This window comes from Juglans microcarpa x Juglans regia, chromosome 2D (genome assembly GCF_004785595.1).
Source record: "Juglans microcarpa x Juglans regia isolate MS1-56 chromosome 2D, Jm3101_v1.0, whole genome shotgun sequence".
Taxonomy (NCBI): Eukaryota; Viridiplantae; Streptophyta; class Magnoliopsida; order Fagales; family Juglandaceae; genus Juglans; species Juglans microcarpa x Juglans regia.
The window spans coordinates 38,883,234-39,027,412 of record NC_054596.1 but is presented as its reverse complement, the minus strand read 5'-3'; the positions used below and the strand labels follow the sequence as shown (position 1 = coordinate 39,027,412).

General features: G+C 34.5%; 7 protein-coding genes, 1 long non-coding RNA gene and 1 pseudogene across 9 annotated transcripts; 5 read left to right on the top strand and 4 right to left on the bottom strand.

Moving 5' to 3' along the window:
* The first annotated feature begins 10,592 nt into the window (after nucleotides 1–10,592).
* On the top strand, nucleotides 10,593–14,069 carry LOC121248758 (SPX domain-containing protein 1). The gene is made up of 3 exons (XM_041147312.1): nucleotides 10,593–11,014; nucleotides 12,012–12,138; nucleotides 13,423–14,069. Exons 1-3 carry the CDS (start codon nucleotides 10,724–10,726, stop codon nucleotides 13,863–13,865), a joined length of 861 nt encoding a protein of 286 aa, XP_041003246.1. The 5' UTR covers nucleotides 10,593–10,723; the 3' UTR covers nucleotides 13,866–14,069.
* On the bottom strand, nucleotides 12,499–29,006 carry LOC121248760. Its single transcript, XR_005937510.1, has 3 exons — nucleotides 28,995–29,006; nucleotides 20,124–20,126; nucleotides 12,499–12,638 (listed from the first exon to the last, which is right to left on the bottom strand). It is a non-coding gene; the product is annotated as an uncharacterized LOC121248760 (long non-coding RNA).
* Nucleotides 15,822–18,756, top strand: LOC121248755 (peroxidase 25-like). Its single transcript, XM_041147311.1, has 4 exons — nucleotides 15,822–16,073; nucleotides 16,264–16,443; nucleotides 17,944–18,106; nucleotides 18,211–18,756. The coding sequence occupies exons 1-4, from the start codon at nucleotides 15,870–15,872 to the stop codon at nucleotides 18,630–18,632; spliced, it is 969 nt and encodes a 322-aa protein (XP_041003245.1). The 5' UTR covers nucleotides 15,822–15,869; the 3' UTR covers nucleotides 18,633–18,756.
* LOC121248759 (heme oxygenase 1, chloroplastic) lies at nucleotides 27,499–31,211 on the top strand. The gene is made up of 4 exons (XM_041147313.1): nucleotides 27,499–28,257; nucleotides 29,185–29,408; nucleotides 30,282–30,389; nucleotides 30,967–31,211. Exons 1-4 carry the CDS (start codon nucleotides 27,831–27,833, stop codon nucleotides 31,057–31,059), a joined length of 852 nt encoding a protein of 283 aa, XP_041003247.1. The 5' UTR covers nucleotides 27,499–27,830; the 3' UTR covers nucleotides 31,060–31,211.
* Nucleotides 31,212–32,461: 1,250 nt separating this feature from the next.
* On the bottom strand, nucleotides 32,462–37,081 carry LOC121248757 (annotated as a pseudogene).
* A 1,900-nt stretch (nucleotides 37,082–38,981) lies between these two features.
* LOC121249947 (nuclear pore complex protein NUP205) lies at nucleotides 38,982–88,237 on the bottom strand. Of its 2 annotated transcripts, none has more exons than XM_041148822.1 (45): nucleotides 87,907–88,237; nucleotides 87,501–87,596; nucleotides 87,046–87,120; nucleotides 86,847–86,951; nucleotides 86,666–86,776; nucleotides 83,652–83,811; nucleotides 70,745–70,830; nucleotides 69,278–69,400; nucleotides 68,963–69,190; nucleotides 66,700–66,789; nucleotides 64,875–65,036; nucleotides 60,406–60,522; nucleotides 60,098–60,304; nucleotides 59,631–59,732; nucleotides 59,359–59,490; nucleotides 58,788–58,918; nucleotides 58,570–58,689; nucleotides 57,208–57,331; nucleotides 56,322–56,519; nucleotides 52,495–52,613; nucleotides 52,165–52,315; nucleotides 51,958–52,070; nucleotides 51,786–51,867; nucleotides 51,344–51,430; nucleotides 51,133–51,210; nucleotides 47,737–47,940; nucleotides 46,993–47,085; nucleotides 46,809–46,922; nucleotides 46,511–46,681; nucleotides 46,300–46,355; nucleotides 46,149–46,221; nucleotides 45,865–46,055; nucleotides 45,643–45,769; nucleotides 45,439–45,516; nucleotides 44,751–44,915; nucleotides 43,490–43,654; nucleotides 43,277–43,414; nucleotides 42,541–42,684; nucleotides 42,165–42,287; nucleotides 41,938–42,033; nucleotides 41,702–41,839; nucleotides 41,488–41,588; nucleotides 39,595–39,714; nucleotides 39,350–39,482; nucleotides 38,982–39,259 (listed from the first exon to the last, which is right to left on the bottom strand). In XM_041148822.1, the coding sequence occupies exons 1-45, from the start codon at nucleotides 88,045–88,047 to the stop codon at nucleotides 39,176–39,178; spliced, it is 5,652 nt and encodes a 1,883-aa protein (XP_041004756.1). In that variant the 5' UTR covers nucleotides 88,048–88,237; the 3' UTR covers nucleotides 38,982–39,175. The 2 variants fall into 2 exon arrangements, with proteins under 2 accessions (XP_041004756.1, XP_041004757.1); XM_041148823.1 differs by having other exon boundaries at nucleotides 60,406–60,519.
* A 22,237-nt stretch (nucleotides 88,238–110,474) lies between these two features.
* On the top strand, nucleotides 110,475–112,733 carry LOC121248086 (2-alkenal reductase (NADP(+)-dependent)-like). Its single transcript, XM_041146443.1, has 5 exons — nucleotides 110,475–110,844; nucleotides 110,989–111,166; nucleotides 111,825–111,991; nucleotides 112,126–112,208; nucleotides 112,293–112,733. The coding sequence occupies exons 1-5, from the start codon at nucleotides 110,611–110,613 to the stop codon at nucleotides 112,666–112,668; spliced, it is 1,038 nt and encodes a 345-aa protein (XP_041002377.1). The 5' UTR covers nucleotides 110,475–110,610; the 3' UTR covers nucleotides 112,669–112,733.
* A 3,548-nt stretch (nucleotides 112,734–116,281) lies between these two features.
* Nucleotides 116,282–119,149, bottom strand: LOC121250190 (beta-glucuronosyltransferase GlcAT14B-like). The gene is made up of 4 exons (XM_041149196.1): nucleotides 118,320–119,149; nucleotides 117,724–117,799; nucleotides 117,475–117,590; nucleotides 116,282–117,071 (listed from the first exon to the last, which is right to left on the bottom strand). Exons 1-4 carry the CDS (start codon nucleotides 118,873–118,875, stop codon nucleotides 116,554–116,556), a joined length of 1,266 nt encoding a protein of 421 aa, XP_041005130.1. The 5' UTR covers nucleotides 118,876–119,149; the 3' UTR covers nucleotides 116,282–116,553.
* Nucleotides 119,150–141,652: 22,503 nt separating this feature from the next.
* Nucleotides 141,653–143,202, top strand: LOC121250170 (probable sugar phosphate/phosphate translocator At4g32390). Its single transcript, XM_041149155.1, has one exon. It carries the CDS (start codon nucleotides 141,920–141,922, stop codon nucleotides 142,958–142,960), a length of 1,041 nt encoding a protein of 346 aa, XP_041005089.1. The 5' UTR covers nucleotides 141,653–141,919; the 3' UTR covers nucleotides 142,961–143,202.
* The last annotated feature ends 977 nt before the right edge of the window (nucleotides 143,203–144,179 follow it).

The following is a 144,179-nucleotide window of genomic DNA, read 5'->3' as shown; positions in this document are numbered from 1 at the left end:
GCGTGAAAGTTGGGTTTATACCATCTCCACACGTTTTGGTACGTACTCAAAAACAGAAAATTATGCAGAGAAAGTGACAATAACCAACCTCGAAACCTAATCATGAATACAGGGAAGACGAAAGGCACAAGGCCTACCAGATTCCATATATATATATAATATATATATATATATATATATATATGCATGCATGCATGTAGGTCATATAAATTAGGACCCCCCCATATACGATTGAGAAATTAAAGTCTCTCGGCTTTTAAGGTTTTTTCTAAGATACATATTCCCGATTAGGTTTTGAGGTTGGTTATTGTCGTTTTCGTGTGTACGTATATATCCAAGAAGATAAGAGTCTAGACACTACTGTTCATCCAAGAGCAAACTCATGTACGTACGTATATATATCCAGTCATATATAATCAGACTTAATTCGAAATATATATATATATATATAGAAAAACCAATATCTTATAGTCCTATATATAACATGATAATGCTAGCTATAACATGATAGTCATCATATGTATTTTTTGAATATTGATAAGTGAGTGAAGATAGTATTGAACGAAAAATAATTATTATTAGATCAGAGTGTCGATAGAATGAACTGTCATAACAGTTGAAGAATAAGAAGATTGTTAGAATCCGGACTCATTTGCAACTAAATCACTTTTTAGCAATAAAAAATTTGGTCCAAAAAAACAGATTCCTGTATGTTTAGTAGTTTAAGAGTTAAACCATTTATATATAACCAAATTAATATTCGACTAGCATATATATATATATATATATATATATAGAATCTTAACAACTTGATGAGATTTCCTTACTTTGTCATATGGTCCTAACTATTGTTACAAAAGTCTTATATATATATATATATATATAAATCTCATCAAGTTGTTAAGATTCATATATATTTATATATTAAAAAAAATTAAAAACCATGCAGAAATACAGTCACATGTTTGGGACAGTACTTAACAATACGATATATATGATTTTATATATTCTTTTATATTATGCAATTGTATTTTAAAAATATTGTGTAAAATAGTAATTTAAATAGAATAAGTCTATATATATATATATATATATATTTCAGATTCAAATAGGGGTAATGCTATATACAATAATACAATCTTAGAGTATGCAGTCTCATGTTATATTCCTTTTGAGAAAAGTGGATAAGTTTGGTACTCACTTTTCTCAAATGGAGTACGTGAGAACTACACACTCTAAGATTGTAAAAGGTTTCACTTACTCCCTTCAAAAAAAGTGGGTAAGTCTGAGGATCCATGTGAAAAAATTATTTTTTTTAATAATAATCTCACTTTTTTTCAAAAATACAAATATACCGAAACTACACGCTCTAATGTTATATGTAGTATTACTCTATGTATATATATACTCTATAAGGAAGCTGCTAGGGCCACCAAGAAAACTCACTAAGGATTTGTACCGACTGTGTAAATTTTTTATTTTTTATTTTTAGGATTTTTTATGTGTTTTTTTAAAAAAATTAAAAAACAATATTAAAAATGAAACAATCCCAAATACTAAAAAAAAACCATGATAGGTACAAATGATAGACTTTCTGATGTATCTATCATTTTCCAATCTATAAACCTGCTATGCACCAAAGAAAAAAATAATAATATTTGCCCAAAAGGCTGCTGGGGCTATCTGGGCTTGGATGTCTTAAATTAAAAGGACTCCAGTCGTGGGCTTCTGGCACTTACTGGACTTTTCTTGTATAGAACATGTTTGCCTACAGAACAAAACAGTGAATTTTCCATGAAATGTGCATTTTATTTAGGGGTGGCAATTCTTGCTGCAGTCATGTTGGTATCATATTAAGTCATAAATATTAGATTAAATAGATCAATTTATAATGTCAAATCCTAATCCAACGCCCTTTAAATAACGGATCGTGACTTGATTAACATAATTTTATAATAAGAGTTAAAATTTATATTTATCAGTAGTCACAATATCTAAAAATAATCACAAGACTACCTACTAAAAAAATATCAATATTTTTTAAATTTTAACCTATAATAAAACCAATATTACAAACTTTACAATAATAAATATGAGCATTGGTCTAAAATTATAATCTCAACAACAAAAATATAAGAATATTGAGAAATATTAATATTACAATTCAATAATAATGAATTTGTAATTTTGAAATAAAATTTAAACGAGTTATTACGGATTGATTTTGGGTTAAGTGTGTTGACCCGTTTATTAATTGTGTCTAAACTGGTCAACTCGTTTTGACCTAAACCTATTTATATCAAACTCAAACCTACTAATTTTGTATCATGTTCATGTTGAGTTTGTGGATCTTGTCACATATTGCCACCCATAATTTTTATTGATGCAAGATCCATAATTAATGTGTTCCGGGAATTCTTGCAACTAGTTGCTGTGTGTGTCTTTTAAAAGTTAATTAGTGCTAACTCGATACACATATTTTATTAAAATAAATTTACAGATTAACATGACTAACTCAACAATAATGAATTTATAATTTTAAAATAAAATTTAAACGGGTTATTACGAATTAATTTTGGATTAAGTGGGTTAACCCGTTTATTAATTGTGTCTAAAACAATTCATTTTGACCTGAACTCATTTATATTAAATTCAAACCTACTAATTTCGTATCATGTTCATGTTGAATTTACGAGTCATGTCACATATTGTCACTCCTAATTTTTATTGACGCAAGACCCATGATTAATGTGTTCCCGGAATTCTTGCGACTTCTTGGTGTGTGTTTTTTAAAAGATAATTAGTGCTAACTCTATACATATATTTTATTAAAATAAATTTACAGATTTAAGATGACTTGATATAATATGTCAAATTTATTTTATAATAAAATAGGTTTCATAATCTGACATATCAAGCAACGTAATGAGTAGCTCCTAATATCTTTATAACTGTCTAAATAAATCCTTTATATGGCATTAAATATTTAATAAATTTCACTTTACATGTCTCTCTTTCTTGCCTCCACAGTTTTATATATTTGAGTCTATGAGTAGATGTTATTTGGAAAATATAACTCTTTTCAACTCATTTTATCTTATTTTATAATTTTTTTTTCAATCACTCAAATATAAATATTTTTTAATTTTTAATTTTTTCATCTAATCATTACCTAACTTTTAAACAAAATACAAAAAATAATTTAACTTTTTCAAGTCTCAAAATAAAAATTATATTAAAAAATTATATTTTAGCAATATTTTTTTTCAACTTGTTTTATCTCATTTTTCAAAATCTAATAAAATTTTAAATCAAACAATTACACTACTATTTATAAAATTCTTATCTAATCTCGTTTCCCAAACATCTCCTGAACTCTTAGATTTGTGTGACCTCTCTTCTAGGGAGAAAGTAGGATAAGTTTTTTTAAAAAATAAATAAATAAACGAATTCATATATACTATATATCATCACGGCGGAATATCCTAGTATATATTTTCTATGGAATAATTTAGGTACGTAATGAGATAAATGCGAATATTAAACATGATAGCAGATATTGTTCTCTATTTTATATTATTTTCAAACATCAATTGTGAAAAAAACTAGGAACTAAATTCTAAAAACTGCAATTATCAGCATAGATTCGAGGGACCAAAATAAAAGACGAAACAAGTGCTAATTAGTATAATCTGAAATTTTTATCTTCTTTTTAATTATCATTTTTTTTTTTCTGGTATATGGTAAAGAAACCAAATGCATGGAGAATAAGACATTCAAAACCATTATATATTGCTCTATGAGCAAAGCCTAACTAGATATATGTAGATTTAACGTATTCAAGTTTTGTACACTTTTTTAGAAAAAGAATATGACTCTGTAATATTTAAAAATAATTATTTTTATATAAGTCTCAGATTTTTTTTTTTTTTAAGAAAGTACGGACGACCCATTTTAGAATTGTATTAATCATTTTACTGACTCATAATATTCACTTTTTTTTTTTTTTTTTTTTTTTTTTTTTTTGAGGAAAATCGACCCATCGTGGTTTCAATAAAGTTGGTCAAAGAGAGATTTTACAGAAATACAATTAAGCACAACCATCCAGATATATGCCTCCTGTTTGTTCCATGTTTCACAGGAGAAGAATATCAAGAAGGAAAATGCTAGTCTTCTGGGACTCTCGTTGGATTTTTTTTTTCTTTTTTATTTTGTGATTAAGGAAATTGTTTTGAAGAATGCTATTTTGTCTATTCAATTTGTCCCTTCATTTTGACACTTCATATATTTTATTTTATTTTTTAAATTTTTTATTTACTTAATAATTAATAAAATGACTATTAGTGTATTAATAATTTTTTTTATATTTTTTAAAAATGTTTTAAAATGATAAAAAAGTATAAATAAAAAAATTGAAAAAAAAAAATAAAAGGCCAATTTAGCCTAACGGTTACTTGGAGTGGTACTACTCATGCGGTAGAGTAGCAGTACCGCTTAATTTTTTTTAATGATGTTGTGAATTTATTTTTTAAAAAATTATTAAAAGGTGTTTAAAAAATGTATGTGAAAAAGTAAAAAAATAAAAAATAAAATAAAATACACTAGCGTTAACACTATAATATAAAAAACATAAAAAAACATAATATTTTAGATTAAATATTTTCTTACTTAACTTTTCATATTAGAATTAATGGTTTGATACAAAACATTAGATTATAAATTTACTTTTATTGTAAAATAGATCAAATGTATTATATAAAATTATATCAGTTCGTAAATTTATTTTTGTGTAATCTCTTTTCAATTGTAGCACATCTCTTTCAAATTTCATTTAAATGTATCCATTCTTAGATTGGCCGGAATTCATATTCTTAGTTGTCTAGGTATATGTTAAGGGTCATTTGGATAATTAGAATATTTCAATATATTTGTAAATAGTAGTGAAATAGTTTAAGTTAAGATATTTTATTAGCTTTTAGAAAACGAGATAGAAAAATTTGAATAAAAATATTATAAAGTTAAAAAATTGTTTGAATATAATTTTTTAATATAATTTTATTTTGAAATGTGAAAAAGTAATATTATTTTTTGTGTATTATTTAAGAGTTTGAAAAAATTGTAATAATTAGATAATGATTAGATGAACAAATTAAAAATTTGAAATTGAAAGTATTTTATGTTTAAGTGATATTTTGATAATGAAATATCTTAAAATAGTTGTTACCAAACAAACACTAATGTATCCAAATTAATATCTAGTTAGTCTCCTTAGGAATTATTCTGAAAATTATTTTTATTTTTTCCTTAATTGTTGGAATTCAGCTATCTTACAACCAATGTTACAATCAGCCAATGCAGGCATGCAACTTCATTATAAATAATTTTTAATTTTACAAAAGTATCATCCATTTAATATAAAGTTGTAAGATAATTGTAAAACAGTTATAAGTGTATCATTTTCCCAACAGAAAAAAACAAAATAATATAATATAATGAATAAGAGAAGAGACAAGTAACCAAACTGCCATGCTTTTGTCTCATCTTTTTTTTCTTCTCCGCCTGCTTCCAAAATTAGAAAATCCTTCCATTATCAAAACAAATCTCTTAGGACTAATCATATATAGATATATATATATATATATAATATATATATATCCCGAACCCAAAGTCAAGACAGAAATCTCACAGATCGATTTTGAAACCTAAGTGTAGCTTTCACATTTTCCTTATGATTATGACTGGGATATATATATATATATAGCTTAATAATGATACAGATGATGATGATGAATAACTGCCAGCTTTCAAGAGCAGCTACACCATCGAGGGGAGCATAAAGGAACTTTGAAGAGGAATATTCCTACCTCTCCCATTCTCTCTCTCTCTCTATATATATAGTAATGTTATACATCACAATCTCATCATTTTTTAATCATACTAAATAATATGTAGTATATTAATAGCGATAAATATATCACATCATAGATAATAAGATAAAAGTGAAATGATAATATAGTGCATAAAATTTTCCATATATATATATGTATGTATATTAATTGTTGTGGCACAATTAAAATTTTCATATTAATTTTCCATATATAATTTCATTAATTTAGAGTCTATTTGGATAGTGAGATGAGATGAATTAAGATATTTTGTGAATAATAATAAAATTATTAGATAAGATAAGATGAGATAAGATGAAATAATATTTGCATCCAAATGGGTAGTTAGTCTAGACCTCCATTCTTTCATTACAAACAATAGTTATTACTTTGAGAGTTAACAAGATTATAGTTAAATTACTATATTATTATTTCATACCAATTTCAACTTTTGTTCATTTATCATGATATTCAAATATTTTTGGTACATATCAATGTCCCACTTTTTTTTTGTTTTTTTTGGGAAATAATCTTCTTAAGTGGTTTTGGAAGGGGAAAAAGAGAGAGTTAATTACTTAATTATAAGCTTTATTATATCTAAATCAAATGGGTAAAATATTTCAAACATCATGATGGATACAAGTATCCTATGAAAATTTAAAATTGTTTTCTTATTTTCAATATTAAATTAAAGAAATAAATTGATTAGTTTTGTTGTGCACGCTCGGCGCTTATTTAAGCTGTGAGCGCCGCTCATGTTTTAAAATGAATAATAGAAAAGGTCAATCACGTAATTTTAATACTATTCTTATAATAATACATACCGTCAAAGAAAGACCATCATCAATCACATGTGAATGATATAACTTTTACATATCATTGGATAAAAAAAAAAAAAAAAAAAAGAATAAAGTGAAGCATTGCGCATTTTTAAGTTGGCATATGTACATAATACATCAAACCCATTTTAGACACATAAAAATAAAATTCCTTTTTATTCCCCTAAATTAAGCAAATCATGTTTTGGTATGTAGATGAGGACGGTTGAAGAACTGGAACAAGAAGAAACGTTTCTTTAAGCTTCAAATACCAGAAGCATAGAAAGAATCAAAGAAAGTAAAGAAAAAATTGAGGAAGAGAAAATAAAGTTTTGGAAAGAGGGAAGTTCCATTCCGAGGGCAAGCATATCCCAAAGAGGGAATCAGAATCTTCCTTTCTTTTTCCTCTCTCTCTAGGAAAGGGCCAAAACAGTCCAAAGTCCACCTGTGGACCTGCCAAGTTACATTGCGTGCTGGCATGAATCAGTCCCAGATAGCGATGTCAAATACCGGATTTACCCTTACCTGGGTCCTGGACGAGTGGACATGTATTCAAGATGAGGATAGAGGTGAGAGAGCCAGCTTTGTTTATTTTGTTTTAAAAAAAGCATTTTCGGGTTAAGAGATCGATAATGGATATTCCTAAATTCCATGGAATTATGCCATGCTTCGTAAATGAGCAAATCTGCCCCCCTCTTGGCTCGGCTAAGTCGGCTTCACGGCTCACCCATTACAGCTCTCTAGACCCTTTCAAGTTCAGCCATTTTTTCTTCTTCTATCAAACATAAAGCTATTAATTAATCATTTCCTCCATCTTCGTAGGTAAATAAATAAGATTATAATAATTTGTTTGACAACAGCTTAGTAATTTTTAAATTTAAATAATTTTGTATTTATCTTCATTTATGGTATTATTAAAAATTTAAGAGAACTATTTTCCTAAAAAGTTATGGAGTATAAGTAAAAAATTAAAAGAACTATTTATAAAAAAATATATATAAATAATTTGATCACGAGCCTCAAAAGAAATTTGATAAGGTTTGAATCATATATAAATAAAAATTACAAGAATTAACTTTTTAATCGTTTGATTCATTCAAGCTCAACTCATTTATACTAATTTCATCTACTTTGCTAGAACTTACTCATTTACGCTGTTAAATTTATGGAGCTTGGTTTATTCTTTTGGCACCCTAATTTGATGACCCAACCTCATAAAATTTTGTCACAATTCGAAGTTCGTTTGACGTTCACGTGAAAGGTCGTTTGAGTGAAATTTAGGCAGAAAGTTTGCTCAACACTCGTTAGACATGCCGCTCAAGCAAACATCAAATAAAGAATTCGCTTGATGCTCACTCAATTGAATAATCCTAAAATTTTGAAATTATGATTTATACTGTACAATCATATAAATATGTAATTATAAACAGTTTGACCGAACAATATATTTTCACACAAAGTATATTTTGTCATTATTCAAGAGAATAAAATTTTCTATAGCTCTGTATATTTAGATATTTTACTGAACTATGTAAATTTTAATATCATATGATTATTTTGCTTTACTTTTTTGTTATCGTTTTTCACAAGAAACAAGCTAGATACAGTGGCCCTATGCAATCGTGGTACAATCGTGGGCCCACCTCTCTCCATATATGTCCCTTCCCCCTTCTCCTTCAGTCTCTCTCTCCCTCTGCATCTCGGTCAATGTGAACTCGACTATCTCACTTTTTTTTTTCTTCTTCTTCCTTAAGAGAGAGAATCCACGACTTATTGAAATCGATAACTCTTTTCGCAAACTTGTACAAGAACATCAAACTGGATTGGAAAAACTCACACCACACAAAGGAGGAAAAAGAAAAATAAAACTATGGACAAGAAGAAAGTTTATCAGTATCACAAACCAAACACTTTAAAAGAAATCAATAGCTATCAAACAAGTTCTCATTTATATACCACTTGAGTTCAAAATCGCATTGATGATAAAGTTGGACGGTTGGACGATTTCTCAATCCACTTGTTAGCCCAATACTCTTTTGTACAACTTTTATGCTCCTCAACGGAGACACCAATCTGGTCGCTAGTCTTGAAGGAGAGAAAGATCGACGCAATTTGGAAGTAGTTGACATCTTTGGTGATCTCTGGCTCAAGCTATTATGTCTTGTGGGAAAAAGAGACACTACTGTCGGGTTCTTGATCATGACTTGAAACTTTGAAGAAGTCAATAGAAGGGATTTGATTAAGAACTGAAATTGGGTTTGAGAGATCTGTAGATTACGAACCCACGGGAGAGATCTGCGAAGTAGGTTTGCAAATTCTTCTACAACCTTCTTCTTGTTTTTTTTTTTAAATTTTTTATTAATACTGATGTGATGCTTGCATCAGACGATTGCACGCAGACTCCCATTCGCAATTGTACGTAATGGAGCTGTTTTCACAAACATATGCCAGCTCGAGCTATCCTCTTTGGCAGTAAACTAAAGCAAAAGAAGCTATCCGAGCACACAACTTGCACTCGATCGTGGTCATGGTTGGGTGGGTCTCTTGAAAACTCTTTCTTGTTTCTTTCCTTTTTATTTTTTTATTTTTTACCTTATTTAGGGAATATTTGCAATCTCAAACACAGGATTCCTTCAACTCCTCTTTACGTTTGATCTATAGCACATAGGAACCCCAATGATGATTTTTTACAAGGAACAAAAGACATGTCACTCTCTGCAGAGGTCATCCCTGCAAATTCTCAGCCAATTTTCTATTAAAACCATAGGGTCAGTTTACTTACAAATTTCACTCATAAGAGTCTAGTCTTGCATTCCAGTCGTATTTCTAACGAATTGGGTGCAGCTTGGGTCCTGTTACAAAAATAACTGGAAATTATCTCCTTTTAAGCAAATTGATGTCATGCAGTAGTACGCTGGTCAAACCGACGTCAGTTTGCTTAATAGGAGATTTCCTGTTAGGACCAAGCCGCACTCGATTGAAAAAAAATGCTTCAGATTATATAACAAAAATGTCCCAAAAATTTTAAATATTTTAATAAAGAATAAATTAAGAATTGTAAAAATTAGCTATTATTTTGGAATTGGATTATGAAGATTTTATTTCTCGATATTTAACTTTAATTCAACGAAATGTCCGAACAACTTTCAATTTTCTAATTGAATGCCTTGATTGATTGATTGCTTGTTTTTTTTTTTTTTTACAGTATTTTTAATGCATCAGGTTGACAAGTCCACATGAACATTAAAATGCATCAGGTTGACAAGTCCATATGAACATTAAAGGTTTTTTTTCCAAACAAATTCGTCCAATGTTCCGGCCAGTCTATTTGTTGGACTAAATTAATAATTATATTAAAAATTAAATACGTGTTTCTTATATATTCTATAAATTATTTTATTTTTAAGTTGGTGTTTAATACACATTTACATTATTTAAATAATAAAATTTAATTTTTAAGATTAAAATTTTAAAATTTATTTTTTAAAATAAATTATATAATATTAACATTTTATTAGATTTATTACACATAGTCTTGATAATAAAATTAAAAAATTTTAAGATAAAAAAATGGAAGTACAAGATATATGGATAATAACAAAATTAAAAAAAGAAGAGCGAGAAAGAGAGTGGGAAAAACAAAGAAAATACAGAAAATATTTATCTGGTTGCCATTTATAACCCAGCTCATTGGCTCCAGCACACTAACCAATCCGGCTTCACTACTCTGATCCCCTCGAAAATAAATGATGCCACGTGTCTCTATCCGTCGTTTTCTCTTTCTTAAGAAGGAATAAAACCCGAGATATACTCTTACAAAACAAACGGATATTCCAACTATACCCCTCGAATATTCTTCCCTGGTAACGTTATATCACCCTTCTTTCCTTCCCCTATCTCTGCTACTTCGATCCCTCTAGTCCTCACCATCCCAAGGATTTTCCCTCTGATCAATTTTCTTTCGCATTCCCTTCGTGCAGTTTTGATTTTCTTTGAAGCTAAACGCTCCTACGCCCAGACATGAAATTCGGAAAGAGTCTCAGCAATCAGATCGAGGAGACGTTACCTGAGTGGCGGGATAAGTTCTTATCCTACAAGGAGCTCAAGAAGAAGCTGAAGCTCCTCGAGCCAAAAGGCGGCGACAGGCCGACCAAGCGCCCGAGAGTCGAGACCGGCGACCCCACCGCCGGAGACGGGAAGGAGAGCAGGTCCAAGGAAGAGATCGATTTCGAAAGGCTGCTGGAGAACGAGCTCGAGAAATTCAACGCGTTCTTCGTCGAGAAAGAGGAGGAATACATTATCAGATTGAAGGTATTTTATTTATTTATTCTTTCAAATCTCTCTCTCTCACTCAATCTTAGAAAAGTAATGACCTGTTTGCTTGCCAATAATATATATATATATATATATATATATATACAGTAGCGTAAATCTCAATTCTTCTTTTCTTATTGACTAGACAGAGATTAGAAGATCTCTCTTTTCACTCATGTTATTGCCATTAATCACCTGAAACTGCAGAGGAACTGCTTGATATAGAGTCTAATTTATCTATCTAGTTCTTGTGGCCCTGTGGAAAACAATTTTCCCACGGAAAAAAAAACACTCTGGTCACTACTACTCAAAATGGTAGCTAAAACTCGTCGTTTTAGCCTTAGGAAACTCAGCACGTGGACGTCTCTCCTTGTTTACTGTCAGAAGCCGTTAGGCCGTTACTCCTTGTTTGTTTCCGTCGACCGCGTTTGGCTGGTTTTAATGGCACTGAAAGTCTTAAATACTCAGCAACTCAATAGCATCAAAGGAACCTTGTCCAGTCTCCAGCCGTATATTCCGTTAAATGACGCTCGATTGCCGTCGTTGATGGTAGACAGTGCGCCAGCTGGCTGCTTTTGGTGGTGTCAGACCTTTGCCTTTTCAAAGAAGTTTAAATTCATAAGCGACTCAGAATTAATCACCCAATTAAACTAAAAATATTAATAAATAAGAAAAATGCTAAAGAAAAACTTAAAAAAAAAAATCTTATTTCTCCACATTTCGGTATCAATCATAAAATTTAAAATTTAAATTTAAAAAAAATTAATAAAATAAGTCTTATAAATAAAAATATAAATAAAATTATAAGTATACGTAGTATTACTCAATAAATAATATGATTTAAGTAATGGATAAATAAAAAAAAAAAAGTAAGAAGAAACATGTATACGCTCCTCTTTTTTGTGTAAAAAAATAATGGAAATGAAATAAAATTATATCCGTAGGTATTGGCGTTGATAAAAATTAATTGCTTATTTTTCTTATGGGATTGCAGGAGTTGCAAGATAGGGTGGCAAAGGCAAAGGATTGCAATGAGGAGATGATGAAAACTCGCAAGGAGATAGTGGACTTCCACGGAGAGATGGTTTTGTTGGAGAATTATAGCGCCCTTAACTATACAGGTAATTCTATTCTTTTTTTTTTTTTTGAAATAATTATTTTCTGTGAATATGGACAGCTTAGGTTCATATCTTTTGGTCTATTTACGTTTTCTTGGTTTTGACTATGGTTTCGGGAATAATTTATTATGAAATATGCATTTCTTTGTATTATAGTATATGATTTCGGTAGCAGCTAGCGTCCCGTTGTTTTGCGGCGCCAGTTACGTGTTGTCAACTTGTCATATTACTTCAGTAATTTGGCAAAATATTTCTGTACAGAAATATGTTGTCAACATGTTCTTTTAATATTTTAACCCCCAACACCTTCCAAGATGCTATTTAGGAATAAATAAATGTATTAACTTAGTTTGGTTTTGTTAATCAGATTCTAATCTCTTATATTTTATAACTGCATACAATTATTTAATGTTGACTAATGCCTATTCTGTGTTGAAAAGTATCATCCGGCGTGTAGCATTTGAATATTAATTTTGTGGTTCTTTAGTAATGGGTGGACATGTCTAGGCACCATTAAATTAGGGTACGTTTGGAAACCAAACTCAACTCAATTCATCATTACAATTTTTCAAATTTCAATACAAAATATAATAAACAATTCAACTTTTTCAAATTCTAAAATAATAATAATATTAAAAAATAATATTTTAACAATATTTTATTATCTCAACTCAACTCAGTTTAACATCCAAACGTAACCTATTTGCAATCCTAAGTGGGGGATTGCATGTGCAATCCTATTGATGAATGAGGTAAAAGAGAAAAAAATATTGTTTTAAAAATGATATTATTGTAATTTTAAAATTTTTTTAAACATAATTGCATGAGTTTGCATGAGCAGTCTCTATTTGGAGACTGTATAACTCTTATATTAATTGTCTTATTTGGGACTTGTATATATCATTATTCTTTATGAAGAGTTACAAACGGTCCTTTCTAGCACAGACCCGCATGCTCAATTTCATGGAAATAAAATAAGAATACACAGTCATGAAGTGGATGATCCTTTCAAGTAATTGGTTTGTTTAAAAAAGAAGTCGTTTCTTCAGCTTGATCTTGTCATATCTAATCACATTGTTGATTTGTTGTAATTTAAGTAGCTTTCTATTATTTAAGCATTTGGCTTATGAAGTCAATTAAAATGTGACACATGGTTGTGATTAAGAAGTATGAAATTTAAGATGAAAAGTAGCTTTATTCTTACTAAAATGTAACAATATACCAAAACTTGAAGATATGTTTACTTGGAATGACCATATGACGCCTCAATTAACTTTCTCTCCACAGGTTTGGTCAAGATACTAAAGAAGTATGACAAAAGAACTGGTGCTCTCATTCGCTTGCCCTTCATTCAAAAGGTCCTGCAAGAGCCCTTCTTCACCACTGACTTGCTCTACAAGCTTGTGAAGGAGTGTGAGGCAATGCTGGACCGACTCTTCCCCATGACTGAAACCCTGGCTTCAGCCGAGGCAGTCGAAGATGGGGATGGGGAAGACGCGTGTGACCCTACAACTTCTGCCTCTACCAAGAACGACGGTCTGCTCAGTATGCCCAAGGAACTTGCGGAAATCGAGTATATGAAGAGCTTATACATGAAGAGCACTATTTCAGCACTGCGGATTTTGAAGGAAATTCGAAGTAAAAGCTCGACTGTCAGCGTTTTTTCATTGCCACCGCTGCAAATTAGCGGACTTGAGGAAACATGGAATACAATTCCAGTCCTGGAATAAGTAGCCAAGTAGTTGGGTTTGGAGAAAGGGATTATTGGGAAAGAGTATATCCTATTTGTTTTTTATATCATTTTTACTTTGTCTCTTTTTTTTTTTTTTTTGCTTTCTATTTTCAGGTATCCCTTATGATGCCTTAGAATACTAACACATGTAAAATGCCAAAATCAACCTGAAATGAATTCAATAGAAATCATATGTTCTGTATGATAGAATCATGGTAAAATATAGCGTTTTCAGATTTGGCTTAGACAATATTGGCTTACATTTTCTGAATAAATAACAGGAGCTTAAAAGCAATCACCCCTGTCCAATTAAGCGTTGAGGCCAGCTGTAAAACAGATGAAAATGAAACATTTCCTGCTGCGCCAAAATTTGCCAAACCATCAAGCTAGAATGTATAATGAAAACACACCGCATCTTGCTTCTGTTATTGGTGTTGGATTGATTATGTAGTCACTTTGGAGCACATACATGTATTTATGTTTATGTTAACCATCAAACTCTCATGGAGAAAAAAGTAAATGGATGGTGATGATGCTTAGAGACCACAACTAAATCGCATTTTTCATGTACGAAAATTTCAAATGCTTGTCAATTCATGAATCTTTTTGTGCCTTTTCTTTCCACTCTTTCCACCCATAATGTCAAAAAGTACACCAGAAGAATTCAATCATGGACAAAGCATAAAATCAATTCGTCTATGCTGCTAGTATGGATGAAAACTATACTCTCATCTGCAGATAAGCTCAACATCGCACCTGCACAAGAAGGTGATTTTCACTTATATGCTGCCATGACTATGGATTCCCTGTGGTTTGAAAGAAATACACAATGAGAACAGAAGGCCATAATGGTAAACAACAAATCGAGAGAATTTTTATGCAGCCAGCCCAAACAGTCTTGATTGAATGTTAAAGTCATATCAAAGCAGTGTCGGATTCCTCCGAAGTTGGATGAACGAAAGATTAACATGGATGCTCCAATACGAGTGTAACATGGTAAGCCAAAACCTCAAATGCAAGTTCATGGCAGCCTAGACTCGACAATTTCTTTCAAGATTTCTAGCTATTGATGAAGGTAGAGCTGCCTTTGTAGCATTATAGAAGGCTCAAATGCTTCACCTCAACAAGTTAAACTATTCACAGATTCAACAATCTGTGCTAGAAATCTCATCCCAACAACCAAACACAGAACATAATTAGTGAAGCCCTGTCAAACACCACATTTTTCAACTTTCTATAAAAACAAATTAAACTATCTCAACCTGTTTCGTACATTTAAACATATATCTCAGTTTATTTACATTCAAATATATTTAAATGGAACCCACAAAATATTACTATTCACAGATTAACTCAAATTATCTAAGATCATTTCAGCATCTAAATGCAGCCCCTGGCATAATAGAGAGCTCTAGTTTAATAACATTTCACTTTTGCAGATTCTAGAGGAAATTAGGAATTGCGACTAGATGTCTAATGTTTTGTAAGGTTTGATGAAGAATACATTACATAGTTGGCCAAACACTTGGAGTTGGAATAGTACCACCTTCTTTGATAAGTATTGTTCATTAAATTAGATTCTAATAATTGCATTGAAGTGATCACCAGCTGATCCATGTAAACACAATGCATAAAAGCTAATGTGAACACAAATGTAACAATTCAAAGAGGGACAAAAATAACAAAAACTAATAGAGATTGAGAGAGAAAACCGCGTGAAGGAATAAAGCTAAAGAATAAAGGGTGAAGAGAGAGAGCCCTGCAGCTACCTTACCACTGCTTCATAACAAAATAATCTCCAAGCCTCTAATGAGAAAACAAAACTATGAAATGGAAACCACAATCCTTTACTGCACGCGTCTCCACTAACAAAATTCTATGACACAGACATGCAACAAAGTAGCTTTTGCAATCCCACCCATGCCATATATATATATATATATATATATATAGAAATCATCAATACTGAATTGGGATTAGCCTAAGTATATCACTTGAGAAAATGGAAGCGAAATTGTTTGTTTTCCTTCTTATTTCAGTGATGATTTTTTCTGCAGCACAAAGCCAATTGAAAACTGGGTTTTACTCCAGTTCCTGCCCAAGAGCAGAGGCCACGGTGAGGTCCACTGTTGAATCACACTTCAACAAAGATCCCACCGTTGCTGCTGGCTTGCTAAGGGTTCACTTCCATGATTGCTTTGTTCAGGTCTTCTTTTTTTTTTTTTTTTTTTTTTTTTTTTTTTTTTTTTTTTTTTTTTTAATGGATGTTCAGGTCTTCTTAATTCCTCTTCTTATGCTTGTTATGTCAATCTTCTTTTCTAAAAACTAGAAGAAATGATTAGGATTTTGACATGTTACGAGAGACTATTATAGTAAATGACGTTGATATTGCACAGGGCTGTGATGGTTCCGTGTTGATTACGGGGTCTTCTACTGAAAGGAATGCACCGACAAACCTTGGCTTAAGAGGGTACGAAGTAATCGATGATGCAAAATCACAACTGGAGGCCTTGTGCCCTGGGGTGGTATCATGCGCCGATATAGTAGCTCTGGCTGCTCGTGATGCTGTGGACTTGGTATGTATATTAGTATTCTCTTCTCTTACATGTTTCACCATCTCAAATCATTATTTATCTTAAAAATTTAACTTGGTAAAAAAAGATAGATTTAATAATTTATATTTATCTTAATACTCTCATTCACATCCTCTCATGTGTAGACTAAACTCTCCCTTAATGAGTGGGTCTCATACGTGGAACATTTAATTAAATGGGTGAAGTATAGAGTCGGGATTTGAATTCAGAACTTTTACTTTGATATCATGTGAAATTACCACTTTATCCCAAAAATTTAAACTGATAGGAAGAAATAGATTTAATCATTTCTACCGATCCTAACAACAAACAAGCACATACACATTAAACTTCAAGGATCTTATTCAAACTTAATGAGAGATACAGATAAGAAAAGTAGGTATTATAACATTAAGTGCATGTTTGGGATTGCGGTGAAAAATATAGTTTATAGTTTTAAGGCTTATAGCTTATAGTTTATAGTTTCAAATATGTTCTGTTTGTTTGGAAACAAATTAAAAAAGTTCTTTTTGAGATAGAAATGATGATTATTTGAATTTTTAAAGATTATAACCATATCCTTCAAAGTTTGAAAGTTGTAATTATCTTAAAGTTGTATGGTATTTTCGTCTATTGACAACTTTTTAAAATTCGAATTACGTTCCACATTATCTGAAAAAACACGTTTGAGGAAAATTATCAAAATGATGTTTTTCCTTAAACATTTTTGATAATTTTCCTCAAACGTATTTTTTAACTTATTTAAAATTAAAAGTGTTTTAATATTTAACACTAAAACAACTTAATTTTTTCATTAAAGAGCTTTTAAGGCTATTTAAGCACTTTTTAAAACTCCTACCGTAACTCCAAACAAGTCCTAAAAGTGTCATCCGTATAGATATAGCTCACTTCTTATCTCTATATCTCCAACTTTGAACCTCAAATAAAAACTTGATACAAATACGCACAAGTACCCCCCGACATCCACACTTGTATAGAACATTACATGCCCCGTATGTGTTGTGAAAACGATGCAAGTAAGTAAAGTAAAACAAGAAATAAATTATACGACATAAAGATTTACATGATTCGGTAACAAGTCTACATCTATATAGCTGTAGAAAATTTTATTTTCTTAAAAGTCGAATACACAATGCAGCAATACCATATATGGCTATACAACATTACAATATGTGTGTGTGTCGAAATCCTAATTAGGGTAATTAGCACATAAACCCTAATTAAGGGTCAGGTCGGACCAGTTTAGGAACTAAAATCAGGTCAAAAAATTTTCTTGAGAGCGAACTCCACGAGGCTTGTACATGCTCACTGCGCTCCATGGCCCAAGCCTTATTGAAAATCAACAAAAAATTGTAACAAATTTTTGTTGAGTCTAGTCATCAAATCGAGCCGCTACAAAAATAAATCAGACTCCACAAACCCAATTGTATGTGGTATCTAATTAGTTTTTTTCTTACCAATATTGCCACACATATATATCAGAGTGACGGTCCAAGTTGGTCAGTGCCCACCGGAAGAAGAGATGGCAGGGTTTCTTTATCTTCTCAAACCTCAGATTTGCCTTCTCCTCTCGACTCGATCTCTGTCCAGAGGCAAAAGTTTTCTGCTAAAGGGCTCGATGATCACGATCTTGTCACATTAGTCGGTACTCTCTCTTTTTATCCATCTCCGTCTCTTCCTCATTATAAGACCTACAACGATTTACATTTCACATACATATATATAGATAAATGGGTGATTTGTGTGCAGGTGCACATACAATAGGCCAAACAGATTGTTTGTTCTTCAGGTATCGTTTATATAACTTCACTGCCACCGGCAACCCCGACCCCACCATAAACCAAGCATTTCTGTCACAGCTCCAAGCTCTTTGCCCCAAAGATGGCGATGGCTCAAAACGTGTGGCGTTAGACAAAGATAGCCAGACCAATTTCGACGTGAGCTTCTTCAAGAATGTACGTGATGGTAATGGAGTCCTAGAGTCGGATCAGAGGCTGTGGGGAGAGGCTGCAACGCGTAGCATTGTGCAAAACTATGCGGGTAGCGTAAGGGGATTACTGGGGTTAAGATTTGATGTGGAGTTTCCGAAAGCTATGATTAAAATGAGTAGCATTGAGGTGAAGATAGGCACGCAAGGGGAGATTAGAAAAGTCTGTTCAAAGATTAATTGATGGAACCAGCCCCCCAAAGAACTACTACTTTTGAAAAAAAAGAGTATTTTCTAATTAAGTCCATGCATGAAAGCTTACATGAAAATAATTTGATGACGAACTACTAGTACTTCTTGTGATGAGACATGTTTAAAATCGTTCCATACTTGCATCCACGAGAGATTTCAACTATATAAGCATTAGGGTGCGTTTAGATGTTGAAGTGAGTTAAATTGAGTTGAGTTGAAATGATAAAATATTGTTAAAATATTATTTTATTAATATTCTTATATAGAAACAGTGTTGTGAACAGTAAAAAATGCAGCAAAAGGTCAGTTCCACACTATTTCTGGAGATGTAAAAAAAATTGAAAAACCGGTTAAACCGGCCGTTAATCTTAAGAACCAAAACCGGTCTAAAATTAATTCGGTTCCAATTTCTATATTTTGAAAAACGGTTTGAACCGAACTAGACCGATTTATATTTTTTATTTCTTATATTACATATAAAATATTTTTATATTATATTATATATATGCTAACTTTCTAATTAATATAACATGAAATTTTAATCTTATAACATAAAATTAATATAATAAGAATTTTAATCTTAAATATGAACATTAATATTAAGTTATTAATATAAACTTATTTTATAAATATATATATATATATATATATCAAGAATAAATACATTTTTGGTATAATAAATTATAATATATTCTTTTTGGTAAATACATTTTTACATATTTGATCATATATACTCATAAAAAAATCTAGAACTTATATAGACTATAGTAGTATGTGTTAATTATTATAAAATAATATACTTATACTATAATATAAATATATAATAATTTAGCGTATGTAAACATCATATTATCACTAACATACATAATTAAGTATAAAAATAAGTTAAACACTACTATAATAATATGAAATTAGACACTATAGTATAAGTTTAGTATAGAAATAAATTAGACACTACTTACTAGTATAGAAGCAAGTCTACTATACTAATTAAGTTAATCTCACTAATAATTAACAAGTTAATCTCACTAATTAGTTATACACTACTTATATTAAACTAGTATAATTAGGTACTAATAAATTAGTAATTGTTAATAATTAAGAGGACTCTTGGAGTTTATTTGAAAGATGAACTCAAGAATCTGGACTCTTGGAGTTCACGCATTCGGGCTGGTGCCTTTTTTTGTAATTGTGTAATTTATGTGGTGTAATTGTATAATTTAGGCTCCGTTTGGATATTAAGAGATGATGTGTGAATAATAATAAAAATAATAATAAAATAATAGTGAATAATAGTAAAGTAATCTGATAATATTTAAAAACAGTTGTGTTTCTAAACAGACAATAAGTCACCTTTGCTTGGTACTATATTTTTATTTTGTAAAGTTGTAATTATGTGGTTGTTTTACACTTCAGGATAATTTCGAGTATTTTGAGTACATGCAAAAACATAGAATCTATTTCTATTCCAAGGTCTGTATACGTGCTGGATGAAATATTAAGCATGCTGAATGTCTGCTCAATCTCTTCTATATTAAGTGCCGAAGAAAATATATGTATTGAAATGTGTTTGGGTAAAGGGTCTACTGCTAAAAGAACAACAGTTTATGTACACATGATCCAAACAACAATACATTGTGGGTGAAAATGAAAGGGATGTGTTGCTTGTTGATGAAGATATTAGACATGAGTTTTGTTACTCGTTATCCTCACACACTATATATTACACTTATTTTTATTTTATTTTATTTTTGTTTTGTTTTTCTTAAACTAATTGAATTCTTCTACTCACCGTCCATACACCATACATTAGGTAAGAGAAAAAAAAAATCAGTGTAGTATGTGAGGATGATGAATAGAATTTTTCATTAGACATATATAATAGTTAAAAAATTCTAATCGACATCCCACACACACTATACATTACATATTTATTTATTTATTTCTCTTACTAAATAAAATAAAATAAAAAAGTGTAATGTGTGAGATGATGAATAGCGAAACTAAGAAAACCTCTACTCATTTAGAAAAAATCTATTCGATTTTTTAAGAGAAACAAATTTTGCAGTCATAGAGTACACAAACGTCGTATATTTTTTTAAAAAAAAAAAAAAATAAATATGAGATCTATATAAAAAAATTAAATTTTAATAATAAATTCTATTTTTTTTTTTTTTTTAAAGAATGCGGAGCGCTTGAACCATTTATAATTATATATAATATTATTGTTTTTAAAAACACACTGGACTGCACACCTGTAGACTAGTTGTCCACGTCACGGTTCGGAAACAATTGCTTCTGTCCCCCGTTGCTTCTCTTTCTCCCCTAATGCTTCTCTTCTCTTCAGAAAGCAACCATTATTTTGCTGAGCCGTTGCGTTTCTTTCTCCCCGCATGCTTGTCTCTTCTATTCATAAACCAACTTTCTTTTATTGAGTAAATAAGCGTCTTTATTTATTTCTATGTATTTATTTTGCCTCGAGATAAAATCCATTTGGTGAAACATTCGGGAAAATTTGCTGAAAACATTTTTCTGTAAATCCATTTTTCTGAAACATTCTCGACAGAAATCCATTTGGTGAAACATTCGCAGAAAATCCCTTTCGAAGTTTCGTTTACCGGTTGCGAAAAATTTCTGTAGATCTCGCCTGTATCTTTGTCTTCTAACTATCTCCATTTAAGTTTTTGAAGCTTGGGTCCATTCTTCAGTGGGAGAAGCGATGTAGATGTTGACTCCAATGGCTTGATGAGGGTTGGGCTCCATTGTGCACGGTAGCCTGAGTGAAAGAGAGAACTCAAAGAAGTATGGAGATGCGACCGCCAAGAGAGAAGTAGGAATAAGTACTAATCTTGGGCTCCATTGTGCAGGCATTTCCAAGTGAGGTTTGCTATAGAGTGGCTGGCCATTGTAGTATTCCACACAATGCATACTCTATGTGGCTTTTGTTTTTTTTTTTTTTTTCGCCACAAAGTGTTGGTTTTGATTCAGAACCTCCTACTCTCTTGGACCAAAATCGCAATAGCTCTTCGCCATCGCTGCCTCTACATGACAATGCCAATGCCGACAGTCGGCTCTGGGAGGCTGAAGACCGCCTCCGCAAAGCCATGAAGGAGCTCCAGTGACGCAAGCGTAGGGCTCGTGGCTGTGCAGGGCCCTCACCGACACCAACCACTCCATCAGATGACCTCACTGCCGGCCATCACTACGACTTCAACGATGATGTTTACGAGATCCTTGCGTAGGCCAACCCGAACTTCACGTCTCCCATCGAGTCCACCGTGAATGGTGGAGTTTTTGTTCTAGATGGCCCCGCTCGCGGGGGGAGGGGGGCGATTCAGTGGGAACCAGTTCACTTGTTTGTGAACCCAATTTGCCACCTCAGGTGTAGGGTGTGTCCAATATATAGGGGTTGATACAAAGATTTTTTCTTTTTAAGTTAGGATAGAGATACCCTTACAATTTTTTATGGGTCGTTCTACAGACCTCGCTCGCAGATCCCGTCTTAGATCTCGTTTGACGTGGCATCCTAGGTTGCAACCACGTGTTTATTTTAATTATTTTAAAAAAATCAAAACAACAGAGATCCAGCTCTCCTATTCAGAATTCGAAAATCCCTTTCTGCTCCCAACCTTGACAGAGTGCCCCTCATTTCCTCCAGCTCCTCCTTCAGACCCCAGTCCAGCACAGGCACCGACATCAAGTCCTTGCGGCAAAAGAGATCCATTTCCGGTGCCGTCTTCCAAATGTCCTCCATCCAAGTAGATTTCTTTTCCTTGAATCGAATCGAATAAGGTTTTGGTCATAGCTTTGGCTTTGTAAATTTGGGCAATAAAAAGTATTTACCTTGTAATATTGTACGATTTGTGATCCAATATCATGATCAGATGCGTTTGCTTAGACTAATTTTTTAAAAAATGAGGAGTTTATTTATTTATTATGTTTTTTGGTTTTTCTTGGTGCTTAGCTAGTTTTGAAGGGTAAGATGATGGAGAAGATGATGTTCCTACGATTTGTGTTTCTGCACAATGAAATGGAATTTTGTTTCTTTTCTGGCATCACGTTGGGTTTTTTTTCCTAGATTTGTTTTATTGTTTAGATGGTATAAGTTGTCAATCTTGGTGGCCTAGGGAATCAGATCTCAAAGTTGCTTTTTATATAATTTCAGGGTTGCCTTCTAAAATAGTTTGTATAAAATTATTTGTGCAATTTAAAATTATTTTTATGTCTAGCATTACTCATTTAAATTACTAAACAATTAAGTGGTTGTAACTAGAGATGTTCTTTTTTTGCTTGTTCTTTCATATACAATGCGTCTACCTTGTTTTCAAACGTGTTGTATCTTCATAGACAATTCGAACATTGGATGGACAATGGATGCTGACATAGAACATTCAGATGATGAGTGTGATGAGGTAGGAATTGATAAGGAAATTGATCGTGACGAAACTATTGAAGAACCTACGATTGGAATGAGATTTTCATCTGTAGAAGTAGTTCGGTTTTACTATTTGAAGTATGGTAAGTAGAAGAGGTTTGTGGTGTGTAAAATGACTTCTAGATAGGATGACGATGAAAATGCCAGATGGTTTTGCTTGCCATGTGTGCGAGGAGGCACTTCAAAGAGTAAGACTGTCCATGTTATGAAACCAAGACATACAGAGAAGATAGGGTGTATGGCTAGGATTAACGCGGTACTGAATGATGAAGGTGGGTATACCCTATCTAAAGTGACATTGGATTACACACACGTTTGTAGTCCAGGAAAGGCAAGAAATTTCAGATGCTTTAAGAAATTTGATGCTCGGGTGGTTAAGAGACTTAAAATAAACGACGAGGCAGGAATAAGGTTGTCTAAAAATTTCCAAACTTGCTCTTACCATCTCCTCTTTCCAACATAGAGTGTTGAAAACCTAATCGACAAAATAAAATAAAAACAACCAATTAACCAAATTATGCAGATTAGCCAAGTGCTTCATGTTGATATGAAGATAGAAGTCTTGATTGCTAATAGAGATGAGTCGTAGCTTGAGTATCTTAAAACGCTTTCTAGTTAAGAGCAACTAAAAGCTAAATTTACAACCAATATTACAAATCATTTCAAATATTGGAAGAAAAATACCAAAGCATTTCATGGGTAGGGGTGTAACCGGTCTGGTTCGGTCCTATCCAGTTTTGAATAAAATTTAAGACTGACCTGGTATGCACCGGTTTTGTATTTTTTAAAATCGATTACTCATCGGTTACCCTCCTAAACCGGTACCTCTGGTTTTACAGGTTTTCGGCCCAGTTCGATCCAGTTTTTTGGTTTAAATAATTTGTAAATTTGTCATAAAAAAATCTATTTATTTACAAAAAAAAACTACTTTAAAAAAAAATCTTTTTTATTAAAAATCTTTTACTATTTACAAAAATCTGTTTTATAAAAAAATAAAATCTATTTTATAAAAAAATCTGCCATGTAAAAAAAACTATACTATAAAAAATCTGCTTTATAAAAAAATTTGCTATGTAAAAAGAATTCGTACTATAAAAAAATTGCTATAAAACAAAATGTTATATATACAAAAAATCTGCAATAAAAAGAAAATTATTTATGATGTTAATTGTTAATTTGTTACTAACTTAAAGTATGTCAATGTACTAATACTATATGTTATACATTATGGAATATATATTATAATACTGTATATTGTACTAATAGTGATATTAGTACTATATAATAATATATAGTCATAGTGATAATTATATAATATCTTATATATAATTATAATATATATTATTATATATATTATATAATATTAAAAAATTAGTTTAAATATATATTATAGTAAACCGGTCCGGTCCTAAAAATCATAGAACTGGAACCGGAACCGGAACCGGAACCGGAACCGTTTTCGGCCGGTTTTTGCATTTTAGAAATTGGTTCCAACCGGACTGGTTCCACCGATTCGGGCCGGTCTGGTCTGATTTTTCAGTTAAAATTTACGCCCTATTCACGGGAGTGAGAGCCCTCTAGCCCAACGGTGAAGACTCTTGAGTCTGAGAAATTGAAAAAGGGGAAAGAAAAAATCATAGAAGAAAGGAAAGAGAGAGGAAATAGAATGTCCTTACCTCTATTGGCGTGACAATGGTGAGGCGATGGAAGGGGCTTGGGTGGTGAGGGGCTTTGATTTCAGGTAAGGGCTTCGATTTCAGGCTTTGGGATGGAGGCGACAGAATGGTAAGGGGTTTTAGTGGTCTTAGGGTTTAGCCTTGGGATGGAGGCGATGGAATGGTAAGGGGCTTCAATGGTCTTAGGGTTTGACCTTGGGATGGAGGCGATGGAATGGTAAGCTAGGGTTCGGTGGTTTTAGGGTTTGGCCTTGGGATGGATAGAGGCTTGAAGGTTGAGGCGATAGAAGGATAAGGGTTCTACACAACGGAGAGTTTCGTTCTGCTCTTGAAGAAGACGTAATGGAAATGAGTTTTTAATTTTTTTTAAAAAATTTATGAAGGCATTCCATGTGGCATGCCACGTCAAGTGAGATCTGAGAGTGGGATCAAAGAGCGATGGGTGTAGTTTTTTCTATTTTTTATTAGATAATGATAGGCTTGCAACCTCCTAACACACATTTACTACTCCTTTTATTTATTTTTTATTTTTTTACTTAATGGTTAAGGAAGTGACTATTAGTGAAGTTATATATATTTTTAATTTTTTTAATGATTAAGAATGTTAAAAAATACTTAAAATAAAATAATTAAAAAAATAAAATTTCAAATACACTATAAAGTAGTAAAATGGTGGTAGTAGTAACTAGTAAGCCTATCATTATCCTTTTTTATTTACTATTTTATTGTCCGGCTGTTGGGGTTGGCAAAATTTCTGAATTTTTGACTTAGGCCAAATTTCAACAAGGCTCCGGTCGGAGTTTGCGGAATTCGAAGTTACAATCGGAGCCCACATGGGCTCTGAACTCCGATATTTATTTTTTTAAAAACAATGCATCAAAATGACATTGTTCCAATTTAAGAGGAATGTCTTCATTTTGCTCAAGCTGGACCAAAATGCATGGGGACGATTTGGTCAAGTAACTAAACGACGTTGTCACTTGACAGATACTTTGGGCCGTAGACCGCCATCTAGAGCAGCTGCCTCTTGTGCAAGTAATCGAGTCTCAATAGATCTAAAAGATGTTGATATGCTTAATGAAGAGTATGAGTTGATGAATGTTGAGACCGATTCACTAACACGACCTGGTAACAAAAGGTTTTGAACATGGGAACATTTCACCAAAGGTCGTGGACCGGCTGTTATTTTTTTCCTTTTACTATTTGAATCTGAATTAAGAATTTCAGAATATGATCTTTTGTATAATCTAAAAATAAATAAATTTAATCAACAAATATAATCATGTAAATTAATTCAAAATAAACTCAATTTAATATAAATATAACTAACTGAGAATTTAGATTTTGGGAGAGAACAACAAATGACACCTGGCATGGTGTGCGGTGTAAGCGGCTTCTGTATAGAAGCACCATATCTCATTTAGCCTTTTTTGGATAAAAACTTTATTCATCATTTTCTACACCACATACTTATTTTTCTCATCATTTTTTACTTTTTTATTTAAATATACACATGTTGATGTGTAAATATGTGTGTTTAAATTAACAAAAATAACAAATTATATATTGATATATTATGTGAGGATAATAAATAATATTTCTCTTTCTGAATGGCAGACCTCATCCAAAAAGACTTAAAATGTTTTCGTATGTGTGCACACATGCATGGCAACTGCCAGAATGTCTTATATAAAAAGAGTTTTGCTACTCATCATCTCTATATACTATACACTATATTTTAATTTATTATTTTTTAATTATTTTTAATTTTTCTTCTTCTTAAACTAATTGAATTCTTCTACTCATCATCTATATACTACACATTTGATAAGAAAAAAAAATAAAAAAAATATAGTATGTAGTATGTAGGGATGATGTATAGAATTTTTGATATAAAAAGGACCCATACATGATAACAACAGCTTAGACAATATCAATTAGAGCACCAACACAATTCCATGCAAATTGATACAAACGGTTTGGACCGAAATTAAAAAATCGAAAGTTTTAATTTCAACAATGAAGCAATCCGATTCTTACATTTTTAAAATCCGATTGAATTATCTTTCAAAAAATAAAAAAAAAATCGGATTGAATTATAAAAAGAAAATGGCTTATACACAATATTTTTCACAACACTTTACACAATTATATTTTAAATGAGAGGTATTTTTATAAAAAAATCTTATAAAAATAACATCATTTTATAAAAATATTCCTATTTTATAACATTGTTATGGAATGGAATGTATTGTACAATTTGTTATATGTATATATAAAATCACTTCTTCTATATATAGTTGGTAGATACAACCGGCGTGTAGTCATTCATGCCACATCAGATTTAAAATGAATTCTTCCTCTCTCATCAGCTCGGTCTCTCTCTTATAAACTCGGTCTTTTTCTCTCATTAGTTCCATCAGCTCGGTTTCTCTCTCTTCAGCTCTTCTCATCTCTTTCTCTCATCAGCTCGATCTCTTTTATCAAGTGTCTTCACGTCAGCTACATTTGCATACTGTTTATACAGGCGCTTACAACAAACATTTTTCATATAAAATTATACCAAAATCAGACCAAATCGGCACGTTACGCCCACTAACTCTGTCCACGAAATATGAACAACGACACCATGAAAAAAAACAAAAGAAAAAAGAAATATGAACAACGACAGACCGCAGGGAGAAAGGTACTATTACCGATATAACCCCAGGACCTTTCTCGGACGACACGACATGATACGCTGCGAAAGGAAACTCCTTCCTTCCGGATTCTATCCAGAAAACTCTTTTGTCTGCCCCTAGAAAAAGCAAAGCAAACCGCGGTCACACACCCACTTCCCCAGAGGCCAGAAGCCATTACAGAGTCATTTTTTTTCACAGTTTTCAATATTTTCTTGATAATAATTTATTGTCCCGTTATACAAAAGTACATATTTTATTATTGTTTTGTCGCTTAGTCTTCAAGATTACTTGAACCGCCCTTCCAAGGCAAATCGAGATTTACGCTATAGCTGTTTCTGATATTCAACAACGTTGCCATTAGTGTTTTTCACTCCAAAGCTTCCGTGCACTCCTCCTCCATGGCTTCTCTTACCCAGATTTCCCAATCCCAGTCGTATTTCACCAAACCCCACATCCAAATTCCGCCTTTTCTCGCGAACCCTGATTCCAGTTTCTCCCTCAAGAAGAGTGGCCACCTTCGGTTTCATCGCAGAACAGCGGAGATGCCTTTGAAGGCTGTGGTTGTGTCCGCGACGACGGCCGAGAAGCCCAGCAAGCGTTACCCGGGCGAGTCTAAGGGATTTGTAGAGGAGATGAGGTTTGTGGCGATGAAGTTGCACACCAAAGACCAGGCCAAAGAGGGCGAGAAGGACGTCAAGGAGCCGGAGGAGCGGCCCGTGGCCAAATGGGACCCCACCATCGATGGCTATTTGAGGTTCCTTGTTGACAGCAAGTTGGTCTACGACACGCTCGAAGGGATTGTCGAGAAGGCGGCTTTTCCCGTCTGTGAGTTTGTCAGTCTTTATATGAAGATTCGTTTTTTTCCCTTTTATTTCCCTCCTGTGACTTTTTTGCCTTTACTATGAATTTCATTTTTTGGGGTATTAACAGAGTTGTGCAAGGATGTAGAGAGTGACGATGATTAGCATTTCTGGGGTTGAGAGAGGGAGGGAGGGTGGGAGAGTGGGAGAGTGGAAGAGAGGGAGAACAAGAAGATGATGATGACCAACTGGTTATGAGAGGGGCTTTCACATGAGCTGGATGGATGAATTTTTTTTCTTAAAAAGGTTTATTCATATGGCTTTGTAGTGAGATAGGTAGCGCGTCAGCTCGTCTGGCATTACTCAAAAACATATAAATCTTGGAAGTTGTTGGTTAGGAAACATGATGTTAAATTTGGAGAACCTAAAAGTCGGTTTTTCATTTATCGGAATCGCCAATTTCCCTGTGAACTAATGTATCTGTATGTGCCTTTGTTTGTGTGCAGGTTTTTCGTTTTTACTTTTGTGTGTGTTTTTTTTCTTCACTGATCACACAGCTAAACAATTAAAAATTGCATTCCTTTTGGTTGTAGATGCTGATGACCAACTGGTTATGAGAGGGGCTTTCACATGAGCCGGATAGATGAATTTTTTTTCTTAAAAAGGTTTATTCGTATGGCTTTGTAGTGAGATAGGTAGTGCGTCAGCTTGTCTGGCATTACTCAAAAACATATAAATCTTGGAAGTTGTTGGTTAGCAAACATGATGTTAAATTTGGAGAGCCTAAAAGTTGGTTTTTCATTAGTCGGAATCGCCAACTTCCCTGTGAACTAATGTATTTGTATGTGCCTTTGTTTGTGTGCAGGTTTTTCGTTTTTTCTTTTGTGTGTGTTTTTTTTCTTCACTGATCACACAGCTAAACAATTAAAAATTGCATTCCTTTTGGTTGTAGATGCTGAATTTAGAAACACTGGATTAGAAAGATCTGAAAAACTGGCTAAAGATTTGGAGTGGTTCAAGGAGCAAGGCCATGCCATCCCAGAACCTTCTACTCCTGGTGTGACCTATGCACAATACCTGAAGGAATTATCAGAGAAAGACCCTCAAGCATTTCTCTGCCACTTCTACAATGTATATTTTGCCCATAGTGCTGGTGGTCGCATGATTGGGAAAAAGGTAAACAAATATCAGCTTGGAAAGTTTGTTTGTTATAACATACAGTATGTTACTGTCTGTCCCATGTACTTGTGTGCTTGTCCTTTGATACGCAATTGTAATTTAGGGACATCACCAAAATTTTCAGATGTCCTTGCCCCTTAAATAGAGATTCATTTAAAGGAGGTAAAAGTTGACTTTCTATAGAACTAGGAATTTGTTTTATGTTCCTTTGTTTTGCAGACTCGTCCCCTAGTTTGTGTCCAATTGTAAGCATGTAGAGATACATCTGATGTGCTATGTTGGATGCGGGACTTTCTTTCTTTCTATTTTTTCCTTCTATCTGATCTTTTGTGTATGATCTGTATTTTTTTTTTTAGGCTAACTTATTATAGTTGGCATGAAGTATGTGTATACTTCCTGTGTACTTGGGCTATGCCTATTTGGTTGATTCAACAAAACTTCTTATTACTTGTAAAAAAAAAAAAAAGTTGTCATGAAGTATGATTTTTTTCCAGGTAAATTTTCCATTCAAGTTATATGGGTGCTAACATGTAGGGGGATGCTCTTATCTGATTTTGAAAATGCACCCTATCCCACCACCCCCCCCAAAAAAAAACCCTCTCTCTCTCTCTCTCTCTCCCTCCTCTTTTTGCATTCTCCTCCCCTGCCCCTAGGTAGGGACTGCTACTGATTTATTTTAAGAATAATTTGATATGTAGATGAGGTACCATTGTGCCATTGGCTTCTTTATTTATTTATTTTCTCACTTAGTAAATATGAGAAATAGCATTGGCACTTTATTTTAGTTTGCAAGGTGACTAATCCACCTTCCTTTCTTTTCTTTTCCTTTTCTGACAAGTTTCACCTTCCTTTTTTATTACCCTCATTCAGGTAGCTCAAACGATTCTGAACAAGAAGGAACTGGAATTTTACAAATGGGATGGTGACCTTTCTCAACTGTTGCAGAATGTGAGGGAGAAGTTGAATAAAGTTGCTGAGGTATTTTCTTTTGCATTGATTTTTTTTTTTTTCATTTGCTGTTCTGCAGAGTACTTTTTGATAAGTGGTCTGCCACATAGATACTAAGAGACTTTTGGTGATACTTCAATTTTGTTTGGATAAATTACAAGTTGCATCCTTGTGGTAGGGGGGCGAACTCTTTTTTTCCATTTGGAAACATCATACTACACATCCTCATGGTTTGGAATGAAATATAAATCATATTTTGTTTCCTAATTGGAGGATTTTCCCTAACATGAACATGGAGACTGATCACGAAATTTAGCCATTATTTAACCTCCATGATCTGTTTTCAAAAGCCAAGTACAGGGCTGTTTTACTGTCCATGAAGCTAACTTAATTTCATGACTCAAGCACGCTATGTGCACGTTTGGCATCTATTGAAACTGCTGATTTGACGATTTTAATATACCCAAAACCTTAGAGGGTTAGTTTGAGTTTCCAAAAAAGACGGAGAGAAGAGCAGGAGATATTGATAATTTATACAACTTTTGTTGACTATTTTTATTTCCTTGTTTAAAATAAAAAAACTTAATTCATACTTGGGTTTTCTTAGGGCTGGACCAGAGAGGAGAAGAATCATTGTTTGGAAGAAACCGAGAAATCATTCAAGCACTCTGGAGAAATTCTTCGTTTAATATTGTCATAATATGTATTCTGCAAGTACTGGCGCAAGCCTTTAAAATTTGTGTACATTCATAATTTGGCATTTTGCTTTGCAACATTACCTATGAAAATATGAACCAACTGTTGCTGCAGATAAGCTGGAATTAATTAAAATATAAATATATGTTCAGACAACATGTATTAATGTGGGATAAGACTAAGTAAGCTCTTCAGCTCGGTGCTCTGGTGCTTTAAGAAGCATCATCACAAGTTTGAAGTTTTGAACTCTGCACTTGACTACTTACTAGAATCTGGATGGCCAATCTAGGGGATTTTATTACTATTGTTAGCCAGGATGAGACAAAATGTGCTTAGGTTGAGGTGCTTCTTAGTTCGAAGTCCACATATTATTTTCAATTCCATTGGCTGCCGCCCTAAGGAATTTTGTTTCTGGCAATTGCTTGCCTGGTTTGAGACAGTGACTGACCATTTTAGGGAAAGAAACGAAGCAAGGACGATGTGAATCTGGGGTCGATGAGATTGTTGTTGTTGATAGTGGGGAGGGCACGGAGGGAAGATCTTGGTTTATCAATCTTTTAGCAATGTATTGCGTTCGTACCTTCACTTATTTTTAAGAGATACATGTTGCATCCTTCAGGAATTTCTCACCCTAGAACTCCTGACATCTTTTCTGTACCGAAGAGACTGTCATTTGGATGGTGTATTTCCAGTCGTTTGGTTTGTCTGCATAAGCTAAATCTGCAGCAGTTTTAAGAGGTATAAAACATGCGATTTATAAACCCAGATCGTTGTGCCTGATGGTTGAAGTTACCATTAGAACATATTTTCACTCTCGACTCTATTTCAAAGAACGTGTAGTAATGGTCGAAACTTTTGGTTTTGAAATGTTTGTCATCAGGGCACCTTCTATTATCTGTACAAGTACAATGCACATGATTTTTCCATCTATCGAAAAAGACGTTTTTTTTACTATGTACTTAATTATATAGAAGGACGACATTTTCATTGTGAGAAGTTCCCTTCCCTTCCCTTCCCTCTCTATTTTCTTGCTTAATGCGATTCATTTCTCTTTAAAGTGGGTTTGATGCCAAGGCAGGTTGTGAATGGTGATGGAAGAATGAAAACATTCACTATAAACTGTAAGCCAAGTAATTCATCATGACCACCTGTACCTCAATGCATTCCCCAACATTTCAAGGCATCCTATCAAATAACAAGTGGTAAAGAATTTTATGTTGCATCTATCAATTAACAAAAGGTAATGAATTTTGGATTTTAAAGCATACAAATAAAAGCACAGCCAACAAACCTAAACAAGACCAACTGGCAAGCAAGGGCACAGCAGCTTCTTCAATACCAAAACTCTGCATACACGTATCATCAATTCCCGCATGGATGTTTCTCTCTTTTACGATAAGTGCATGGATGTTTTCCTCTGGGCAGCAAGGAAGCTGACTCTCAACCACGCAGCTGCGAACCCTGTAACAAAGGTGTCAAAAAGGACCTATGACAATTTGTCTCACCTTCCACTCTTGAAGATTCGTTGTTGTATGCCTTTCAGTGCCCGAAATCATGTAGGCAAGCCACCAATAACACTGTAGTGGGGCTACATTTCTCAAAACTTCAATGTAGAAAACTATGTCAATCTGTCTTGGTGCAGTGGGCATCCGTACCATGCTTTGTGCAATGACTATAACCAACAGTTTGGAGGAAATCTCGAATCTCTTTGGCACTGCTATTACTGGCTTGCAACAATCGCTCATCTTCCTCGTAGATGAGATATGGTGCTTTCCTTCCCTTTCTCCTTAGTAACTTCGAGGCTCCTTTTAGCACATGATATTCCCAGCCCTGAACATCTATTTTGATCAGAAGCACAGGCTCTGATTCTGGGATTACTTCATCAAGGGGATGGACCTCACTTGAACTTCTACCTCTTCATTGGATTTGAATGCCATCTTTGCACCTGTTGCTGAAACAGCACTATTGTCCAGCCTACCAACCAACTGCAACATGGGCAAGGATTAACATTAGCAATGCAGGAAAAAAAATTAATAAAAGAAAATGGGATAGGAACAATCAGGTAGCATGATGCAATCCAGTGGGATTGGAAAATCTTTTCCGTATTTTTAACAGTCATTAATTGGATGACATATATAATTTTGAAGCAAGAGCTTTACTCCCTTTGAGCCATATCATCCACTCCTGAGTTAAATGGCTATAAATTTGGTCATTTAAGTTTATAATAATTTGAAATACTATGCCTATAAATATTACATAATTTGGAAGTCAAGGTCTGTAACACTATGTCACAAATCGTATTAATTTCACCAACAGTGGGCCCCTAATCCCTTCTTATCAGGACTAAGTTCAATCCATTGGGATTGCAGAGGTCTTCATAGAGGCCCAAGGTACTTCAAGTTTGAGAACATGTGGTTGAAGTCAGAGGAATTTCTTGACAGAGTCCGACAATGGTGGTCTTCTTACCAATTTTATGGAAATCACAGCTACATCCTGGCTTGCAAATTGAAGTCCCTGAAGACCACCATCACAGCTACAATGGTGGTCTTCTTACTCGAAAGGCCATTTGACAAGTTAGAGGCTAGGCAAGTACAAAGACACATGACGGGTGACAAAGCTCCAGGACCGGATGGCTTCTCTATGGCTTGTTTTCAAACATGCTGGGAAGTGCTCAAAGAAAACATCATAGGGGTCTGCCATGAATTTCACGAAAATGGAAGGTTTGAAAAAAGTATAAATGAAACTTTTATAGCGCTCATTCCTAAAAAGCCTAAATGCTGAATTTGAGGGTACGCCAAAATGGAACTTTTAATGTAAAAAGTGCATACCACCTAGATATGGGAAGGAGGAAGAGGGTTAAGGGAGTCTTCAAGAAAGTCAGATGGAGGTGAGATGTGGAAAGAAGCCCTCTAGAGCATGAATGTTCCTGGAGTTGTGAAGACCTTTGTTTGGAAAGCCATCAATGACTGCCTTCCCACAAAGAAAAATCTGTATCAGAGGAAAATTATAGAGAATCCCGTGTCCCATATGTGAAAGAGAGGAGGAAACCGTATGTCACACTCTGTGGAACTGTGTAGCAGCAACAGATGTTTGGACTGAACACTCGGGTCCTATCCAGAAGTGGTCATGTAAAGAAGATGATTTTGTGGCCATTTGGGAGAAGTTAACTAAGAGTCTTCAACAGGAGTCTTCAACAGGATGAGCAAGAAATTGTTGCTGCTATCATGAGGAGAATATGGCTGAGGAGAAACAACTTCATTTTTTAGCAGACTTTTGCTAGCCCGAGAGAGGTAGTGCATTCAACAAAGGTGAGCCTTGATGAATTTCGGCAAAAGCTCAAAGAAGAACAGATATTGATCTTGAATCCAGGAGAGAAGCGAGAAGTAGGTCCAGATGGAAACCACCTTAAGAAAGCACTGTAAAGGCAAATTGGGATGCAGGGGAGTCAGTCAATAGGCAGAAAAGTAGCCCAAGGGAAGATCATGTCACTGAAGACCAAGCCATGAGCTAGCTCAGTTAGAACGAAATTAGGACTAGATGAACCAGAATCGGATGTGTGATATACATATTAAATAAAGCACTTTTAGTACACCAATCGGAAAGAGAAGAAGGGATGCGAATGAGTAAAGGGTAGGGCTGTAAATTGGTCTGGTCCGAGGAAAATGATGGATCGAAATTGGTCCCACTGAAGACCAAGCCACGAGCTAGCTTAGTTAGAACGAAATTAGGACTAGATGAACCAGAATTGGATGTGTGATTTAAATATTAAATAAAGCACTTTTAGTACACTAATCGGAAAGAGAAGAAGGGATGCGCATGAAAAGGGTAGGGCTGTAAATTGGTCCGATCTGGTCCGGTCCGGTGATGGACCGAAATTTTCGATCCATCATTTTCCCCGAACTGGACCGGACCGAACATCCATAGGATTGGCCCGGACCGGTAGCTATTGATCCATTCGGTCTGCTCTAATTATTATTATTTTTTTCATTTTTTTAAAAATAAATTAATAAAAAATCATTTAAATTACTAAATTAAAATTAAGTGAATTATTAATGTGGATTATGTAACTAACTCATTAAAAAAATATTATTATAATTATATTTATGATGTTGATAGTTACTACTTACTAACTTAGACTTTACTCTTTAGTATGCATAATTATTAATAATGTCATACATTTTATATATGGTTAATGAATATCAAATAATTTCATTGTACATGAGATTATTCATACTTGCTTGCAACTTAGGTATTTTAAAAAAATTACCTAATTATTTTAATTAAGTGTAAATAGTAGAGTATATATGAATGTATGATGTATTAACTATTTACATATAATGACATAAAATATCACATGATTTATAATTTATTATTAATTGATAGCATATATTATTTTATATTTTATATGGTCAATGATAATAAATTAGATGAAAATTACATCATTAACTTATATAATTACTATATAAAAATAATATTTTGAATTATTAAAAATATTTTTAAAAAATATAGATAGGGTTTCGGTTTGATTCGGTCATGTTTGGTCCAAAATTTGTAGACCCTGGGACTGGACTGAATGTAATCGGTCCACATATTTTGGGACCGAGACCGACCGGTCCAGAACTCGGCCTGGTCCAGTCGGTTTTGGCGGTCCGGACCGAATTATTTACACCCCTAGTAAAGGGGGAATATCACACCCAGTTATTGCTGAAATACTGGCTCTGTGGAGGGCGATGGAATTGTGTTCTGAATTAAACTTCATCAGTGTAATCTTCGAAGGTGATGCCCAGGTAATCACAAAGGCCATCAACAGCTTAGAAGATGATTGGTCATGGTATGGACATTTGATTATAGATGTTATAGGAATTCTTAAGGGTAGAATAGGCTGGAAAATTCAACATGCTTATAGAGAATGTAAAAGGTTGTCCATCAAGCAGGCAAAACATGCTCTCTATGGTGTGGAGGAGCAAGTTTGGATAGAAGAATGTCCCTCAGAAGTCTGTAAAGCAGTATTACATGACAAACTCTGTATAGGTTGATACAATTTTTCTTAATGAAATTACAGTTTACATAAAAAAAAAAAAAATAAATAAAAAGGAGTGAAATTTTCTACAATTTTCCGTTCCAAGAATTTTAAGCAATCTTGAGAGATATGATGCTGCCCGTGATTATATGAAACCTAATATTTAATGCAGTCGAATCCACGCATAGTATCTATCACTTAATTGTAAAAAGAACTCGAAAGTTATAAGAAATCTTAATATGAGAAGAAAATACCTTGAAGAAGGTAATGTTCCCAGTCCGGTCCGACGCTGCGGCCTCGAACACGGTGACCAAATCCTCGACCCGATTCAGATAAATCCCATCACAGAACCTCTGCAAATTCTCAAACACAGGCTCGAAAGCCAAAACCCTAAACCGCATCGCCGCGGCCGCGAAGCTGGCAATGCCCACATTGGCACCCACATCAACAACGAGCCCATTTTCTCTTCCTTCACCCCTGAGCTTCTCCAGGACCTCCTGAATCGAGACAGAAATATCGGGCTTTCGAAAGAGTTTCCCTTTGAGCATTCTGACAATGTTTTTGTGAGGCTTGTCCGGCAGGGTTCCCAGGTCGGGGAGCGAGTAAAGGAAGGGGTATCGGAGGCCCTCCACGAGGTTGGCGATCACGGGGTAGGATTGAGGGCACGTTAGGCAATGGAAAGGCGTGATTGGGTAGAATGGTAAACCGGTTTTGAAGGTGGGTTTAGAGTTAAGGTTGGAGCGTTGGGCGGTGACATAGATGAAGAACATGACGAAAATGAAGGCTCCAACGAGGAGTAAGCAGATGGTCCTGGATGCGTGGAACTGCGAGGGTTTGTCCTTTTTCCACGCATTTGCCATGAAAGATAAATTCCAAGGCTTTTCCGAGAAATTTTGAAGCTTTAACGGAAAAGCAAGGCAATTTTTTTCCTCTTGTTTTCGTTCTCTCTTAAGGAGGCGTGAGCTGAGAGCAGTGGAGCTAACGAGGGAACGTGAAGCAGAATACACGATTTTTTTATTACTTATAAGACGATCTGTGATGAAGTGAGGGAGGAGTGTTTTATTGCTTTTCCCAGTGATCGAGAAAAGATTGGAGTGAGCTGGGAGCCTGGGAGCTATAATATTGAGTGGCGAATGGTGAGTCCTGCTTTGGTTTTCTAATCAGGAGGTGACACGACGTTGAATAGTGGTTATAATAATGTAATTATGATCGTGAAATGGGGCTAATTTCAGAAACTTGAGATTGCCTCATTATGTAAGGATGGTGACTTTTGACATGTAATGGTTGTTGAATTTTTGGATTAGAATTTAAAAATAGATTCATATTAAATTATCAATATTAGTCTATCGTTCAAATTCAACTTTACACGTAAAAGTAGAGCGGAAGTGGGTGCAATTCTCATAAATGAAATATGAGAAGTTATACTGGCAGTTGGTGAAGTGGAGAATTAGGCGGCAAATTCAAAAACTGTGGAAGCTCTTGCTATGTTAAAGGGTCTACAATTTTGTGTTACTTGAGGCATATCTAAGTTAATTCTTGAGTGTGATTACCTATTGTTAGTAAATTATAAAATCTCTCATAAAAGTAACGTGACTTTACAAAATTTTCCTATCGTGTGAGTGGAAAATACTAGTTCTATTTGGGAGGCTGAGTGGGGGGTAGTTAGGCTGATTCTTTTGCGATCATCTTCCGTACGAGTAGCTTCATTCTGTTTGTTCCATCTTATGCATGATATCTTTGCTTTTGGGCTACTTTCTTCGGCTTGGAGTTGCTCAGTGATGATGTAAATGGATACAATTTCAATATATAGCACTGTGGAAGACAGTACAAAAATTTTGGTTTACATTCTCTTGTATATTTTTGTTAAAGACCTAATTATTGATTTAAAAGTTCTAAAACTGTTGAATACTATTTGGTTAAGCCTTTAATACTAAGGATCATAAAATTCTACCACGCTTCTAAATCCGACATCCATGGTAGCCAACTTTATCGACTCTGCTCGGTGGCAGTCATTTCCCTTTTAGCGGTTTCATTCATCTATTAGTATTCAATGACTTAATACCATGCCCATACATAGTTCCAAGAAATTTTAATCTAACCTATAGGTCACCCCCTCCGTGACTTGAACTCATGACATGGTCTCTACTTTGATACCAATTGTTAAAGACCCAACCATTAATCCAAAAGTCATAGAAATACTAATTTGATTAAACCTTTAACCCTCAGCATTATAAAATTCCACCAAGCTTCCGAACCTGATGTCTACGGTGACCCACTCTATCGACACTGAACCGATGGTAACCATTTCACTTTTGGTGACTTTACTCATCTATCAGTATTCAATGACTTAATACTATGCCCATGAATAGTATCAAAGCATTTTAATCCAGCCTATAGGTCACTCCCTCAATAACTCGAACCTATGACATGGTCCCTTCTCTGATACCAATTGTTAAAAACCCAACCAATGATCCAAAAGTCCAAGAACTGTTATAAATTAATTTGGTCAAGCCTTTAACGGATTAAACAATTTTTCTTCATTTTCTTTCCTTTAAAATTAAGTAAAACCTTGGCACCAAGAAATTACAGTACTTGATCCTTTGCGGCAGGCATTTTTCAAGGCATCAAATGCAACATGCATCGCAGAAACCGAAGATCCTGCAGTTATCATGCCAAGAAGACAGGCATTATTGGTTCATACGGTAGTTTTTAGAGGTCCATGCAAACTAAAATAAAATGGTAATTTACATGACCTTTGTCAGCAACAGCACCCAACCATAAAATATAGCCCTGGCAAATTCCCAGAGTGATTCCAATTGCACTGGGTCCAGAGTTTATCATTATAACAATGTAAAATGCTACATCAAGACTCAACAAAAGGAAAGGAGCCCTTGCACAGCACAAAATTGTGAAAAGCTTTGCTAACATAAAACTGTGAGAATAGGGTAGTTGTTTCCATATACATAAAATAAGCTACAACTTACAGATTTGACCAAATAGGAAGAAATTAGATATGCTTGATACATTCAAAATTTACAAGATAATGAGTATATTAACAATGGCTTGCCCATTGAAAATCTTACCCCTGCTTGAGACATTCTCATATAGCCAACTTTTGAATTGTCAATTCTTTAAGTGAAGCCACTAATCTTTGAAACACCTTAAGATTGTAGCCTACTTTCTCCTGAGAAAGACAACAGCCAACATGTCAATATCCAATTGCTAAAATCCATGCTGACCAGGTACTAATTTGTTAACAGCATGAGAAACATACCTCACTTAGCGACTCAAGCCGTTCTAAGGTTGGAATTAACTTTCCGCACAACAAAGATGTGTCCTCCCCTGAGTCGGACTTGGCACCATAGGTAATTGTTTTAATAGCTCCACTGGCATCTGATTTGACAGCACTGTCGAGAGAAACGAAGATTAACCATGGAAACAAATATTCAATAACAGAATGATATCCAGTAAGCATAACAAAAATAAGACTGGAATCTGGATCATTGCTTTTGGGCATACCTATCCTGGAAATGGATGAGAAGGACATTTAGCCCGTGTTCTGCCAGTGGAAGCAGTAAAGCAATTAGCTGATCTCTATTGCCCACAACCTGACACATTTCCACCATTGCAATATATCTCCTGTGTAATAAGGGAACCATTGAAAATCATAAGAACACATCAGACATTATGACATGGAAAAACACACATTATGGCCAAGCAATCAAGGAAGGCCTAGATGGACCTTCCTTAGCAGCTACATCACATAGGTTTGTTTTAATCTGGCAAAACATAGGTGATTGCAAATGCTCTAGAAATATGGGATACAATTTAGAAAGCATATGTAATTAGCCAACTGATATTACCAGAAGCATATCTAACTTCAATTAGGTATTTATATGTTCCGGTATTAAATCTCAGCACTAGTTGAAGTAATTTCATGTTGAACTGCATCAATTCCATCTAATCATGCACATTGCAACACTTTGTTGAAAGAACAACATGAGAATGCACCACTGTTTCTGATGTGGACGTTATGCAGAGAGTAAAACCATAACTTCAGCAATGTGAGCTGAGTTTGATTCCCCACTTGCGCATTTGTGGGCCACTGCCTACACATGCAGCACAACCATGAAGCGCTCTAGCACTACAACACATTGCATGCAAGTACACCAACACACCTCATGCTTAAGCGTGTGGGGTGCTGCCTATGTAGCCAGCACATTACCCTGCACTTGAAGCATTCTTGCACTCCAAAACATCATGTGGCACAGTTTGCAACATGCAACATAGAGCCTGCCAGCATTACACAGCATGGGGTACAAAGCATATGGCACACCCATATCACAGCACAAGGGACATCCTTGCATGCATTGTACATGATATGCCGCAAATGCTTCATGTGTGCATCCAACAAGCTAAGCCCGAGGAAGCCCCCAAACCAACAGGTCATGCGCAAAGCCAACCCTCGTGTAGCGAGCAACAAAATGTGCTGCCTTCCCACAAAACACCAGCTTCACACAAGGGCATACCTCCCCCATGCACCGGAGTTGGGTGGCTGGAAGGGTGCCACCAACCACGTCATCACACCAAGGCTAACAGAAGACCTTAAGGGTCGTGGCTAATATTGAGATGAAAAAAACCATACACAGAATGTTGACATTATTAGAATGATTCCTGCGCCCTATTTCTATAAAGAAAACTGAGAGATGCTCAAGGCCACACTGGGAGGTGGCTTGCAAGCCATCCCAGAGTGTGGATCCATCAACCCTTGTAATCCACCTCAAGGGGATTGCTGCAATCCACCCAAAGAGCTGCTCTCGCCCTACCTTGTGGTGTAGCTCATAAGCCACCAGAGAGGGTGGATCCAACCATCAACTTGCAGGGTTCACCCTCAACCCTCCCAGATCTTTGTTTATTGTTTTTTTTAATTATTTTTATTTTAAATGGCCGACGTGCCAAATTTGGACACATGTCATGCTGTGATTTGTTGTTATGTGGCATCTTTCTGTTGTTTTGTTTACAGTAGCAGGGTGCAGGGATGATTTTGATAACGTCAACATTTTAAGGGAATAAGATGATAATTCTGAATCCATAGGGAGGTGTTTGATAACGATTCAAAAACCAATGATTGATTGTGTTTAATCCTATAAAAGATTATACAAAATGAGAAACCAAACTATTTTTTCAACGTATTAGAAAAAAAGAACGGGACGAAAAATAGTGATAAAAGAAATGATATTTGCAGTCATAGATTACGCAAGCGTCGTGTACTCCTTTTGAAAAAAGTGAGTAAATATGAGATCTACGTGAAAAAATTAATTTTTCAATGGCGGACTCCGCTCTTTCTTAAAAGGAGTGTGCGGCACTTACACAATCTATGACTGTATCTAGCATTACTATAGTAATAATTACCTTCTATGAATATCATCAGAAGATGAAGCGAACTCTTTCTGAGAACACATACTGATAATTTCATCTACCTCTTGCCTTGATAGTTCATTTATGTCTCGAATCTACAATGGCATAAGCATAATATTATCATTGACAGAAATATAGTGATTGATATCAATACAGAAACCATGCAAAACAAAGATAACATTTATACTAATCTGTGATCCTCTTGCACCTTATTAAGTAGTAAGGATTTTTCCTCTGCTGCTCTTTCTAGAGCAGTTGTCACAGAATTAAGAAGGACACCAAGTAAATTCAATGTGGGCTGTTGAAGTCCTATAGAAACACTGTAATCTGAGGCTGTATCTGAAACCTGTGAATAAGCGTGTTGGTAAGAGAAGAAATATCTGTTCACCCACAAAGCATAACATTTAAAAATAAAAATATTAGATTCAATATGTGTACACATACCTGCAGTCTCAGGGATTTCTTGGTGACCATAAAATATAGGTAGGAGCTCAGACTGAAGCATAACTGAAACGATTGTAGTTCTGATTTCCTCTGATTCTAATCATTCCCCATAAAACAAGGGAGAAAAAAGAAAATGAGAAAAAGTAACGAACGGATAGAAAAGTACACAAGATTCCATATAAAAGCCAATTCCTGATACAATTATGGTTGAAAAAAGATGTGCAAACCTCAAGACATCGTACTGACTGAGGAAAACCAGGATTCTCCGATTCGAGAGAGAATAAAACACGCATCATACCAAAAAGTCCTTGAACAAAACCATATTCATCACTCTCTTCATATGGCCAAACCTACGAAAAATCAAGAATCAGGCTAACTAAAAGAAAACCTGAAAAACTAAAACATGGAAAACTAGCTGATAGAGAAACATAAAAAAGTAATAAATTTTCGTATTGCACTAAAAGTATAATACGCCAGAAATTGCTAATAGCCCCCTCAAATCTCTAAAATGGTGCAATAGAATTTACCTTACGGAAAGGAAGCTACATTAAAGCCAGAGAAAAGTTTTGGACTAGTCCAGAACACACCTTCAAGGACCCTTACCTTGCTAAGTATACCAACAACAAGATTCATCTGCTCCATCGTCAATCCATCGGCAGCAGAAACATCTTCCCTAAGAACTTGGTCAATAATCAGTTGGTGTCCTTTGATAAAATCTATGACGTCGCGAACAATTTTATTCTTAACCTGTTAAACACCCAAATTTATGATAAGCATTCTCTAACTGCAGAAAATAAAGGAAAAAACGAAAAAAGTAAAATGAAACCTTCAATTGTTTACAAATAGAGGAGCAAATCTAATCATTTCAATACAAGTTTGCTCACATTAGCTTGAGGTCACATAAAGACTTAATTGAGTTTGAAGTTTACATAATTATAAACTGTTACAAAGGTGGTTGAATTGAAAAAAAAAAAAAACTTAGGAAGAAACGCAAGATAGTACTACAAAAATTACAAGGCTGAGAAGCAACTTATTGTCCTGTAAAAATGATATCCTTAAGCCTGGCCTAGAGAGCACATCAGGGTCAGTTTGAATAAAGGCAGATCTAATTGATTAATTGAGTTCCTTGACGGTTAAACGTTATTAGCACGAGGTTAAACTGAGATCAAATCAGGATTCTGTCACAAGAGAACCACAATCTGCAGAAATCACTTCTGCTGGAGCATGGAATTGCGATTCCATACAATATGCATCACACATAAGAATTGGCAGAAAAGTTCCAATGTATGAGGAATTAATTCAACCTGTAAAACTGAAAATTAGAAAAATGAAACCTGACCTCAAAAAAATCAGATGTATCAACCAATGATGTTATAGAAAAAACCAATCTCAACATTGGGATTATGATCATTCGTTGTTTGTCAAAATCCAGAGCCAATTGCCTTTGAAACTTCATGTCAACCCGCCTCAAACTTCCCTGGAAGGCAGTTCGGTTTTGATTTCAGAGAACTAAATTAAGCAACACCAATGAACACATAGTAATCAAATTCACCTGAAATTTGATTGCCCTGCAAGAAGCAAGATGCTCTAAAGCACCCATAGAATATAGAACCTGGGCTCCAGATTTCCCATACTTGTGACTAATCCGTAATAGTAAAGCAAGTTCAGCCTCAAGGGTACATGCTCGCTGCAATGATTCCAATGAATGCCCACCACCCTAGAACAAAAGTTCAGAGCAATGAGTGATATTGATACCTAAATAAAGTGGTTATTACCAAGAACTGAATTTTTGATGACGAAGACCAAAAACCGAACTTAAAAGCAAACCAATATATAATTCAGACAGTCCATATTTAATGAAAGACAACAGCAGATCCGCACTATATCGTCAGGTAAAAAAGTCATATATGGCATTTATACTAAACATCGTGTGTAGTAGCATGTATTACTACCTCCATGGGTCTATAACCACTAAATAAATACATTGAAGGTTATTCCACTTTTCTGAGTACGAGGGTTCATCAGGTACCTAAATCTCTTAAATTTTTAGCTGCTGAAAATATATATTACAAACAAACGATTAAGATCAGATGTTAAAGGATTTACAACTTGAGAACAAAACACAGTAAAACTTCACGAAATGTATCTTGCTACCTCTTAATTCTGTGAAAGTACAGTAAAATTCAAAGAAAAGAAAAAATAAACATAAATGCTTTGCACATAGGATCTTTGAATTCAGAAAACAGTAAGTTCTGGTAACAGACAACCCATTAAATAAATTTATCAGTTTTTCAAAGACCCTGGCTATTGCTCAAATGCAAGAAAGACTACAGCAAATTCGTTTCCAGGAATTGGTGAATCTAGTGACATTTTTTCAGGCACCAGATCAAAATCAAGCTATTCCAAACAACAAAATTGTACATGTAAAATAATGGCTTCAGAATATACAAACAAGCAACAAATCCCAATACCAGCACTTGCTGGAATCCTATTCACAAGTATACAGCTCAGGTGACTTCCTAAGTGCTAACACCGGCTTTTTACCCTAATCCTCCAACAGAAAAAGAAAAGGAAAAAAATATGAAAATATGTATCTTAAATTTATCAAAATCATTGTGTACTTGGAGTTATATATAAAGACGATGGAAATGATTAAGCAATATCTTAAGCTTTGGTGAATTTAATGTTTTGAACAAAATAATTAGCAGAACTTGCATCTCGCATTCTAGGATAATGTCTCTACTGCAGTGCATGATGTTGTAAAACATGAATTTATGAACTAATGGTTACACTACAGTGAATAGAATAAACACCTCATAGGAAACATTGCTGATGCTCATGAAGCATGACCTCAAAAATCCCCTGCTTTGAAGTTGGCTTAAGAAATATCTTTCATGATCAATACAAACCAATGCATCCAGAACATAGAGTGCGATTGTCTTTCCAGGTTCACTGCCTTGAGTTGCATCCTTTATTACCTGAGGAATTAAAATGGAAAAAAATATAAAGGAGAAAAGAGCAGAAAACAAAGGTCAATCATAGCTCATCAAAATTGTAATATTGAAATTATAAGGTACCAAAAGATATCAAGAAAGCAAGCAGACCAAACAAAATTTTGTGAATACCAAAAGGACCAACCTCTTTTTCATTACTAAGAAGATGACTTAGGTCTAATACCAAAAAAGAATAATGCAAACGAAAAATGTAAGAGTAATGTCTTATGAACAATTAAGAGATTCAGATTAATACATTTTTCAAAACAAGATATGCACATACTCATCTAAGCCAGAGAACAAATAAAAGGTGTGTACGCGCACGTGCACATGGTCACATTATAAATATAAGCCCATCACCAATTCTAATCAATAGATCCCCCACTGCTCTCACACAGCCAAAGAGATGCCAATTTAAGTTCTTCCATATATTAAAGTGTCTTTAGAGTTCATGCATTTAGTTTCAACACTGCACACCAAATAATCAGAGCAGTAATAACAGACCTACCAAATCCAAAATAGATTGAGCTTCTTTCCTTAGAATAGAAAAATTAGCTCGAGCCAGGGCAGCCTTTTCTTTGTCCATCTAGACAAAAAAACAAAGAAAAAGAAAGAAGAAAGATTAACAAGATCACTATGAAGAAATATTACAGAAACAGATGACAGTGCAAATTATAGAAACTTCTGCAATAAGATTTTAAAAACTACACACCTTCTGGAGATCCAGATCTTCACCATCTTGCTCATCAAGAAGCAGGTTTTGCAGAACTGTTGTTGGAACATCAGCATCAAGTACATGCCGACAATACTGAAAATAGCTAAGCAGCAAGGCATATTGGCTGAACATAATAAGATGAATGGTCAGAACCCAATGAAGAAGTTCAAAGCAGCATGTAACAGCACTGATTTCTTTACTTAAAGTCTGAAACCATACCGTCTCCTCAGGGCCTCAGAAGATTCATTTCTAAGAATTGCCATGACAAGTTTAAACAATATGGATTGACAAGCGCCATTTGATAATTGTTTCACCATGATCAGGTTGAAACATGTGACACTATCAGAATTTAAACCACCAGGGCATGAAAATCTTTCATCTCGTAGTTTTGCCATGCATGTTAGAGCAACCTATGCAGATTTCAAATCAGATGTGAAGGCAAAAAGCAGCAAGAAAGTGCAAACTGGAGCAATAATATGCTCAAAAGACAAACAGGTAAATACCTGGCATAATATAGATGCCATCTTCAGCGAACAGTCTGGAGAAGAAGAAGCACTTAGAGATGTATCAAGAATCCTGTCAAGAACCAGATGAAAGAATTACAGAGGATCTAAGGGAGAGCAATAAAGTATCAGTAATGATAAAAGCACCCACTGAAATAGAACTTCGGATCGATTTTCAAGTGACGATATTCTCCTGGAAGCAGAGACCTGCAAAAGTATTTAGAGGAGACACTTGGAAGTATAATTAAAGAAATGAACTTGATATTATTTAGTGCAAATTTTTGTCATAATAGAATACCTCAAAATCACATTTCAAAAAGCTCTCAATAGGCATGCAACATAATAAAAACAATGAAACAGACCTCAACAATTTGAGACCAGCCAGTTAACATATGAAGTTGGGCAGCTTGTTCTTCGAGATTCTTATTGTATTTCCAACCCCATCTCATCAACTGTTGAATTGTCTCTTTTATATCATTTAGCTCAACTTCACTGTCGAAGTTGCTCAACCGGGGATAAACAGAATTGAATTTCTGATAAAAACAAACTAGAATTAGCACCAAAATTCTCTAAAGTTCCCAGAAGAATGCACAGACCCACCAGGAAAACACTATAAGAGAAAAGAAACTCATTCCCTGGCATTTAGTTACAGAAACCAACCTGCCAAAGTTTGTCACGGAGTGAAGCAAGGTCAATCAAACGATCTCCACGCTCTGAGTAATAGTAGATACCACCCTTTGCAGAAGTAGCTGGATTCCCAAGCATATCCTCTGCCTAAAAACACTAAACATTAACTCCAGCTTACAAGCAAAATAATGAGCATTGTGTAGCACTATAATCTTACCAGCAAGTCATATTTTAAATTAGAAACAATCTGAGAAAGCTTCATAGTGGTATCAGGAGACTTAAATTGGATAACTTCAAGCAACTCCAAAACCTGATGTGATGTTGGTCCAAGAAAGAAAATCAATTGTCTATGGAAAAGAAAAAAAAAAAAGAGAGAATACTTATCTCACCAATCACAGTAAAAAAAAAATGAGAATGTTCTGGTAAGAGGAGATAACAACAACAGAGGCAACAGAGATACAGCAGTTTATCAGCACGATGTTAATCATTCTCTCAACCCTTTAATGACAAATTTCAGCATATACTTCTTCATCTGGGAGGGTGTTCTCCACTCATTCTGCTTGCACTACCCAAATATTTTGGGAGACGGGGGCAGAAACAAATCAATACAGGAAATGAGAAATCTAACATGGATGCCCCCTCCCCCCACAAAAAAGAGAATGCAATTGGTTAAGAACCAATATCAATATAACTCAAAACTTGAGTACAATGTCAATACAACAACAATAGTCACTGTAGATTTCATTTTTATCCTTGAAAGCCAATAGATAGTGTAAGATGATAAATGCTGTTACAAATATGCTTTAGAAAACTATCAACTAATGCCTCAAAACATAAAACGAATAAGAACTTATCAAAAAAATAAATAAATAAAATAAAATAAAACGAATAAGAAGCAATAACCTCAGTTTATAGTGGTATGTTACAGTAGGACCATAAGTATTCAAGTAGCAGATTGTACCTGACTCTTACTGATGGATCTAGTTCCAGAGTATTCCATGCCATTTTGAAGAGAGGACTGAGATATGATGCCATCGGTACCAATTCCACTAATTTCACCCCCATAAAGATGAGCAAGAATACTTTGGCATGCCTCCTGGTGGTTGGAGCTACTAACATCACCAGCATTTAACTCAATTGCTAAAAGTTTCAGCAACCAAGCTCTCTGGGAAAATGTAAGCAGGAGGTAATGTCAATATCAATGGCCCCAAAAATGAACTGTATAGATAACATATACAAGGTTTGGAGAGTTTAATTTTAATACCTCAAACAAGATTTTTTGAAACAAGTAATGCAATTTTATCAAAAGCACTAAGGGTTGCAACCCAGGTATATAGGTGGCATACAAACGGAAACGTCCCAGCTAGCAAGAAGAAGAAGAAAAACAAAACTCTAAGTCTAGAAAACTAGAGAATTGGAAGTCATGGTGAGCAGCCATCCAAGCATAGAGGTTGCTGAATGGGATAGCTTTTAATTCAATCACCACCCTCTCGCGATCCTCAAAAATAGCAAAGCTTGGACAGTTAGACTATTAAATTGTTAGCCGGATATTAGACGAGTGAAATGCAAGTCATAATAACAAGGATAAGTCCTCTTTAAGGGCCAGCTGTACAAGGGCCAAAGGGTCTGTATGGCCAGATTTCCTAGATTTTGTAAGGGACTCTTGGACTTGTATATATATATATATATATATATTATCATCAACTGATAATAAACCCATTTATTTTTGTGGTTTTTATTGCTAATGAATCATTAAGTTTTATTTTTTGTGGAATTTTTTTAGGATGAGATAATGAGTTTTTGCCCCTTAACTATTGGTGTGTTTCAACTTTAGTGCATGATTTAGTGCAACCTTTGAATATGGTTTGGTGTTTATGGTTACACCACTAATTTTTCACTAGTAATTGAAGATTTTAACAAAAAATAAAAATAAAAATGAAGGCATAGCCCAAGTACAAAATATGCATATAAGAGGAATAACTAGATAGATAAAGAAAAGTGGCACAAGGAAATCATGAAAACTTGGCCCATTCAAATGAATAGCAGCTAGCCAAAGGAATAAAGTAATGAAGAAAAAAATTTTAAGCTCTTCCATTAAGGCCCCGTTTGGATGTTGAGCTGAGTTCAGATGAGTTAAGTTCTTTATAAATCGTAGTGAGTTGAGATGGAGTGAGTTTTGTGGGGCCTACCTAAGATGAGTTTAGATGTATTTATGAGAAGTTGAAAAAGGTTGTGGGTCCCGCATGTAAAGAAGTATTGAGTTGAAAAAGGTTGTGGGTCCCACGTGTAAAGAAGTTTTGAGTTGAGTGATGTTTAGTGATTTGAGAATTGGGTGTTTAGATGTTAGACTCAGCTTAAAATTTTTTTTTGATAAGTAGACTCAGCTTAAAATTAGACTGAACTAAGTTGATCTCAGTATCTTCCAAGTTTCAAACAGGCCCTAAAAGTTCATTCCACAAGGCTTTGGCAATCTCACAATATGTATGCATTGTGCTGGGTACCTCTTGATGAGGTTAGGGATTACTTGAATTTTATGAGTTTTGACCTGCAAGTTAGTTACACTGAAGTTTCCAGCCATCTCAGCATTGTAGTAACAAGTGATACTTCTTATATTAGGTAACACAGGCACCCAAGTTGAGCTCCTCCAACATTAAGATCCTGGTTCTTTGGATTCAAAGGAAGGAGATGAGATTTTGGTATAGCAAACTTTCACATGTAACTCCATGTTGTGATGACAACTTTCACATAAAACCATGTAACTTCATGTTTTCAAAACAAGATGCATGTTCTTGAGCCTTAACATCATCTCACATAGGGAAAAACTGAATCAAGAAGAGCTCGGCTGAACTCAGAAGGGTAGCCGGTAGTTGGGTAGGGAGCACAAGTCAAAATTGCTATCTTAAAACATTATATTTTAAAATATAGTGGGTTTCCTACATTACATTGAAAAATTTATGAAAAAGTGTGAATTTGAGAAGATATGATGAACTTTTATTGTTAAGTCTTACGGTATGGTCTGGAACTAGTTAGATGCACATTCTGACCTTCAAAGTTGATACATGTTCCAATCCTCGTGGTCAATACAAGTTCTGGCTGAGTGATGCACATTTAGGCCTTCATGGCTGATGCAGGTTGTTGAAAGCATATAATGCTATTGTAATTATACTTGGGAGATCCCTAGCATTTTGAAACCCTTCAATGTCTTGCCTAGAGCCAACTGCCTCCTGAACCTCTACAGATTTACCAGCTAAGCTAACGATATAAATTGTGGAAAGTTACTAGGAAGAACATGCTTTGAACTTGGAAGTAAAGATTTTTATGATGATTCTAGATGGTCTATGTTTGCTCAATGAACAAGTTTTATAACGGAATGGTGTCATTTTTCTTCGGCAAAGACATAAATCTTCTTGTTAAAGCACATTTAGAATCTACATGCATATTTCCCAACTAATTTCACACATCGCATCAACCCTTTATGAGCTTTGCATCTCTCCCTTAATTACTCTTTCAGCTGGCAGATTATCTTATGGAGCAGGAGCTTGTTGGTTACTCCATGTTTGGTGTCAGGCTCACACTGCATTGGTTACTCTATGCTTGGGATTCCCATAAATAGACAACCATTTGGAGAACTTTTTATGCAATTTGAACATCACGTAAGTAGAACGCTTGTTTATGTATTTATTTTTGTTGATGTCAATGTCAAGCTGGGTTTGATATGTCTCATGTGATGTATTTGGCTTGAAAGGAATGGCCAAACCTTTGAAGACCGGAAACACCCGTTGAAAGAACTTAGATTTTTCTTTTTCCATACCTTATTTCTTTGGGCCTCTGCTTGTGTTTTTTAAGGGGGCTAGTTTTCATGATTTTCTAGTATTCTTTTCTAGCTCCTAACTTGTAACTAGGTATTCTTTCTTTTATACTTCCTATGTATTTGGGCTATGCCTTATTACTTGATTCAATCCAAAGTAGGGGTCTGAGCCGCAACACTAACACAGCTAGTTTTTCAATCAGAATGAAATATAGCAAACATAGAAATAAATAATTAAGGTTGTAAAAGTTGATGGTATGCTCTTCAAGTCCAGTAATTTGTGAAAATAATCCAGGTATGAACTAATAGGTTGCAATATAATGGGACACAAAACAACTAGGGGTGTAGGTAAAGTTTTGCCTAAAGCCTAATACATGATTCCCAATGAAAGTTTGAAGTGCCAAGTTTTTCAAGGGTGTGACAACTTCAATTGCTGGACTAAGAGAACAAGTAAATCACAATGAAAATGGCAAATCAAAGTGACTATGCATGGGAAACTGACCCTTGTAGATACTGTCACTAAAAAAACATATAGCAAAACCCTCAGACCTGATGTAGGGAACTGATGCGAAGTGGCTGGTTGCTATTTCGTTTAGGAAGTGGAGCAACACCAATAGTGTCCAAGTGCTGTCATGGTAAAGAGAAATTTTTAGGACAAAACATGTAAGAAAACAAATGGAAGTTAAAAAAGAAACCCATCTAAAGCACAAAGAGCATCATTAAAAAAACTTCATATGTTTATATGGAGACTATTATTTACCTTTAAGAAGAACTGATACTTTTTACTACTCAAAAGATCCATGGTAGGAGCACATGTAAGTGGGTCCAAGCACAACTCATAAAGAAGCTGAAAAAGGCAATTCAACTTTTTCAATTTTAAAAAGTTACAAAAAATTTATAAGAATAAAGAGGAAATCTTAAGTACACAAGAAACGCGCAAAAATCTCTACTAAAGAGTTAGAATATTTTTTAAAAGAAGAAACAAAAAAATCAACAACGGAAGCCATGGAAATCATGTCATGTGTACAAGACCACTCGAACAAGAGTCTCAAAGTTATTATAAATTAAAAAAAAAAAATTAAAAGTCCATAGAGCAAAGTGAGAAAAATCCAAACAAATGACTACAAAATGAATATAGAAAGAACTTTCTCCAAACTAAAACCTGTTTTATACCAGAAACACCAGGTCAAGAACCATCTAACCTGAAATCCAAATTCATGAACCAATGCATTCACATCCGGCTTTACAAGGGTATCCAATATTTCAAGAATGACCTTAAAGCAACTGAAAATGGCATAATAAATGCACAATTAATAGCTTAAAGGTCAAGAAAAATTATATGAACATGTTTAGGACAACTAATAACCAGCAAACCTGTAATGAAATTTTGGCTGTAAAACCGTCTGTTCAACAGGGGTGTCGAGATCAAACTTGAGTAGTAGATGTGTAATGTTTGGAGCTGGCCGACTGATATTGTCAATTAGAAGCTGCAAAAATGTAGAGAAGATATACATCTAAATTGAAGAAAACTTAAGCTACAGAATTGAGTGGGAATACCCTCATAAAACTTATAGTACTAACCTGCATTATAAGAACGCCAGGATCATCACTACTATTCTCAATCATCTGACACTCTTCTGATCGTAATTCAAGGCATGCTGCATAATCCTCAATCAAGCTGCTGGCAGCACTGGATTGTAGCAGCAACTGTACCAACCCAACCATGCGGGAACTGTCACCCAAAACAATCATAATAATAACGCTTTTGCAAGTATTCAACAAAATAAATATGCATTATTAACATTGCAAACTCATATACAGCTACAAAATATTTGAGCCAATAAGCTCTAAGGCTCCACCAAATCACAAAAGATCATATAAAAAGTAAGAAAATGGAAGAAAATGTGATGCCTTAAGAAACTCATGATCTTGATAGAGCACTGCTGAATTTGTGGTTGAAAATCATATCTGACGTACTCCAACAAAGCTACAATTTGAGTATGATCTTGTGCAAGTATAACATCCAAAGGCTGCACGGAAAAAGATCAATTAATTAGAATGGCATCAATCAAGGAGCTTCACTATATAGTATGAGATAATTTTTTTGATAGGTAAAAAAATATTGGAGTTTTTAATCACTATGCAGTTCTGCTCAAAGGGTATTGATTCATGCAACTCAGTGGAGTTTACCATCTCAAAGGAATAAATCAATGCAAGTTAGGGTAGCTAACTAACAACAGGGCTCAATTTTTTAAACTCTTGAAGAATTTAGCAATAGTTCATGTATATCTAAAGAAACATAAATCTCACCAAAAATGCATCCTAAAGTCTATCCAACTAGTTATAATAATTGAGCAAAATTTCGAGATAGAACATTATAATATTTTTTTTGATGAGGAAGAAGAAATTTTATTGATATAGAGATAGAGAAAAAAACATTATAATATTACCGAGTCCAAGTCACATGGGCATGAATATAAGAAATGAGGAATGTTAACACGTTAAGTTCTCTAGTAAGGACATACATACATCACACACGTATATTTTCGTGTACGTGTGCATTTTTTAAAAGAAGTAACAAAAAAATCAAAAACAGAAAACCAAATTTGTGAAAATGGTTATGGAGGTATCAATTGGAAGGAGAGTCGCTCTGAAGGGGAGGTAATTGACCATAGATATAGTAGCACTATCAGAGAGTTTTATTTTTTGAAATTCGAATTCAGCTGTATCCCAGTATAATAGGAGATTCGTTGCCATGTAACCCTAGCCGCAACCCAGTAAAATAGAAGATTAGCTGCCGTATCTTAAAGAAAACCCTAGTTTTCCTTTGATAAGTGCTTGGGAGGGTTGGTGTTCCAGTAAGGTGAGCGGGGCATGTGGGTTTATGGAGATTCATTAGAAAGGGTTGGGAGACTTTTGCCAGACAGTTATGTTTTGCGGTTGGAGAGGGTTCTAAGATTAGATTTTGGCATGACATTTGGTGTGGTGACCATGCTCTCAATAGGGTGGTTCTCATCAGTGGGATGTTCGTTTTCTAGAGTGGGTCATGATTGGGAAATTGAAGATGTTTCTACATTTTTCAGTCTCTCATATTCTATGAGGCTTGGTAGGAATGAAGGGGATGGGTTCCAATGGGAGCAAAATGTTTATCGTTCAATCTTATTACAAACTTTCGGTATCACAGAGTCATATTTATTTCCCTTGGAAGTGTATTTGGAGTGTCGAGTGCCTTCCAAAGTAGCTTTCTTCATTTGGACAACCTCTCTTGACTGTGGACAATTTGAGAAATTGTAATGGATTGGTGTTACATGCGTAAGAAGAATGGTGAATCTATGGATCATTTCTTTGGCATTGCAAGGTGGCAAAGGCGTTTGGGATGAGTTTTTAGTAGAACCAGCATTGCTTGGGTGATGCCTTCGAGGGTGGTGGATCTCTTAGCTAGCTGGAATCGTCTTCACAGTTGTTCTCAAGTGGTTGCAGTTTGAAGGATGATTTCTTTGTGCCTTATGTTTAGTAGTATCTGAATGGAAAAAAACGATCGATGTTTTGATGATAGGGAGCACACATTGGATGAACTTTTAAATCTTTTTGTGCACACCTTATTGCTTTGGTTTTCTACCATTGTGCTCAATGGAACTAGTGTTCATGATTTTCTTGTTTCTTTTTCAAGTTCCTAAAATGTATTTAGGTGTTTTCTTTTGTATACTCCCTGTGTGCATGGGCATCGCCTATTTCATTCGTATTAATAAATTTTTTTACTCGTAAAAAAAGAGGTGCTCTACAAATTTCCTACTCTTATGCATACAACACCTATATGCCACAATGATATGACATTTCCGTAGGTTATCCATAGTGAGGATCTTCCCCAAGAAGGCTGTCTAGGGAGAAAAACATCTGCTCTAAGATGTGCTTTGGTCCACCAAAAACTCTTCCAAGGGAAGGAGTTACAATCCTGAGAACTAAGCACCTTACAGAAAGATTGAACAGCGAACTTCCATTTCTTGGAAAGGGCCCAAAGAGTCCTATATGCACCTCCACAACATAATCTAGCACATTAATAGAGATTGAAAAGGTTGTCATTGGTGAACTCCAATAGATTAATCATTCAAACCTCCAGTGAGCACAGAACTAATATCTTCCACAACCTCAACCGATGCGAAACATGTACCTTATCACAATACCACCCAACTCAAGCACAACCAATTTAGAATCTACTACGACTTTCTACAATGTCTCTTTCACGTTGGTAATGTCAAAAGCCAATTCCCTAGAAGGGTACAACTGAAAAAAAGCATGTTCACACTCCCATGCCTCCCTCTAAAATCAGAGAGCACATCTTGTTCAAATTTACCCTGTGAAATTTGAACTTTTACCTAACCTATGCCCCATAGTAAGTGTACTAATTCTTAGTCACCATTCATTGCACACCTTTGTTTGATAGGTAATATAAGATTTTATTAATAAAAGAGAGAAGGCGTAGCCCAAGTACATAGGAGGCACACAAAGAACTAGAAATGGATCACACATTTTTATACTGCAACAAACAATTTTGTCAATTTCAAACATTGGTAAATTGACCAAACGACAAGAACACCCCCCCCCAAATATATATATATATATATATATATAGAGAGAGAGAGAGAGAGAGTAATGAAGATACAATCATGAGTTTTGCAAGCGTCGCGCACTCATTTGAAAAAAGAGTAGGGTCCACTATTAAAAATTAATTTTTTCAATGTAGATCCCATACTTATTCACTTTTATTAAAAGGAGTGTGGTGCTTGTGCACTCCATGACTACAAATATCATTTATATATATATATATATATATGACTCTCTCCTATGCCCCCACGTGTGGTAAAAATGGGACGGCAGCAGCATCAGCTGCTGGATAAGGTGAGGGAGTGGATATTCCCCTTATAGTCAACCCATCCCCACTTGGCAATGCCGGATAGTGGGATCCGTTTCCCTCCCCCACACAACACCCTCACACATGGGGCTGGCGGAGAAACACCCCCCCCCCCCCCCCCCCCCCCCCCCCCCCCCCCCCCCCCCCCCTTCCCAACCCTCAATTCCACCATGCATGCTTTCTTGTTTTTCTTTCATTTTTCATTTTTCTTTTCCAGACACATGAAAGCATTTGATTAGTTTAATGTATTCAACTGTACATGTGGCAGACCTCCCATTAGAAAGTGAACGGAATGGCCAATTCAGAAATAGGCCAAAACCCGACTCCATATTAACAATTTAGGCCTCGTTTGCTTTAAGAAAACATCTCATCTTATCTCATCTCATCATTACAATTTTCCCAACTTCCAATACAAATAAAATAAACAATTCAACCTTTTCAAATTTCAAAACAAAAATAATATTAAAAAATATATTCTAATAATATTTTATTCAACTTTTTAACTTTAATCTCAACTCATCTCATCTCATCTGCGAAAACAAACAAGCTCTTGTATCCTTATTTGAGAACCTAGAACTTAATGAAGATGCAAAATTTTTATGAATACATTCATGTTTATACAGGAGGATTAAGTGTTAAAACTTCTACACCAAAGGCCATCATGCAAACTCAACTACTAACCTAAACCTTTCAGCATTGCAGGCAAGTGAGTGCGACAAACAAGAGAATATACAGTTTGGCAAGCTTGGCATGCAGGAAGTCCAAGCAGAATGAATCCTAGCCACTAAGAAGAAGCTAATCAAACTTTGCAGCAAATTGAAAATCTTACCTGGTATAAAGGGCGCCAGAAATCAGAAAGAAATAGATCCTTCTCCATGACAAGAATTATAATTTCCAAAGAAAGTTGAACAGCTTTCTCTACAAGTTTCCCATATACTTGACTAGTTCGTTCATTTATGATGGAATTCACTCCTGGCAGAAGAATGCCCATGATGTTTCGAAAAACAGTTTTCCCACTCATGAAGTCCTACACGAAGTGTGTGCCAGAGAACAATTTTAACATACAAACATGTTCATACAAGTAACTCAAAGTAAATCTACAAATTCTTGTACGGGATAAAGTATAAAGAATGAGCCCTGGCATATAAAGCCATCATGATTCAAAGTAAATCTGCATTGTTAATCTCTCTGTCCAACTTCTTTTTCTGATTTGGAGTAGCATGACTGTTAAATATAAGGTAAAAAATTTATTTGTCCGCCTAAAATGCCATCACATTATATTACATATAGAATGAATTTTCTTGTTTTCCTGTTTAGAAAATGGTAATCTTAATACATGAAATTAAAGCTGTGAGAACTTCTTCCCATCTAAAATAAAAATAAAAATAAAAGCTGTGAGAACTTCAACTTTTAGATAGTGGACATGAATTTTATGACAGAAAACATATGAAGTATAAAGCCAATTCTAATAACCTACTTTCAAAATCGTTCTTTTCAAAAGCCCATATCTTATCAAAGCTAAGCAAGTAAAGATAGAAAAGTTAAGGCAAAGAAAAAGTTTAATTAAGTAGGAGCAAGTTTTGACTTTGCATGCCAACATATAAAAAAGTTTATAAGAAATTCACAAAAACAGATTATTTTTTTCCTTCAAGTGCTGCTTTGAAATTCAACCTATAGTGGCAACAAACGAACAGACAACAATCACAATAACATACTTTTAGCAGCTCCAAAATAGGAAGCTGCATCTGAAGGGGAGATTGTAGTGTCGGTGTTGAAAACTGTGATAGGTCGGCAACAGTGTCAACATCATCATCTTTGACGTCGTACATGGTCAGGATCCTGCATGGTAAGTTAGGTTGATAATCAAATATATCTAACTTCTAGTCAACTCCAAGTTCATACACAATGAAGTTCAGAAATTGAACAGAGATGATCAATCAAAATAAGGCTCCACATTGAACACCAAGAGAAGCCTTTTAGATACAAATTAAATTATGTCAATCTAGTCTAGGTAACAGCAAGCTTAAGCACATAGCACCAAGACTGAAGTGCTTCACTTACCAAAAGCAAAGCGTGTTTACAAAAACACTTGACACTTTTTGTGTGAGCTTAAAGCGCAGAAAAGCACACTTTCCTAATTTTTTGAAAAAAAATATATTAAAAATATTAGTTTTTTTTTATTAGTAAAAATTATATTCATCAAAATAGTAATAGGCAAAGCCAATGTACACAGGAAGTATACAAAAGAAACACCTAAAAAAAAAAAATAATTAGATCCCACCGCAGATGTGTTGTTAGAAGCCATCACATTTCCATATCATACTTGCTTTTTGCTGATGATACGCTTTTTTTTTTATTAAAAATATTAGTTTAAGACCCAGAAAATGAAGTAAACAAATAATCTTAGGTATTTAGTTCATATTACAGATCATTTAAGTACCAAGGCACCAAATGTTGTCTTAGGTAATAATATATGCTTTTACAATATAATCCGACTTGGCTTTTTATATGGCTTGATATTTGATTGCTTATGTTAGCATAGAAGTCAATATCTACAATTCTTCAGCATTTTGGTCATGACTTCTAGGTATATTTTAAACCATGTACTTTAATTTGATTATGGCTATCAAGTATTATAGATATGTATATTTAGTAAAGCACGAGCGAATTAGAAATATTTAAATTTTATGTAATTAGTTGATTACATGTGGAATAATACTCTAATAAATTTGAGTTAATCGGCTATGTATATTACCATCTTGCTTTTAAAACATTTCTTATTGTATTTTATATATTTTTCTTGTTGTTATACATCATTTTTAAAAATGTTCGCTTTACTTCAATCAAGCATGAGTTGTACTTGCAATTTGTGCCTAGGCTCTAGAAGGTATTTGCGCTTAAGTGCGCCTAGCACTTCCACCAACACTGCATCAATCATAAAACAAAAACTGGGATTAAGAATTAACACAAATCTCAAGAAAAGAAAAATTGAAAGAGTGACTATACATAAGATACCTAGAAGCCAAAATCGCATGCAAACAATACAAATTGAAACTGTAGGAGAAAGACAAACCCACATATGAAAATGCCGAAGACAAGCAATTACTAATTCCCATTTCTCACAAGGATCTGCATAGGCTCTTTGAGGAAACGGCCCAAAAACATGATCATATACGAACCTAAAGATGCCAATGAATCTGCCAGAGAGAGAAGAGCCCACCCATCTTAGAGTCAATACGCAGGAAAAAGATGTTAGAATATAGAAAAGGAATAAAAAGCAGTCAATTATCAGTACCTACGCCCTCTATCACTTAAATCTCTTTCTTCAGCAATGAGAGTATTTAACAGGTTGAGAAAAGATATTGTCGAAGGATATTGTTCTCTCCTTGCTTCTATTTCATTCAACTCAAATTGCATATCATAAACCTGTAATAATAATATGTTACAAGATCATCATATAAACAGGAAAAGTACATTTTTCCTTCTAAAATAGTTAACGTCGGCAGTAATTTATGCACATCGAAGATAACTTGCTAAAGCACAATAGAAATAAGATGTTAAAACCCCATCTATAAAACTTAACTTTACAGGGCCTTCCGCGGATAGGTAGCATGATCATAAAGTTTCAGGCATCATTATACATTGAACATATATCTTAAATAATGCGAACACCTATGAAATGATTAGTCACCTATATAAGACTATGATCATAACAGGAAAAAGATGTTTGTCAACAAAGCAAAATTGTCCTTCAAATATAATCTCTCGTTTTTTCAATCCATATGCTGCTATCTGGTTTTATTCACGTTTAGTCTACTATATCAAGCACAAAAAAAAGCATTAAAAATGACACCATCCAAATTTACCTGTGCTGACATTGGCTGTGCACTATTCCCAATAACTACTGGTAGATCGTACTGCTCTAGATAGCTCCAAATTGTATCTTTCAGAACTGGAGAGATACGAACAAAAGTAGTAATTGCATTCCGCAAAGCTCCCTGCAATAGCATTCATATACCAGGTCAAACGCAGCACAGAAAACTTCACCTGCAGCTTGAAACCTCCAACAGACAAAGAAACTGCACATGTCATACTAGGATACTTTTAGGCAAAGCAGCATAAAATCACAGATGTCAACCTTCAGATATGGAGGCACATTTTCATAACTAAGCAGCTTGAATAATGGTTCAATATCAGGAAACCAGTTCTTCCTTTCAATGGGGTTCCCATTCTCCACAACCTGTATCACATGAAAAGCCGGTTACTCCTTTATGTTGAAAGAGAGAAATGTATCAGTACTATTGAAAGAAAAGAGTACAGGTTCGTGATTATTAGGAGGCAACAACGTGAAGGGGGCAGAAAAATAATCCCAGAAAAGCTCAGAAATGGAGAAGAAGACATAATTTATTCATGTAGAGCAGAGTGAGAACAAGCATTGAAAAAAAACAAAAACAAAAACAAAACAACCTAGACACATAAAAAATAATACAAAAAGCAGATTACCAAGCAACCCAACACTGTAAAACCATCTTGCCTAAAGAAATATCCAAATAAATGAAAAAACAAAAAACACAGATAAAATTGTAAAATGGAACAGGCATGAACCTTTTGAAGAACATTCAAGTATGCAACTAGTGCTTTTGCATCTCCCTCCAAAAACTCTGGAAGCATGGCACCAGCAGTTTGAACAGACTGTTTAAACTTCTCATCATAGATTGATAAGCAATCAAACAAAGTGCTCCACCCAACCGAGCGGAATGCCTTCCCCTGAAGTAACTCAAAAACCTTTGAAGCTCCTTCTTGACTACAAGCCTAAAGTAACATAGAACATCAAAGTGAGTAAATATAGCATAATTGAGTTAAAGCATCGTTCATGTATAAAATGTTCACAATAAAAAAACATGTTCACATACCAAAGTGCTCAGCATATTCAAGAAAGCAACCAGAGTTTGAAAATTTGTGTGATCTTCTCCAGCGAAATTTACAAATGTCCACAGAACATCATTCCCAGACAACAGCTCGGGTTCCTTCTGATAACATTATGCATTTAGAAATATTTTATTAACACCAGCATAAGAATCAATGCAACAGAAAGATTCATGGTAAAAAAGAAGGGCAGGCATTCAGCGGTTTCCTCAGTAGATTCAACAGAAGATGCAACAGAAAGATGCATGGTAAAACAGAAAGATGCAGTTTCCTCAGTGGATTTTCAGCAGGGGCAACAAGTATATCTCACCTATTATTTGCAAATGACACTAATATTTTGTGGGGCCAGAAATGATCATGTTCAGGTTTTGAGGGCTCTTCTTCTTTGCTTTGAAGCTACTTCGGGATTGAAGGTGACTTGACCAAATCAGAAGTAGTTCTAGTGGGAGATGTTGCTAATATGGAAAGCTTGGCTTCCATCTTGGGATGTAAGATATCTCATTTGCCGATGAAATATCTTGGCCTCCCCTTGGGTGCACCATTCAAACCAAAATCAGTTTGGAATGATGTATTAGAGAAAAGGGAGCGGAAACTAGCTAGCTAGAAGAGGATATACCAATCTAAAAGTGGTAGGGTTACTTTAATTAAAAGTACGCTTTCCAACCTGCCGACTTACTTCCTATCACTATTCCCGCTTCCTACCAAGGTGGCCCAACACATGGAGAAAACTTCAGCAAGATTTCTTATGGGTAGAATGAACGATGAGTTTAAGTTTCACTTGGTAAAATGGGCCAGAGTATGCTCCCCATATCAGAAGGAGGACTAGGTATCAGGAATTTACAGGTTTTTAACAAGGTTTTGTAAATGGTTGTGGAGATACCATCGAGAATGGGGGACCTTGTGGAAAAATATCATAGACTCGAAGTATGGTGAAGCATGGGGGGGTTGGTGATCAAATGAGGTAAGCAGGCCACATGCGGTGGGGCTTTGGAAGCACAAAAGAAAAGGATGGGATGCCTACATTAGAAACACCCGGTTTGAGCTAGGTGATGGACTCAAAATTAAATTTTGGCATGACATATGGTGTAGTGACTAGCCACTCAAGGAAGCTTATCCAGAAACTTATGGCATAACAAGAATGAAAGGAGCCTCGATTGCAGACCTGTTGGTTCCTCAAATTGTGCTCCTCAATGGAATGTTACTTTTTTTAGAAATGCATATGATTGGGAAGTCAACAAAATATCGGAGTTTCATCATCTCATATATTCCACTCGCATGAGAGAAGTTGATGACAAGATTTTCTAGCGTCACTCCAACAAAGGGAAGTTGTAACACCCCACTACCCATGGTTACGAATAAAGTCATTTTTAGAAAATTCCGAGGAATCGGTGTGCTACTACTGAACTCGACTTTAAATTATTTTCTTATAATTGCACCAGATACAAAAACTCTATAAAATCGTTCTTTATCAAAAATATTGGGATCATAAGAGGGAGTGTGCAGAAGCATTTATTAAAAATTTCTCAAAGTCCGTGCCACAAAAAATCATAACTTAAAATCTCTGTACATGATCTAGGCCAGTGTCATGCCTCCTTAGACTTAGTCCCGTCCTATAGCTCTACCTTCATAAATATTCTGACTTGAGATGGTTTAAAAACATAAAAAAATAATAAAAAAAAACTAAAATAAATCGATAACTCAGTAAAAAACTCATCATAACGTAAACATACTTAAACGTAAGGTTTTCATAAAATATTTCATACTGAAAATTAAAATCATGACTTTTCATAAATATGTTGATGACGTGGCTTGAAAATATTTCTGGTATATTGACTGATCTGAATTATCTGACTTGTCTGACTGGCCAACATGCTTAGCCGTTTTTGCAAGGTTGTGCACCGGTCCCACATCCTGTGGCCATAAGGGGAACCCATGATCTTATATGATAAAATACTATGGTGGACACGCTTCAGTCCGTGGCTTGCACATCCACCGTAAATGCGTTGGTATTATGCATTTGAATGGCCATCTGATTTATTTGATCTTCATCTTACACTTTATCTTAAGAAAGCTTACGTGTCTTATGCAACGTGAGATGCATGAGATGCATAATGCATAACTATAATATGGGGAATGAAACACGATCATGAGTTATGATGAATGACTTGCTTGCAGATATCATAACATTCGTGCGAAAACATTAGCTTCCAAAAGAATTGGCTTTAATAATAATAATAATATAACTAGCTAACATATATTAATCCTAATTTATGATCAAGTTACTTACCTTGTAGAGCTAATCTGATATTTTCGGGATGCGACTGATTTCTTTTCATGGGCTTGGCGTTGGCTAGAGAGAGAAATAGATTAACCGAGAGCTTGAGAGAAAACAAACGTGAGAGAGGAGAGAGAAAATGTGAGGGATGTTGTGAGAGGAATGAGGCAGTCAGCTATTGGCATGGTGAACGTGGGACACATGTGGTGCTAGACTGGGTATATTGGGTATTAGTAGCTATACTTATGGAGGTTTATGGTTTTTCAAATAACACAAGGAAGGGAAGATATTTATAGAGAGATTAAGGAGAGAGTGCCAACGAGTTCAAGTTGGACTCGGTCGCGATCATTCAAAAAGAATTTGAATTTAAAAACATGATCTAGTAGTTCATTCAATGTAGGATTGACAGTGACTGAGACTACATATAAGACTTCAATCAGTTATGATTTTAAATTGAAATAAATTTCTAATGGTCAATTTTTAAATTCTAAAAGAAGTCTAACTCGTTCAATAAATAATAAATGGGATTTAACCTAGTTATTGAGCCTAATTAAAACTCCTAATCAACCTCAATAATTTATTGCTCATGGGCTTATCCAATATGGCCCATTAAATATAATTTAGGCCCAATAAAAATTATCAACATTCCGACCTTAGAATTATTGGGCTGGGTCGTTATAGAAGTTCACTGTCCACTCGTTTCTATCAAGCGATGCACACACATACAACCAACTCATTCCCATGGAAGAACATTAGAAGACAAGGGCACCACTAAAAGCACTCTTCTTTGTATAGATAGCTTTTTTGGGGAAGATACTCACACTCGAAAACTTAAGGAACGTCGAATCATTGTCATGGAGTGTTGTTGTATGTGCAAAAAGAGTGGGGAGTCAATTGGTCATTTATTGCTTCATTGTGAGATTGCCACAACATTATGGAACAACTTCTTCACTCAAGTGGGAACTAAATTGGGTGATGCTAAAAAGGGTGATCAATCTCTTAGCTTCTTGGAGAGGCCTTCAAAGTAACTCTCATATTGCAACAATATGAAAGGTGGTCCCAATATGCTTACGGTAGTGCATTTGGAGGGAAATGAATGACAGAAGCTTCAAAGATCCAGAACGATCATGGAAGAGTTTAGGAAATTGTTTTTCAATACTTTACTTCATTGGTCGTTGTAATTGATTTCAATGGAATGAGTTTTCCATGAATTTCTTGTATCACTGAACTAACACGCTCAGGTGATGCTCTAGTATATGTCCCATATACCTGGGCTTTTGCCTATTCTTATGATCAATAAAAAAAATTTACCGATAAAAAAAAAACAAAAAGAAGGGCAGGCACCGAAATCTAAAGCACAACCAAAAAGTATATTTTGGCACGTTAGAGATCCAGTTAACAAAATAAGGCCGCATAATAAACCAAGCACAAGAAATTGTTCTGGTTTGAAGATTTAGCTAAGGTGGGGGAGGGACAAAAACCCTAAAAAGAACTACTCCAACCCAGTTAGTTTGTCCTCCATAACTCCCACAAAAAAATCCCAACTTTTTAAGGGTATTGTTTGTCTATTAGATGTTGTAATCAAGCATATCCCCTAAGCGTATGCTAGTGTGATACAGTGTTTCTGCATTTGTATTATATACAACTAATCAGTGGGATGTAGAGGCAAACTTTTTTTCTCTTGTTTTCGCTGACTTCTAGTTCTTAACTGGGTAAAGCAGTTCATGCTTTTACATGCAGTATAAAGCCACTTCTTTCCCAAATAAACTATCCTGTTCATTTATTTTTTCTACAAGTGAATGAACTTTTCCTTTTTATTTCTAGATGTACTATTGCTGCTTTTGTAGTTATGAAAAAAAAAACATGAAATAGTGAAGTCATAAAACAGCCCCCACTCTTTTAGAAAGCGGACACAAATTTTGGGACATCCAAAAAATGAGTAGATGAATAACAAAATTGGACAGAGGAGGTACATTATTCAACCATGTACACACCTGTATCAATAAGCTATGTTATTGATTTGCTTTTCCTAAACACAAGAAAGAACGCTGCAATTTTCATTTTCAGCTAACATATATATCATTTTTAGGAGGATATAGATCCATTTAACATTTTGATATGTTCTTTTTGAAACGATAAGCAAGATTTATTTCAGAAGAAAGTGATTTAGATCAAACTAACCTGATAGATTTCACTCACAAACTCTAAGAGAGAGACAAATGATAAAGAGCCAGATTCAACAGCTTCTTGAGAATTCACGTTACGATCATGCAAAAAATCATTCGAGCCAGCCATACGGTAATGACTAAGCATGCTCATAGATTTCTCCTTTGATTCTTTCACCTGTGAAGAAGTGCACACAACCGTAAGTATGGAATGAACGCATTTGATAATGAGAAAAAGAACAAGGACAACTAGGGTGTTGAACACACAAGTAAGTGAGAGTCATGCAGCACGGGCTTAACTGAAACCAGGAAAATTAGGTCCTGTTTTGGGTCAGTTCAATTGAGAGACTATCTAAATCTTGTCAAATCTGCCTCCAGTAAACCAGAACCAGTAATGGAAAATTAATCTCAGAAAGACCCATTGACTACGTAGATCATGTGAAGAGTGAGAAGGTTTAAGGGGAAAAAACCACTCCATTAGGGTACACACTTGAAGGATACTCAAGACAAAGACCAGACCTTAAAAAATTCGCAAGCCTTATAATGAAACATTAAGGCCTCGTTTGGTTACACAGATGAGATAAGATGAAAGTTGAATAAAATATTGTTACAATATAATTTTTTAATATATTTTTGTTTTGGGATTTGAAAAAGTTTTTTATTGTATTTTGTTTGGAAGTTTGGGAAAGTTCTAATGATAAGATGAGATGAGTTGAGATGGTTTATGAAAACAAACCAACCCTAAATCTCTAATACAAAAGCCCATAAATCTGGCCGACTCAAGATTTGCTATATTCATAAAATAAAAAAACTCTCGTTTGCTTAAATTAAAAAGTGTGAACTATATACTAAAATCAAAAGGCCAGAATCATATATCTGAAAATAAGAATGATCAAGCATCTTCTTCCTCCTTGTTACTCCTGAAGCACTGGCTCCACTCCACTGTAAACCTCAATAGCTACTTCCAAGTGCCCTTATTTAAAATACAAAGACTCTTTATCTGAAAAGGTGGAAACACCACCTACCAAACTGTTAAACGATCTTTAGTGTCATCAGAAACTGAGCTACGATTTTTCAAGTCCATCAGCCACTCAAACAAGTGGGAAAAAGTGGGCAAAAAGGTAGGAGCAGATAACTATCATATGACATTCAAAAGGAACTCACTGGAACCCCCACCCCTCAAAATAAGAAAGATCCATGCCCAAAAGCTCTCTTGAAAGAATTAGTCATAATATTAGCACACCAAAGTCCTCACCACCTGAACATCAATCTTTTGCCAATAATTACAGTTCCACCTCAAGTTTGATGAAAAGATTTCTAACTATAGAAAAAAGATATCAACCAACACTAAAGACATTTGCAACAAGCAGAAATCTAACATTTACCCAAAAAAAAAAAAGTAATTTGGCATTTACAAGCCAAATATACAACAGGTTCATTCCTCCAAGAAACAAATAAATAAAACCCAAAGCAAGCTGCAGTAGTTACAGGTTGGGAATATAACAAAACTCAAAGCCCTACTTAACTACATCTAGAAATAACAACAGCACAACCAAATGAATTAATGCAATTATGCAATTAAGGTTTCATAGTTGACATTGTTATTATCCACAAGCCAGTGCAATTAGTAGAGGATGGACGAACTATAGTTGTAACCTCTACAACATTAAGATGACCAAGAGACATGCAAGGTAAATAAGCCATTGAAATCGTCATTTGGTAAAGTAAGGACATTTTAATCGGTCAGTTATCACTCCAATGCCATGTATTTGTTTTTTATCAGTACACTCCAACAACATGTATTTAAGGGGGAAAGGGAAAAAAGGTACAACTTGAGTGACCTTATCTCTGGCAAGTGGCTGAGACAAGAAGCAGGTAATCAACTTATGGAGATAACCGTTGTACACATAGATCATATCCTCATCATCATTCTGCATAAATTACAAAGAAAGCAATGGAGCAGCCTTAAAGATATGCCACTGAGAAACAAATCAGAAAGGTAAGATCCTATAGATGATTATAATTTTAGCTCAATGATATATAATATATGAAATAAACATCAACTTTCTTGAAAGGGGAGGGAGATAAAGAGTTTGTGAAGAGATGCAGTGCTTAAAAACAAGCAGTTACCAAAATGCCCATAGAAAAACAGTCACCAAAAAAAAATAATAATAAGAACACAGGAAACCAAATCAAACAGCAACACCCAAAGAATCCAGAATAGAACCAATGCATGGAACTCAATGGTCAAAGTATAAAACTGCCTGATACATGCTAAAAGAGCTTGCACATCACGTGAGACTCCACTATATTTCAAAGAGCATTTCAAGCTAAAACCATATGAACCAAAGGGAGACAGACCAACAAATTGTCAAGAGTTGTCACTACATTGCATAATATGATATATATTTGAGGCTCTTCTTGAATATACCAGATATGATTCACATTAATTGAAATACTGATGCAGAGAGATTCTTTCAAAGGAAAAAGAACGTCAGGTGATGTCATCATAAATAAAATTGCAGAAGGCAGTGGCTCTCATAATTGCAGTGCCCATGGTGCCATAATTCTTGAGCCTGTCATATTAGTGGACAACAACCGCATAGATGTACTCACCATGGACAGAATAATTGTTCTATGGGTTACTGTTAGGAAGACACAAAAAGCCATCAGGATCTATTAATTCTGCCTTCTATCAGTATGATATTCCTGAATCAGTAAAGTGAAAAAGATAACCCAAATAGATCTGCAGTAACTTTTATTGTTCAGTTGCAATAGAATTGCATGTTGATATAGTTATTAAGTTTACATTATATTTGAAATTCCATCTCTATAATTATTAAATGAAAATAATATTTGAAAACTCATCTCAATAAAGTAAAATTTATAAATTAGAGAAAAAAAATTTAAGAAAAGGGCATGACAGTAAAGTTGTCATAAAATATTCATTTTACTTCTAAATAAGGTTATCTACATTCCATTCCCTTCTTTCAAAACGTCTAAACAATAAGTATTCCATTTTTTCGATTGGAAGAAACATTCCATTCATTTCGGTTGCATTCATCATACTCAATCCATTGTTGTCCATTACATTCCTCAAGAAACTCCCAAATGAAGCCTTAGGCATTAGGTTCTCAGGTCTCCTCTTAATTTATTATCTGTTACAAAGATGACTCAAGCTCATGTGTTCTATAATCTTATCTACTTGTATATCGTAAAGGATCTAAAGACGAGGAAGAAGACTGAAACAGCGCATGAAGTTGGTGACCTCTATTACCTTGACTCCTTGCCCCCAAGCCCTTCAGCCATCATTTTCTCCCTTTCATTAGCATTGTTGACATGATCATCCTTTGATTTCTATTTTTAATCATCCAGTTATAAGTCTCAATCATGTGTCATTTTTCATCAGGAAAAGTGTCATCTTTCCTCTCAATTTGAAATCCTAGCGCCACCAGTAACAAAAAAAAAAAAAAAAATTATAGGTGAAAGAATAGTAGAAGCTATTCCCCGCTTTAGAGTGAGACACTGAAAGCATAACAATGGAGCTGAAATCTTCCCATTAATCTCCGAAGAAAAATAAGTGACAGATCCAATGGCAAAGTGGAATGACTCACTGATGATACAGCTCAGGTGGGAGAAGTGAACTCAAAAGGAGAACCCTTGAGAGAACTGTATGTTTTTGGATGCAATAAGAAGAAATTAGTTTAAAACAAACATGTATTGTAATTCAAGAATTTTTTATTTCAACAATTGTAGAATTAAGGAAATTAGATCTGCATCTCATGATGTAAATCAGTGTCATGGACCAAGCATGCGTAGCTCAAGAAAGCACCCAAACAAAAATGAACAGAGAGCAGAAATTGTGGTAGATGCAATCTCAAGATATGAGCAAAAAGAAAAGAACCCAGAACAAAAATTGTAAATTCTCTTCAAAATACTTGCTGAAAGTTGAGTGGAATAAATAAAAGTAACAATTTAAAGTTGAGAAAGTTAAATTAATCTATATGCATTAGTTGGGGTTTTAAGGCTCTTTTGAGTACAGTAGTAAGAAAATGCTTAATTTTTTAAAAAATTGGCAAGCAAAAGATTGCATAACAAATAAACCTGGAAAGCTGCAGTTCGAAGAACTTTGCCCAGCAGAGATTGGAAAACATTGTTTGAGAAAATGACTTCCAAGCACGAATGTAGGTAACCTAAATCATTTGATGAAGCATTTGAAACAGCCTCCCTTGCAGCAATTACATCAAGGATTAACATCAAATGTACAGCCCAGGCAAGTCTTATGCCATCAACAAAGCCCTCAATATTTGGATCATTTCCAACAGATATCACCTAAGCACGCAAGATAGCCAGCATACTCATTGCAAGAAAGTTCACAAAATATGAATCAAAAGAAACTACCAATGTTACTAATCTTACAATTTCATGAAATTCCCGCCTAAAAGATGCATCACGGGAGAGAACAGATGCCTTATCAGGTGCTGCACTCAGGGCATCTGATATCAAAGCAATGACGAGAGAAAAAAGAAGACTAAACGTAATCTGCATGGACAGAAATTAGTATTAGGTAACAAAACAACAAAATCATTTAAAACCATAATCAAAATTTAAATACATAATGCGTGTTACCCCTCGCGGGGGGTTGGTGGTGGTGGTGATGGTTGGTTTCACCTCTAGTTGGAGTGAATTGGAGAGGATCAGATTCATAACAGTTATTGCTCAAGAAAAATCACGTCATAAAACATGCCATATCATTAAAGAAACAGTTGTTCAATGGAGCACAAACCGTGTAGCATCCAAGCAGGTAAGAGCTTCTTGCCATTTTGGCCTCTTCTTTCTAAATGGCATCCCACTTCCATCCCAGACAACAGTACCCAATTAAAAAACAAATACTACCACCATTATAAAAACCCTCCATCATTAACAGGATCTCCACACTTTCCTACTAGAGGACAATGATTGTTTTCATATCATATTATTTTTTTCTTGTAAGTAGTAAAACTTCATTAAAAATAAAAAAAAGTGCATCCAAAATACATAGAATGTATACAAAAGAACCGTCTAGGAGGCAAAAAAAAAAAATACAAAAAAATTTGAAAGTCAACCCCATTAAGTTTATAAAAGCTGTCCAAGGAAGAGTGTATTAACAAGGAATGGTTTGAGCGCTTCTAGTGACTATTCACAGTCCTCAAAATTTCTATCATTCATTTCCCTCCAAATCACATGAGCCAACTAGGAACAACCTCCATGCTGTTGCAACTTGTGGCCTGCAACCTAATACTCTCCAAGAGCAAAAATGGTCCACTATTATTCTAGACATGATTCACGCCAAACCAAACTGACTAAGAAAGTCACTCCACAAAGCACTAGTAATTTTGCAATAAGTAAAAGAAGGAACAGATTCCATAGTATCATGCTGAAGTCCCAAGATGAGATAGGTTTTTTTTCAAATCCCCATAGTATATTGTTATAAAAATTACGGAACAGAATTGTAATGTATTTGCCCAAAAAAATATTTATAGGTTTTTTGTAACAAAAAATGGAGAGAGAGGACCAAATGAACTTATATGTTTAGAAGCTTTTCTTTAGAACTAAAAAACTGAATAGAGTATCAACTTGAGCCTTTCTTTTTCCATTTATGTGTTCAAACGCTCAGTCAATTTGACAGTTTGATTGTATTGAATGATGTAACAGGTTTTATGCACAAGATTTTCTAAAATGATTCTAACCACGACTACGAGTAGATCCTCCAATTCAACCCCTGCTGTACAAGATCCTTATCCTTGTAATCTGTTTCTCAATGTATAAAACAAATGTCTGGAACTTTTCAAGGTTTACCCTAAAAACAAACAAGAAGATTCAAATTGTCAGAATATAAAGGAATACCTGATGTTTCAAGGTCATGTTACTCTGACTAAGCTCAGCAGCACAATCCTTTAAAGTGGAAAATATATCTTTTATATCCTTTGGACCTGCAAACCCAACATGATACACAACCACCAAAGTAAATTTTTTAAGAGAATACACAAATAGTCCAGTATGTCACATTCCATTACCCAAAATTGATTTTAATTGAATATAGAAACAAAATAAATATTTGAATGGGTCTAAAACGTGTAACTATTCTAGAAAATAACTAACAAAAAAATCATAAAGCCAGTGGCACTAAATTGTTGTATTTATCTTTAAATACGGCGATGTGAATGTTGATGCATACAAAAGAATCTACAGTACAAATCTACTTGAAGACGTTCATAGGCACCAGTTTGAGCACATCAAAGAATATCCCCCCCCCCCCCCCCCCCCCCCCCCCCCCCCCCCCCCCCCCCCCCCAAACAATATAAAGGAACTCCCCAGCTTGAGCTCTTGACTCTTTTCAAAACACAATCTGATGGCGCCACCCTACCCCCGTTATTTCAAAGGTTCCCAGTTTATGGGTTTCTCTTGTATACTGTACCTATTAGAAAACAAGTCCCAATTTCACTAGTAAAGCTATTCCTAGCCTCCCAAAAATACACTTCCTCCCTTAATCACCACATCAGAGGATTTGCACTCGTCGATAGCAACTTTTTGATCGACAAACAAAATTTAAAACAAATAAAGGCCCAAGTATACGGGACATATACATGAGTGTCGCCTATGAATGTTAGTATAGCAATACAAAGAAGTCATGAAAAGGCATGCCATTAAAATCAATTACTATCGACCAATGAAGTAAAGTATTGAAAAATAGACTTCTAAGCTCATCCATTGACCGCTCTCGATCTTCAAAGCTTCTTGCATTCCTCTCCCTCCAAATACACCACCATAGACAAATTTGGGACAATCTTTCACATTTTTACAATCTGAGGGTTGCCCCGGAAGCCTTGCCATGAAGCTAGGAGGTCAATTACCCTTTTCGGTATCACCCAACATCCAAGCAAATAAGTCATTTCACAAGGTCATAGCAATCTCACAATGAAGTAATAGATGATCTACGGACTCTCCGTTCTTTTTGTGCACACAACACCAATCCATAACTATAATGTGGTGTTTCCATAGATTGTCTATTGTGAGGAACTTCCCTAATGAAGCCATCCATACAAAAAAATTGGCCTTCAAAGGTGCTTTTGCCTTCCAAATACTCTTCCATGGGAATGAATTTGTATTATGCATGATCATGGCTTGATAGTAGGAGCGGACTGTGAACTTCTCTTTCTTAGAAGGGCACCAAAAGATCTTGTCTTCAGCTCCCCCTTTTACACGGGTAGAGAAAGCATTAACTTCCCAATCTTGTGCATCTCTAAAGAATGTAACGTTCCATCGGGGAGCACCATTAGATAAGATTAAGAGCTCCACAATTGAGGCTTCTTTCATTCTTGTTATGCCATAAAATTCTGGATAAGCTTCCTTGAGTGTCCTATCGCTACACCATACATCCTGCCAAATTTTGATTTTAGATCCATCACCCACCTCAAAACGGATATTTTTTGAATATGTCTCATTCTCTTCTTATGTGTTTCCATAGCCCCACCCCCATATTGCCCATTTACCTCATTCGAACACCATCCTACCCATAGTTCACCATACTTCGATTCTATGACGGCTCTCCATAGTGCTCACTGCTCCACATTCATTGTGGTATTTCCAAAGTCATTTGCCGAGCAAAGCTTTGTTAAAAGATTGTAAGTTTTGAATACCCAATCCTCCTTCTGGGATAGGGGAGCACACCATGGCGCATTTTACCAAGTGGAATATAAACTCACGTTCATCCCCCCCCCCCCCCCCCCCCCCCCCCCCCCCCCCCCCCCCCCAAAAAAAAAAAAAAAGAAAGAAATCCTGTTGAAGTTTCTCCATGCGATGAGCCACCTTGGTGGGAAGCAGAAATTGTGATAGAAAGTAGGTTGGCAAGTTGGAAATGGTACTTTTGATTAAAGCGACCCTACCACCTCTGGATAGATACATCCTCTTTCAATTAACAAATTTTTGTTCCATTTTTTCTATTACATCATCCCCAAATAGATTTCAATTTCAACGGGGCACCTAAAGGAAGACCCAAATATTTTATCAGCAATTGGGATATCTTGCATTCCAAAATGTTAGTCATGCTTTCCACTTACAGAATATTCTCCACTGAGACTACTTCTGATTTAGCCAAGTTCACCTTTAACCCCAAAGCAACTTCAAAGCATGAAAGGAGTAGCCTAAAAGCTCAAATTTGATCGTGACTAGTGCCACAAAAGATTAAGCTCTCATCGACAAATAACAGATGATATATGTGATGTGAGCCAGTAGTTGCCTCCCTCGCTTGGACACTTGGAGTATCTCATAATTTTATGAATAGTGATGAAATGGTTTAAGTTAAGATGTTTATTAAGTTTTGGAAAATGAGAGAGAAAAGGTTGGATAAAAATATTATAAAAGTCAAAAAACTGTTTTAATATAATTTTTTAATATTATTTTTGTTACAAAGTTTGTAAATTTTGTATTGATTTTTGTGTTTGGATAATGATTATGTAATGATTAAATAAAACTTGAGGATTTGAAATTGAAAAGTGTTTTGTGTTTGAGTGATATTTGAGAATGAAATTACGAGAAGTTTTGAGAATTTCATATCTCATCTTTGTATCCAAACATCCCCTAAGAATCCGGATAAAAACCAACCCTCCACAACACCTAAATTAGGGCTATAACTAGGGGTGGCAATATGTGATACGACCCATTAACCCAACACAAACACAACACGAAATTAGCAGGTTTGGGTTTGATGTTAACGGGTCCGGGTCAAAATGAGTACCTGCTTGACCCGTTAGTGACCCGTTTAGACTCGTTAATTTTTTTACTCAAAATTACAATTATATCCTCTTTAACATAAAAACAAAAATACCCTAACCCTATTTCGTATTTCCTAACTCTCTCTCTCAATTCTCAGTTGAGCCAGTTCTCATGAGTCACGACCACTTCCCACACTTCCTCTAGATTGTAATTTTAGACTTGTGTAATTACTTCTATATTTTTGGAAGATATTGTGATTTTAAATTTTATGTGAAATTATGTTAATTAGGTCAAATGGATTATTTAGGTCAATTCAACCCATTTACATAAATGAGTTGACACGTTTCAAAACGGGTCGGGTTAATATATTTTTAATTAATTCATAATAGGTCAAAACGGGTCGTGCAGTTTCAACCCGTTATTTTAATGAGTCGTATTAGGATTTGAAAATTTAATCCGTTAAGCTTAACGCGTCGTGTTCGGGTTGACCCATATCGTATAATATACATGACTTGACATGACCCGTTAACACGATTTTTCACCCCTATCAATAACCAGTCCGATTTTGAAAAAATTTTGGAATCGAACCGTTATACACCTGTTTTTCAAATTTAAGAACCGATACGGACCAATTCATCACCGAAACCGAAACTTTCAATTTTCCCAATTTTGGTCCGATCCTGTTTTTCCAGTTTACCATTTACATGTGTGGCACTACATAAGTTGAGACTTGAGAGTCGGTTCCTCTAATGCTTGTTCTACATAAGTTTACTGTTTACTAGTGTGGCACTACATAAAATTTCATGTTATAAGATTAAAATTTATATGGTACATTAAATGTTATATTAAAAAATTATAAGATTAAGTTTATGTTATATTAAATGTTATATTAAAATTTTATAAGACTAATTTTATTATATATATAATATAAAAAATTATATAAAATATATATATTTTTTTTATAGGTAGTTATATAAAAATATTTTTATATAATAAAAAATTAATATATATACATATATCGGTTCAGTTTCGGTTCTTAAGAATCAATACCGAACCAGACCGGAACCGAACTCCTACCTAAAGTCATCTTACTAAAAGCTTCCATTACATAAAAAAGAAAAAAAAAAAGGTAGCAGAGATAGAGGGTCACTTTGTCTCAAGCCTCGTGAGCTTTTAAAAAACCCATTTGTAGTGCCATCCACCAAGACAGAAAAACAAACATTAAAAATACATTGTTTGATTGAACCAAAGTCACATCTCCCGAGCATGTAGAGCAAAAATCTCCAATTGACTCAGGCATAGGCCTTCTCCATATTAAGTTTACACATGAGCCCGAGCACTCTCAACTTAAGTCTACTATCAAAGCAGTCATTGGCAATAAGCACCGAATCAAGAATTTGCCTACCTTGTACAACGGCATTTGAAGGCTTTGATACTAACTTCTCGACCATCGTGCTCAATCTATTCGCCAAAACTTTCAAAAGGATCTTGTAAATCCCGCTTACAAAGCTAATAGGGCGATAATCTTTTACCTCCATAGCACCAGGTTTTTTTGGAATGAGGGCAATAAATGTTGCATTCAGACTCTTTTCAAACATGCCATTTTCATGAACAAGAGCTTTACAACCAAACCTTCATCACTACCAAAGATGAAAGACCAACCAACCTCGAAGAAGCCTTGGTCATATACCACCATTCTATCTTTAAATCACCCCTCTTTGTGCTAGAAGAAAGATTCTTAGATAGAGGAATATAGGGGAGAAGCAATACCTGAAGGAAGAGGCTCATGGCTTGAAAAACACAGAGGATAACTTATGCTCCAACCGATGCTAGGCGTCTAAGTGACGAAGGAATCTCAGCACTAGCACTACCATCATGAATTTCTTGAATCACTAGATTATAATGCATAGATGATGCTCTCGTCTACGTCTCGTGTACTTGGCCTATCGCCTATCCTTATTAAATAAATTTTGTTTACAGATCAAAAGAGAATTTTGGTAGTTGATGAAACTTGATGGTCAATAAGGATAGGCAATAGCCCAAGTAACACGGAATATAGACAAAAGCATCACCTATGCATTATAATCAAGTGATATAAGAAATAAAAGAGCACCAACCACCAAAATAAAAGCTACAAAACTCAAACTTGGCTCTAGTGGATGCCAAGGAAACCCTAACCCACAAAAACACCCAGTTAAGATTAGATTTCTAAGATATACAAGAAGACTATTATGGGATGAGTTAGTCGGGCTATGTAGCATCCAGGATATGCCTTGCTGTAATGGTGGTGATTTTAAAGTCACTAATTTCCCGAGTGAAAGATCGGGTGGTTCTAACTACAATTTAGCAATGGTAGACTTTTCAAATTTCATTTCTGATTAAGAACTATTAGATATTTCTCTTGCAAGTGGTTCCTTCACTTGGTCGAGCAACCAAGAACATCTTTCTTGGTCGAGGATCAATATATTCCTAGTCTCCTCAAATTTGGAAACCTATTATCCAAATCTCATTCAAAAGCGACTTCCCCAACTATGTTCAAACCACTTTCCAATCCTTCTTGATTGTGGAGGAATACACGGAGGTCCAAAGTACTTCAAATTCGAGAACATGTGGCTGAAATAAGAGGGCTTTATTGAAAGAGCTAAACAATGGTAGACTTCTTATCAATTCCAAGGAACTCCAAATTATATTTTGGCATGTAAATTGAAGGTACTGAAAAAAAACTTGAAGAGCTTGAATCAACAGGTGTTTGGTAATGTGGAAGGTCAGAAGAAGCTACTCTTGGAGGAACGTAGGGTTTGGAGAACATATTGGAGGTAAGGGGAATGTCAGGAGTGGAAAGAGCTTGCAAAACTCAAGTGTCTATAGAACTTGAGAGGGTCTTTCTCTAGGAAAAGATATCTTGGAGACAAAAGTCAAGAGCCCTATGGTTGAAGGAAGGGGATAAATGTACCAAATTCTTTCATTGGGTGGCTAACTCACATAGGAAGAACAATGCCATTGATACGTTGTTGGCAGTTGGGGGACTATCTCTAACCAAACTGAGGCCACAAATCACATTACCAACTACTATGAGAACTTGCTTTCGAAATAATTTTCTTGGCAACCGAGATTAGACGGACTTACCTTTGATACTATCAACCCACAAGTAAAAGGACAGCTTGAGCGGCCTTTCAAAGAAATGAAGGTTCGAAGAGTGTTAAAAAGTATGGTGGGTGATAAAACTCCAGGTCCAAATGGCTTCAATATGGCATTCTTTCAATCTTGTTGGGAAGAGATCAAGGGTGATATCATGGGGGTCTTTCAAGAATTCCATGAAAATGGAAGGTTCAAAAAAAGCCTCAATGCAACCTTCATTGCTCTTATTCCAAAATCACTAGGTGTGGTTGAGGTAAGATTATCGCCCTATTAGCTTGGTGAGTGGGATGTATAAAATCATCTCCAAAAGTCTTGGCGAACAAGTTAAGCATGGTGGTGGAGAAAGGGGGCTTCTTTGCAAATTAGATATGGAAAAGGCCTATGATCGAGTCAATTGGAGCTTCTTACTCTATTGCTCAAGAGATGCAGTTTCCGGGTGAAGTGGTGCTCATGGATCAAACATTGCATCTCTATTGCACGCTTCTCTATCTTGATTAATGGCACACCAAGCAGTTTCTTTCAAAGCTCATAGGGATTGAGAAAGGAGGATCCCTTATCTCCATTACTAATTGTTTTCGTAACTGAAGCATTTAGCAAAATGATCGTCGGCGTTGTGGAGGGTGGTTTTATATCTGGCTTCTCAATGGGTGAGGCAAATACTGGCTCTCGCAATATCTCTCAACTCTTATTTGCTGACGATACCGTATTATTTTGTGAGGCCAACCATGATCATATCCATGCATTGAGGGCTCTCCTTCTATGCTAAGAAGTCGTTTCTAGCAAAATGATCGTCAGCGTTGTGGAGGGTGGTTCTATATCTGGCTTCTCAATGGGTGAGGCAAATACTAGCTCTCGCAATATCTCTCAACTCTTATTTGCCGACGATACCGTATTATTTTATGAGGCCAGTCATGATCATATCCGTGCATTGAGGGCTCTCCTATGCTACGAAGTCCTTTTAAGGTTGAATGTGAACTTGAGCAAATCAGAGGTAGTTCCGGTGGGGCAAGTGCATAAAGTGGATAGTATGCCTTCTATCTTGAGATGTAAGATATCTTATTTACCCATGAAATATCTTGGCCTCCTGTTGGGTGCTCATTACAAATCGTTGTCCATTTGGGATTATGTCCTAGAAAAGATGGGAGCGAAAACTTGCTAGTTGGAAGCGAATGTGCTTATCCAAAGGTGAAGGTGGCAGAGTCAAACTCATCAAAAGTACCCTCTCCAACCTAATGACTTATTTCCTCTCTTTATTTTTGCTTCCATCAAATGTGGCTTACCGTATGGAGAAAATACAGCTGAATTTCCTATAGGGGGGATGAATAATGTGTTCAAATTTCATATGGTAAAATGGGCCACCGTTTGTTTCCCAATTCCAAAGGAGGTTTGGTTATCCAAAATTTGTAGTTTTTTAATAAGGCATTGTTGGGCAAATGGCTATAGAGATATCCCATAGAACATGGAGCTTTGTGGAGAACAGTTTTTTACTCAAAAGCATGGTAGAGCATAGGGAGGTTGGTGCTTAAACGAGGTGTGTGGACCATCTGAGATAGGGCTCTGGAAGTACATCGGACTAGGTTGGACTAAGTTTTCTAGTTTTACCCTTTTCGAGGTGGGTGACGAGTCACGAATCAAGTTTTGGCATGACACTTGTTGCGGTAACAGGGCACTTAAAGAAGCCTATCCAGTTTTTGGTAGAGTGAACGAAGGAAGCCTCAATATTGAACCTCCCTAACCAATTTAACAGCACTCCCCAATGGAATGTCACATTTCTTAGTGTTGTCCATGATTGGGAAGTTGAAGCAATTTCTGAAATTTACAACCTAATCTATTATGTTCCTATGAGGCGAGGAAGTGAAGAAAAACTCTTTTGGCACCCCTCGGCGAAAGGGAAGTTCACAGTACACTCATTTTGCCATTCCATCTCTAAGCATAATGCAAATCCATTCTTGTGGAAGAGTATTTTGGAAGAAAAAAGCCCCTTGAAGGTATCCTTTTTTGTATAGACAGCTTCTTTGGAGAAGATTCTCACTATCGACAACCTAAGGGAACTCCAAATCATAGTCTTGGATTGGTCTTGTTTGTATAAAAAGAGCAGAGAATCCATCAATCGTATCCTAATACCTTGTGAGATTTCCACGACTTTGTGGAATGATTGTTTTGCTAGGGTGGGTGTAGCTTGGGTGATGCCAAGAGGGTGATCAACCTCTTAGCTTCATGGAGAGGTCTCCAAAGCACTTCTCAGATTCCTGCAATTTGAAAGATGGTTCCAATCTGTCTATAGTGGTATCTTTGGAGGGAGAGGAATGAGCGAAGCTTCAAAGATCATGAGCGGTCACCGGATGCACTTAGAACTTTCTTTTTTAACACTTTGTTCCAATGGTCAATTGTAAGTGATTTTAATGGCATGACCATTCACTGTGTCAATAAATTCCCTTGGAAGCAATGTTTTGAATAACGTACCGGATATCGTACTGGTCAAGGCACTGGAACGAAATATTTCGGTACCGATACCGTTTCGTGTACCATTTCGAAATAGTCGATATATGAATAAATTATATATAAATATATATATAAATTATATTCTAAAATAATAGTCTATATATGAATAAATTATATATAAATTATAAATAACCTAGTCTGAATTAGGGGTAAAAAAATAAGCTTGTAGTTTGAAAAAATGAAAAAAAAAATTAAAGGCCAAAATACAAGCCGGTACAGGCCGCGAAATATAGGCTGGTACGGCCGGTATTTGGGCCGGTACAAAATGTATATGATACATGTACCGGCCCAATAGCCGGTACGGCAAATACCAGCTGTACCGGCCGGTACGGTACGAGATTAAAAACAATGCTTGGAAGTGCATTTGGAGAGCTAAGTGCCTAGTAAGGTTGCATTTTTCTGCTGGTTGGCATCCCTGGAAAAATTTTGACCCTGGATAATTTGAGAAAGGGTCGATTATTTGTTGTGGATTGGTAATTCGTCTGTAAGAAAGATGGTGAAACCCCAAGGGGTTGGCCCAAGTGGTGAAGGCCTTGATCTTGGGGTATCACTCCCTTTAAGGTCAAGGTTCAACACCTCATGGGTGCAGGGTCACACCTCCTGGTAAAAAATTAGCGATTTAACTAGTTTTGTGTAGGAAAACTTCCGAGGGTGTGGTGCATGAGACCGGGGTTTACTCTGCAAGGGTGGGTTCGAAGGACCCTTGCTTTGGAGAGGTTCCCCAACATATAAAAAAAATAAAAAATAAAAAATAAAAAAAGATGGTGAATCTATTGACCATTTATTTCTTCATTGTAAGATGGCTGAGACTTTGTGGGATAAGATTTTTGGTAGGAGGGAGTATTGCTTGGGTGATGCCTAAGCAAGTCATGGATCTTTTAACATGTTGGCAAGGATTTAAGGGGAGTCGTCGCATTGTTGCCATATGGAAGATGATCCCTTTATGTTCGATGTGGTGTTTATGGTTGGAAAGGAATGGACGATCTTTTGAAGATCGAGAACGCTTGATAGGAGAACTTATAGAGTTTTTCCTTCTTACTTTGTGTATTTGGGCAAAGGCTCTTGTATTGAATGGAGATAATCTTCATGATTTGTTTTTAGCCTATTCTAGTTCTTAGCTTATATTTAGGTGTTTTCTCTTGTATACTTTTTGTGTATTTGGGCTACTATTTACTTGTCAATAAAAATTTCTTATTACTTATAAAAGAAAATTGGTATGACCATTCATTAATTTCTTGTATCATTAAAACATCACTCCTAGGCATTGCTCTCGTATGTGACCCATGTACTTGGGCTTTTGCCTATTCCTACAATCAATAAAATCTGGTAAAAAAAAAATAGATTTCTGAACGGTAACAAATCTTTCTAGCAATGTTTTCAAACATCAAGGCCTTTCCCTCTGCATAAACCCGGTTAAGTATGCCTTTCAAATGACTCACTTTACTGCCCAGTTTGGTTCATTGGGGATTTTAATGGCTATCAACTTGGGTATGTCACCTGCCCAAGAGAACTGGACTTTGAATTATAAATAACCCTCTCAAGAGATATTTTTCTTGACTCGAAAAACAACTCAAAGCCCATATCCACCTTTTACAACAATTAAGAGAGCTCACCATTAATATTACCAAATGGCTTCTCATCATAAAGACATTACTATGCATCTTCCTCTTTGCATATCCTTTCCACTATTGGAGTGGAATCCCTTTTTCTAGTAATCCCCCTTTTTTTTTCCTCATACAATAACTGTACTAGCTCTACCGTATCTTTTGTTTCATTTCTTCTGGAACAATCACAAACACTTTTTTGATTATGGATCTACTACCAGAAACTCAATGCGTAATCTTAGCATTCAATGCGTATTCCTGAATAATCTAATTTTTCAATTATTCAACCATTTCATTTTACCAACTCGAAGTTGCCATTCGACACTCCATTCATACTAGCCAACTCTTCCAACAAAATCTTTTTGATCAATAACTCTTCCAACAAAATTATCAGATGTTCAGGAAACAGTTTTTACAACAGAGTAATGGCATTCTCTACATTATTTCCATGCTCTCCCTCACCATTGGAATTTCAAAATCCTTTCCACAAATTTTGCCCCAAATACCATTATGCAATTCACAATTCACTTGAGGATTCCCCCACCCAATTAAACACTGCCGGATACAACCACTAGCCAGCCTTATCAACCGGTTTATATTCCTTCTTGCCTCCAATGAATAACCACAATACCCAACAAATGGAGAGAAATTTGGAAAGGCTCGGCTATGTTTCCCTTACCAATGAAAAACTAGAAAGAAACAGCCACCTTATGCAGTTCTCTTGCAAACCCATTTCATCTCTTCCCTCCTCTACCCTCCAAACTATGCTATATCCCATATGACCTACCCCTCTGTACACCTAAGGGCCAAATAACGACCATGAAAATTAGAACACCAATGAGCAATGAGAGATTATTTCTGGCACAAGAAGATTTTACAACTACAACAACTTATCAGGAGGAGGAGGCCTTGTGCAGGGTTGTGGTTGATTCCAAGTATGGAAGTGCTAGGGGAATGGTGGTCTAATAAAGATAGGAGTGTTCATGGAGTGGTGCTGTGGAAAAATATTCTAAAAGGTTGGGAGGGCTTTTCCATGTGTTTCGGTTTGGAGGTAGGAATGGGTTCTTGAGTTTGCTTCTGGCATGATGTTTGGTGTGATACAAGAGCCCTTAAGAGTGTGTTTTTTATTTTTATTTTTTTTATAAGTAGAGCCCTGAAGAGTGTTTCCCCTCTCTTTTCCAGTTAGCAAGTGATAAGGAAGCTATGGTGGCAAATTTGATGGATTGTTCCAATGGCTCAGTTCAGTGGAACATTTGCTTTCTTAAGCGGCTCAGGATTGGGAACTTTGTATCACTACCGATGTTTCCAGCTTCTTTTATGCTACAAATTGTGGTATTATTGCAAGGGACAAGACCTAGACTCATATTGGGAGTAGGAGATTCATGGTTCAATCCTCTTACAAGATTCTTTCGGTTCATCATAGTATCCATTTCACTTGGAAGAGCATTTGGAGATGTAAGGTTCCTCCCAATGTGGCTTCTTTGGTTAATTCCTCACCATTGACAATTTGAGGAAGTGTGGCCTTGGCATTATGGACTAGAGCTACTTACCTATCAAAACAAAATTACGGACTAGAGCTACTTGTGTAAGAATAATGGGGAATCTGTAGATCATTTGTTATTACATTGTGCGGTGGCCAGGTTCTTGTGAGATGATATCTTTAACTGGACAATGTGCAATGGGTTATGCCTAGAAGGGTGCGATAATTTTTAGTATTGGAGAGGTCTTTAGGGTAATTATCAAAGTAATATCCATGATTCCTCATTGTATTATGAATATATGTGGTCTTTGGATGGAGATAAATGGTCGATGCTTTGAAGATCGGGAGCCTTCCTTGGATGAGCTTAAGAGATTCAACACATTCTTTTCTTGGGCTTCTGTCATTGATTGTGATGGGGTAAGTTTTCATTATTTGCTTGTATACATTACTAGTTCCTAGTTGTTGTTAAGTGTATTTCTTTGTATATTTCATGTGTACTTGGGTTGTGCCTACTTTTCTTTCGATAAAATTTTCTTACCTATCCAAAAAAACTTATTAGCTTGAAGCAAAGCTTCCATGGTGACCAACAACCAACCAAGACCAAATCTTCCTATAGAATCTGTTCGGCTAACCCATCTTGGCTGGGGAAAAAAAGGACTTGGTTTCAATTAGTAACTGACTTGAATACCCAATAGACGATAACGCAAAACCATTTGATCCTAAATTATCAGGCCACTCAGATTACTGACAGCAGGAAGCAAGGAGAAAGAGAAACATTTCATTCCCATAAATGGTACAAACATAATTATAGCAAAAGATCACTCCAATGATCTAAAGATATTTATATCTTAAAGGTATGACTGTTACCCACAAGAAGGTGCAAGAATTAAACTTTTTCCAAGTAATTTGGTGTTTATCTAATGGGAGACAGCACCAAATCATGAGACTCTTAGAATATGGAGAGCTAGGCTGCCATAATTGCACTCCCTAAAGAACACATCATAAATGATAAGATGCCAATCACAAGTTATAGGGAAACAAACATCTCAAGTATAAAAAGACTTAACCAGACACTTAAAAATAAATAAATAAATAAACTGCAATTTGAGAGACCCCCCCTTTTTCTCTGTTGCCCCAACATAACATGACGAGAGTTGCATAAATCTGCTAATATATAAGCCAGAAGTCTTCTATTTCTTTTCAAAGTGTACAAACTATAAGGTTAATCAACTCTGAACTGTGAAGATCACTTGTAAATTTCCAACATCTAAACAGTGGCAGAGAGTATTCAACTTGAAAATGCTTCAGAACTTACTTGTCCGCACAACCAGAACAGAAAGGACAAGGCAATGTCCAAGTATGAGCCTTTCCCTACAAACTACAGCTTGTCGCTCAACAAGAGCACCTCTAGAATCAAGAACATAATGCTCACACTGGGGCCCACCCAAACCAGCTGGTTCTTCCCGATTGAGCTCCTATAACCAAATAGAAAAATTATGCTTTGTGTAATAATGAAAAAGGCTTCAAAACTCTAGTAACATGTAAGTCCAAATGCAGAACGATACTTCTTATTGTCCATATTTTGAACAGGGTCCAATAGAAGCAGAGAGTAGATTCCTTTCCAAAGATTTTAATGTGTTGTTATCTAACACAATGGAAAGTCTAAGGATAAGAGCTGAGCAAAGTTAGACCCAAATAAATCTGGAAGCCAACGGAAAAAAAAATCCTAGAATACTTTATTTCAAATGATAATAAAGATTTTCAATGATAAAATCTCCTCCACGCATGATATATATACATATACATATATATACAATTTTAATATTAACTCTACTACATCTTCCAATACAGAGGTTAAATACATTCCCACAACTTCCAAAAACATTACAATGCATAACTACACATGAATGTAAATAGTTAGTTTAGATTTATTCTCAAGTTCAATCCCAAGTTCTATAAATTCTTCATCTCTCTTCCGCTAACCCAACAGCTACCACCCCAATCTATGTGATCTCAGGCTGATCGGGACATCTTTTGAACTTTAAATGGTGCAATCCATCCAGCGTGTAAAAATGTTGTTCAGCTCGATTTTTTTTTAGAAGTAAGAAATTTATTAAAAAACCATGTAATTAGGTGCAGGAAGCATACAAGAGAAAGCACCTAATTACAAACTAAAGCTGAAAAACAGCACGAAAGTCATTGGAACTAAATCCATCCATTACAATAACCGAAGCCTAAAGCAACAAAGTATGAAAAAAAAAAGCCCTAATCCCATCCACTGAGCGTTCTCTATTATCAAAACAGCGTCCATTCCTCTCATCCCAAGTACACCACATAAGACAAAGAGGAATCATCTTCCAAACAGCCGCTATTTGACGATTTCCTTGAATCCCTCTCCAACAGGCCAAAAGATTCCCTACACTCTTAGGCATCACCCAAGAAATGCAAGACTTGACAAAGACCTCATCCCACAAAGCCATCAACACATCACAAGAAATGTTCAGCTCATATTTTTGTTCCATTCAACTTGCTTTATTTCCTAACATTTTTTTCTTAATTTAGAGAAAGTATTTGTCCTACATTATTATCAAAAAGAGATACTCAGGACTGGTTTGGTTACACAAAACCAAACTATCTCATCTCATCTCATTTCATATAATCATTACAACTTTCCCAAACTTTCACACAAAATATAATAAATAATTCAACTTTTTCAAATCCCAAAACAAAAATTATATTAAAAAATTATATTATGATAATATTTTATTCAACTTTCAACAAAACATCTCATCTCATCTCATCTTAACTACGTAACCAAACGAGGCCTCAGTATAACTCAATAATGCTTACCAAAATCAGATAATTGAAATCAAAATGACTAATAAGATATTTATTTTTTCAAAAAAAATTCTGCAAGTAATTCATTTCTGATACATCATTGTCTTTTAATTATCAAAAAAGCATATTCAACTAAATTTGAAAATTTCTCACATTAATGAAAACAACCTTAACTTAGTATGTGTGTTAGCAGTTACTTAAAACAAAATCATTGTGAACAGCTAAGCCCAAGCTTTCTTAACGGCTTAACACTTCCTAACAAGAACAAGTGAAATGATCTGCATTATGTCAATATGGAGAACTCATACATCAAAAAAGCATGAGGTTGCATTAAGTCCGAGCGGCAATTGCAATGGCTTCTTCACTTCTTCATAAAACAAGATTTTTCAGACGGTTTAGATTCTTCAGAGTTGGTTAAGTGGGGTTGAGACTCCACACACACAAAAAAAAAAAAAAAAACTAAAATATTACATTTCCTAATACAAAACTAAGCATTAAAGAATGAATCGAAGAGGGCCTGATATTTAATATTCAAATCGAATTATCCAACCAACACAAACAAGAGTTACATAGGAGTTAGCTATTCAATACAATATCAAGATACAAGTTTTAGAACTTCAGGCTGGTTGGATGCAGAGAACATTATGTTAACCTATGACACCCCAGTCTCACACTGGGAATTAACCAACATAAACTAGGGGGTTATAAGGGTAGTCAGGGGTGCTAAGTCGCACATTGGCTACTTAACAGGTCCGACTAGGTTTTATAAGTAAATCTTGGAAAGCTTCAAATTGATTAATCTTTTTGGGGTTATAATTCAGATGTGGCTAACACTTTTCCTGGGTCATTATCTATGGCATTAGAGCCACCTAATAAGACCAGCAATGTGGTATTGGAATAGTGTATGACATGACCCTCACAATGACATCAAAAATAAGAGTGAGAGTGCAACACTATAGTCACACATTTGGGAATATAAATAATACAAGTACAATGGATAGGTTATAAAGATATTCATGGATACTAAGTGCCATTTAATTACTTGGTTTAATAATTAGAAATAGCCCCATCTAATTTTTTTAATAAGTAAAATGAAATTTTATTAAACCAAGTAATTAAAAATAGCCCAAGTACACAAGCAGTTGAGAGTCAAACTCAAGACTGTACGAGTAGCCATACTACACATTTATGAAAACTTATAACAGTAAGTAGTCCATCTCATAAAAATCCATAATTAGTTGTCAATCAGAAAGAATCACATCTGATAAAAAAGTCTAGAAAATTTGGAAAACAAACCAGCTTAAGAATTACAAGAATTTTGCTCCGGTCACTACATCGGGTTTCAGTTCACAGAACTAATAAACTTTTTCCATAGTAACAATAAAAAAAGTGACTATAGGACAATATTACTATGAGAAAAAGCTAATTGAAAAGAATCACAACATATTTGCCTAGGCTCGAAGTGAAATAAAACAATGTTAAGGTTCAAACCTTTATAAGAGAAACCAAGCGTTGTCTAAGCCCAGCATTAATAAGATCTTCTAGATATTTCTGAATATCTGATACGATATCAGCTTCAAGACCCTGATCCAGCACAACGGCCTGCAGCAACAGTACAAGAATTCATTGGAAATGACAAGAAGAATTGGATGGAAAAGGGGAATGAAGATACCCTAAACAACGTGTAGAGGGCTGTTATTAGATCTCTTCTTTCGGTATACCAAAGTCCCGCCGCAAGGCGTAAAATCTCCAATGGCTCCCGTCCCATTAGACTCCACTGGTTATAACACAAGATAGAATAAATAAAATAAAATAAAAGATCATTTTCCAGAAATGATAAATTTAGACAAACATCGGTAGCCCAAATTCACCTCTTGATTTGCCATAACAAGCAAACGGACGCAATCTATTTCATTGAGATGAAGGTCATCACTCAATTTCAAAGCCTGAAATCCAGCATAATACCAAACATGAACATAGAAATTATGGGAAAAAGATTGAACTGCAGTCAATATTGTAGGACATTAACCACCGCTGCTACTATAGGATACCAAGGTTCATAATCAGTACCATGCGCAAGTTAGTAAAACAACAAATCAAGAAGCTTCGATTAAAGGACCAAGCAGGGAATAAACAAACAATGAAACCTCAAGCATATCAACATAGAAAATACAAAAAATCACAAATAGATTAAAAAAATACTAATTGATCAGGAAAAAACTATCTCGCTTAATATAGGAAAGTTGCGGTGAAATAAAAAAAGATTGATTTTCGTTCCGTCCATTTTTGTGTCAACCAAATGGAAATGAGAAGGATACGAACTTACAATCTGGACGTCCTGATCATCCAGTGATATTGGCGGTGAATCCGGAAGCCTGACTTCCCTTGACTGGACTTGTGCTCGGTCTGAAGACTTTGGAGGCTACAATACCAACAAGTAACCATATCAATAATGAACCACAAGAACAAACACCAGTAATTAGAGAAGGTACAGCTACAATCCCCAGACACAATGCGATCGGTCGCCAACAAACTCACGGTTACAGAGTATAAATCACGTAATCCGAAAATGGCCAATTCAAATCCTAACTGCTTCTACTACTCTTTTAGCTGACATTTCGTCAGAATCGGAGCTGATCAAGGTCAAGTGAATAGAAATAAAAAGGCTTTGCATTCCCTTTACCTATAAAAAATAAATAAATAAAAAGGCTTTGAGAAAAACGAAGAGATACCGGGTAGGAGAGGAGGGAACGGAGTGAGGAGAGAGAGTTGCGAATGGCGTGCATGAGCTGGATCCTCTGAGCGGGCGTCGTAGGCGAAGGGCTGAGGAGGGCCGACTCGATAGTGGATAGGAGCTGCTTCGGCGAGCCCATGGCAGCGTGGTAGGAGAACCGTACCAAGATCGAAACCCTTGGGGGAAGAAAGAGAGAGGGATGAACTGAGTTCGAGATTGTTATTCTATTCAGAAGGAGAAATTTTGGGGGCCCGATAGGGCGGGAAATGGGCAGAGAGAGAGAGAGTAAAGTGTAAACCCTTCCTAAGCCCTAACTGGGAAAAATGATGATAAAATCTTTTGTTTTCCGAGTTTATATATACGAGAACTCACAAACCATTACGACATGTCTTTTTACGAAGTTAAACTTATACGACATGTCTCCCAATTCCACGAACAAGGCTACTTTCAGCTTACCATTTAATAAAAAATAAAAAGTTATATCATATCCTCTTTTTCAGTTTCTGTCTTTAAATTTTTTAACTAAACAAAAAAATCAATACAATTTTTACAATTTTTAAAACAAAACACAAAAATTAATATAATTTTTACAAAATTAAAAAAAATATTTAAATATTTAATATTTTTATTTAGATTTTTCCTTTTCATTTTTCAAAATTCACTTAAATATTTTAATTCAAATTATTTCACTATTATTTCTATAATTCTAAGATACTAAAATACAAATTATTTCTTTATTATTTCTCGTAATTATAAGATGAAAGTATCCATAATCCAACCGAGGCAAGTGTGGAAAACCATTTTGTCTGGTTGAGTTTTCCTTTCATAGAAAATTTATGAGTTGTTGTGGATAGTTGTCTTGTGACAAGAGGTGACCCTTGCAATGAGTTGACGAGGGAAGAAAAAATAGTGTGGCGTATCACCATATAGCACTGATGCGGTGCAGCATAAATGTGGTCGTGTAGGGATAATAACACGTGGAACACATCGTAATTTCACTCTTGAGAGATTGGATGTGGTTGATATATTGTTTAATGTAATACGTAAAATTATAAAATTATTTTTATTATAAAGTAGATTTAATGGATGTTTAAAAAATGAGATAAAATAATAAAAATTAATAAATAGTAATGAAATGATTTGTAAATAATAGTAAAATAGATTAAGTTATGATGTTTTATGAGATTTTGAGAAAGAATAGAGAAATATTAGAAAGTTAAAATATTGTTAAGATATAATTTTTAATATTATTTTTGTTTTGAAATTTGAGAAAATTGAATTATTTTTTGTATTTTATTTGTAAGTTTGAAAAAGTTAAATTATTTTTTGTATTTTATTTATAAGTTCGAAAAAGTTATAATGATTAAGTAATGATTTGTTGAAAAAGTTAAATATTTAAAATTAAAAAAATGTTTATATTTTAGTGATGTTTAAAAAAAAATAAGTTGAGAAAAAATTGACTGAGATCAAACCATCCCATTTCCCAAACATCTCCTAAGAAGAAAACCATTGGGCTTAATCTCCTTGAACTGAACCCAGTTCAAGGCTCCTATTGAGATTATTTTATATCAATTAAGTGTTGCGAGCCCAAATGAGGACTGCCCCTTCTTGTTTGGGATTTTTCCCATCTCAAGTGGTTTCGAGGCTATCCCTAGTCAATTGGATTTGTGAGTACGTAACATGATTGTGTCTTTTAGATTATCCATCTTTAACTGATTTCGAGGTACATATTGAGATTATCCATTACCGATTAAGTATTTGGGTCCATATGAATTTTTTTTTTTCTTTTGGGCTTAGGAATTAGGCCTATTGGGCACTGTCCCTCAAGTATTTGGGCCCATATTGAGGCTCGACACTAGTTTCGGGTCCATATTAAAATTGAGAGTCTTAACTCCATTTTGGGATATCCAAAATACGTATCTTATTTCATAGTTCAAATATAAGGTTTTATATGAAAAGTGACGTGATATAATATCAATAGAGATAGCATGCATGTAAATGCAGTATTGTTATTTGTGATATTTTTCACTATTTTGTATTAATTAGTAGATGCATGCCTAGTTTTTTTTATTGCACGATGATCGAGTAAGGTTTCCTAAAACCCTTTCAAAGAGCATAGAAGCCTAATTTTAAACATCATTTAGCAATAAAAGTTTAAAGTCAAGCACCATTTGTCTATGTTGTTGCCTGTTGGTTTTGTTAATTTTAAATGTTTATTACAATTTTTTTTATCTAATATACGTGATTCAAGAATAATATGGAACGAGATAAAATATCTCAGATTCATATAAATCAAGTCTAATCTATCAAAAGACCCCACTAGAAGACAACAAATTGAGAGATGAAGAATGGATAAAGAGGAGACAATAAGAGGTAAGGGAAAAGAAGATTTTTTTTTTTTGGGAGGGGGGGAAGAAAGACGTGACGGAAAATATGGAAAAATTGAGAAAGAGGGAAAAACAAGTCAGGCACACTAGCGAGGAGTGAAATAAAGCTGTCATCTCTCACCACTCTCAAAGCCAGGATAAAAAGGGATCAAATCGGACTAGAAATTGGGCTTTTTCGACTTTTTCAACCTCGCAACAAGAGCTTGAGTGAGAATATCTCTTCCAGTAAATAGATATCTGACTTCCATTGTACAATGATAAATGAGAGACCTTGAGAAACTGTAAAATACCCATATTATAGTGGATTCGCCCTAATTCAAAAGATGACCTGTGGACGTAGGCTCATTGCTGAACCACGTAAATTTGTGTCACATTCTCCATTTATTTTTCCTGCATTTATTTCATATTCAATACTATGGATGTATGTACGGACACCGTATAACCACTCCAGACAGCTACCGGAGACTCCAAACCACCCTGATCGAGGCCCAAAACACTATCGTGGACCATGAATGATTATTTCTCTTATTCCAGCATGTTGTGCAGTTTGTTGGCATTAACAAATACTATATACATGTTTAGGCTATTCAAGTAATTAGAGTCTTGGATCAACTCCAAACTCTCTCTTCCAAGATGAGTTTTTCTCCTCCTCTTAGTAGTCTCCCCTACCAACCAACAGTCCACCTAACCCCTCCCTTCCCCACCTAACCCCACATTTCCCCATTCAAATTGCCTTTATTTACAACCACCTTTCCACAAATAGAATCCACCTACTTTAAACAATGTCAATTGAACTTTCGAACATTGACCAACTCATTCAGTAGACCAAAGCATTCACATGGGACGATACTATCTTGGAGCCGGCCTCTGCGATAGCCATGAAGATATCTGACCATGCCCTCGTCGGTAAGTTAATTTCTACAAAGCCCCTAAACAAACACACCTATCACTCCACCATAAAAGCAGTTTAAAGCTTTGTTATTGATCTCACCATTGAGGACCTGGCCCCAAATACATTCCTATTCGCTTTTCCCTCTCCTATTAAAAAATACTGAGTGTTCCTTCAACGCCTTTGGAATTTCAAAGGGTACCAGATGGTTATGAAAGAATGGCCACCAGGACTCAACCTTGAGGAAATTGATCTTGCACATTCTGGATCCAAATCCATAGCCTCCCTTTTGAAATGATGACAGAAAAAAAATGCAGAAAAATAGGAAAAGTTCTTGGTAATTTGATGGAGATTGACCTAACCTAGCTCCCTAGCATGTATGCAAGACAATTTCTCAGGATACGGGTAGAAATAAACACAAAAAAATAGTTGTTTAAAGGTTTTACTCTACCTAGAGTCAACAAAACTCCTGCAAAGATCAGTTTCAAATATGAGAGACTCTCCGAATTTTGCTACTGGTGTGGTCGGTTAGGACATCTTCAACAAGCTTGTCCAGTATATACTAGCTCTACTGAAGATCCCTGGTTCGGGCAGTGGATGTGTGCGGAATCACAAGAACCTCGTCGAGCAAACCAAACTGGAGAATCATTTCGAGACTCACTTCAAGAGGCCCCACAGATTGATCAACCACCTGTTATCCATCGAGCACTACCATCGGTGAGAATAAGGGAACCAACGGAACAAACCCACCATGCTCGTACTCGCCCAGACACAGGAAATGGAAAGAAAACACAAGTTGAACATTTGGGCATAGGCAAAGTAAAGATCATCAACACTCAAGAAGACAGCAAAAAAGAGTTTTGCATCAAACAATTATTCTCTAGCTCTAGATCGGCAAGCCAAGGGCAACAATCCCAAGAAGACAACACTGTTCATATCCTAGAAAGTCAACGAAAAGTAAGGTCTGACTCGATCTTCATGGGACCACGTGAAGTGAATCTAAACTCATCAACATTTCTGTCACTTTCCATTATTGAGTATAGTACTCCTATCCCCTTCAGCCCATAGGATACATTAACTCCTGCTGCTCACATCTGTCCAAACCTCACCCCCAACCACCCACGTGTCTCTAGAGGTCAGAAAAAATCCTCCATCAATCAAGCCTTTGATCCCTTTAATGCCTACCAAAGATCTTTTATCTAGGCCCAATACTTGCTTCTTCAACCAAATCATAACTCAAATGAAGCAAAGTTCCGGCCCAATTAAGATCCCAAAGCCCAACCACAACCTGTCATTACTTGTTAGCCCATCTGGTCAAGCTTGCTTAGCGTTTAATACTTCTCATCTAAGCCTTAACCAAGTCTTTGCCCAAACTCACCCAAACACCCAGATCAGCCTCTCATCTCCGAAGGAAAATCTTCATATGGAAGAACCCCAAATGGCAAACCAAATCCCAAATGCTATCCCTAACCAAACACTGAACCCTACCAGTAAGGCTATAAAGAAAAGGAAAAACATTTTTTAGGAGAAGAGTGACTCTAATTTTCCACAAAAAAAACAAAAAAAAAAGTTTGCTTAGCTTGACCATTCGGGTTGAAGATGAAGTTAACAGAGGAAGTGACCAACAACTGGTGGCTCAACCAATCTTTCCAAGGAAGAAAGGACCAACCAAAGAGCAAATAGAGGAAAAGCCCAGAGAAACCAACCAAAGAGGAACTCGAAGGTAGTCAGATATGCTCTATACCAAAACTAAGAACTACATGCTTCGGGTAACAAAATTCAGACACAAATAATGAATCTTTTTCCTACAAATCCAACGACTGAGGTGGCAGGGTCTTCACTGCCACCCCATGAGCCATGAAGCTTTTATCATGGAATTGCCAAGGTATTATCTGACCTCGTGCAATTTAATCCTGAAGTTGTTTTTATTTCTGAAACTCTGCTACCTACTAAAGACACTGCTAATGTGGTTAACAGGCTAGGTTTCTCTTGTTTTGTGCATGTCCCTCCATTTGATAAATGGGGAGGACTTTTAGTTATGTATCAGCCTAGTTTTGATTTTGATCTGGTACATATTTCTAGCAATATAATATCAGTGTTGGTCTACTTGGATCCCACCCATGTTCCCTAGCTACTCAATATGATATAGTGCCCAGCTCCATACAATAAAAAACATGCCTTTGGGACCAACTGATTAAAATCACTGAAGCATACCCTGGTCCATCTCTAGCCATAGGTGATTTCAACTCCATTCTTACTTAATCTGAAAAACAAAGGGGGCAACCGGTTGCTCAATCATCCAATCCAAAAGGCCTTCAGTTATTCATGAATAAAAATGGTTTTGTTGATCATGGTTTTGTTGATCTTAGTTTTGCTGGACCCAAATATACTTGGTGCAACAATAGACCTGGGCATGGTCTAATCCGAGAAAGACTTGATATAGGCCTTGCAAACACTCAATGGATAAATCTGTTCCCTCAAGCTTTCATCACAACTTTAACTAGGGATACCTCAGATCATGCCCCTATTATCCTAGATTCTTCGAATAAATCCTCTCATCCAAAATCTTTCAAATTTAAAGAATTTTGGACTAGGGATCCCTTCAGCTCTAAACTCATTCAAGAAGGTTGGAACTTACCTTTTAAGGGAACACCAGTCTTCATTCAAGCAAAAAAGCTGAAAGCCACAAAAAAAGCCTTAAGGTCTTGCAACCTTAATTGTTTTGGCCATATCAAAACACAACTCAAGCATCTGAACTCGGTGCTTAAATCATTACAATCCCAAGAGACAATCCCCAATGATAATCTGGAAGCTGAGCTCAAAGAAAATATCAATGAACTCCTCATTCGTGAAGAGTCTCTTTGGAAACAAAAATCTAGAATCAGTTAGCTGACTACTCCTGATCTCAATACGAAATTCTTCCATGCATCTACCATCATTTAGTGTAGATCAACTCAGTAGATTGTTTAAAAATTGGAAGCAATCATTGGACTTTGAATCACTTTATCATCATTTCAAAGATCCAAAAGCATTTCTAACAAATCTTCACAACGTCCAATCCCCCCACCCCGGATAACTTAGCCAGTTTGTTCCTATAAAAAATCTCTGATAGGGAAAATGTCTTTCTCTGTTCAATTCCTACTGAAGAGGAAATAGCCATAATTGTCCGCCAGCTTCCTTCATCAAAAGCGCCTGGTCCAGATGGTTTTACAGAGCTTTTCTATAAGACCTACTAGGAGGTGATAAAAGAAAGAGCTGATATCTATCATCCAAAATTTCTTCCTCAATGGTAGACTTCTAAAGGAATCATACTAATCTGGTCCTGATCCCAAAGGTTAATAACCCAAATGAAGTTCCCCAATTCAGACCAATCAGCCTCTAAAATGTGTGGTATAAAATCATATCAAAAAATTCTTGCCAATCGTCTCAAATCTGTCCTATCCCAAATCATTTCTCCTTGCCAATCAGCATTCGTTCCTGGAAGATCTATACAAGAGAATACCATACTGACTCGGGAAATTTTCCATCATATGAAAAAAAGAAAAGGAAGGATAGGACAAATGGCCATAAAAATTGACATGGCAAAGGCTTCTGATTCTATAGAATGGACTTTCATCTTTTCTATCCTCCATTATGCCGGTTTCAATAAAAAATGGATCAGCTTGATAAGGGAATGTATTTCCATGGTCTCTTACTCAATCATTATAAATGGCTTTTCTCACTGTTTTTTCAAACCAACAAGAGGCCCCAGACAAGAGGACCCTCTTTCCCCATTCCTTTTCATTCTGGGTAGCGAAATCCTCTCGCGCCTAATCCTTAGAAATGAAAATCTTAATTTAGTAAAAGGTTTAAAGCTGGCTAGAGGATGTCCCTCAATCTCCCACCTTTAATTTGTCGATGATATTTTTATAGTCGGCTCAGCCTCCCCTTCTAATGCTCAAGCTTTTTCTAATTGTCTTCATACTTACAACACTTGGTCTGGACAAAGCATTAATCAAAGAAAATCTTCAATCCACTTCAGCAGGAATACTCCACCTATCACCAAAAGTGAGATCAAATCTATTTTTCACTTCAGATTCTCCCCTTCTTATTGAAAATATCTTGGGCTCCCTTTGTCTAAAGGTAGAGATACAAAAAAATTCCATTTGGATATAATTGAAAAAATCCAATCCAACCTCCAAGGCTGGAAAGCAAAAATCTTCTCTCAAGCAGCAAAAACAGTCCTCATCAGAGTAGTAGCTAGTGTGATACCCAGCTGTGTCATGGCAATAACTCTCCTTCTGAGATCTATTACAAAAAAAAACTTGATAGCCTGTTTCGCAGATTTTGGTGGGGCTTTGATGACCCCCCAAAAAATAAATATACCCCAAGTATTGGAAAGCAATTTGTTTACTAAAATCAATAGGTGGGTTAGGCCTCAAACAAATGACTTTTTTCAACTCTGCTCTTATTTCTAAATATTATGGTCATTTGTACAAGAGTCTAATAGTTTGTGGAAGGAAATTCTATCTAAGAAATAATTCAGTTAAGAAACTTTCATCAATGCCAATCTCAAGCCCTCAGATTCCTGGTTCTAGAAATGCATCTTAAAACAAAAAGAATTTCTGAAGACTAGCTACTACTACAAGATCAACAATGGTACCTCTGCAAAAATTTGGAATGACTCCTGGATTCCTACTATTTCAACTCCACCCTAATCCCAGCCTCTCTTTCATTGACCATAACTCATCTATTTCAAAGTTCATCCTAGAAGAACCAAGAAGGTGGAATATCTTACTCCTTAATGCTCTCTTCATTGAAGAAACGGCAAGAGAAATCTAAAAAATTTCTTTGGCCACTCATGACTTCTATACCATTACAAACAAAATCAAATGGATTCATCACCCTTCTGGATTTTTTTTTTTTTTTTTTTGTAAAATCAACTTATGCCGCCATGGTTAAAGCCAACTGTAATCCTCCTTCCGTGCCAAATACATCATGTTGGAAGAAGCTATGGAAACTGAAAATGCAAGACAGTTAAAACTTTTTCTATGGAAAGTTTGTAAAAATATTCTTCCCACAAAATCTTTGATCAAAAAGGTTATCCCCTTAGAGAATGATCAACTTCTTTGCCCACAGTGTAACATGGTATAAGAAGATCTTCAACATCTTTTTCTCAACTGTCTCTATTCAAAAATTTTCTGGAGACAATCTTTTTGGCCTATAGATACCACTCTATTTGTAAGCCAAGACATGACAGGTTGGGTTCAAAACATTCTCAATCCAAGTTCTATCATAAAAATACTTGAAACTGAACACCATAGCTTCCAACTCTTTGCAACTATTGCCATGGACTCCATTTGGTTTCTCAGGAACAAAATAATCCATGATCAAATCCATACCACTCCCAATCTTTTTGTCAAATTAGTTCAAAAAACTTTCCAGGAACACTACAGAGCTTGGTCAATAAAGAATGACCACTCAAAAGTTGATGCCACAACACATCAAGACCCACCAGAGGCTTGGATCCTCTCTTTTGCTGTTGTAGTTAGGGAGCAAGGCAGTATAATTGCATCTATATGCAGGAATAGCACAGGGGAGCTTCTAAGTGCTAAAACATATTAGCAGCACTCACCCAAATATAGGTGAAACTCAAGCTGCTCTAATGGCACTGCCGGAGGCAGAAAAAATGAGGCTAGATAATATTATCTTGGAAGGCGACTCCAAAGTAGTAATTCAAGCAATTAACAATTCCTCTTCAGACCAAGATTGGATGCTAAACCCCATCATCAATGATGTCAAGCATACTTTAAAATCCTTCAAGATCTAGAAAGCGAGGAAAATACATCAATCCAATAATCGATGCGCGCATGATCTAGCGCAATAGATAGCGGCAACACAAGCTTTTGGTAAGATTCCCTTGATCCAAATTCTCTAGTATTTATTGCATTTTCATAATGGAAAAGATCCTCCCAACAACTCTGTATAATTAAGCTACCAGTTATACTCTGCATTTCATGGTTATATATATATATATATATATATATATATCAATATTAACTTGCTTAAAAAAAAAGTAATTAGAGTCTTGCGTAGATTCTTTAAGAAAAAGTAGAAATCATACAAAAATATGAGTTTTATTTTCTTCATGTAGGTTCCACATATTAACTAGAAAGGTACAAATATTTTTTCACTATTTAAAATCACTTGTAATTCTTTTTTAGAACAACACATTATATTATATACTAGTAAGGGTAACATGCACTGCACGTTAGCCCAGTTGATCAATTTTGTTATGTTTCAAATTTTTAATTATAAACGGACAGAATTCTGTTTATATTTTTAGAATTTTTCTCCCGCTTACAACACATATTACACACAAGATTTACATAATGTTTATAACTATAATACAACGACTTACAATAACCAAGTCACAACTATGTACATATATTTTTAAAATATATATTATAAGAGCGATAAGTTTCAAATGGACATATAACAGACATTCATTAATTATAACTAGTAATAAGAAATTCATATGCTTGTCAAATATAACATATGAATAATTAGAGTAGTCATTACAAAGTAAATAGCACAAGTATCTTTTATTTGAGAAAGAATCAAAGATAAAAACATACCAGTTGATATTTTTGTTATGCCTTAAATGTTAAACTATAAACATATATAGTTTTATCTATATTTTAAAACATTTCTTTTTGCTCACAACACATATCATATATATTATCTGTAAATTATTCATAACTATAATACAAACACTTTCACAAACATATAACTACAAGTAGATACTTTGTACTTATATATTATCAGCATTGAAGTTTTAAAGAAAATATTTTAAACAGTTATGTTATTGTTTCGGGGATGTTTTAAAGTTTTAACATTATTAAAATTTATTATAACTTTGGAGTTAAGATTTTCAAAAAATTTTGTAATAACATTTTATATGGATTGGATTTATCTAATATCCTTCATTCTCTGCTTCTCTCTCCCTCTCTCTATTACTCTCTTATCTCGAAAATCCCTTTCAACTTCCTCGTTCTCTCTCTATCTTCCCTCCTCAAACCGAGCCTCTCAGATGCTATGTTTCTCTAAACTTTGGTCTTTCTTTCTATTTGTTTTTGTGCTTATTCTGTTTTTCACCTAAAATGTTTAAAATTTATTTTAATAAGGATAAAAAGGGGTGGATACAAAAATCTAAATAATTTTTTTTTAGACCCAGCCCAAAACCTTTCCTAGGCCCAACCAATAGACATACATGAATATATATGGAAATATAAAACAAAAACAATGTTATAACTATTTATATCTAAAGCATAAGAAAGTAACATCTATTTAAAAAAAAAATTCTAAATTATATTAAAACATATTATATAATATTAAATTGTCTAGCAATAAGAATCCAAATTTCCATATTATAAATAACAAATAGTTATAATCGAGATTACAAATTTATATATTTGTTACAAAATAAATACAAATAACTATTTACTTAACTGAGGGGAAATAAACGTATCAGAAAGTAGATGACAAATATAATATCACTTAAAAAGAAAGGACAAATATAAGATCAGTTGAAGTAGAAGAAAGCCAACAGTGAGCGGGACGGAAAGCACTAAAGTAAGCAAGAAGCACCAAATATGTTATAAAAAATACATTAAAGCTGCGTTTGGATGTTGAACTGAGTTGAGTTGAGATGATAAAATATTATTTTTTAATATTATTATTATTTTAGGATTTGAAAAAGTTGAATTGTTTATTATATTTTGTTGGGATTTGAAAAAGTTATAATCATGAATTGAGATGAGTCGAGATGAGTTTAGGTTCCATTCTAAAAATTCATAAAAGAACAGAACATAAAAATTCTAAAAATTCTGTAATTATATTCTTAAACAAGACCATATTAATATATTAACAATTACAATAGATTTCTCCAAATTTATACGAAATACTTAGTACAGCTCCTACCACCTCAACCCTGTACAATCTTATTTAGGTATGAAAAAAATTTCAACTATTACTACTACTAATAATAACATTAAATATTAATAAATTATATTAAATCATAGTATATTAAACACATTAAATGATTTGATAAAGTTAGAGGCCAAAGTTGTAGATTTGGGAAAGTTAAAACGAGAGGGCTTAATTTTATCAAATAGCAAACAGTAGGAAATGAAGAGATGAAAATCACTCTTATACCCAGCAGCAAGCGGTGGAAGTAGCGGAAAACAGAAAAAACAAAATCAGAATTTGATAACAGCAAAACTAAAAATAAAGAAGATGAAAATCATCGCTCTTATACCAATGGTGGAAGCGGTGGTATAGATGATTAAATCAAGGACAAAAGCGTAAATAGACGATTAAATCAGTAAGAAGAATGGTAACAGGGGCAGAAAGGAAAAATAAATATAAAGTAAGGGCAGAATTGACAAAAAAATAGTGAACGAGAATGAGAATTAAAGAAAGAAGACTTGAGAAGCAAAGCAATAAAAGGATATAAATAGTAAATAGTAAATAGGTAGAATAATCTTTTAAAATTATTAAATGAATGGTAAATAGTAAATAGTAAGTATCACTACCTATTTCATCTAAATTTCACCTAACCCTCACCATTTTCTCAAACATCTCTCTCTCTCTCTCCATCTCCCTCTCCTTCCGAAAGCTTGAAGACCAAAATCATTCCGAGCCTTTCCACTGCATCACTCAGTTCCCCATGTAGACCAACCGAAAGCCTGCAGAAAATCAAAGAAAACTGCCTCTAATTTCAACATAGACGACGAAAATGGCAGTCATTGCGTTTGGGTCTAAGGATGTCTTAGATCTACACATATTACCAATGGTTTTTCAATTTGGCTTGTTTTGGTGTACATCGGTATGTCAGTGTAAATGGATATGATATACGTAGTGAGTTTATACAAATTTGAAGTAATTTTGTTTGGATCTGCATTATTTCTTTGAGATCTAAACATATCTCTGTCTGGAGTCTTCAAAACGAAATTTTTTTCTAATTTCCTTTCATCTCCCCCTCTCTCTGTGTCGGTTTTTTTGTTAGAAATTTTCTTTGTGAATCCTTAGAAATTTGAAAAGATTTGTTTGGTACAAATCCGAGTGATATTTTTTGTAATGATGTGAGAAAAATCAGACTGATAGTTTTTGTAATGGTTTTTTTTTTGTTTCAAATCCGATTGGGTATGATTTATTACCGATAGAGGATGTTCACCCACCACGTAGAACGTAATTTAAGAATAAAAATAAGGGCAAAATTGGAAACAAAAATATTAAACGAAAATACTAATCTCTAACATTCGTATTTATATAAATAGTAGATACATGGCCACGTAAAGCTTTTTAATTTTGTATATTAAAAAACATTAAGAATGTAAATTTATAGATTTTAAATCAAGATATGGTACTTAATCATTAACAAATCAAGAGTGTAACGTGCACGATTATTTTAAATGTGATGAATAAAATTACATAATTAGACTATTGACACATTTCTAGAAGTTCATGATTTTACTTAGATTATGAACATTAAAGTAGCACTGGCTTAATTAACATATAGGGACCCATTTTAAGAGTTCATGTAATTTCATTATTTTATGATGTCTAAATTGGAATTCGGGCATACTATATATGAATATATGGTTTCACTCCAGATTTATTTCTTACTCATATAAATCCCATCGCATTGAATTTTACAAAGAATGATACTAGACGTGGAAGATTGAAATGCTGCTCTTTTATTTTCCGATGACTATTACATATACGAGAAAAAATCTTCTTACAAGCGAGTATGCGCATTAAATCGCGTACCAATGCTGACATGTAAGGCATCTATTTAATAAAACAGTGTAAATTAAAGACGAAAATTATTTTCATGAGATAGATGACATTTTCTTCTCTCAAAATTTTTATTTTTTATTTTTCTTTTTCTTTTCAATATAAAAAGTCATGTCAGCGTTCGTACGCGATTTAGTGTGTTAAACCGCTTGTACCTATCAAGGCCCCATATACAATGATTTGACACGTAATCGATCTTAAATTATTAAGAAATCCATCACAAAGTCCGATCGACCTCAATGCTGGCCTATCGTTTTGTTTTGATAAAAAAAATTTTAATTTGTCGAGTTAAAGCAAATCAAGACCCCCCCACCTCTTGAGGTCTCCAAATCCTTAATCAGCTACCGATGCATGCAGGTTGATACGTTTTTTGCTTTGTCCGAAGGAGAAACCAAATAGTTCTAAGGTATTCTATGAGATCTATGCATGTTTCAAGGTCTATATATATATATATATATACCAAAGACAGCGGAACAAGAGTTGAAAGGAGAGAGGACAGAGTAAATCAGAGTATGCACAATTTAATGCGGGCGGTTAAACCGACCATATGCATGTATGCATGGAAAATAGATAAGCAGAAAAGTAATTGCATTGAAATATAACCTTAATAAAATTAATTACAAGGTTTAAAACAAATAGTACAGATTTATACTTACAGGGAGGAACAAGTGAAATAGGTGAGAGCAGAAGGTAGAATGGTATGGATAGAAGGCAGAAAATGAGATCTGCCTAGTTCCGAAGTAAGGTTCTTCTTTTATAAGTCAAAGAGTTCCTATTTACAATAGTAAAAGTAAAACAGTAGAATGATATGTGAGTGAACAGTCTTGTGAACTGTTTAAACACGTGAAACAAGGGGTCATCATTATGTCTCTGTCAAAACTGATTTCGGCATAAGGTGACAAAATAATTTTATTCCTTTTAGCAGACTTTATGAAGGAATCTACTTTCGGTCATAAAGTAATAAGACAAAAGAGCTAGTCAGTCATTGAGACGGCCGTCTTTGTCGGTGGAGCATGTGGATCATTCATCTTCAAATAATTTTGGAGTGTCTGGAGAATCATGTCCAAAAATATTACAGTAGGGATCAGCATTAATTGCAGCCTCTGATGATGCCTCTGAATTATTGTGATCTTCTTCAGAATTATCATTTTCTAGCGACTTTTTTAGTAGGTGAATTAAATCCTTTTTATTAAGTCCTTACAGGAGATTCTTCTGTTTAGACTTTGAGGATTTTTTAGCAGAGGATGAGCTGGTGGCATTTCCTCTTTTGGAAGTAGTTGGTGAAGCAGGGCCTGAATCTGTGGGTATCCAGTTGAAACAACAGAACCATATATGATTGCTGGAAATTCTTCTTTATTCTACAGGTCAGGTGCAGTTTGAGGAAAATCTCTGATCACATATTCAATAATCTGTTGGGTACTGGGAACCTATCCCACCATTTTGTGAAGCAGTACCGAACCAATATATCACCATGTCTTTCATAGTTCCAATTCATGATTCATGACACTTTGTACCATTTACAAAATGGAGATAATAAGGGAATTTAGACATGTGTCGGTCCAGTTTAGAACAAACAGCATTTGAAAAACATTTGAAGGCTCTAAGCAGCTCGTCAGGGAAATTCTCTGGAATTGGTCCAAATTGGTTCCACCATTGAAGAAACCAAAAATGCAGTTTTCCTTTGAACTTCTTGTCAAAATTCAGGAACCAAGAATGACTCATATCTGGTACCTGGAAAAACATAAACCTGTTCTAAGCAGTGATATACTCATAATAATTGTAAGCAGTGTCTATATTTGCGAGTCTTTTGGAAGTAAAAGGGTTTGTACCCTAATCTTCTTCTGTGAAAATCTGGAAAATATAGGCACTATGGTAAATTAACTTGGTTTTATCAGTTTTGTCATAAATGAGTTTTATGACAATTGAATCAGTTTGGACCAGGATGCTGGAATAGAACTGGAGATTCTTGGAGGAATTCTCTGGTATCCAATGAAATCCTGGGGGAAAATAAGATGAAGCAATTTTGAATAGATCTGTTTGGTCAGATCTATTCAGCTCTATGTAAAACAGGTTGGTAGAGTAAGCTTTTCTAATGTACTCAGTTTTTCCTTTTGGGAGAAAATACTAGGTAGAAGCAGTCTTTGACGCAATTGCTTTGGCATAGGGGTCAAAGGAAGTAGAAACGGTTGAAGCAAAAGTAGCAGGTTGGATTATTTTACCAAAAGGGGTAAACTTATTGGTAATTTGTAAAGCAGTTGGACCAGGAGTTGAAGCAGGTTCATTCTTGATAGTTTTCCAATCGGGAATGGGAGGTGGAACATTGGTTTGTTTTTTTTTTTTTCCTTTTTCTTGCTCATGATTTGGTGTCTGCAAGAATTTACGGGTGAGAAAATCAGGAATAGAATTATTTGTGCCTTTGATAAATTCAATGTCAAATTAAAAAACACTTAAAATAGCTTGCCATCGTGCAAAAATATGTTTTGATGCAATGTTTTTAACATCATTTTCTAATACATACTTAGCACTTTTGTAATCAATCATCAATAAGAATTTCTTATTGAGTAAATCACTTTGGAATTTAGAAATGCATAGTACTATAGATAATATTTCTTTGTTAATAGTACTATAATTTTCTTGTGCAGGACTCCAGACTCCAGAATGGAAGCGAACAATTTGTTCGGAAGAGCCTGGTGAAACAACTTGTTTCAAAATACCACCATAATCAATGTTAGAGACATCTGTTTCAACAATTTTAAAAGAATCAAAAGTAGGGATACCGAGGTACGGAAAAGTCTTGACATGTGCTTTGATTTTCCTTGCTAGAGTAGTATGAGTTTCTGACAAAGGGGGAGGATTTTGTAGAAGCCTTTTGAACAAAGGTCGACACTGTTTTCTTATATCTTGGTAGAAATCGGCAATATAATTGAGAGATCCTAAGAATCTCTGCAATTGTTTTTTGTCAGTAATGACATCAGGGAATTTGTCGGCAAATTCGATGGCCCTTTGGATGGGTCTGATTTTGCCTTCGGAAATATCATAACCAAGGCATCTAATCTTGGTTTAGAATAGTTTAATCTTTTTTGCATAAACAACAAGACTATTTAATCTAATGATGTTAAGAAACGAATTCAAATGTTTTTAGTGTTCATCAATAGATTTGGAAAAAACAAGGATATCATCGATATATACAATGGTAAAATGGGTGAACGAATTAAAAATGTCATTCATGATATTTTGGAACTCACTAGGGGCATTTTTTAGGCCAAAAGACATCACATTCCACTTGTAGTATCCAAAAGGGGTATTAAAGGCTGTCTTATACCTATCTGACTCAGCGATCTGGATTTGTCAGAATCCTGATTTTAGGTCAAATTTGGAGAAGACAATTGCATTACTCAGCCTATGAATCAAGCCATTTTTGTTGGGAATGGGGTACCTGATCCATTCTAAGACTCGGTTTAGTGGCTTATAATTGATAACTAGACGAGCGGTTCCTCTTTCTAACTCAGCATTTTTCTGGACATAAAAGGCAGCACAAGACCAAGGGGACTTGCTATCCCTAATTATCCATTTCTTCTTAAGATCTGCAATTTCGATTTTGTAAAAAGCTAAAGTCTAACTATTCATTTGAATAGGTCGAGCTTTAATTGGAATATCTTTTTCATTAAAACCTTTGATATATGGAAGAGTAATGACATGTTTCTTCATATACCAAAAAACATTGGGTAAATCAGAACAAACTTCTGAAATCAGGCGTTTGTTAAAATTAGTAATTTTTGAAATCAATAAATCATTGGATAATTGTTCTGAAACCTTTCTGTATTTGATTTCCTGTTGGAGAAAATTCAAATGTTTGGTTTTTGCAGAAAGTAAAGATTTCAGTCCTTTATCCATGTCAATATCAAAACGAGAAGCAAATTTGAATTTAACCTCTTGACCAAAAGGGTCGGTAGTAATACCATTTTTTTCAGTCAAAAAAAGGTATAGAAAAGAGATAAAAAGAATCCCTAAAATCACTTTGTCAGACATGTTTTTGACTAAAACAGAAGGGATTTTAAAACAGACATTATCTTGGCAAACATGAGCGTTATTGAGCTCATAGTTGATCTTCATTTGAGATCCATTTGCCGAAAATAATTTTTCAATAGATTTCTCAAAGTATTTGCTAGGGATTAATCATTCTTGAATGCAATTCAAGTCTGATCCAGAATCAATCATAGCAACTACAGATAATTGAAAATCACGAGAAACAACAATAGTAACTCTTGAAAACCATTTAGGAGGAATAGTATGACGGATCAAACATAACTGATTGTTACCAATTTTTTCATTTTGACTGGAATCAGATTCATTTGATTGCTCATTGTCAGAATGAATATCTTGATCAAACTGTTTATCAATTTTTAAACATAAAAATTCCTGTTTCAAGGTTTCATTTTCAGGTTTGAGAATGTTAATCTCTAATCTGAGTTCTATGATTTCTTTTTTAACAGAATTTATTTCACGTTGTAAATCAGAAATAGAAACATCTTTAGGTTTTTTCTTTTGAAATATTTCCAAATTGTCTTGAAAACTAATCCTTTGCTTAGAAGTCTCTGGTTCTTGGCGAACCATTGTCTTCTTAAGTTTAAGAAGATATTCTTCTTTAAACTCAAGATTTGTAATTTATGAAATTAAAATTAATAAAAGATTTTCTTGTTCTTTAACTTTGGTTAAAACATTGACGGTTTTACTCAAAGTTTTACAACAAAAATCATTGCAGTTGCAACCAAGCTGAATACCAGAAGAATCTGGAGATTCGGTCTCTGAGTGATATTCTGAATCACTGGAACTGATCTCTTGTATATCAGATGATGAAGAGGATCCTGTTTCTAGGAGTCGAAACAGTTCTTCTTAATCATTGCTATCAATATTCAATTGGTTAAACTTCTTTTTCAACTTATTAGGCTTCTTGAGACATTTATAAGCAAGATGCCCAGATTTACCGCAGTTGAAACATTTTCCTTTTGAAGAATTTTGAAAATTCTTTTTCTTAGAAAATGGATTTTTAGATTTTCTTTTATAAAAATCATCATTGGATTTTCTCCTTATACCACCATGAGGTTTAGAAAACTTAGTAGAATATTTATGCTTTCTTTTAGATAGAGCAATTGAAGGAAGGCCAAATTGTTTACAAAAAGTTCTCATTTCATATTTGGCTTTCTTGCTGTTTCTCATCTGTTCACAAAGCATTCTTTGATCATTGCACATACTAATACAAAATTTCTTTATTACACTAAAAATATCACCATAGGTGTAATTTTCGTAATTAAGAAATATCGAGATATTAGTAAGTTCTTCCTTCACTTTGTAAGCAAACAAACGAGGTAGACCATCAATAAATTTCTCCTTCCAGTAAGGCTTCTGGCTATCATCTCGAAGCATTACTCTAGAAATAAAAACATATTGGTACCATCTGTAATCTGACATCTGATGACATCGGAGATTATTTAACTGATCGCTGACGCGATTAGTTATGTTAGATGGTGTGCCAATAAAATGTTTTAAAATAGTATAAATCAAAGTATTGACACCATCAGGATACGTCATCCCAATATTTTCATCAAAGATAGGTAACCTTTCGTTATTACATTTTACAGCATTCTGAATGGTTTCCTTGGCAGTGGTCGTGAGATGTTTATCCCACCAATGGCGAAGTACACCAGAAAAACCTTGAGTTAAAATCATAACAATATCAGGTTGTCTGATATTATTGTTAATATAAGCATTTGCAACCAAAGACATTTTACTCATGGTATTGAGGATTTCTTGTTTAGATAATCCATCAATATTCCATTCGTAAACTTTGTCAGCAGAGTAAGAAGATTGGTTTTGAAAAACTTTTTCTTCAAACTGTAAATCAGGAGGAGTGGGTCTGGAATGCCAGTTTTTTGTGAGACTCATTGGTTTGGGTCCTTTTGAAGAGAACCTGGCAATTTTAGGTTTAAAATCGAGATCTTGGAAATTCTTCTCAAGTAAATCAATATCCTTTTCTCCAGATGAATCATTGTCAGATGATTCTTCTGTGGTTTCTATTAGAACTACTTCTTTTTCATTGCTTGTTAAAGCACTGGTAGAAGGTTATTCTTTCTTAAGATCAGCTATCATTTGATCTATTTTACCAATCGTCTTGGCCTATGAACTTTTGAAATCAATTTTAGGCCGACTTTCTGGTAAAATGATCAAGGGTTTTAGGTTTTTTTAGATTTTTCTCTGGCTGATCTTTAAGGAAAACCAAAGGATTTTCATGTTTGAAAACAGGATTTGAAGTAAAAATAGGCTTTTCAACCTTTTCTTCAATCTGATCTAACTGTTGCCCGATCGTATGAAGAGCAAGATTTACAAAGTTATTTTGCTAAATAACTTTTTTGGTTTCTTTTAAAATCTTGTCATTCTCAGGATCTCTAGAAACAGTTTCAGGGATTTTGAGAGGAGAAGCAGCTACTTCAGATCCTTTATAAGGAATAAATACTGTCTCTAAAGGCAGATGGCTAGCTTGGACTACCATCTTACATTCTTCCTTGACAAAATCTGTTTTAACAATATTTAAAGTATTTTTAGAAACATAATAATTTTCAACATAATCAAAGAAAAGAATATGCCTTTGGAGCTTACTCATTTCTTCTTTCCATTTACACTTGACGCGTAATTTTTTATTATCAAAAAATTTTACATGGTATGCTTTATGCTTTTCACGATTTTCTTTTGAACCATATTCATTCACAAGGGCAACTAAATCAAACTTGAAGGATTTGTTTAAAATAGTTAAACTATGATGAATAGGAGTGACATGAGCTACATGAGCTGCCATATCTGAAGCCGTAGGTGATAAAGATGAATTGTCTTCTTTTTTATCAGATTTATCATTTACGGACTTATCCTTAGAGGATTCAGTATCCTTAGCAAAATAAAAAGCAGAAGTAACTTGAAAGGATGTAGACAATCCTTTCAGTTTTAAAACAGGATTAGCAGGCTGCGCTGTTTGTACTGAATCTTCCAGAAATCGCTTGAGATTTTGGTCTCTTCATACTGGATTTTCAGAAACAGAACCAGTAAAGGAAAATCTAGACCCAGCAAAAGAATTTCTTCCTAGGCTTGGAGTACTAGTCTGATCAAAACTAATTTTAACAGTCTCATCTAAATATTGCCGAATATAATCAAGATTACAATCATTGGGAATATTTCTAATAGGAGGAACTTCATGTTCTAAAGTCCATTCATTGGGAAGAGAAATATCTTTCCAATAAACCATCTTTGGAACTTGAATATTTGCATCTGGGGTAGAACTCTGGATCAGTAGAGTTTTTCCACCAGTTGATTTTGCAATAGCTTTTAAATTTAAATTCATTTTTAAAAGACGATAGTAAATCTGAAAAATAAGAGCAAGGGGTTTGCTTCCTTCAAGCATGTCATAACCTGAAGTTAAAATACTTAAAGTTAAAGCTTTAAGAATATTTTTGTCATCTAAAGCAAGTGTTAAATCAAGAAAACAATTAAAATGAACTGGTCCTTCTGAAAGGGAGGATTGGATCATTCCAAGGATACTAGTTTCAAAATTGTTAAACCTAGCATCACGTAAACAAAATAGAACAGAAGCATTGATACATTTCCTGGTTAAAGGTTTGGCAGCAATTTGAACAGAACCAATATGCAAGTATTTGTAACCATTTTTCAAGAAATCAGTTATATGATCCTTGGAAAATAGGTAACATTTTTCTTATTTTTTGAAAGAGCATAGGTTTGTTCAACCGTTCTAACATTAAAAGCAGTTTGAACCCTAGAGGTTCGGTAGATTGAATTAGAATCAAGCTTTGAGATCTCCCATGATTCCAAAGTAGGTGAAACAGCTTCTTCGAAAGAGCAGTCTTCCTCATTAACTATGTCTGGTGGCATAGTTGAAATGGAACTAATGGTTGAATTAGATCTAGACATTCTATTCATTTTGTTATTAGACAACACCGACCTTTGCACTTTAGGAGCCTGCGAGTATCATCCTTATCCTGACCCGACAACCCAACTGCCCTAAACGCACTCCTGGCAAACGGGACTTACCTAGGTACTAGACAGACAATAATGGGATAAACCAGCCAAAGTAAGAACTCAGGGTGGGGGTTGTAGAAAAACAAAAAGAATGAAATGAAAAAAAGTAATTGCAACAATTAGATACCAGATTGGCTCTGATACCAAGGACAGCGGAACAAGAGTTGAAAGGAGAGAGGACAGAGTAAATCAGAGTATGCACAATTTAATGCAGACGGTTAAACCGACCATATGCATGTATGCATGAAAAATAGATAAGCAGAAAAATAATTGCATTGAAATATAACCTTAATAAAATTAATTACAAGGTTTAAAACAAGTAGTACGGATTTTATCGCTAGCTTCTTATTAATCTTTATACCATTCTATCCATACAAACAAGATCAAGAGAACTGTATGATCAGTACTTGAACAAATAATAATAATTTGGCTTCTTAATTTTATCTTTTAATTTATTCTTTTGGTTATTAGGATCAGTTATTAGCAGAAAAACAAAATAACATAAATAGGAATAGAAGAAAGCGTTTTTCTTGTAAGTCAAAGTACGTATATAAAAGTTAAAACGACGAATGTGGAATCACTAGACATGTACGTGTAACTCTCCTGACCACAAGAGGGTAGATACTTTTGAAGACGTCCTCGTTTGTATTCAAAACTCACCTCAACTCATCTCGATTCATATCATCTTATTATTACAAATTTTACAAATTTCCACACAAAATATAATACACAATTTAACTTTTTCAAATTCCAAAACAACTTTCTCAAATTTTCACACAAAATATAATAAATAATTCAGTTTTTATTCTACTATTCACAAAACATTTCAACCCATCTCAACTCATCTCTGAATCCAAACCACGTCTACACCTAATCCAATTGTACCTAGTTTGGATAGAATACTTTTTTATTATTTATTATTTTATTTAAGTAATAAAATATTTCAATGAAAATACTTTAATGTCTCGATTGTGTTTGGATAGTGAAATATTTTGAGATATTCTATAAATAATAGTGAAAAAATAATAAATAAAAACAATGATAAAAATATTAAATAGTAATAAATAATATTAATAAATAAATAAATAAATTATACTAAAATAATAAATAATAAATAATATTGAAGTATTCTATCCAAACTAGGTCAGTTGGACTAGGAGTAGTCTTCAAAAGCATCTACCCTGGAGAGGTACACGTACATACCTAGTGATTCCACCTTCGTCGTTTTATATACGTACTTTGTCTTACAAGAAAAACGCTTTCTTCTGTTCCTATTCATGTTATTTTGTTTTTCTGCTAATAACTGATCCTAATAACCAAAAGAGTAAATTAAAAGATAAAATTAAGAAGCCGAATTATTATTATTTGTTCGAGTACTGATCATACAGTTCTCTTGATCTTGTTTGTATCGCTAGCTTCTTATTAATTTACTTATATATATAGACCTTGAAACATGCACAGACCTAATTCAAACGGCACAAATTAAGAGCTGGGGAGAGTTACAATAATGGAAGTGACCAACAGGTACATAGTAACAAAGACTCACGTCGATGGTGCACCAGAAGAGTCACACTTCGAGCTGAAGACTGCATCTCTTGCTCTAACAGTGGAGCCTGGGTCCAACGATGTCGTAGTGAAGAATCTCTATGTATCGATTGACCCATACCAGCTTAACCGCATGAAGAGTTACAGCTCCTCTCAGAGTGCCATAAATTTTTCTGTCGGCATAACCCCCGGCGAGGTACGTATAATACCAAATTACGTATAATGTGATACTTAATTTGCCAAGATATATAATATAGAGATTTTGGTTGTTTTTTGTGAGTACTGCAACTAGTGCTGATGTAATTTCTGAGTTGTTTTGTGAATATATGGATTGATACAGGGTATTGATGCATATGGTGTTGCTAGAGTTGTGGCTTCTGGGAATTCCAAGGTCGAGAAAGATGACTTGGTTGTTGGTTTGATTGCCTGGGGAGAGTATAGCGTGGTAAAAGAAGGAAATATGTTAAGCAAATTGGATCCAATGGGATTTCCACTGACTTACCACGTTGGAATTCTAGGTATACGTAATTAGTTTCCCCTTCTCCTTGCCAACTAAATTGAACCAAATAATTCAAGTTGGGGGTGAGACAAAACACAAAATTTTTATCTAATCTCATCTTATCATTACACATTTTTCAAGTCCCTATACAAAATATAATAAACAATTCAACTTTTTCAAATCCCAAAACAATAATAATATTAAAATATAATATTCTAAACTTTTAAACAAAATATAAAATTCTCATCTCATCCCCCAAACCCAAGTGATTCCAAGTCTAAATTTCGAATCCATAGGAGTAAACAGTTACTGGGTGCCAATCAGACTTCCTCTTAAATTATCCGACATGCTTACGAGAACTAGAAACTCATTATTGAGAACTTGTGTACCTTCAAAATTGGTCGAGATTTTATTACTTTTAGGCCTCGTTTGTTTTTACAATACATCATGTCGCATCTTATCTAATTATTACAATTTTTTTAAATTTTCACACAAAATAAAATAAGTAATTTAACATTTTCAAATCATAAAACAACAATAATATTAAAAAAAATATATTTTAATAATATTTTATTTTATTTTCAATTTTTACCTCAACTCATTTCATCTGCGAAAACCCACCATTAGCATGCAGACTTTCCTTAACAACTTATATATTCCTTCGTTTGTTCCTGCAGGGTTTAGTGGATTGGCGGCTTATGGTGGGTTTTTTGAAGTATGCCAACCCAAGAAGGGGGAGAAAGTCTTTGTATCTACAGCTTCTGGATCCGTTGGAAATTTGGTTGGACAGTACGCCAAACTGTTTGGTTGCTATGTTGTTGGCTGCGCTGGGAGCAAGAAAAAGGTTCGCATGCATGCAACCCTTTTGTTCTTAATTGAACTTCGAAGCAATGCAAATGGTTTGAATCTCAGAGGAAAACTTTATTTTTTATGCTTCATTGAAACTTGAAACTTTATTTCATAATGAACCTATAATAGGTAGAATTGCTCAAAGAGAAGCTTGGATTTGATGAGGCATTCAACTACAAGGATGAAACAGATTTGAAGTCAACTTTGAAAAGGTAAAAACCTCAAAATATTATCTTTGAGGTCGGAGTTTAAGCTCTGAAAAAGAGATTATATACATATATTTTTCTGCACTGCAGGTACTTCCCTGATGGAATCGACATATATTTCGACAATGTGGGGTCTGAGATGCTGGAAGCAGCAGTTGCTAACATGAATACTTTTGGTAGAGTTGCAGTTTGTGGTGTAATTTCCGAATACACAAATGGAAAGCGAGCTGCTCCTGACATGCTTGATGTTGTGTACAATAGAATTACAATACGAGGGTTTTTGGCAGCTGATCACATGAATGTATACTCAGATTTCATATCAACAACTTCCGATCACCTTCGTACTGGAAATATGCAGGCCCTTGAAGATATCACTCCTGGTGTAGAGAACATACCGTCTGCTTTCATTGGACTCTTCAGCGGTGACAACATTGGAAAGAAAATTGTGAAGATTGCAGATGAATGAATGGAAAGAAAATAAAAAACTCATTTTGCTTGATTAATTAAGTGAAATAAACATATGATTAACCATCTGTGTTGTTATTTTGGAGATGGTAATTGTTGCACTACATCCTACCAAGGATTTCACCAACAATTCAAGCAATAATTATCAAGAGTTTAAATGGAACAAAAAAAAATATATATAATAAGTTTATTAGGATAATATTTTTTTGACCTCCTCTTGTTCTTGTTTGCAGCTGCAAAAACAAAATTTAAGACCCCGTTTGAAACTTGGACTCAACTAAGATAAATTCAGTTCAGTATAATTTTAAGCTAAATTTAGCATCCAAACACCTAACTCTCAAATCACTAAATTCATCTCAACTCAAAACTTCTTTACACGTGAGACCTATAAGGGAAGATTCCACAAATCAAGCCAAGGATCAAAAATCAGCCAGCTAGCCGAAAATCATGCTTGTAACAGTCATCATATCTCTGCAAATCAATTCTCTGCAACTGTTATTCTGTATAGCCATAACATTAGCTAGTTTCCTAAAATAAAGCTTGTAAAGTCTGTATTTAAATGTATATGAGTCTCTATAAGTGTAGGTAGTACAATTTGTTACTTTTCAGAGAAATAAAGATATTGCTCTTGCACAATTCTCATCATGGTATCAGTGGACCATCCTCTCACAAGTCACACACGAGTGAGTCCACTCACTCCATGACCTCACGCACCACGGATGCACAAATACCTTGTGCCGAAATCACTGAGTCTGTTGTCCATAGCCCACCCCCTGCAATAACCCGAACCCACACCATGATCACTCGATCAATGAACAACATCCACAAGCCGAAACAGTTTCACTCATTCACAAAACATCCCATTCAACCCACTATTGAACCAACCTGTGTGAGTCAAGCACTTCAAGACCCAAAATGGCGACATGCTATGTCTGAAGAACTCATTGCATTAATGAGACATGGTATGTGGGAATTAGTTCCCCCTCCTACACACTGCAAACCAATGGGTTGTAAATGGGTATTTCGAGTCAAGAGGAAAGTTGATGGGTCTGTTGATCGCTTTAAAGCACGACTTGTTGCTAAAGGGTATAATCAACACCCTGGCTTAGATTACAAAGAGGCATTTAGTCCAGTTGTGAAGTCGGCAACAATACGAACTGTCTTGACTATTGCTGTTATGCAAAGGTGGATTCTAAGACAACTTGACGTCAACAATGCATTTTTGCATGGAATGTTGACTGAAATGGTTTACATGGTTCAACCTCTGAGATTCAAGGATATTTCTAAGCCTAATCATGTTTGCCAATTACACAAGGTCATTTATGACCTCAAATAAGCACCAAGAGCCCGGCTCTCAAGAAAACCATTAAGAAGCTTAGATTTGTAAATTCTAAAGCTAATTCTTCATTATTTATATACAAAACCAGCTCTGTCACATGTTTTCTATTGGTATATGTGGACGACTTAGTCATAACTGGCAGTGATACTCAATTTGTTGCTTCAATAATTGCAAAACTAGGAAACTGTTTCTCCTTAAAAGACTTGGGCCAGCTCCATTTTTTTTTTCCATAGAAGTTATATCTACAAAATCTGGTCTTTTCTTGTCTCAGCATAAATACATTAGAGATATCATGTCCAGAAGTAATATGCTTGGTGCAAAATATGTGTCCACTCCATTGTCAACCACCACAGCCCTCAAACTCATTGATGGAAACCAGCTCAGTTGATAGCACCGAATTCATGAGTGTTATAGGTGCTCTTCAATACCTCTCTCTTACAAGGCCATACATTTCATTTGTAGTGAATAAACTCTCTCAATTCATGCATAAACCCACTGCAACTCATTGGACAGCTGCGAAGAGGCTTATTCATTACTTGAAACAAACAATTTTTCATGGACTTCACATCAAAAAAACCAGCTCATCAATTCTTACAACATATACTAATGCGGATTGGGCAGGGAACTTTGATAATAGAACTTCAACTTCTGGATACATAAGTTTCCTTGGCCCAATCCAATTTTGTGGAACTCAAAAAAACAAAGAGCAGTTGCTAGATCATCGACAGAGACTAAGTATAGAGCTCTTGCAAATGCGACTTCTAAAACCATTTGGCTACTTCAGTTATTTAAGGAACTCAGGCACTCTATATCTTCCACATCAAAGGTGCTTTGTGATAACTTGGGTGCCACACACCTGAGTTTAAATCTAGTCTAACACTCTCGAATGAAGCACATGCAAATTGATCTACACTTTGTCCGCGACATAGTTCAGAAAGGAACGCTCCAAGTTCATCATGTAAATACACAAGATCAGCTTGCTGACATTCTAACAAAACTACTGTCACAGCAACGCACGGAACAATTGAGGACCAAGATTGGCCTTGCGGATAGCAGCCCCATCTTGCAGGGGCGTATAAGAGAAGATTCCACAAATCAAGCCAAGGAGAAAAAATCAGCCAGCTAGCCGAAAATCATGCTTGTAACAGCCATCATATCTCTACAAATCAATTCTCTGTAACTGTTATTTTGTATAGCCATAACATTAGCTAGTTTCCTAAAATAAAGCTTGTAAAGTCTGTATTTAAATGTATACGAATCTCTGTAAATGTAGGCAGTACAGTTTGTTATTTTTCAGAGAAATAAAGATATTGCTCTTGCACAATTCTCATCAGGACTCAAAATCTTTTTCAACTCAACACCTCTTTACACGCAGGACCCCCAATTTTTTTTAACTTCTCATAAATATATATAAACTCATCTTAACATATAAACTCATTTTAGGTGGTCTCCACAAAACTCACTCTACTATCTCAACTCATTACTATTGATTAAGAATTCAACTCATCTCAACTCAGGTCAGCTCAAAATCCAAACGGGACCTAAATAAAGATACTCTCTAATTACCTTATCGAATTGAAGATGATTTCAATTGACAAAATCTAAAGAGTCTATATCCTTACTGCATGTTCTCATCTTGATGTAGTGAGAGAGAGGATTTGTATCCGTTCATAATTTCATTAGCTGGGAGGCACAATCTCGAGTCCAAACCAATTCCTGCCACTGAATAGGTGGACATGTACCTAAAATCAAGAGCCATTTAGAAATAAAATTTCATTATTTTATATTTAACATAATTTATATGAATATTGAAATCGGGAAAGAGTTTGGAGAAAGCCAAAGGAGACGTTGATTCTGGTACTAGTATTCTTTCATATTATATATAGATAGATAGATAGATAGATCGGAAGACTGGCTGGGAAACGGATGCAGAGGAAGTTGGAAAGTGGCTGGAATGAGGAAGAAGCCAGGTTGCAGTGTGATAGAGGCCATCTCTGCCATCCTCAGGCACATGAAATATGAAAGATGCTTGATTCTTTTTCCAATATCTTGAATTTCGAGGATTCGGACCACTCGATCAAATAATTTATATTATTTAATATCTATTGTAGGGCTTTGTAATATATCTCAAGGTGAATGTGCAGGGGAGTGAAACAGAGTAGAGTAAAACGAAACTATGAGTGGCGTTTTAACACGTGATTACAATTCTATAATATCTCTTTTTCCTTGTGTTTATGAAAGATTCAATAAAAATAAGGCACAATGCATCAGGAAATTGAAAAAGTACTGTTCTGTTAACTTTAATTAATATGCAAATAAATTTAAATGTTAAACTACAATTTGGGGCTATTAAACGACAAATATATTGTATTGGATATGGAAGGTAAAGCTGGATAATGTATTCTGGAAAGATAGTTATTTCCTTTCCCCACTTGGTTCCTAAAGCATTGCTATCCTTTCTGTTGGCCATTATTAAGTGACCCGAGGAGGAATGAACTCCGATTGGTTACTAATTTAAGATGGGATCTTTCTGCACAGGTATGGTTATCAAGCGCATTGCTTTGCATACAAATCCTCAGCTGACAGCAAACCATTGATGAGGCGTTTGAGCCTTTCAGCACCTGGACCTGGCCTGAGTTCAGTGGTGTTTGCTATGATCTGATGTGGAACAGTCATGTTTACATTTCCTTGGTGATTAAACCATCCACCAGGCACAAATCCATCAACATAGCGACCCAAAAGCTCTGAATCAATCTTCTCAAGAACAGGCTCATTCCTGCCAAATTTCCTTGCAAAGGGGGCATTGCTATCTACCATCCTTTGATAGTCATCGTTTGTGAGAAAATGTGGGTGTTGTTTGGGAGGATTGTCCCATGATATGAAGTGGAGGTCATGGTTTACAGTAGTATTCTGGAACTCTGGGGCATTGCAGATAACTGTATGAAAATACCCTTCAGGTGAAGAAAGAAAGTTGGCATAATACATAAGGACTACCCTCGGGAGGTTGTCCCATCCCCACAAACAAAACTCCACAAAAGGCCGGGAGAGCATCATCCAAGCGGAACCTGAAGAAATCAACGACCACACACCATGATTAACTACAAGGTTAAAACTAGGACCTGGTATACAAAAAAGAAAAAAAAAAAAAAACTAGAATCAATGTTTCAAAATCCGAGGAACAAGCATTTGGGTCCCTAAACTTACATTATGCCTCTCTGAAATGCAGATAATAACTAATATTTTTTATGATAGCACAGAATCATTCGATATCAGCCTAGCCAAAATTATGTCTTGTTGATGTTAGGTTCATAGAAGATCTTTTTTGTCCTTCCATTTTTGTGGGTCACTCGTGAAATTTCATATACTGTTCTAACAATTGGAAGGGCTAAAACTATTAAGTAGCCGTGGGGAAAAAGAGGCATAAAAATTCAGATAAAGTAAAGAGGCAAAAGAAGTAGTATTCCTCACCCGTAAATAGCCTATATGCAGTTGGAACACGCCTTTGCTCTGACATCCAAAATACATCTGATTTACGCAGGCTATACAAACCTGGATCAATTATAACAGGCTTGGCTCTCTGATACCTGTGGATTTCGAAGGATTTGCACTTTTTAAGCAGAGTTTTATTCAATTATGCAGACAATTCTTGTGCTGCTTTTGAACTAATTCAACCAGAATTAAAAACAACTGACAAAAGAAAAAGGATTAGCCAAATACTCCTTCCAGCCAATGTCACTTGTATGCTCAATAAAATTAAGGTTTCTTGGAATAGCTGACAATGTATGAAGCAGATCTGTGATACAGAAAAGAAGTTACAAATTGAATGCATCAGAAAGTTGCGATAGAGAGTAACCCCTAGACTAGTATCATTTTTTTTTATACAATTTTCCACAAATACATTAGTCAATTTAATAAAAACAATGCTATAATTAGACACAATCAGCTCAGCTTTTGGGATAATAACTTGAAAGCAGCAAATTAAACACATCTGTAGTGGGTAATAAGCCAAAAACTGGAAATAACAAATCATATGCATAGTAATTCAAGGATGAGCAGAACTAGCAACAACTTGACAGTTGACTCCCACAAAAATGCACAAACACCGAGTCAAGAAAAAACCATCACCCACGTATAACTGTATTTTTTCTACTCTCGAAGACATTCACTCAGTTTTGTAGAGAAAATACTCAAAGTCATACCCATTTCACAAGTTAAAGCACAATACCAAAGCAACTTAATTTATACCCAAAGAGAGCTTATCGGTAGTGGCAAAACCCAAAATTCAACCAGCACGGGTTATTAAGTTTCCTTACCGTCTTGGGTCACCAAGGGATAATCCGAAGCACTCAAGTTAATGAACCAATCCCAGTCTCCCCCATCCCTCAACAAAATCGCCGCCGCGTGAAGCGTATTGCTCACCATCGTGGGCCCCCGATACGTAACCAAATTCGCTCTAACAACCATCCTCACGTTCCCGAACCCCTTAAACAGCGGCTCGTTCCTCAGAAAGCTAGCCAGCACCAGCCGTTCCTCGGCCGAGGCCTCCAGGTCCAAGTGCACCGCGTACTGGTTCCTCGGATGGTACAGAGCCTTGAGCGTCCTCTTCAAGCTCTCCCCGTCACCCCTCGACCCGGAGATTAAGTACGCCAGCCTCGGAACCGAATCTTTAGAATTACCAGAAGAGACACGCAACTTCGATTCCACGAAGGATGGAACCTGGTTCTTGACGTTGGTTTGGTGGTAGAAGCGCCAGGATGGGTTGAAGGAGGTAAAAACAGTAATGAATACAAGCAAGGTAGACAGTAGAAGAGTGATGCCTAACGCAAGAAACCACTTCTTCTTCTTCTGCTGTGGCTTATTTGTCTCCATGCCAAGAAAAAATATCACTACTACTATTATTCTACTCAGGGTCAAGGATTAAAAATGTGAGACGGAGCTAGGATCTGGGTTGGTTTGTTGGTGTCGAATGTCGTCGGTCTAGCGCACACAGAGTGGAGCCTGGAGGCCGGGAAAGGGATTGACGATTCCAAATAATTATTAGCACTGTGGGTGGGTGCGACTGTGGGAGTGCAGTAAGAAGGTGGGTGATAAAAGATACTCTTTTTTTCAATGGGGGAAGCTTTTGGGGAGGATGACAATTTTGATCTCCTCTATTAATATCTCTACGTGCCGATCGATCTGTGGTCACAAGAGAAGCAGAGTTAGCTGTAAAGGAATAACTGTGACCCTTTCTGGTGGGACCTTAGATTGGCTTTATTGCTACAGAAAATTGCTTTTCTTTCTGAAAAATAAATGGTTTTGTGTAATTTTTTTTTTTTTTTTTAAGTAAGTTAATATTGATATATAAAACCATGAAATACATAATATAGCTGGTAGCTTAATTATACAGAGCTGTTCGGAGGATATTTTTTATTATGAAATTGTAATAAACACTGGGGAATTCATATTAAGAAAATGTTGCTAAGAGCTTATGTTGTCGTTACCTATTGCACTAAATTGTATGCGCATCAATTTTTAAATCGATATATTTTTAAACAAGTTAATATTGATATATAAAACCATAAAATACAGAGTATATTGTTTTGTTATGCTTGATGGAGAGTTTTGGGTGTAATAGATTTATGAGGTTATTTTTTGCGAGTTTTTTTATTTATTATATCTATATATCACATATTTGATTAAAAAATTAAAAATAAAAATGCGTATAGTGTGTAAAACAATGAATTTCATTGTTTGCTAAACCTGTGGTGGATTTGGAGTTGACTGGAAGTTCTGAGTTTTGACTTGGAGTTTGTGATCGGGTTTGTATAGTAATATTTTTTTTCATTTCATCTTATTTTATTTTAATATCTAAATATTATAAATATTTTTTAATTTTTAATTTTTAATCATTATAATTTTCTTTACCTTTAAAAAAAAATACAAAACTCTATTCAATTTTTTAAAATTTTAAAACAAAAATTATATTCTAATAATATTTTAAATTTATAATATTTTATTTAATTTTTTCTCTCTCATTTCTCAAAACTCAATAAAAATATGAACTCAAATTATTTCATTAATATTTACGTATCATCACATCTCACTCTCCTAAAGAGGTTCAAAATTTATTACTTGGTTTATATTTACAATTCATCTCAATTCATTTCACTATTATTCATTATTATTTATCAATTTTAATTTATAAATTTCACTATTATTCACAATCTATCTCATTACTATTCACAATTAATTTCAACTCATCTCAACTTTTGTTTATGTAATCTCTCAGTTTTTATGCTAATATTAATTACGCCATGTCAGCACCAATAATAGATTACCACGCAGACAAAAATTTTAAAAAATAAAGTGAATGAACCTCTAACGTTGTAACGCAGTCATTGGAGATTATGGTATTGCTTTATAAGGTTGGCGGAGAGGAAATAACACGGGGTTTGGCAGTCTTGCACGGCGAAAAATGAGATGGAACATGTGCACCACATTGGCGTGAAAAAAGTACTGAATGTTGAGATATTAAAGTGAATTGAGTTAAATTGAGTTGAAATGATAAAATATTATTAGAATATTATTTTTTAATATTATTATTATTTTAAAATTTAAAAAAATTAAATTATTTATTATATTTGTATTAAAATTTAAAAAAATTGTAATGATGAATTGAGATGAATTGAGAGAAGTTAAAAATCCAAACAAAGCCTTAATTTCTTTTTATAGTTTTATGTGCATGGCTCTGTTAGGTAAGGAGCAATTTGTTTGTGCTGTGGTGAGTGAATGGTGTTCTTTATTTGGCCCTACTATGGCTTGTGTGTCCTACTTTGTTTTGGTTTTCTTTTTCCCTATTGGTGAATTAATGAGTAAGAATTCGGCTATCTTTTTTTTATAAATATTTTAACCACAAAAAAAAAAAAAAATTCATGAAAAAAATTTATAAACTAACATGCTTTAATATGATACATTAGATTATACAGTTACTTTTATTATAAAGTAAATCTAACGTCTCTATCAATATATGTTAATTTATTTTTATGAGAATTATTCTGTTCATACCACTCCTCATTTTTTTTTCCTTTTTTGTTGTTGTGTTGCTTCTTGATCTAGCTTTCATTAATAACTTCACCCCTATAACTTATAAGTTGTTTCGTTAAAGTTTCTTTTAATGGGTGTGTATATATATATATATATATATATATATATATATTAAAATGCTTCTTACATATTCTTAGGCTGGATTTGGTTTTACATATTTTTGAAATTATTTTATCATATCTTATCACATTTCAACATCTAAATACCATTAAAAAATAAACATTTTTTAATTTTAAATTTTTAAATTTTCAAAATTTTTATCTAATCATTACCTATTCATTACAACTTTTTCAAACTTTCAAACAAAATAAAAAGAAAATAATAATTTTTTCAAATCTCAAAATAAAAATAATATTAAAAAATTATACGCTAACCCTCTTTTAAATTTATAATTTTTTTATTCAATTTTTTTTTCTCTCATTTTTCAAAATTTTATAGAAATCTTAAATCAAACTATGCCATTACTATTCACAAATTATATCTCACAAATTTTTTATTTCATTTGTATAACCAAATAAGATGTTAGAGAAACTATTGAGATGTAACTGATTAGAGGAAAATCAATGAGAGGGAAAATGAGGAGAAATTCTAGAATCTTATGTAACCTGAAGACTACGAGTAAAGTACACGAAAATATAAAGTAGAGTAACTAAGGTACATTGTAACTAATTGTGCACGTGATTACATGTAATTAAAATTAATATCATACAATAAACTGGTAATAGCCCCTCAAGCTAGAATATGTAAATTGAGAACAACCAGCTTGTTGAGAAGAGTATGAAATCTGTCAAAAGCCAAGGGTTTATTGAAGAAATCAGTCAACTGATGTTCAGAAGAAACATGAAGAGTCACGACAGCACCATCTTGAATCATATATTTGATTAAATGACAATCTATTTCTATATGCTTAGTTCTTTCATGAAAAACTGGATTAGTTGTAATATGAATGGCTGCTTGACTATCACAATACAAAACAAAGGAGAAGAAAATGAAATGTCAAAATCAGCAAACAGAGAGATAAGCCATTTTATTTCACAACAAGTGGAAGCCATAGAACGATACTTACCTTCAGCAGATGATTTGGAGACAGTGACTTGCTTCTTAGACTTCCATGAAATTAAGAAATCTCAAGTGAAGAGACAAAAACCAGTGTCAGATCTCCAACAATCAGGACATGTGGCCTAATCAAAATCACAAAAGCCTCTCAGCTACAGGGAATAAGAGTTGGGAAAGAACAATCGTTGGCTTACGGTAGCTTTAATATATCTGACCACTTTAACAGCTTCATTATAGTGTGACTGTCAAGGTTGATCCAGAAACTGACTCAAAGTATTAACAAAAAAAAATAAGCCAGGTTGAGTAAGTGTCAAATAAAGAAGACGACCAATTAACCTTCTATAAGAAGCTAGATCATCAAGTAAGGGACCTCCATATTTTGTTTTGGAGAGTCTTAAGTTTTGATCTATTGGACAGTTGGCAAGCTTAGCAGCTAATAAACCAGAATAAAAAACAATTTCAAGAGCATATTTTCTTTGAGAAAGTGATATACCTTCAGTAGATCTTGCAACTTCATGCCCCATAAAGTACCTTAAAACACCAAGATCTTTCAACTTAAAATGTAAATGTAAGAAAGCCTTAAGAATTGTAACAGTTTGTGAATTGTTGGAAGCAATAACAATGTCATCCACATATACCAATAATGCCACAAAAGAATCACCAGAACGTTTTGTAAATAGAGAGTAATCAGACTTTGATTGAGTAAATCCATACGCAACCAGAGTTGAAGAGAATTTAAAGAACCATTGACGAGAGGCTTGTTTTAAGCCATACAAAGACTTGAGCAGCTTGCAAACTCGAGAATCTCTAGATTTAGAAAAATCAAGATGTAGTTTCATGTAAACCTCATCATCTAAATTCTCATGAAGAAATGCATTGTTTACATCTAATTTATGTAACTCCCAATTGGATATGGCAACTAAGGCAAGAAAGCAACAAACAATGGTCGGTTTTGCAACAAGAGAAAAAGTATCAAAGTAATCAATTCCCTCTCGTTGAGCATAGCCTTTTGCAACCAATCAAACTTTATGCATTTCTGAAGTGTGATCAGATTTAAACTTGCACTTGTAAACCCCTTTACAGCCAATAAGCTGCTTGCCATGAGTTAAATCAGCTAGGATCCAAGTTTTATTAGCTTCAAGAGCACTTATTTCAGCTACCATTGCAACCTTCCAGTGAGAATATGTGATGGCTTGGTTAAAGAATTTAGGTTTATAGAGAGAATCAACTGATGAATAGAAATGTTTATAGGAAGAAGAGAATTTGGAATATGACAAATATGAACAAATTTTATAAAGGGTACCTAAATATGAAGAGCCATCAACCAGAGGAGAATGAGTAACTTTATTATTTGATATCAAGGAACAATGATAATGCTACAAGTAGTCATGTGGTCTTCTATTTCTTGTAGATTTTCGAATGGGAATCGGTGGTGATGGATTCTGAGATGTGTTAGGATTACTAAGTAGTGGATTATTTGAGAGTGGAGAAATGAGAGCATCTAAAAGGGGAGTTGGTAGAACAAGATTTGGATAAGAAGAGGAATGATTCTGGTTTTTAGATAAATGATGGAGAAATGAAGAATATGTTTTGAATGGGAAAAGATGTTCATAGATTATGACATCTCGAGAAATTATGATCTTATGAGTATGAAGGTTATACAATTTATATCCTTTGATACTGGCAGGGTATCCTAAGAATACACAAACTTGAGCTTGGGCAAAAAATTTTGTACAAGAATGATTACCAGGAAAAGATGCGTAGTAAAAGCAACAAAAAATGTCAAGATGACTATACTAAGGTTTAGCAAAAAAAGTACTTCATATGGTGATGTTTGATGGTACAAGTGTGAGAATTTTGTTTATGAGATAAACAATAGTAAGTATGCAATTACTCCAAAATTTTTAAGGAATATTAGATTGAAAATGAAGAGCTATAGCAACATTTAGTATATGTTGAGGAATTCTTTCAACAATAGCATTTTGTTAAGGAGTGTAAATACAACTATGTTGATATATAACTCCTCTACTAGCAAAAAAAGATTTCATATCAAATTCTAAAGCATTATCAATGTGACTGGCTTTGATTTTAGAATTAAATTGAGTTTCAAAAAAAAAACAAAGATTGTGTAACACCCCGTTCCCGTAGGATAGAGATGTTATTAACATTTATAACATGGTGCCCGGTAAAGAGATTCATATCCTGAAATACCTCATTTATTGAAATTCATCAAAACGTTAAAACTGGATTGAACATGATTGTTTTAACAACTGAACGTAAAATAAAAGAACATAAACTAATCCTATGAATGACATAAAAAGGAATCTAATTCTTGTGTGAATATCACTTATTCATTCCTAAGTCTTTGTACTAGATCTATTCCTGGCCATCCAGCTCTGCATCATCATAGACATCATCTGCGAGAATTAGACATGGAAGAAAACAAGAAGACAAACAAACAAAATGAGTCGAATACTCAGTAAGTAGCACGTCATACCGTAAAATATAATTTTTGCCTAACATACATTTCATTTCTATGAGACTCTTCAAAACATACCTACAACTTCAAAGATTACAATCAAACACGTAACATGACTTTCTGAAGGATTTTACATACGTATATCGTCATAGACTCACATAGCATATGTTTTAATCATTAACCAAAAGCGGAAGCATACATAATCGTAGCAAACATGTAATCGTGAATGCATAATATCTTGTTTATCTTGTCTTATCATGGAGTGAAACACGCTTGGGTCCGTGTTTCACTTAACTTCCAAGCGTGTTTCACTTAACTTGCATTACATGATGTGAAACACGCTTGAGTCCGTGTTTCACTTAACTTGCATGTTATGGAGTGAAACACGCTTGGGTCTGTGTTTCACTTAACTTGCATAACATGGAGTGAAACACGCTTGGATCCGTGTTTCACTTAACTTGCATAACATGGAGTGAAACACGCTTGGGTCCGTGTTTCACTTAACTTGCATAACATGGAGTGAAACATGCTTGAGTTTGTGTTTCACTTAATGAAACACGCTTGAGTCTGTGTTTCACTTAACTTGCATAACATGATGTGAAACACGCTTGAGTCCGTGTTTCACTTAACTTGCATAACATGGAGTGAAACACGCTTGGGTCCGTGTTTCACTTAACTTGCATAACATGATGTGAAACACGCTTGAGTCCGTGTTTCACTTAACTTATGGTTAACCACGCTTGAGTCCGTGGCACCGTAATATTTCTTAACTTCCTTAATGCATGAAAATTTATTAGGTTTTCATGAATATTTCTAACATGGCATATTCTTGTACATGGCATAGCATAACATAACATGACACTTTCTTATACATGGCATAACATAACATGGTACTTTCTTATACATGGCATAGCATAATATGATCTGAATATTTTATGACATTTCATGGCATACATAATCTAAGTACTACATGAACATGGCTCGCATAATATGGCTATTCTATTACATGGCATACTTGACTTGAATTACTACATGAATATCTCATTGCTTTCATACGATTTTTAGTAACATTCAATTAATCAAACAAATTTATTCATTCAAGCATAATCTCATATTCCCTCAAGATCATGAAAGGAATCTAACCTTGGCTTGTCTCTTAGCGTAGCGTAGATAACCATCATAAGCACATCATATTTTCATATATGACAATAATATTCACAATACGCATACATTTATATGATCATACTATTTACTTTTTAGCGCTGCTTCCTGATTTCCAACTTGTAGCGCGTTACCGATACGAGGTTCTAAACGTTATTAATTTCCTAGCGAAACGTCTCGTAATGCTCTATGTAATTACATACATATAATAGAATTTAACATATTAGTTATCTTGTTTCCATGCAAAATTAATGAATACTTGTAATATATATAATTAATCAAGAATAGATAGCTTAGTAGTATAATCGGGTTTAATATAAAGCTGCTAGATAAATGGCGTAAAACTAAATCTGAAATTTAGGGTTTTATCATGTAAAAAAAAATATATATATATATATAACTTAAAATAATAATCTAATTAACTCTTAAATATTGTCCACATAATATAAGGGAATTTGGCCTACTAACACAAGGTGCTGAGAGGAATAAGGATTGGGTCTAGTACAGGGGACAAAGTCCATATGATAGTTCAGCCCTTACAAGAATAAATTACCAGGCCTAGTGGGCCTCAGAGCCCAAGGCCCACTTAACATCAAAAGTAGTAAACATAAGTCTGAGAGGAGTTGTGAGAGGGAAGGTGTCGTGCGATAACATGAAACTCACTGAGGGAAGAAGGCTGAGGTGACGACGGCTCTCGAGTGGCTGGAATCGACCGGCGACGCGACTGGGACCTCGGAAGGGAGTGCGAGGCGGAGGGAGGTGTCTGGTCGGCGGGTTCTGTGGCTGTCATGAGGTGATCCGACTCTTCTAGTGGCCAACGGAGGGCGTCGGCGTGTTCTGTGGTAGTTTTCGGCGAGGTGGTTGATTTGGTATGAAAAGTAGTGCTAGGGTGGCTGTTGGGAAGTGGTTTTCTCTGTTTGCCGAAGCTACTATGGTGGCTAGTGTGTAAGAGTTTCCCCGTTTTTGCTAAGGGTCTCGTGGGTTTTATAGATGAGGGGAAGGAAGCTATCGTGAGTGACCTGGAGGGGTTTAAGTTTGACTAACCTTCGGAAAACTACTCCCACAAGGAACGGAACACTTGAGAGGATATTAGAGTTTTGAAGTGTTTGAATTAGAGATAATTTCAATTCAGAAAACTCCCAGTCCAAAAAGATAAAAGAGGCGTATAGTAGAGAAATCCTCTTCAAAACAAATTACTACCTCAAAACATATCTAATAAAATAATAACAATAACAATAATAATAATAATAATAATAATAATAATAATAATAATAATAATAATAATAATAATAAATCACACTTTTGGACTCGGGGTGTTACAGATTGTAGATATGATAATGTTTCAGGCTTGGATTTAAGCAGATATATCCAAGTGCATCTATTGTAATCATCTACTATAGTTAGAAAATATTTGAAACCATTATATGAAAGAATTGAAAAAGGACCCCAAACATCACACTGAATATGCTAAAAAATAGAACTGAAAGTTGATGTGCTTAAAGGAAAATGAAGTCTTCTATTTGGCAAGGGGACAAATATCAAAATGACTATTATTTGGATTTGTAAAGCAAGAAAGGTTTGAAGACAAGTCATGCAATCTAGAATATATAGAACATCAATTAGAACTAAAGAATCAAAAAGTCTAATTGTGCTAATATGTGTGACTTGAATACAAGAATCATTAGGTAATTTCACAAAGATATTGACAGAAGATGGTATGGAAGAAAAAATGGAAAAAGAACCAATCATATGATCAGTTGCTCTAGAATCAAGAATCCAAGACTGTTGATGAAATTTACTTGTATCAACACCAGATAAAACTGAAGGTTAAGAAGAAGCAAGAATTGATATACCTGAAAAGGATGGTACAAATGAAGTTGATGGTACAGATGAAGAGATGTGGGTGGGATTGTACTTGCTTGATTCACAGAAGAAGGGCTAGTTTGATTTTGAAGAAATGTAAGGAATTGTTGGCATTACTCTTGAGAAAGAGGAAAATTTGGAATTGAAACCAAATCTGAGATAGATTGGCTAGCAGTGGCCTGATTAGTAGTAGGGTTCCTAGGTTTTGCTTTATAACCAGGTGGATAACCATGGATTTTATAGCGTTTATCAATCATGTGACCTGATAAACCATAATGTGTACAATAAGGATGTTCTTTACAATTAACAGGGTGCTTGCCCTTTATGGACCTGGTAGAACCTTTCATATTACTAGAATCATGGTTAGTCAACATAGCAATAGCTTCATTTGAAGATAAACAATCAGAAGCAATCTCTCTCTATTTTTCTTCTTGAAGAATAAAAGAAAAAACTTTATTTATTGGGAGAAATGGATTAGAAAGCAAGATCTGACTCTGTAAAGAGGAGCATAGGACTCATTAAGCCCTATTAAGAACTCTAGGATATAATCCTCTTGTTGATATTCAACAATCCTTTTGACAGCTTCACATGAACATGGAGGCATAAGTCGAAAATGGATCATCTATTCCCAGTAACTTTTCAATCGAGTAAAGTAAGAACTTACAGATGAATGTTCTTGGAATCTTGAGTCAAGAAGGCAACAACTTTTCAGATCTAGAAAATGCGAGGCCGATTGCTTTGAGAAAATCGTTCATTCAAATCATTTCACACCTCTTCAGCAAAATCAATGTAGATGACAAATGAGGCTATTTCCTTTGACAAAGCATTGAGTAACGAAGATAGAACAACAATATTACATCATATCTGTTTCAGCAAGCAATGACAAAGCACCATTAACAAAACACCGTTTGGTTTTAGCGATGAGAGCCATGGACATGGATCGATTCCATGTGAGGTAGTTATCTCCATTCCGTGGTTAGGAGACAAGAATCGCTCCAGGATGATCATCACTTTGAAGATAATAGGGATTTGAATAATCCTCAAAATAATGTTGTGGAACAGCGGAAGAGGAAGACAAATAGTCAAAAGGGAAAGGCATGACATATCGTCACTGAGTTAAGGTTAGGGTTACGTTTGATACTATGATAAGAGGAAAATTGACGAGAGGGAAAATGAAGAGAAATTCTAGAAACTTGTATTATCTAAAGAGTAAGAGTAAAAGTACGCGAAAATATAAAGTAGAGTAACTAAGGTACACTGCAACTAATTGTGCACGTGATTACATGTGATTAAAATTAATATCATACAATAAACTGGTAATAGTAACTCAACTAGCACGGCTTTGTAGTAACCAAAAAAAAGATGACATAAATCGTAGATTAAGGCTTTGTTTGGTAATTAAAATCATCTTAATTTATTTTAACTCATTATTATAATTTTTTTAAATCTCTATATAAAATATAATAAATAATTCAACTTTTTTAAATTCTAAAATAATAATAATATTAAAAAATAATATTCTAACAATATTTTATCATCTAAACTCAACTCAGTTCAACATTTAAACATAACCTAAAACATCACGAGCGGACAATCCTTTTGATAGTTTGTAGAAGTCATTTTTTCTAAACAGAACTTTAAGATCTGTTTGATAGCATAATTGTTTTTAAATAGTTCATATTATTTTATTATTATGCACAAATAATCTGATATACTTGCATTCATACGTAAAATACACAAGAATTATTTCGAGTTTTAGATGTTAAATTACCTAGTACGACTACATGACTACAAACCCTTTGTCAATGTTTTATTTTTCCCCGTAGTGGCAACAGAGGCGAGAGAACTCAGAGAAGAAACGAGCATGTGAACAGGAAAAAAATTTAGTCAAAATTCAATATATACGATTAGTCATTGCTTATACGGATTGCCACGCCACCATCTAGCCCAAAGAGTAAGGCCTGATACGAAACAAGAGAGAGTGTTCAGTCATCTGGGCTTGGTCTTGTGTCTATGAAGAAGAAAAACTCACGGTCCATACTTATTTTTCTAACCATCTTTTCATTTATTATATTGACTCTTTTTTTTTTTAAGTCTATCAGAAATTATATATGTAATTCTAGAATATATAGTCTCCGGATACTCTATTTGAAAAAATAAATAAATTTAAAATTCACTTAAAAAAATTATTATTTTAATGGTGACTCTTTCTTTCTTTTCTTTTTTTTAAAAAAAGTACGCAAGACTGCACACTTCGGGACTGTTATACATATCATTCCTAGGGCTATGCAGAAAAGGTTCAGACCCGGTCCGTCCTTGAGACCAGACTCGACCCGACCCGAGAAAACGGGTTGAAGTAACTTGCGGGTCGAACCCGCTGAAACCGTCTACACCATTCTCACTTTGCTGAAATGAAGAGCTTCTCTCTGCTTTCTTCTTCTTTGAATATGGATGGGGTTTGTGGGTGAACCTAAATGCGTATGAGAGACCAAAATATTTCGCCGTCGAATCATCAAATGCAGAAACAGAACGAGCACAAAGAGTACCCGAAGAAACGGTGGTTATAAGCGTAAAGCAAACGCTAAATCAGAATCGGACCCGGGGGTCAAGGTCGAGCCGTTGGTCCACTCGGATGTTCCCGTTTCCACGTTCACACTTGACGGGTCACTCGTTGATCCAATCGGGAGAGAAGTCAAAACACAGAACGGTTCACGTTGAGGTTGCCAGTGGAGGTGAGGAAACAGATAATGAACCCGAAACTAAACCGGGCCACGAGTATGGTGTTCTTGCCAAGGGAAGGGAGTTCGAGGCGGGATACAGAACAGGCGGGGAAGGGAGTAGTAGAGGGAAGAGTCACAGGAGGATGGAGAAACCGGACCAGATGAGTAAATCGGAGCGGTAGGCTTTTTTTACGAGAGCATGGTCGATGAAGTCACCGAAGGTGGCGGCTAATAATGATGGAGAGGGCACCTCATCTCAACCGGCGGGCGAGGGATCAATAAGTGACTCGTCGTCATCGAGGGCAAGGGCGTTTTGTTCTGCATGCCCTTTTGTTATGCAGTTGATTTGTAATTTATCCTTCACGTGCTTCCAATCTCGGGTCGGGTCGGTCCAGACCGATTCGGTTTGTTTTGGAGACGGGTCGAGTCAGGTCGGGTCGGATCCAAACACAAATCGGGTTGGTCGGATTGCAGCCCTAATCATTCCCCTTTCTCAATTGTTATTTTTATTTTCTGATATTTATTCTTCTCTATATATTAATAGTGATATGGCATAATATTTATAAAATCTCTTAAGTATTTGTTCGGACTCGAAAACTTTAGTATAAGACATTGTGGTATATAAAATGAATTTTATAAAATTTATTAATGTCTGAATAAATATTTTATGAATGTTTTTCGCATTTCCTACTTTGAGTAAAAACTTGAGTGATGTTGATCACATATACCACCTTCTTATGAATATGTATCACTTGTGGCGGAGGATTATTTATCGAGAAACGGTGACATGACATATACGACTTTGCCAGGAATCTCACATAGAATGGAGGTCACTTTCGAGTTGTTGACATCCGCTTACCTCCATGCTCGACACAAGAAAGGTCATTGGCTATTGTCGTCAGTAACTCCCAAAAAATAATCTATAATTAACCAAGCAATCATTTGAGCCATTGGTCATGAGATCAACTAATAAAAGATCATAGATCAACGGGATTGGATGAAATCAGAAGAACAGCATATATTTTATTTGTGTATGAAGTTTGAGTTTATATTTTGCAAGCCATGGCTCGTGCATGAGAAGCTTTGAAGCTTTAGGCCTCGTTTGGATAGTCAAATAAAATAAGATAAAAAATATGTGAATAGTAATGAGATATTTTATAAATAGTAATAAAATGATTTGTGAATAGTAGTGAACTAGTTTGAATTAAGATTTTTATTAAATTTTGAGAAAGAGAAAAAAGTTGAATAAAAATATTATAAAGTTAAAATATTATTAGAATATAATTTTTATTTTATGATTTGAAAAAATTGAATTATTTTTTGTGTTTTATATGAAAGATTATAAAAGTTGTAATAATTAGATGAAAAAAATATAAAAAAAAAAGTATCCAAACGGCACCTTAGCCTTTTAATAGCCCCAAAACTCACCACATCAGGTTGGCCACGTAGGCTCACAATCACGCGTGATCCAACGTCTCAATTCAGGACTAGCGGGGTGGCAGGAATATTTTACAAAGAAATGTTACTTATCATTCCACACCACACACGTGTGTAAATATATGTGTTTAAATAAAAGAATAAAAATAACAATCACATAGTGATGTATAGTGTAGAGGATAATAAGTAAAATTTCTCTATTTTACATATCTTTCATATATTCCAAACGACATCCTTTTTAATCCCTACGCTATTCTAAAAACAGGCCATTGATTGATTAATCTTCAAGAGAATGTGCTCAGTTGCACCTCTTTATATCCATTTTTTATTTTTTATAATTTTTTTTATTCAAATACCTTTTACAATTTGAAGAGAAATACACATAATATGTAACTCTACTACTATATTTAATATTATCTGTACACATCAAATTGAGATATCTCTCCAAATTGTAGATGTAGAAAATAAGGATAAAATAAAATATAGAAAAAAAAGGAAGATGGAGAGAGAATAAAAGAGATTTTGAAGGCTACATCTTTGCTATTATCTAGTGTGCTTGAATACATAACATATGTTCATATTTATAGAATAAAGGAGCTAGAGAAAAAGGAAATACAATAAATTAATTATACTAATTAATACTGATTGATTTACACAATAAACTAAATATGGTAGAGAATAAATCATATTACCATATATACTAAAATATTATAAATACAATAATATTCTAACAATAGAAGAAATTTAAAGCAATATATATCTATTATATATATAAGCGGCTATTGAGTCGATGAACAGTAGATTTTGTCCATCTGTGTAATTTTTTCTGTGTGTACTGTGTCTTTTTTATCCTTATATTATGTTCTTTCGTATCCGTGTCAGTGAGGGCTTTTAGTCTTTTGGTGTAGGCATTTAGAGGGTTGGCAGCTTTAGTCTTTTTTTTTTTTTTTCTTTCTCTCTTTCAGTCTTTTTTCTTTCGTCTTAATCTCTTTCATCTGCATCATCTCTTTCATCTTCTCTCCGAAAGTAAACTTTTTCTCTTTTCTTTTGGTCTACGTATCTTCATTCTTTCTATTCAGATTTATTTTTCCAGTATTGATTTTTTTTCCCTTTCATTTTATTGTTATCGTGTTTTCGTTTGTTAAGACCCTAAAGTTCTTTTCTTTATTTCTTCTCTCTCTTCTTCCTCCTTTCTCCTCCGTTTGTTATCGTGTTTCTGAGCCCTCTCTCGTTCTTTGCAACCAATGTCGCTGCCCTCGATGTCGCCGAACGAAGGCCATCACCTCCCAATCTCCTCCACTGTGCCTTAGATGCTACGGATTTGGACCCACTATAGCTCAACTCTCAGATCTGCCACCCACTGCAGCTTAGACTCAGATCCGCCATGAATCTCAACCAGCCTCTCAAATTCGCTGTTGTACAACGTTTTCTCTCTTTCAGTAGTTTTTCGTCCACCATTTTTTGGAATCTGTGGATTTATTTATTTTATTTCATCTTTTGCTTGTTGGATTTTTTATCTTTGTTTTTTTTTTGTTGGATGTGAATTTGCTTGTTGGATTTCCATTCATTGGTATGGACCATTTTTTGTTGGGTTTGCCATTTGCTTGGATGTGAAATTCCCATAATTTTTTTGGTGGACTCCTTTTTTTCTTTCTCATACATCCTTTTTTTGTTTTTCTAAATTAGATTTAGGTTCTATGGCTGGAAGGAGTGCGTAGAAGGGAGGGGAATATTGTTTCATCTCCCACTTTAATACTTGAGGGGCACTTGTTGACAGAAGATACTGAATCATTGAATGATATTTCCTTGCATGGTGGACTGTTATGTTTCCTGGTGTTCTCTAATATGTTTATGTTCTTATTTTTGAAATTAACAGATGGTTATTGCTTTTTGCAGGAGATTTGGACTGTTTGGTTTGAAGTTAATGCTGCTTTAAGGTTGTATGTCGCAAAAGATATTCTTCTGGGTATGATGCATTTTTTTTTTTTTGAATTAAAAGAAGTTGCTATGTTATTTTTTTATATATTTGGTTGGATTTGTATATTTTGAGAAGTTGCTATGTTTTTTTTTCTTTTATATATTCTATTGGAATTGTATATTTTGTTAAAGATGTTTCCATCTAAAATTGTGTTTTCCAGCTACAAATCTCTATAACATATTTGCTGCAAAATAAAGATAAAAAAAGGTATCTTCAAACTGTACTTCTAATAGTAGAGAAATATAAAGAAGAAAGTAAGTGAAAAAAAATACAACTTTTTAGGATGAAAAGGTGGCATTTTTAGTAATGTTGCAGTAGATGACTCTTACTATTTTTTTTTCTTCCATTAATAAAAGTTGTTCTGTTTTGTTTTTAAGTTTGTGTTCTTTTGGTGTTTCTCTTTGATTTCCTTGGCAATTTTCTTTGGTTTAGATTTTAAATTTGTGGTCTTTTTTATTTTTAAACTTCTTGGTTTGGTTTTTGTAGGGAATATGCTTTGTTTGGCTTGAAGTTTATGCTAGTTCAAAGTTTGTATTTGTCTAATTTACTTATTGTTTTGCATTAACCAATTGGGTTTCTTAGTTTGATTTGTCTATTTTGTTATTATGATGTTGGATGTCTCTTGATCTACTGAGTCCTACTTTTTTTTGGTTGTTTGATGTGATTATTTTGATTTCCAATTTCTGAAAATAACATGTCTTTCAATTTTTTTTAATTAAAAAAATATTTCTTTCAGTATAAAAAAATAGATGCTTTTTTATCTTTCTTTCTTTTGTAGTTGTTGTGTTTTTCATTTTAAGAATAGTTGGTATCTTTCTTTTATATGTTTTGTTGGATTTGTATATTTTATTATTGATATGGTTTCTTGGTTTCATTTGTCTTGTCTATTATTCTGTTTTGATTTGCAGCTTCTTGGAAAAAAAGATGGTTTTTACTTTTTTATTTTATGATTAATTTTTTTTTGCATTGATAGAAGTTACTGTTTTTTATTTTTAAAATTATAGGTATCTTTGTTTTATATATTTTGTTGGGTTTGTATATTTTGTTATCAATTCTATTTTCTGGTTCCATTTGTCTTTTCTATTAATAAGCTCTCATCTGCAGTTTTATTTTGAAATGAGTAAACCGATTTATGCTATTTGGATTAATGAGTTTGTGATTTTTATTTATTTTTTTAAAAAATTTTAAGGGATTTAAAAAATATTTGAAAAAAAACCACTATATCGATTTATACTGTTTGGATTAATGAGTTTGTATTAACGAGTTCGAATTAATAAAACATCATTAAAAGGATTTATACTGTTTGGATTAATGAGTTTACATGGTTTGTGGCATGCCTGCAAGATCTTCCTTACCAGTACTGTTTTGTTTCATCTTGTGTATTTGAGTGGAAAATCATAAGGAAAGAACGATTTATAAAAAAACTTAAACCCACTTGATAGAGTTCAAAGTACATCAAACAATTCCTGATGTTTGATACTTGTGGTGCAGCAATTTTTCCTTTATTTTCAGCTTATATCTTCACTATATAAGGCATGAACTTTGGCTTAAATTTCATTTACTAGATGACTAAGTTTAAGTTAGTTTAAAACTTTATTTTTTCCTCTCTTAGTTCACGTTCTGCACCTAAAAAGATAGAAACAACACATTTCCAACTTCTGAAATTTTTTACCACAAATTCTATCACGGTGTCTTCCAACCTCATCTATTCTTACCTTTTTCTTCTAATTCTTGTTTAGTTAGGTGTGTAGCCAAGTGCAGGGAAGTTAGAAAGAAGCATAGATTGTGTAACCTACAGCTTGAAGAGATGAGATGATTTTCTACCCTGTTTTCTTATAAAGATAGGAAACCAAGATGTGAACAATTTCTATAAAAAATTCCGCTATAGTTTTAGCTCTACTTTTTCCTCTATTTGAATCACTTTTTAATTATGTTCAAGCCTTCATTTTTACGTGTTAGTAGAGGTTAATAAGTTTCTTCCCCATTGCATTTTCTATCTTGCTTATATTTTCTTTTGTAGTTTGCATTTTTCACCATTATGTTTTCTCGTTTGAAGATCTGTAGGTTTGTATAGATTGAAACTGCTCTTTGTTTCTTTATTGCCTCTTGTATCCACATTGATAGAAGACAATTTTAGTAAACTTAAGCTGGACAAACTTGAATTGGAGCAACATATATTATTTTTCGGCATGGAGACAATGAACATAAAGGGTGGCTTGCAAAGAAATTACTTGCTAAATTAGTGGTCGGCCAAGTGATTTTTTTCTAAAGGAATGAAGTTCTTGTTCTAGGTTTCTAAAGCAATTATTTTTTTTATTAGATGCCTACAAATTATTTTAGTATTTTTTTTAGTGTGTAGAGGAGAGACTCTTTAGCTATGAGTTGCTTTATGTCTCAATTCTGAATGCTAAGAAAAATAAGACCCTATTTTGTTAACCTACTCTATAAATTGTGATCATATGGTTGTTTTCGTTCATCATATCTGATCTCTCTAATAGATATACTTTACAGTTTTTAGTTGCTTTGAATTTTCGTGAATTCTTATTTGTCTTTCATTGAGATTTATTTTCTTTTTGAATGTTGATTTTGCAGGACCATTTTTCTCTGAAAACTTTTTCTTGTTAATGCATATGTTGTTTGGCAATGGAGCTTCCAAATTCCATACATTCTCTTAGAGAGCAAAAAAATCTACACAGTTGAACTATCAAAAGTGGAGCTCCTGAAGTTTAAACCTTCTGTGAATACTGAATCTAATAATTTGGAGTGACTCACAACTTTATGTTAACAAAAAAAAAATTTGAGAAGAGATATTTACAACCGTGAATTGTGCAACCACCGCATAATTGCTTTGAAAAAAGTGAATAAAATATAGGAACCACATGAAAAAAATTAATTTTTTAATAGTTGACCTCACTCTTTTTCAAAACGATTATGTAGTGTTTACGCACTTCACGGTTATATGTATGTTGTTTGGCAATGGAGCTTCCAAATTCCATCCATTCTCTTAGAGAGCAAAAAGATCTACACAGTTGAACCATCAAAAGTGGAGCTCCTGAAGTTTAAACCTTCTGTGAATACTGAATCTGATAATTTGGATTGGCTCACAACTTTATGCTAACACAAAAAAAAAAAAATTGAGAAAAGATATTTGCAACCGTTAATTGTGCAACCACCGCATAATCGCTTTGAAAAAAGTGAATAAAATATAGGAACCACATGAAAAAAATTAGTTTTTTAATAGTTGTCCATACTCTTTTTCAAAACGATTACGTAGTGTTTACGCACTTCACGGTTATATATAGAATTACTCAAAAACATTTGTGTAGGAAAACATCTGCATCATATATGCTCTTGTTAGGAAAAAACAATAATTTCAATTCCCCCAAACTTGTATCAACCTATGGCCTATTTTAACTTATTTGTCTTTGACTTATTTATCTATGAACTAATGTTTTTATTTTCTAATTTATGCAACATGTACTTAACTATTATTATCTAAAAAGATTTGCTGGAATTTACAATTTTTTTCCTGTGCATTACATTATTGATTGAAATCATTTTTTTTTTTTATAAAAAATATATTATTTTTTAAAAATAATCATTTCATCCAACTAAGCTAACGTGCTTTGCACGTAGCTCTTGTCCTAGTGTATGTATATATATATATATATATATATATGTATATATATATATATATACACTAACAGTGAGTGATGTGCAATGCACGTTTTCCTAATGACTAATATCTACAAAATGTAAAAATAATATATTTTTTTAAATAAAATTAATTAGTTAATAATTTAATGTACAGGAGTAGAAAAATAAATTTTAACAAGTATTATAATGATAACAAAATGTTACAGTAATATGAGTAATATGAAAATTAAAAGATTTTGGATATTCTAGCAATAGTTTTCTTAACAAAATATATGAATTGTAGAATTTAGCCACACTACTAATGACTCAGGGAGTACTAAAAAAATAATTTTATCTAAATGATTTTAGTTAATTAAAAATATTATGTGATTTAAATTATATTAAAAACTCTACTTATTTATATGATTTTATTCTCTTAAAAGTATTTAACAAAACTCTATTTTTTATTTAATGATAAAAGATTACTATTTTATAAATTAAAGTTGAATTTATATTTTAATTATCTATTTTAAATTTGTTTATTTTTAATGTTTTAACCTCTACTGTTGGATCAATTCTGGAGATTCAAGATGAAGGGTTGAGATTTAAAGTTTCAAATCTTAATTTTTCCAATCACTGTTCATTACTGTTGGCTTTTAACGTGAATAGTGATTCTTAAACAGTAATCACTGTTCATTACTGGCTTTTAACGCGGACAGTAATCTCTGTTCAATACTGTTGCTTTTATAGTGAATAGTAATATCTGTTCATTACACTTTAGAGTTTTGCTACACAACCTCCACCACACTCCACACTCCACATTTTTTTAAATTTTTAAATTTTTAAATTTTTTAATATTCTTTTAAATGTTTTTTTGAGTTTACTCTTTTTAAATTATTTCAATTTTTTTATTCATTATTCATATAATAAATATTTGATAAAAGAAAAAAATAATAAAAATTAAAAAAAATATAGAGTGTGAAGTATGAGGATGTTGTGAAGATTTATTCTACACTTTAATGTAAACAGTAATCACTGTTTATTACTATTCACGTTATAGCTACTTTTAAATTAAAGTAGATATATAAGATATCTCACCTCCACGGTATGTTCATTTCCTAAAATAAGACGCGAAAGCACAAAATTATAATTCTTGCAACTATAGCAGTATGCGTCAATTATGGAATAGACACATTATTATGTAGACCATAGTACTATCCATGTAAAACTCATATAAAATATGAGTAATACTATATGCACTCGTGAAGTACAAGTATTATGCAGTCTTAGAATGTACAAACGTCATGTAATCGTTTTGTAAAAGAGTAGAGTTTATTATTAACAAATTAATTTTTTATATAGATCATATATTTATTAACTTTTTTCAAAATAATTATAAAGTGTTTATATACTCACAATTATAACTATTATTTCTCTAAAAATATGAACTTCACGTGATTATTTACTATTGTATCTATGTGTCGTTTCTCTATCGAATCATATAATTAAGTTCTAAGATTAAAAAACTATCCGCGCTCTTATTGGATGACATAATTGAAAGAGGGGACAGGTCATCTTAGATGTTGACTTTTTCCTCACCTCCCAATAAGCGAAAATAAAGAAATAAAAAAATAAAATATCCGTACTCTTATTGCGCTTCGTTTGAAAATATAATTTATCTCAACTTATCATTATAATTTTTTTCAAATTCTAACACAAAATATAATAAATAATTCAACTTTTTCAAATCTCAAAATAATAATAATAATAATAATAAATAATATTCTAATAATATTTTATCAACTTAACTCAACTCAACTCAACTCATTTCAATATACAAACGCATTCCAAGTCTTCTTTGATTCAGAATTCACTTTAATTTATCTAATTTCTTTATTATAATTTTTTTAAATTCTTACATAAATATAATAAATAATTTAATTTTTTTAAATCTCAAAACAATAATAATATTAAAAAAAATATTCTAATAATATTTTATTCATTTCATCTCATCTCATCTAATCATTATAACTTTTTCAAATTTTCATATAAAAAAAATAAACAATTCAAATTTTTTAAATTTCAAAATAAAAATAATATTAAAAAAATATATTCTAATAATATTTTTTTTTTAATTTTTAATTTTTATCTCAACTCATTTTATTTATAAAAATAAACAAAATCTTCATTCCTAACGAAAATCCGCACCAAATCGATGCGACTGCCGCGGCTTAAATGAAACGGGTTAAATGGCCTACGTGTGCTCTCCCACTCCGACGAACATGTGAGGCATAACGCGCCAAACACGCATGAGATAGGGGAAGACTTACTGCTCCTTTGATCCCTTCGTGCCAATATTGTCTTTCAAAGTCGCCGTTTCGAACGTAATATGAAAGTAATGTTTTTCTTTTCTTTTTTGAATAGAACAACTTTAATTCATAAGAGACTCAATACAATGTTTTTCAGCTACTAACTTATTAGTAATTATATCATGCTCTTCCTCAATCCAACATTGCATTTCTTCTAAAGACAAAGCAAGTTTTGTTAATATATGTGCTACCTCATTTCTATTTATTCTTACAAAACTTATCTTATAGCCATGCAAATCTTTCAAATTCTCTTAGACATCTTGAATAATCTGTCTATATGCTATCCAACATGTCTTTGGATTAATCGTAGCCTCTAAGATAACTTTTGCATCTCTTTCTATAATCACTTTACTGAATCCCATATCTAAGTGCAACTTAATTGCTTTCCTCATAGCTGCTGCTTTTGCTATTAATGTTTGAGACAACAATAACTGTGGTTCATTGCAAGCTGCTATCTGTTCTCCCGTATGATCCATGATTATAATCCAAACTCCAATTTTTTGATTTTTTGAAACTGTAACAGCATCAAAGTTAACTTTAAGCCAACCTTCCTCAAGTTTTCTCCATATAACCCTCTCTGGTATTGGATGTTCTACTGTATTCCTCATTTCCTTATTCTTCATATAATGTTAGATACAATTATAGACTCTATAAATATCAAGCAATTGTTTTAAAAAAGAGTAAGATCTATTGTTAAAAAATTTAATTTTTTTGTATGATCTTATATTTATTCATTTTTTTTAAATGTGTGTACAATACTTACATATTCTATAATTGTAAATATCATTTTTTAATTCTCATAGATCAATGCACTTAATAATTTTAAGCAAATCTCATGAGATCAAAGTAAGGATGTGAGAGTGTCAGCCGGAAGAGATATAGATACATAAAGTGATCACTGTAACATTATTATTATGTGTATAAATCTTGGAGACTTCAGCCTGTTTAAATTTAAAGATAAGTTGAGATAGTTTATGAATAATAATGAGATTTATAAGTTAAAATTTGTGAATAATAATAAATAATAGTAAGATATTTCAATCTAAACAGGCTCTTATTTTATGTATTTATATATCTTAAATTTTAGAGAATTTTTTCTACTCTAAAGACGTGAAAGGGAAGTGAGGTGCACAGATAAGCCCTTTCAATCACGCAATGAATAGTAGAAAACGTTATTGGCTCCCGATAGGCATTTGTATAAAATAAATTCTATAAATAATATCATTTTACAAAAATATCATCATTTTAAATATAATTATAAAAAATTTTGTAAAAAAATTGTATGTGTATCACTACTATTTTTTCAACTTTATTAATAAAATCTAATAAAATCTTCTCACTTTGATTAAGTAATTTAGTACTTCTGTTATAAGCTCAAATTAGATACCTAAAGTTATTTTAACTAATCTCATCTCATCATTACAATTTTTATAAATTTGCACATAAAATATAATAAATAATTATATTTTTTTAAATTCTAAAATAATAATAATATTAAAAAAATATTTTAACAATATTTTATTTAACTTTTATATAAAATTATCTCATCTAATCTCATTGTCCAAATCCCATCTCAATGACATGTTCTATTGACAATCCAAATTGTTTAATATCCAAAAAATAAAAAAAATATAATGACTTTCCTCTTGTAGTAGTGACTTTTCTTAGGAAAAATATGGGTACTAACTTCTTACGCATTACATGGATTTGGAAAATTTTAAAAAATATAAAAATGATAAATTATATATTTACGTGTAATGTAGAGAATAATAAATAGAATTTTTAATTTTATTTTTTGATAAAAGAAATAAATTGAATACCCATCACTTTCAAAAGTCTTCATAGAAGCCCATTTAACACTCTAAAGCCCAGGCCGTACAAGAACTAGTCGAAACTGAGCACTGTTCCTGTCCAGGGTTATTTGCCCTCAACCTAGTCTTCGCATTCGAAGTCTTCTCTTCCCACAGAGACAGAAACCAAACCCCATCTCCATATCTCCTCATCCCCCCGCCTTAACCTCGATAGCCTTTTTCCCTTCCTCTCCATTCATCTTCCTCTCAATTTCTTGTCTTCACTCTCTTTGTCTTTCTCATAGGTTAAGGTTAGGGTTTTCAGATCTCCAAAAAAAATGGCTCTCTCCGATGGTGTTGTGAAAAACGTTTTGCTCTCCTACTTCTACGTATTGATCTGGATCTGTCTGAGCTTCTCGGTGATCGTGTACAACAAGTACATCTTGGACCGCAAACTCTACAACTGGCCCTTCCCGATCTCGCTTACCATGATCCACATGGCCTTCTGCTCCGCCCTCGCCTACCTCCTCGTCCGCGTCTTTAAGGTTGTGGAGGAGCCTGCCGCCATGACCCGTGACCTCTACGTCAAGTCCATCGTCCCCATCGGCGCCCTCTACTCTCTCTCCCTCTGGTTCTCCAACTCCGCGTACATCTACCTCTCCGTTTCCTTCATCCAGATGCTTAAGGCTCTCATGCCCGTCGCCGTCTACTCCCTCGGCCTCGCCTTCAAGAGGGACACCTTCAAGTCCGACACCATGCTCAACATGGTCTCCATCTCCCTCGGCGTCGGCGTCGCCGCCTATGGCGAGGCCAAGTTTGACACTTGGGGCGTCATGTTGCAGCTTCTGGCCGTCGTATTCGAGGCCACCCGGTTGGTTTTGATCCAGATTCTGTTGAATTCCAGAGGTATTAGTTTGAACCCCATCACTTCGCTTTTCTATGTCGCGCCGTGTTGTCTTGCGTTCTTGTCCGTGCCGTGGATGATAATGGAGTACCCTTTGTTGAGGGACACCTCCAGTTTCCATCTGGATTTCGTGATCTTCGGTACCAATTCGCTCTGCGCGTTCGCCCTGAATTTGGCCGTGTTCTTGCTGGTGGGTAAGACCTCCGCGCTCACCATGAATGTCGCCGGTGTGGTAAAGGATTGGCTTTTGATCGCGTTCTCGTGGTCGGTGATCAAGGACACCGTGACACCCATCAATTTGTTTGGCTACTTTTTGGCGTTTCTGGGTGTTGCATATTACAATCACTCCAAGTTGCAGGCGCTTAAGGCTGCGGATGCGCAGAGGAAGGCGCAGCAGGCCGACGAGGAGGCAGGGAGGTTGCTGGAGGAGAGAGAAGGTGAAGGCACCGGCAAAAAGAGTGAAACCCAGAATTGATACGTTTGCTAATTCCATTTTTTTTTTTTTTTTTTTATGTTTTTGCCAAGGAAAGAGGATTACAACAAAGAGATTTGGAAAACAAGTGACCAAAACCCGATTTCTACATCGGGTTTTGTTCTCGTCTAGATGAGGCAGGTTTTGTTTTGGGTATTTGGCATTAGTTATTTTTCTTGTTAACCTTATTTATGTAACGGTGACTTTGTGTTATTGGGGGTTATAAAGTTAATTAATTTATGTTACCTATTCTGCCTATTCGTATCTGTGATTGGAGAATGAATTCTTATGGATGGTTTGACACAATTCACTTCGGAGGAAACATCTGGAACATTTAGTTACATATGAATGAGTATGTTTTGATATATGTTTCTTGTTTATTTTGATCATGCTTGTGTTCTCGTGTCTGTAGTTTCCATATTTGCTCCTATTATCCGCATATTATATTTATGTCCTACTGTGATTTCGCTATAGAACACCTGTATCACAATTAAGGATGTTGAAATTGCCAATGTGTTATTTTGAGTGGGAAAGCAACTATCAGGATATGTAGACACTATCAATTTTAGAATGGGATTCATTTTTTCAGTTTATACTCAGAAGGACAGTCAGTTGCTTGGTATTCTTTGGTATAGAATTGAGACTTGATTTTTTCTCTTTCTTAATTTGAATGGTAAATTTTTTTTTTTTTTTTTTTTTTTTATGGCATATATAGTATATACTAAGCTAGTATTTATACTGTGTGATCAATTTTCATATTAAAGGAGTTTGTTACTCTATATGTCATGGTAGTCAAGAATCTTGTTTGGTTATGCAGTTCAGATGAGATGAGATGAGATGAGATGAGATGTTTTGTTAAAAGTTGAATAAAATATTGTTATAATATGAATTATTAATATTATTTTGTTTTGGGATTTGAAAAAGTTGAATTATTTATTATATTTTGTGTGAGAAGTTTGGGAAAGTTGTAATGATTAGATTAAATGAGATGAGATAGTTTGGTTTTATGTAACCAAACTAGCCACTTTTGTAAATTCAAAAAGCATCATTTACCATGCTGCTAATAGGTTTTTTTGTTTATAATCTTGGCTTGCATACAAGTATCTTTGTTAGAAACCTAAATTACCTCGTTTAGAACTCTTCGTCCCGTTCATCCATGCTAGGTTGCCTTTGTCATGGAAAACAAGAGAAGATGTAGATATTCAAACTGCCTACTACGTTG

What these genes read in the sequence shown, in the direction of transcription:
- LOC121249947 (XM_041148822.1), bottom strand. Translation starts at nt 88,047, where the DNA reads ATGGGCTCGCCGAAGCAGCTCCTATCCACTATCGAGTCGGCCCTCCTC. An exon ending in CCCTCTACACGTTGTTTAGG is followed by an intron (nt 86,777 to 86,846) that starts GTATCTTCATTC and finishes CTGTTGCTGCAG; the next exon opens with GCCGTTGTGCTGGATCAGGG. An exon ending in AGCCACTTGCCAGAGATAAG is followed by an intron (nt 65,037 to 66,699) that starts GTCACTCAAGTT and finishes ACTTCTTCACAG; the next exon opens with GTGAAAGAATCAAAGGAGAA.
- LOC121250170 (XM_041149155.1), top strand. Translation starts at nt 141,920, where the DNA reads ATGGCTCTCTCCGATGGTGTTGTGAAAAACGTTTTGCTCTCCTACTTC.
- LOC121248755 (XM_041147311.1), top strand. Translation starts at nt 15,870, where the DNA reads ATGGAAGCGAAATTGTTTGTTTTCCTTCTTATTTCAGTGATGATTTTT. An exon ending in TCCATGATTGCTTTGTTCAG is followed by an intron (nt 16,074 to 16,263) that starts GTCTTCTTTTTT and finishes GATATTGCACAG; the next exon opens with GGCTGTGATGGTTCCGTGTT. An exon ending in CGATCTTGTCACATTAGTCG is followed by an intron (nt 18,107 to 18,210) that starts GTACTCTCTCTT and finishes ATTTGTGTGCAG; the next exon opens with GTGCACATACAATAGGCCAA.
- LOC121248086 (XM_041146443.1), top strand. Translation starts at nt 110,611, where the DNA reads ATGGAAGTGACCAACAGGTACATAGTAACAAAGACTCACGTCGATGGT. An exon ending in TCGGCATAACCCCCGGCGAG is followed by an intron (nt 110,845 to 110,988) that starts GTACGTATAATA and finishes GGATTGATACAG; the next exon opens with GGTATTGATGCATATGGTGT. An exon ending in TTGAAGTCAACTTTGAAAAG is followed by an intron (nt 112,209 to 112,292) that starts GTAAAAACCTCA and finishes TCTGCACTGCAG; the next exon opens with GTACTTCCCTGATGGAATCG.
- LOC121248759 (XM_041147313.1), top strand. Translation starts at nt 27,831, where the DNA reads ATGGCTTCTCTTACCCAGATTTCCCAATCCCAGTCGTATTTCACCAAA. An exon ending in GAAGGCGGCTTTTCCCGTCT is followed by an intron (nt 28,258 to 29,184) that starts GTGAGTTTGTCA and finishes TTTTGGTTGTAG; the next exon opens with ATGCTGAATTTAGAAACACT. An exon ending in AGTTGAATAAAGTTGCTGAG is followed by an intron (nt 30,390 to 30,966) that starts GTATTTTCTTTT and finishes GGGTTTTCTTAG; the next exon opens with GGCTGGACCAGAGAGGAGAA.
- LOC121248758 (XM_041147312.1), top strand. Translation starts at nt 10,724, where the DNA reads ATGAAATTCGGAAAGAGTCTCAGCAATCAGATCGAGGAGACGTTACCT. An exon ending in AATACATTATCAGATTGAAG is followed by an intron (nt 11,015 to 12,011) that starts GTATTTTATTTA and finishes ATGGGATTGCAG; the next exon opens with GAGTTGCAAGATAGGGTGGC. An exon ending in TAGCGCCCTTAACTATACAG is followed by an intron (nt 12,139 to 13,422) that starts GTAATTCTATTC and finishes TTCTCTCCACAG; the next exon opens with GTTTGGTCAAGATACTAAAG.
- LOC121250190 (XM_041149196.1), bottom strand. Translation starts at nt 118,875, where the DNA reads ATGGAGACAAATAAGCCACAGCAGAAGAAGAAGAAGTGGTTTCTTGCG. An exon ending in TCCCTTGGTGACCCAAGACG is followed by an intron (nt 117,800 to 118,319) that starts GTAAGGAAACTT and finishes TCTGTATCACAG; the next exon opens with ATCTGCTTCATACATTGTCA. An exon ending in AGTGACATTGGCTGGAAGGA is followed by an intron (nt 117,591 to 117,723) that starts GTATTTGGCTAA and finishes CGAAATCCACAG; the next exon opens with GTATCAGAGAGCCAAGCCTG.